Genomic DNA, 142,683 nt, shown 5'->3' on the forward strand with positions numbered 1-142,683 from the left:
ATTTTTGTTCACTTTACTGTTACCTATTTTTAAGATTTGATTGATCCCAAATATCGTTTGTCAATTTGTTCAGAGGATACAATTATGTTGATGTTGACATCATTTCAGATAATGACTCTATCTATAAACACTAGGTTCTTGACCACCAGGATCCAAAACGAGACCACCTTACATAAGATCATTAGGGTAAACAGTATATCTGATCCTCACATGATTACTACATCATCAGTTGCAGAAAAAACAACAACTATTGAACTACCATTTCGCTTCAGCTCTTTTATAACATTTGTATATGTATCCTACAGATTTACCAAAACAGTTTCATAATTCATGCAACTATCCCTCAGTAACGTTCTGCCAGTTTTCGTAGATCATTAACATTTTATGTTTGTTTGTTTGTTTGACGTAACACTCACCAATATGACGGTGGCCTGTAAATAGTCGCGTCTGGGCCAGAACATGCAGTGATTGACATCATTAGCATCGATCTACGCAATTGGAAAACGATCAACCAAGTCAGCGTGATGCCGCAAGTCTTACGACAAGCACTGGCTGCTGAAGACGTATTCTCTTCCCAGATCTTCACGTGTCTATAACGATCTGTGAAGTAAACAGGGTAGACTGCAACACGTCAGCAAGGACGATTTATAGGAGAGAAAATAAGCGCGGAAACATAAATATCTTCCAAGGAGACAATTCTAAAACAAGCTACTCGTGTTACCATAGAAAACTTGGATTGATAAAAAAGTGCGAGAAAGTTTAATATGTGATACGTCATATGCCATCGCGTTAAAGATTATTTATGTCGTATCGACGTGCATGCACTGTGCCCGTGGCTGCTTGAAATTGTCCGGGCGTATGATGGTTATATGGTTCAAGCCGATTATACTGACTCCAAGGCTGTCAGTGCGTTTTTTTCCCTTAATGTTGTTAGGCGGGGTAACAACAAATTCCATGATGCAGCCAGGGTATCAAACCACCGATCAACTATTCTTTGGATCGAGGCACTTATCACGACCAACGGAGGTGGTGCTTATTGAAAAATGAAACTTTGAACGCAAATGTCATTATTTAATTCTGTGCTTCAAAATCGCTTTCCCTCTCTCACAAACATTACCGAAACATTGCGAGTTTTCCTGAATGCGCGCATTAATATTTATTACGTCAGAGGGTAAGTGTTGTGTCAGTCAGACAGTGACAGTAGCCAATATAGTTCCAACCGAAATCTGTTTCTTATACAGTGGCGAAGGAACATATACGCAAAACAACAATTGTTTTTAATTGCCTTTCGCGGCAATCCATCGTCTGTCCGCTTGAGTAGCTGCCTTTTGTCAAAGGGAAGCTACTCTAGCCCTAGTCTATGAGACGTCACGTCCACGGTCAGACGTTGTTGACAGTCGGTCGATTCTGTCATAACGTTAAGAAATGTAGTCAGATGTACACGCAGCAACAAAACGAAACAAGGTAACAATTCAAACATATTTCCGCCAAATCCAACTATTTTAATTTGTGGAGTAGGTTTCAAGCCGCAGAGGTCTACAAGCACATCTATGGCCACTGATCCCGCTTGGTAAGATGATAAAATCAAGGGTATAGGGCACAATCATGACGGTAGGGTTAGATTTCCCGTATCATTTTGGAAAACGTTAAAAAGTCTGTCATGGTGGCATGGGTGTCACAAATATCAATAAGCTGTGTGGTGATCAGAACAGCCTCTCACTCGACGGCACGCGGAATATATCAGAGTTTGAGTGACTTGAGGTGGAATGCGACGCCAATTCTCTTCTTGTGCGTGCAATAAACTATGTCTACATTGCAGTCGAAATGTCGGCTGGTGTGGGAAATGGGGTTTATCAAACAATGGTTAGTGTTATTGTTAACCGACCCCAAAACATTGCCATCACGATCCTTTAAAAATGAAATAATGTGAACTGACATGAACTACTTTTTCAACTCTGTACATTGATACAATGTATGGTTAATGTTATTAATGGAATAACCACGAACACAAACTTTCACAAACCTATTAATAATTTTTGAAAATTATTGTGTCACTATATCTTCTATGTGTAAATACATGAAGCATCTACGGGCATCAGAAATAAAGGACACTGTGCGCGACAAGCATAGTTTTAAATATAAATATGCTTCAGTTTTAACACAGTTGTGGTGAGATAGCGCCTCCGCGTTACCACCCTGAGGTGACCTGCATATCACTGTGAAGAATGTTACCTGTCCAGGTAGGTGCGTTGTGTCTCGTCTCCAGCCTCGCCCCCTTTCCACAGGTAACTCTTCGATATTCAGAGCTGAAACGTCAATGTGTATGTCAATATAATATCAGGTTGTCCAATTTGGTTCAATTATGTTAATGTACTGCAGAGGCATAATATCCGTGCTACGTAACTTCAGATCATTCGTACTTTCGCTTTGCAACTTGGATAAGCTAGCCACTCATACAGTTACACACTTTAGTGTTGTTATTCTACATACACATAACACTCAAGCGCACTGAACTACATGAGAAATGTGATGCTGACCCAGCGTAATTATTGACTTCATATAGACTACGAGCTACTTATTGAAAACAGTAATTGTCTCTCTAAAACAAGTCGGGCTTTGCTCCTATATCAAGTTGACACCTGGAATATACTCACTTCATTCACGACTTGATATAAGCTGTAACATGACACTCAGCAGAACATGTTGATAGGGGTGAGGGGGGTGGCATATTGTAACGATGAAAACAATCAAGAAAGGCGACAAAAAATGAACGTTTGAGATGACTTGATCAATAATAAATTGGTCATGCCGATAAGATTGGTCAACCATTCCTATATACGTCGTGTTATGTTCTGAATCAATTTCCAAATGACACTTTGAGGGAGTCTTCTTGCAACGCCTGGACCAGTTCAACTGTCGTAGCGGGTGGCCTTTGGCTTCGGCGTATACGTCTCCCGATCATGTCCTAGACGTTCGCTAACCGGGAAAAGGTCAAGACTCATTGCTGCTTATTGCATTCTGGTGATGTTTTGCTGCTGGGGTTAGACAGTTACGATAGGTGTACGTTGAGCGTTATCGACTTGAAAGGAAAAACGTGGACCAGCATGGAGCTCAAAAGGGCCCACCCATTGGCTTCCGGTTGTACCGGTATTACTGTCCTGTGAACCTTCAATGCACAATATGCAGAAGAGTTCTGGCAGTCATAGTGATCCGGCCCCATATCATTACAGACCCTACCCAAAACGGTTATTCTGCCTTACTTTGACGGTCATGAAGACGCATACAGACCTGTCCACGCCTATTCAGAAAGTCCAAAGTGAATCTGGACTAATTAAATGAGACCAGCGGAGGTTCCCCCAGTGTCTACGATCTAAATACCTTTGGCGTCTGGCCAGAATGTGGCGTACAAAGCTGGTACAACGTGTGGTTGGCAAGTATGGAAATGATTCGTCTGGTCAGAAGCTTGTACTGGAGCAAGTAAACATTAATTTTATTTTGGCTGTTGGGTTCGATTTCTTCAAACCTGTTGTTTTGTTAATCGATCCGGGCGCATTGTTTGGGGACGATCACTAGCATTGTGTGTTACACAAACATATTGGCTACCTCTCCCTGAGCTTTAATAGATGTGAAGCATGCCAGTGCCCTTTGGCGTTCTGCGCGGTTAAGACGACACATTCTGAATGTTATCACGAATACTGCATTAAATCAAGTGTGTAGATTAAGGTAGATAATAAATATCAACAAAACTGATGGTTCAGAGGGTTTTGACATTCTTGGTTTTCAACATTTAAGCAACATTCCTTTGTTGAATACGTGTGTCCTTCAGATTTCTTGGGTGAGATGTATTTCTTCAAAAACCTGGTAATTCCCAAGCACGAATACATTGTTGCCTCTAATAACTTAGATCTTGAACCCTGCATTTTGGCATACATTGGGTAAAGACAAAGAGTTTGACTGCACGAATATTCCCGCTACCACCTATCGTAGTAAACAAAAAGAAGAAATGCATCCCTGAATGCTGGCATTCAAATAACATTGAATGTTGAATAACGGAGTATTTTGTTGGCCACAAATGCCTCCCTATACCATTTTGCCACCACCTCCAAACGGATGAACTTCCTGGACACATGCTTGGGCTTGCCGTTCATCCTTCCTTTGATCTACCCTGACTCTACCATCGGCATAAAACAATTTTCATCTACTCTCATCACCAAACATAAGCCCAGCCCAGCCATTTCGGTGCCGAAGTTGCACAGTTCTCGCTCGACGTTGTCGATTGATTTCATGCTGCTGTGGTTTGAAGGTCTGAGCGACAGGACTGTTTGTTGCCCTCATCTGTGACATACCAATGGCTCTCCCTCGTTGCGCTGCGATTAATTTCGGCATTATTTTGGTGTTCTTTCACTACAAAAATACTATTAAACTCGATCTATCTGTTTTTTATAGTGCTGCACAAACGACACATGTAAATGGCGAACCATGCTTTTTTCATGACTTTCACCCAAATCGAAGTAGACCGGGCTCAGGTTATTTTTTGCGATACGTTAATGTCATGTTTGCTCAGAATATGTCTTTATTGCTGAAACTCAGCATGGTTTTAATTTGATTTTGGCTGTGAAATAGGTGTAAAGTTTCTTTTGTACTTCAGTTTTTATTCAATATCGATTGATTTTGTATACGGTGAACTCGTTTGTACTTATCATATATTTTACTTCGAAACATCTGCAGACCTTCCAGGTATTTATAGTTATCTGCAACACATTTATATAAAGAACATTATGTTTAACATATTTGTACCTTACATTATCACAATGGATGTTACTTCCCAAATCATCCGTGTGGTGGTGCTTGTAGATGTCAGGTTCTGTTGGTCATTCGTTCAAACCCTGATAAAGATCAGTGGTATATCAATTATTTACCCATCTATTACTAGTGTCAACATAATCTGTTAGCTTTATATATAATTTTAATATTCACTCGCACATGATCAGGCTTATTATGATCTACCCGTGGTCAACCGTGCTCTTTAGTATAAGGCGCCTTACAGGGTCTTTTGGTCAAGTTCGCTGACTTGGTTGATTTATGTCATCACATCCCAGTTGCACAGAACGATGATCATGATGTCAACCATTGGATGTCCTGGTACAGATTCGATTATTTAGATTAATTATTTACCGTCATGTAGTTGTAATATTCCTGAATGTAACGTCAGACAATAAAACAGATATACCATAGCCAAGTATTACATTTTGATAGTTTTAAGAGATAACCAACGCTATAATCCTAGTTTGAGAGTGCTGAATATCTTAAACAAGTTTGCCACATTCAGTGACAGGAAGGTTGATTCAAGATCAGTGACGATATGGGGAGCCCTTGGTTAAACGTCTTATTCTTCTTTTGCTTTTAGATCCACCTTTGGTGACATAAATACACATGTTCATTGTATAGCATTCATGTCACAGTAATGTACCCTATGAACTAGATTGTTTCTTGCGTGTACATTTACGTGCGTGCACGCATAGCTATCGTGTTGTGTTATCAGACGCATGCTTCAACGTGAGGTGACTATATACACTTCCCTTTGATTGGACAAAACTGGTGCATCAGTCCCATGATCTCATGTCTTGTCCACGTGACGACAGTTGTTATCGTTTAACTATTTTGGCGATTATATAGGGGTCTTGTGTACAATGTTTGTCTTGGAACACTGCCAGCAGTAACTACATCTCCGTCGTTCATGGCAAGAATTTGCTTTGTTGTAGAATAGAGACAAGACAAGACAAGACAACTTATTCAGTATAGAGGCCAGTGGCCCAAAATACAGACATATAAAGGTTTCATTTCTGAGCGCTATTTTACATCCATAAACACATACACATACACACACACACATATATACTTGATATATATGTGTGTATGTGTGTTTGTATATATATATACACACACACACATACACACATACCGTATGTAGCATTCTTGGAAAATAGGTATATTAAGTGGTATTGAACATATTTCTTATTTTTTGCACATTGAATAGGTATAAACAGAGATCACTTATTGTTTGTGTATTTTGAGTCTTCATAATATTTATGAATATGTTTACTGCACTGTCATTTCTGATGTATTTACTAATATACTTCATTTTAAAAGAGGTATATGCATCACATACAAGTAAAACATGAGTCTCGTCTTCTAAGTACATTTTGTCATTTAGCCTACAATGAGCGCATAGTCTTAAATGTTATGGTATATTAGAGTATCTTCCTGTTTCTGTCATAAGTCTAAAATTGCCACATCTAAATCTTCTGAAACATATTCTCAAATGAAAAGAAAAAGCAATGCATGATAAGTATGTTTCCACATGTAAAAGTGTCTTATGTAACACATAGTTAGCACATTTATGAGAAGAGTGTAGTGTAGAATACCAGTTTTGTTTAAAATTATCAAGAAGTCTTATTTTGAATAATCTGATAAAAACGTTAATATTTCAAACATCCTGGCTAATCCATACGAAACCAACTCAAATTGAAATATGTTTGATATGTGTAGCCCATGTGAGTCTACCAGCATCATCAAGAGACTTTAGCATTAAATAACATTGATGAGGTAGCCTATTTCTATCTAGAGTGAATAGTCTACACCAGTACTTAACTGCCTGTGACATGTATGTAAGCTGATGTGGAGCTCTACCACATTCACCCAGTACCGTACTATTGCATGTACTTTTACCAGCTTTCAGGAAATATTTGCACATTCTTATCTGAACATTTTCAGTAGTTTTAAAGTATGTTGTTCCCCAGATTTCTGACCCATAGCACAATATTGGTGTAACCATTGCATCAACAATCCTGAAAAGATCAGTACAATTAATATCACCTACACACTACATTTCAAAAGTCACTTCCCCTGTATCGCGAAACTATTTCGCTATACGTTCGCGATAGTGCCGTGAAAGTATCGCGAAAGTGACTCGAAAGTGGCGCGATAATACCGCGAAAGTGGCTAGAAAATGCCGCGAAAGTTGCGCGCTAATGCCGCGAAGTTTCGCGTAAGTGACGCAAAAGTGCCGTGAAAGTGGCGCGATAGTGGCGCGATAGTGCCGTGAAAGTGGCGCGATAGTGGCGCGATAGTGGCGCGCTAGTGGCGCGATAGTGCCGCAAAAGTCGGTAATAGTGCCGAGAAAGTGGCGGCATATTGGTACACTGCATGTACACTTCAGAAATGCTGTCGTGCGTTACTTCCCCATGTATGTCGGATGTATGTTCAATCTAACCTGGAGCTATATAAGCATGCTGCTGGTGTTATATTTAAAGAGTTGTAGGTGGTAGGTCCCTAAACAGTATAAAGCTTTACATGGATAAAAAATTATGTTCTTAAAACTGTATTTTTTCCGCAAGGATGCATGACCTATTCTATATTAATCAATAAGAAATTAATGGACAAATGTTATATTCCCTGATGTGTGTAACTCATTTGTATAAGTTATCAATAGTCTTCGGAATTGGGAGTAGTGTATGAGAACGCAATTCCCAGTGGTGCCTGAATACACTTTTTTTTCTAGATTCACCCCGATTTTGGTCCTCAGTTCATCTGATTCATACACAATAAGGACTTGCGTTCGTCCGTAAATGCCTGAAATGCTGAGTGTTAACAGCGGCCATCACAGTCTCTGTTTAGCATTTAGCATTCAGGATTAAATATATGAAAATACATTTCGCTTTGATGTGCTTATGAAAACGGAATAACTTTCCTCAAAACGAAGTAGAAACCAGGTGATACACGGATGATACATACATGTAAGGAAGAGAATTTATGGATGGTAACTTTATTATGAGGAACACAATGTTTCGAAGTAATATTTACTCTTTCATCAGATGAAGGAGTAAGTATACACTCCAAAACATTGTGTTCCCCAAATTAAAGATGCCTTCCTTATGTGTTGAACTTGTAAATGATTTTCAAAGACATGATCCATAGACGGTTTTAAAATGATAGGTCAAATACTGTGTTGTTTATCTGTTCCACATCGTGGTAAGTTGTAAGATGAGTTTCTGCTCGTTAATCAGACAAACTACTGCTACACTTGGTTTGTGCAAAAGTTGATGCACGTATACACATGTCGAGTGTCTCAGATACGCGGGGTCTACTTTTTTACTTTTTAAAAATTGGACTTTAACGTGCGTATTTCGCGCACGGGCCCGCCAGGCCATTTAGTGTTTGGTCGAAAAGGGTATGTCCGAGAAGGTGGGGCAACCTAGGGGGGCTTTTAGGGTTGTTTACTTAATTCGGATAACAAATTTGGAATTTTGAAATATGCCATGCAAAAGATTGAGGGGGGGACTAAATGTAGTTTTAGTAGATGTAGTTCTAAGTATGTTTTTGTAGATTTAGAATGTTAAGGTTTATTGGCAGCTTGTTTGTTGTACTTTGTTAGATGCGGCCGAGTAGGCCTGTTTTGATTAAATATATGCCTAGTGCTTTAAAGGTTTGTAAGTCATTTAGGGGGTTTAGTACCGTTGCTAGTGTCATTTGATTGTTGCAGTTTAGAGTGGATTGGAGTGTTGTTCTATGTTGCTGGTACTGTGTGCAATATAGTATTATTTGTTTCTTTTAAGTTGTAGTGGGGGCATTTCCCGGATTGGTGTTTTTTTAGTTTGGTGTAGGTGGGAGTTTAACTTAGTGTCGCCTGTTTGTAGTTTAGTTATTTCTGATAGTTATTTTGCCACTTTTGTATTACTTTTAATTTAATATTTTTACATTGGTTGATGATTACTTCTTCGTGCATATTTGGCTGCTTTGTCTGCGTGTTCGTTGCCAAACACTCCAACGTGGGCAGGGATCCGTACTATTTCTATGTCTTCACCTAGTTTAAGTAGATTGTTTGCGCTTTAATTATCTGTTGTATTAGTTTTGGGCGGTTTTTGTGTTTTAGTTTTTTCATAGCCTGGAGCCCACTTAATGAATCTGAAAGGATTAGGGTTTTTGGTGGCGGGGTCTGCAGATATAGTTGTGATTTGATGAATTCTTTATTCTCTAGACATTCGAGAGCGAACCAGACTGCAACATTATTCAAAATGAATATACTCAGAATATCTACTCCAATAAAAAAAGCACCCCACAGTTTATTATGTAACTTATAGCGAGACAACTCGGAGAGTTAATTACATTGTCTACTCACAATGCTAAGCAGGTGCACGAAATAACAGGAAGAGTCATGCGTTATATAACATCATAAACGTGGAGGATGAAATCCACCTTCCAGCAAATTGTAGGAGTAGGGCAGATTCAGCTGTGCAGGCAATTGAATAGCAGCTTTAACCAGTGGCATTTAAGACGTTTTTACATTTAAGAACATATGTAATACTCATGGTCATTAGGACGGAAGCGCAACAGATATGAACGGTATCGATAGGTTTGTGCGAGGAACAAGGATTACCATATATTTGTGACACAAGATCTACATGTATACTGTATTTTTCAGTGAGTATTTGTACGTGGGCATATTGCCTTTATACTGAAAAATAAAGAATTGAATTGAAATAAAGAATAAAATTGAGTTGACACAAGATCATATTTCTTCGTCAGCAACATCTCACATATCCTGTGGTATCGTGTTTGCTTAGAATATAGAACAATGACTTCAAACACATTACACTATACAGTCATTTTGACGTCTTGTTCTAAACATTCCTTCACTGAAATAGGATTGCTACGCAGTATTTAATTAACTTGTTACGTTGATTCGAGACCAGAGAACATGTTATGTATCGATACCGGTTGTTTATTAATGTTCACTAAAGGAGGGAGGGCTACAATTGACAAGGACCTATAGGCTACAGGTCATGAAAATATGTTTCTCATTTCGTTGTGTTTAGTTATACGTGTGCGCCTGCACTAATGAAGTAAGTGAATGTTAAGAAGACGAGATAGCATGTACCTGTATCATCCATCACACAAAACAATGTAGGTATGGTTTGACACGGTTTTAGAACGTTTTGTAAGCGGATAGGACAAAACAAGCCAGTGCTGGCTTCTGCTGCTGCCTCTCCGAAGATCTGAATAAAAAGGTTATCATACTCATTGCCAAATATTACGTTCTAAAATAGGAACATTTACAACGCGGGATTGTTTGCTCATTTATTATGTACCACACCATATATTTAAGGAGTGTAGGACATTTCCCCCACACCGACAGTCCCCTACTCGGACAAAATCCCGTACTGACATTTCCTCACATTGAATAAATTAATAATTTATATTACAGTTTGACAAACTATTATAATATAAACATGAAAAGTCATCATCACATGCCAAGTTCACTACATGTCACCAGCTGGAAGTGACATGGGAAATAGATTTTACTCTTTGTTCAGCTGTCCTTCATTTAAAGACACATTTGACAAAAAAAAAGCACGAACTGGTTGAGTGTCCTCCTTTCATCATGTTGAAAGGATTACCCACAGAGAAAGAAAGGATTAGAAATTGACATGCCATTACGTATTCACTACCAACGTCCTCTAATATTAAACTGATATCCTTGTTATCCCCTAATGAGATCTTGTATACTTTGTCACACCCGGTAATTGTTAAGATCACAAATCCTATCTACAGCCAGGCAATCTATACATGTTTCCAATACACTGTTATAATTGGTGGTGAATGCTAGAAAACACATCATGGAAGATATCCTGAGACGCCTCCAAATGTCCACTTCATAATACTTACAAAAAATGATATTCTACAGTAATAACATTTGAAGGCTATTCCACAAATACCATCGCATTAATTGTTACGGAGTGGTGACCAGCATTCGTAAATGCAAAAATTGCAAAAATCCAACTGGCGAGGATAGAATGCACTTTAAAGTGAGCTGCAATCCTCTTTCTGATATTAGATATTCGTTAAGGAGATATTCATAATAATAAAAATTATTATCGAAATAAATCACATAAATTATCTTTTTTAAAGTCTTAAATATTCTAAAATATGTCCCTAACTTACGTTAAGCATCCGACAATTATAGTTATAATTCACCCAATATGCTGCTGATAAGACAATAATATTTGAATGCGCCCCGGATTTAATCGGAGCATATGCTAACGTTGTATAGAGGTCTGACGTAAATTGACTATCGCCTGTCTGTAAAGTGTGACCCTCATGACGCCCTTATTTATTGCCACTGTCTTACTTAAACCATTCGAGTGACTCCGGTTTTCATTTCGTGTGACGTTGAGGCATTAAAACATTCATACACCCCTCACGTACTTTTACTCGTCTCGATAAACATATCAATACAAAGCTTATGTAATCACTATCAGAACTAACAGACGGGCGCGAAGCTTTAGTGACAATACCCTAATTACTTCATGATATGCATGACGATGACTGAGCGGCGACAGTCGGTTCAAATGTGTGCCTTTGTTGTCTAAGCGTACGCTTATAACACCTGGTCGTGTTTAAAGAACAGTTAACATTTTAGATATAATGGAGGGTTTACTACCGAACGTAACGTAACCACACAATCCTTCCGACTCCCAAGTAACCAATCAATATTCACGGCAGAACTAATGGGCATGGCCTCAGCCCTCCATAATCAAGAATCCACGGTAATGAAAACGCCGATAAAGCAGCTAAACTATCCCTCGAAATCCCAGAAATAAGCTTCAACTTACCCATCTCAAAATCAGAAATTAAAAGTGTAAACAAGCAAAAAATCACACAAAAATTGCATAACCTATATCTAAACTCAAATAGCCAAATCAAAAAAGTGATCAGCAAACCACTAACCAAACCAAAAATGCTCCATCCATCCAAACAAATCGGCAGAGTAATCACTAAACTCCAAACAGGACACACCCACCTAAATAACCAACTAATTTTTTTTAAAAAACACACTACAGGTAACTGTCCACACTGCAAACAACCAGAAACCCCAGAACACGCACTCATCCACTGCACACACTACCTAACACATCGAACCGCATTACAAACCACCCTCAATCCAAACAAGGCTCTCACTCTAGAAGCAATACTAAACCCACAAAATAAACTAGAAAACTTCAAGGCCTTTGGCGTATTCTTAATAAAAACGGAACTAATAAAACGCATCTAAAAACACAATAACCTACCAAATCAAAATCACATAAACAAACAAACATCCACCATACCCAGCTCCCTTAGTTCTCCTCCCTAACCCCATCGCCATCTATTCCAAATCTCAAAATTCCCAAATTCTATATAAGCAACCCCTAAACCCCCCTCTTGGGTTGCACAGACCACTTTCGCCCCTTTCGGAAACGCATTAATTGGCCTGGCCGGGCCCGTGTGCGAAATACGCATCAGTCGGAAAGCGCACGTTAAATCTCCAAAGTAAGTAAGTAAGTAAGTACCGAACGTAACGGTTGTCACAAGTATGATGATCAAGTCAAGGATACATAAGCGATGGTCCTGAAGCGATAATTCAAATACGAATGTACATATGTTGCTCTTTCTAAATAAGCACATTTACATTTATAAGCAAACATAATTTGACACAGTGTCATGATATTGCTGAATGGTTGCTTGGCCACCCATAGCAGGTGTTGGGTGGTCTGCAGGGCGTTATCAGGCGCCCTATTTTTTCTTCTTATGTGTCAGGCGACCCCCGGCATTCAGCTGCATGTTCAGGGTTTCTGTAGCTTTTTGTTCCGTCTATAAATGCGTATCTGGTCGGACCCCGCTTACTTTTATTAGAATGCCAGCCTTCGACCTGGTTGGTTGTTTGGGATCATGTGGAGCTGAAACCTCTGCTCACCATCTTGAGCCTCGCTCACTTGCATGTGAGACGCCCCCTATAATCCTCTATTGTTTTACCAATCAACACGCTTCATTGGCTATCGTTTTACAAAAACGCTTTTCGCAATAGAGTGATTTGGTTTTCTTTTGACACTGTTTCTGGTAAATATTCCCTGGATAGAGAAGATATTGGCGACATGGGTTCCAAGCATCGTTTGATATTTGTAAACAATTCAATTCATTAATTTGAGCTCGAACATATGTTTAAGAAAGTAAGAGAGGTTCTGATTACTCGCGAGTGTGTTATCGGATTTGTCGACAGATGGATTCAAACTTCAAATGGTATATTTCGAAATTCAAGCGTCTATACTGACTGCACTAACACCCGCCAACAATGTTAGTGAAATATTTAATATGCTACAGTTTCATAATAAAAGTGACACAATCCTTTCCATATTCAAAAGAAAATCTCTGCTAAAAGCATTCCGACTGTATCGTGAGCATGTGTTTATAAATCACTATCAAATAGTGATGGTATCGGGCGTTCATGAAACGTTAATTCCATGTAAGTGGAAAATAATACAACACAATCGTCTTGCCTCCTACCATCCCAGATAATATTTCCACCGGGCCCCTTTCAAGGATGTTCTTATAAACACATACATGCGTATCAGTATCATTAAACTGACACTTTTGCTACGTACACGTGTCACAAAATAAACCCGTTAGACCACTTCAGGAAGCTCATCGGATGTCGTTATTTGGAAATACCCCTGGTGGTTATAGTTTATAATAAGAAAAGTATCCCTGCAGTGAAAGCATTTTCGGATTTCGGATTGCGTGGGTAAACTACTCCCTAGTTGTCATCCATGTTTTCTGGTATAACCCTAAACTTGTGTATTTGTCGTCATTCAATTGATGCTCAGTTAATTTATTACAGGTATAATTACTGGAGGCACCACTCAGATTACCTGATAAAGGTTCCAATTAGGCATTTCGTGTGTCTGTGGTATTTATGCAATTCAAATCCAGGTTTAAACCGAATCCCGGTTTGAAGTGAGGTGAAATGTATGTCATATAATATGCACGTTTCAGCCCAGCAAGAGGAGTGATCACCATCATTCCGCGCCATCAAAGGATCAGCAGAAATTACGTTGATTGAATAATCACTGTTATTTGGCACAGTGGATTTGTCAAAAGTAAGCGTTTACATGTGTATGTTTACTAAAGCAGACGAAATACCCCAATATCTGGGCGTGAAGTGCCGATGTGAAAACAACATACTTTGTTCAAAGCCGATATAACGTTGATTGATTGCTCATTGTTATCTAACTCAATGGATTTTGTTAAAGAACCGTGGACATTATGAAAACAGTTGTCACATGGGCTTTCTCAGCTGACCTTTGAGACTTGACACCTATGTGAAACAACTGAAACAAACTAAGTGATCAGTTGAGAAACCAAACACGGGTTATAATATCCCGAAACGATAAATATATTTTGAAATATTTGATTGTTACAGAGACACGTGACATCCAATAAGTTTCTTTGTACAGCTGCAGATGTGTGGAATATTGTTCCTTTATGTGAATATGTACGGTTGCATTCCTCGAAAAAGGCAGCTGACTAAAAATATACATATAACTTTGGTAGGTTGTAATTATGATATTTGCATTTTGTTTTCATTCATTTGCTGTAGCATTGAACAGAATCATTCTTGTTCCTCTACGTTTTGGTTGAGAAGTTCTTCGATGCGCGATAGACGTTGTTTTTCACAAGTCTTTTCCTTTGTATGCGTGTATATGTTACAGTCAATGTGTAAAATATGATTCACTCAGGCAATTTATAGAATGTCTAAATATTTCAGGCGATTGACTGAAAAATCTGTTCATTTATTTAACAGATTGACTAAAAATGACTAAGACTGTCAAAAGGGCTTAAAAACATCACAATAGATTAATTATGCTGGGATTAGAATCCAAACAATATAGAAATGTACTTTTAATATCCTTACATTTTCAGTCACTTGGTGATGATATTAAACATAAAATTGTTTGGATTTCGTCATCATAATAATACAGATGGGCATATTTTTCAGTCAATTTGTGAAATAACTGAATATTTAGGCGTTTAATAAATTTCCTAAGTGAAACGTTTGCACATTTTGACTGTAAAAAAATAAACACCATAAAATAAGCAATGGGCAGGTGAAATATTTTCTTTGTGTTGCAAGTCAAAATAGTGTAAATGAAAATCACACAATAACCAAGCAAGTGACTTATCAAAACACCGTCACCATTAATGATGCTACCCACAAAGATACCTAAATTTCCTTATTATTTCCAAAACTGTATTTCATTTTGTTGATAAATGTGACCATACGCCCTTATACTGTCAATAAAAGTGACAACTGCGCTTACGAATGGCGCAGCACAGGCCGCGAACTAGTCTAGATCTCTGCTATATCATCCGGGTACTCACGGGGAAAAACAATAACAAAGGCAACAACTCTCGGGGAATTGCTTTTGGTAATTGCCCATTTAACAGTATTCAAGTTATATCACGGCGTGTCAGCTTAATGTGGGAGGAAAGCCCAAAGTGATGCAGGTCTCAGACGTTCACCATTTCGGTGAACCCCACGCGCACGGGTATGGTGCTGACAAACCTAGAAACTTAATTGGGGCGAACCGGGTTTCGAACCCACAATCATAGGTTTCTGGCGTGCCCAAATGGACGCAACTATGCACAGCAAATCGCAACGCCTAAGACGACTGGGCCACCCGTGCCCCCCACTGAAATCAAAATCGGGGCACCATGTTATAAATCCTGAAGACGCTCAAATAGCAGTTCATGGAAGATTTACATTCTCTCATCAATTCTAAGAAATGTACTTGAAAAAAAAAATTTGATTAAAATTTCCCAATCAAATCTAGTTATAATCAGCCTGATAAGTCTATGTAAATACATACATGTATATTCTAGTGTCTTCCTCTAAAACACGAAACCAGCTCTTCCCTAAGTTTATTTCAGAAGCTTCGTATAAAGTTGTGTTATTTCAATGTGGTAACTGTACATGTATGTCTTTGACTTGCAAATACCTGACTTGCATTTGCATGTGTTTGTGGTGGATACGCTCTAACCTGATTCATGAGTATGATTCATTGACACATGCTTATGATATAGTCGGAATGGAATGGAAAAGAAGTAAATTATGGAAATGGTTTTGTTTATTTTGTTTCCAATAAAAAGCGTTTTCTTTTACAATGTTAATAGTCGTCCACACATCAAGAACTGTGTAATACAAATACCTAACGACGTAATATTTGTGAATGACTTCGTTTACCATAGGAAATCTTTAATAACCAAACGATTTTGCCCAGACTATTTCACATTATATTCAGAATGAAACTTATCACGAAACATTATGGGATACTAGACATGCACAAAACATTAGTTGGTTATGAGGTTTCCTGACGGTCATTTATTTACCTGGTCCCTGTTGTCATAATATTCATAAGGAGACTGGATGTTAAAAGAGCAATATAACGGAAAGTGGTTAGATTGGTGGTTACCAATGCCAAAGTTTGAGATATATGGAAAAAGTGAGGAGGAGGCAATCATATAATCAACAAGACTTGTTCCATTGTGGGTCACACATGTAAACTGACCTTGCTTATCTTCAAACAGTCTACCATTCATAACATGGATACCAAATGTTCTACATAGTTCTGCAAGCTTTTTGCCATACTCATTATGAACAAGGTTATCTCTGCTTGATCTTGGAAGGTCAAAGTGATCCGAGGAGTATACGTAGTCATCAATATCCTTATCAATAAAATCAATATTGTCATCTGGTATAAAATCTAGAAAATCTTTCATTCTAGCATTTAGATCATCCGCTAGAAATATGTGTTTGTCGGGATGGTCAGTCATGATAATATTTATATAATGTTCAAGAGTAGTAATACCATCGTATTCACTATTTTCATATATTGGCGAACTTTCAGGTGAGACATAAGTAAAAATCTGAACTGAGACTCTGTCAATGTGAAGACAGCTGGTAGCAAACAGCAACACAACTGTATTCTCGAAATAGTCATATAGTCTACTGATATATTTATCATCCAACCACTTTTCCTTGATAATGATGGTTGCACCACCACTGTTGCGTCCTAACTGTTTAGTCTTAATTTTCACACTGTTTATCCAACGGAAACCAGACAGAAGATCGAGCAATCGTTTTCTGCCTTCACAAAAGATTCACAAAAACAAACAAGGTCATAATGAGCACATACGTATTTCTCCTGAGAGTACGGGTTGTCATGTTTGTGTAAACCATCAATATTCCACGACAGAATGTCGAACGTAGGGCCATGGCCTAACCTTCAGACGGAGTTTTGTTTATGTCCTCGTCCAGTATGACCTTCACCCTGCGTGTTTGCGTCATTTCCGGGTCCAAACAAAGCGCTTGCCCACGTGGTGCCACGCCCACCCACCTTGGCAGAAGAATGTTGAGATGTTGATACTCTCATGATGTCCTTCACTTGTCTGTCGTACATGAAGATCCACCTTTCACAAATTGTTTATTTAACGTCATCTCCTGCATCGCGTGCTTTAACAAACCAAGGGGAGAGGGCACGCCTGTCGTCTCGGATGTTTTGTGGGAAATCCTCAGTCACACGGGTGTTCGATTCTCTTGAAAGTCGCGATCTCGCCTCTTTGTATATGTCACTCTTGTCCTTAGATCTAGGAGTTTTGCTATTGTAGGCGAATCTTTCTGTCTTGGATTGAGTCGATGTGCCCGGACAATGACAATATCAGCTGCGTTGCTCATTTCTGAGGACTCCGAACAAAAATCCCGCACCTTTTCTTCCGATCGCTCCCAAGTGTCACCACTTTCACCACTTAATCCATGGAATATCAAGTTGTCCCTTCGGTTTCGACACTCTAGATCTTCAAGTTTATTTTCTATATTTGTCAGTTTCAGTTTGAGTTGTTTATTCTCAGTTTGGAGTAAGTCGTGTTGCACGGGGAAATCCCGCGCCATGTTGTCCACTTTATGGTTGAGCGATTCTAAGTTCTGGTTCATTGTCTTTATGCCACCTTTAATGTCATGTAAAAGATTAAGAATATCAGCTTTTTCCTTTTCACTCGGATTTATTCCTCGCGATCCACTCTCATCGACAGCTAGAGTTTGTTGTCTCGTGTTGGGGCCGGGGTTCGGATCGACATTGCCAAAGGTGACGAGTAGTTCATTCATCAAAATCATCTCAAACATAGAGAAAACGAATATTTTGCTATTTGTACACCGTGGATTTGTCTGTGCCTTGACTTACTTGGTTGGGAGAAGCATCCTATTTTTGCCCCGTATTGATCAAGAGAGATTCCCATATTGACAGAGCACACAGAGACACGTCTTTCTCCTTCAAGATCGAACTGAACCACGTGACCACCGAGTCACTCACTGGTGCAAAAACATCATGGGGTTTGTTCGAAATATTGCTAATAATGACGCACATTGAGTAGAATGGGGATATCAACAAGGGGACTTTATATCCTTCAAAATGCAGAACCTTAATTAAATATTTTAATTTCTTAATAAACGTTCTGTTAAGGGTAATCAATAATAACTCAAGAATAATTAATTCACACTATGTCCAGCTAGTCTCAGCTTTGGCCAACCAGCCATAGCAATTGCAACCAGTATCAGGGAATGTTTTGGTTGTGTGTCGTCTGTGCACGGGGGCTAATGATTTAAATGACCCCAGCGCATCAGCCACCATCACTTGTCGGCGTTCCGAGTACTCTTGCATTACCCACACATATCCCAACACCACTGGTGTCGAGCACCTTTGCAACGAGCATGCTAACAACACATTCCCACATACTGGCACACTACACGCAATACCACAATATCCACAGCCAGAGTTTACTAACGTTGCAGCGCTCTGCTATGACTTTATGCATTGAGATTCATTTATCTTGTCACTCTGGGCACGACGCCAATGCAACTAGCCAAGTTTCAACCCAGGACCAGAATATTCATGGCCGAAAGTGTCGTTACAGGTACCAGCAGCACAGTCCGACAATCACGATACTCAGGGCTTTGATGGTGAACGTTTTTGGCAGTTTTTTTATTTGAATTTTAGGATGTTTCATGTATACAATGTATCTTGAGACATCACACTTACCACGAACATCATCCATGTTTCTCTCTCCTAATCTGTTATCATTTATGATGACCTGACATGATTTTGTCTGTGCGTGTACGTATCGTATGTGTGTGTACAATTTATTACTTGTAGCTGCACTTATAAATATAAGTAATCTTGTTGTTAGTTGTTAAGAAATGGTTTTGCTTCCTCAAATAAGTTTGGAAGAAAATAAATATTTAAAGATTGACTGATGCCAAGAGCTTCGAATATGCTTGCACATACCATGCACGTTGATGCAGCGAGTACAGATAACAGACATGTTATCTGTTGGCGAGTCAAAGGTTGCCCTTATTTACAGCGGTATATTTGTTCACAGATATGCCTAACACTCTAGAGTATGCAGCAACACGGAGCTACTGTTGACGAACAGATTACTTCGCCATTGAAGGTGAGTGGAGAATTAAGAGTTAATGCAACATTATGGTTTGTTTACCAAGGCTGAAAAAATTTCGGTTTTCAAAAGATAAAAGACTCCTGTAATCGTTCAAATGATTTAATTTGCCATACTGACTTCAGAAAATGCGTGATTTCATGACAAACATGACCATGCCAAAATGTCAATTTACAAATCAATAGCGTGTGTGTCCAACCTCTGGTTGCGATGCAAGCAACACATCTTCGTCTCATGGAATGGACCACAAAGCCCTATGGGATATCTGTCCATATCTGCTGGAGCATGTTTCGAAGTTCCTGGAGTGTCTGTGGAACACCTGGTTGACGTCGAAGGCGCCGATCCATCTCATCCCACCTGTGCTCGATTGGTGAGAGATCAGGGGAAAGAGCCGTTCAGAGGGTAACATTCACGTCGTGGCCGGGCGTTGTCATGTTGAAAGGTAATGCCTGGACCATGACGACGCAAAAACGGTAGAACAACAGGGCCGATGAACTCGTCGCGGTAGCGCTGTCCATTGAGATTTCCCTCTAAAACTATCAAACGGGTCCTCTGTCTTGCTGTTATCCCACCCCCGAACCCCCGAACCGATCTTCTTCCATGACACAATGATTGACGTAACGTTCACCACGCCGTCGGTATACTCGATTCCGTCCATCGCTGTGGCTGAGGTGAAAACGAGACTCGTCAGTGAATAGAACTTCACAGCGTCCCCACTGCGTGTCCATCCAACGTAGACGCTGTCTGCACCACTGTAGACTTGCTTGGCGGTGGTTTCCTTGAGGAAAGGGGCCCTGCAGCACGGAGTTTACAAACACGTCACAAACACGTACCCTATGACGTATTTTGTGGAATTCTGTTGCAAGATCCCCTGGCGAAACAACCGTTTTATTAAACTGTTCCGATCAGCGTTAGTTTTGATCTTTTTATATCAGACGATAATGCCCACAAATAAACAACCACTACATTTACTTTCACTTTGCCATCGATAAGCCTTTGTGGAAAGTTCTTGTTATAGAAAGATGCATATAAATGTCATACATTTTGATCAGGATCTAATTCAGGGTTCCAATTTAAATTCGGCAATGTATGCATTCACGTAAATTCAAGCAGCTCAACCAATTTAACCACTGAAGATTTATGAACCTGAGTCGTAACGAATTTCTTTTTCCTGTTACCATGATCCGTACTCTGCTACATTTCAACTTCACAGATGTATTGGTGGTTTTGATTTTAATTTCTAGTGTAAACTGTTAATCATTGTGGTCAAACTATCAATCTAGGAACATTGCGTACACAATGCATTCAAAATTATTTCAAATTTATATCATAAACATACCGCATTTGTGATGCCTTTATATACCGGGTTCAGAAATTATTTCGTAAAATTATTTCGGATGTGTAGATATATATCTGGTGGGCGGTACATGCACGACACCTTGAGGGCATACTGTTGATTAACTTGCGTATGGTATTGCCAACCATTCCACCTGAAGCGCTACCCCAAGCTGGGCAACGTTGGCTGGTGCTGGGTCTCTGGCGTACACTCTCTGCTCGAGGATATCTCACAGATACTCTATTTCAACATAGCACCAATACTTTTATACGGGGCTGGAATTTTGGGGTTCAGTGACATAGAACCGAGTCTGGCAGATTCCCATTCAGTCGCTCGCTGTTTTGAAATGCATTTAATCGTGCACACCACTTTTCACATTTAAAACAGGCTTTTATAGGAAATGTGTAAAGTGTAACATCATTGTCAACTTTTTAAACGAGTTCAATCTCTTTGATTTTGTGTTTTTTCGAAAAGTTGCCTTCATTGCCACACCGATATGGAATCAGTTCACTGACTTAATAGAGCATTGCCCGTTTGGTCAGGTTTTCAGCTTTCTTGTCTAGGAATGCCTATAGTATGCAGATGTGTCTTTGAGATTTACATTTGTGTGATCTATTAGTGGTTGACATTTTTAAAAATATACTCAACAACAAAAGTTCCTGTGACACCAATATTTTAGTGTATTATTCAAACAAGTAAAGTTTGATTTTCAATATTGTACTACTTGTATGGAATCAAGTCACAAAAACGCAACTGCTACAGAAAAGCTTGCATTCCATGCAAAGTTGACTTTTATGCAAGCCCCATGCATTTCACTACCCAAGAATGGGTATAAAAACATGTTCGTTAACGGGATTTAATATGCATTATTTAGCATCATGCTGACAACAACCACTCAGAAAAACAACAAAATTACGCAATTATTAAACATTACAAAATGCCACGCCTGTCCGAAAATGAGCGTCTGCGAGCCATTGGTATGCTTGAAGCAGGATCGAGTCAACGTGATGTTGCAAAAAATTTAACGTCCACAGAAACACCATTTGGTGTTTATGGCAACGTTGGCAACAGACGAATGCAGTCAGAGACCATCCTCGGAGTGGAAGTCCACGCCTAACCAATAATCGACAAGACAACTGGATTCGAACAACACACCCACGAAATCAATTCCACCCAGCAACAGTGACTGCAAGAAGCATCCCTGGCTTTCGGCGCATATCTTCACAAACCGTACGTCATCGCCTAAGATGTGCAGGGATTGTCGCCTGAAGACCCACCAGACGTCCCATTTTGACAGGAAACCACCCTCAAGCACGTCTACAGTGGTGCAGACAGCGTCTACGCTGGACGGCCATGTTGTGGGGACCAGTTCTATTCACTGACGAGTCTCGTTTTCACCTCAGCCACAGCGATGGACGGATCCGAGTGTACCGGCGTCGAGGTGAACGTTACGTCAATTATCGTGTCATGGAAGAAGATCGGTTCGGGGGTGGCAGCGTTATGGTATGGGGTGGGATTACAGCAAAACAGGGGACCCGTTTGATAGCGGTAGAGGGAAATCTCAATGGACAGCGCTACCGCGACGAGATCATCGGCCCTGTTGTTCTACCGTTTTTGCGTCGTCATGGTCCAGGCATTACCTTTCAACATGACAACGCCCGGCCTCATATTGCTCGACTTGTTCAGGAGTCTCTTCAACAAAACAACGTGAATGTCATCTCCTGGTCGGCTCGCTCCCCTGATCTCTCACCAATCGAGCACATGTGGGATGAAATGGATCGGCGCCTTCGACGTCAACCAGGTGTTCCACAGACACTCCAGGAACTTCGAAACATGCTCCAGCAGATATGGACAGATATCCCACAGGACGCCTGGTCAATTCCATGAGACGAAGATGTGTTGCTTGCATCGCAACCAGAGGTTGGACACACACGCTATTGCTTTGTAAATTGACATTTTGGCATGGTCATGTTTGTCATGAAATCACGCATTTCTGAAGTCAGTATGACAAATTAAACCATTTCAGCACTTACATGAGTCTTTTTATCTGCCGCAAACTTAAATTGTTTCAGATTTGGTAAAAAACATAACTTTGCATTAAATCTTATTCAATGTCACGGGAACTTTTGTCGTTCAGTATAGTAAAAAAGTTTAATCTTTTGAAAACAAACTTGGTATTTTGCTCTTGGCGAGTCTGCTAACTTCCATCGCTCGGCCAGCACTTTTGTTTCACGTTGCAAATGATGGTAGTGGTCATTGTAACATATGAGATCAGAAACTTCTAGGGTTTAAATTAGAAAACTATGCATTTCTGATTTGCTTCACCCGCCTTGAATAAACCGTTTTTATTCCTAACTCGATGATGATGTGATCCACCCTTCCAACAGAGATGCTAATAACCCAGTGAACACAGGGGGTCCAGGCAACGTTGCATACGTAGGTTACTATTTGGTCACTTTTCAACGCGGGTTCATTTTCAATGTCACACCGGCTTGCCAGGCTATTTAGGCTAGTGACACTATTTGACAAAGATACATATTTTATTAACATTTGAAGGACAGGGATAATATAATGAACTTGTTTAGCATTTTTAGATGTGACGATTTATGAGATGTACGGAATCGTAATGCTATCATAAGTGAAAAAAACATCACTGTTTTTCATTTGGCACTGCAGTGTCTATTTGATATTTCACTTTTTTGGCCACGCGCAATTGGCAGGCCTAATTTGTTATGTTGATGGATTATAATTTCGGCGATAAATACTCATGTGAGATGTTCAGTTATAACAAATTCAAATTGAATTATACTATTTTATTTACATATTAAAAGGTTGAACCAACTGTTACATATGTGAACACTAACGCCGCACTCAGTAGTATGCTAACTAAGTAAGGATAAGAGTTTATGGAAGAACAACTTCTTTATCACAATTAAGAGCGACGTTTCGATGTAGGTTCTAACACTGTTATAAAGCAAGTGATACACAGAATGACTGACTGACTGATATAGGAGATTTAACGTGCGCTTTCCGACTGTAGCGTATTTCGCACACGGGCCTGGCCGGGCCATTTAGTGTATTCCGAAAAGGGTGAAGGCGGTGAGTGCAACCTAAGAGAGGGCTTTTAGGGGTTGCTTATATTGAATTTTTTGAGTAGTGATGACAATCATCGGTGAAGTCAGTGACATAAACCAAGGATGAAGCCAGTAATATAAACAACGGGATTATGGCTGATTGGGGTCTTTGATTAGTTGATGGTACGCCGGGGGTATGTAATAGCCTTGGTCACTGTTGATTGACGGCTGGAGTCTTTTGATGTTGATGGCTTCTTGTAGTTTCTTATCCGTACTTAGTACTCCAACTTCTAAATGCCAACCAAAGAAGTATTCTAGCTGTATAATAACGGTAATAAGTGTGTATTAGATGTTTCCAGTGAAAGTGTGTTGGTCGAAACTCATCAAACATAGTATACTAATGCTGTTCGAAATATGAAATGCGGTATCGTGAGTTACATGTTTTCACAGAGTGTTTTTTCATTGTTGGTTTTGAAAGTTGTTCTACTTGTAAGATTTATGACTCATATTATTGCGTTTACATTAGAGTTATTACTGGTAGCCTTGATACGGGTTTTGTACCCTTTAAGGAAGCAGTAAACTTATGCCAGGGCGCAGTTAAGATCAGAGGGTATAGTTGATGTTCTGGGAGTAATGTCGGAGAATGAAGCTGCTTAGTCACAGTGTCCAGTCTTAAAGCTCTTCTCGTGCATCCTTGTCGCTATGTTAAGGTTACTTAAGAACCATGATGATACTTGCCATGTTTACATATATGCATACAAAGCGTTCTTTAACACTGGTGAAATCAAACTCTACATGACATGTTGTTGATATCGTAAGTAATAACACCGCTGTTAACAGTGCCCCTCACTGGGTGTCTGTACTGCTTTACTCGTGTACAATGATGTTTTATAAGGTTTTATTCACGCACTTCAAATGACATCAGCTCCTGGAAACACCTGAAAAATATGTTGTTATATTCTAATATAACGTATTAAATATTAAACGTTTTAATACTTTTTAAAGACATGTATCAGTTACAATTTTGCTTAAACTAAATCATACTTTGTTCAGAAACCAGCATATGTAGCGTTTCTATTTCGGGGAACATAGTTGACTGTCGTATGTACCTGAAGTGACTCAGGTTTCAACGACGAGGTTTTAACAGTTGTATTCACAAACCGTAAACGTGAACAATATCGTTTTTCGAGTATTAGCTGTGGTCTGTAGTGCACCTTAGACAACGCTCGGCATTAGTTAACAAATTGGTTTCACACACATTCGCCGTCGGCAGAAAATGCCACCTGGTAAGATAAAGATGACTCTCTTCCAGTTGAAATAAGAACTAGTCATGGTGTATTGTTCACGAGGTAGATGGGTGTGTCAAACTAAGATTTAGTAGATGTCTTATGTCATTGTCTGATGTTTATATTGGTCAAGCTGTGTTAAGTTGTGTTGTGTTAGGAAGCTTACTTGGTGTAAACACGACATATACTGCTCACATTAAATATTAACCTGATCTAATGCATTTCAAATCGTTGATGGGGACGCCAAATTTGCAAAGTAGCCGACGAAAGACGTTGATAACAACACATATAGTTCAACTTACTCTACACACATTGATCCCAGTGGCTTAACATATTGGATTTTGAGGCATGGGATTTCAAGTGTTCTAAATGTTACCTACAGCATTTAATTGAGTGTTTATTTCAAGAAATACAGCTACGTGAATGAAGAATTGCATAATATGTTGGTGTTCCCATACAAGTTTGAAGTAATGTATATTATGGAGCATTTCTCTGGGGCGTCCGTATTTTCACCATTTCCCGAATGCCACAAAGCTTCCTATCCTGAACCATTTTGACATTACTACATCTGGTGACAGTAAGAACTTCTGGTTAATTACCTTTAAGCTCAATCTCAGCTTTGAACTGCACAGAGATATTTCATATACAGTTTCGTCAAATGCCGGTCATATTCAATTTCCTTAAAGCTATTTTGGACATCTTCTTCCCACTGCAAGATATTTATAATTTATTTTAGACATTACATGTTTTCAGTATTTAGAAGGAATCGCTGGTGCATGCAGAGAAGGCGCATCTAGGTTTATCTGTGCGATGATGCTCATGACATGTCATCACTGGATTTGGGAAACGGCAAGAACTATAAAGGTAATTCTCATAATTACAGCTGCACTTTTGCCAAAGGCTCAAACAGCTTGAATAGTTGTAACAACACCAGGTGAAACAAATTCGAAATTAACTTTGAACACATACTGTCTGGTGTGATATTTTAATGTGAGACACGGGCAGATGATAAATACTAATTTCAGACCAAGACTAGTGTGGCTGAATGCGATTACAATATTCCGACCAACCAGACAGTATGCAATACGTTTCCGCCAATTTGGATTACATGTTTCACAGTATTTTCAACAGATTACAGCTTTGACTCGGATTCCCCACAGGGACAGTTTAAAAGGGTAACATGTGTAAGCCAGAGTGATTTTAAAATAGTTTACTTTTACATTTACCTTTGCAGATGGATGCCTAAAATGTAAGGTAGTAGAAACATCATACAGTCGTGAATGCAACGTTCCTAATATCATTCTCCTTCACACATTCCGGTCTATCATTTGCTCTGGAAGGAAATCGGGACAACTTTTAGAACAGAAAAAGGAAACACTTGACAGACTTGTGAAGGTAGTCTCAGCTTGGAGGAACAGCGGAGGGGGCCATCTTCTGATTCACGTAGAGGGTCAAATACCCGAGGACAGGTGTCTGGAACAGTTTGATGAGCTCATCACCAGGAGTCTGTCTGATCTCATTGATGACGGAGAGTTATATGTAGACATATACAAACGACAATGGCTCTCTGATATAGACGACTTTTCAGACAAAACTGACTTCATTTTAGTGAACGTGAAGGAAACGAATGGGGTAGCTACTGTTGATTTTAACACGAAGGTGAGGAACGATATTGAAAACATATCAATAAGTTCTACAAGGCTGGCTAACTGCATGATCGAGAGACGGAAAACAATAGACTCACCCAAGACAAAAGGTTTATGTAAGAATATTCAACAACTCCATGAAAGCAGGAATATTGAGATCAAAGGTCTCCATGTTGACAAACTGAAGAATCAAGTAGCAAAGAAAATTTCAAGAAGTCCGTCAGATTTCGCAGATTACATATGGCATCATCTTAAACTTAAAGACAACGTGACCTCTATGTCCAAGGTTGAGGGAGGCGGATCATACTATGTTGGGATAACTGAGAATACTCTGGACATTGAGAATTACAGAACCAAATTTCCTAACATTGACGGGTTTTGCACGAAATTTAAAGAGTCTGAGATCATCAAAGCCATCAAAGCTAAATTAGAAAGTGACACAATAGCCTTACGAAAAGGCACATTCTGTAGTGCCCCTGATGATTTGATTGACGTGCGGTTACATCCAATTCCTGGAATTGAAAGACGTGTTCTGGAGGTAGCTGTACGGTATTATGATGGCATTGTCTTCAATGACAAGGATGGACCAAGGGCGTATGAAGTAAAGGACAACGCTATACATCGGATGGACAGAGCAACATGGCTAGATCGTTTTAAAGCCACAGAGATTTAATTTCATATCCATTCAATATGGAAGAACAGTTCAATATGGAAGAACAGTTCAATATGGAAGGACAGTTAAACTTGCCCGGCAAAACAAATGACAGTGACGAGAGTGATGACTCCAGTGTGTCCAGCAGATACAGCTCAGAAGGCGATATTCCATTACCAACCTATGATGACTTCTCTGACTCGGATGACTCAGTAACAGGATTAAAGACTTCTGGTGAGGCTTTTTGTATTTAATATGTTCTATACCTTTTACATCACTTTCATCTCTGTATAATCTGACAGTGAATCGTTGGCTTTTACCACTTTCAGGTTGTATGCTCCCGTCAAACATTGTCTCTACGGCTGAACAAAGAAATATAGTAAGGACACTATCCGATGAGTCGAGGCAGTCATGTACGTAACAATAAATGTTTTGTTTCTTAATGGTATGCATCTTGTTTGATACCATTAAAGGAAATGTTCATATGCACAGTTTATTTTGAATCCTAGCATATTACGCATGAAGACTTCATTATTTTGCCCTAAGATTAGAAACACGTCCATTTCTTCACTTATCACCAACCTAAAAGGGAATACCGTTTTATTGTTCATCACTATAAGCATCTGTTAAACTTTATGAGCATTTATTTCAATAGTAAAACACTATATGAAACGTTTGGCTAAAATCTAGAACACGAACGTTTATTCAAATTAGGTATTCAAATGTTCCTTACTTCCTAACTGTTATGGTGGCTGGCGTAGGGAGAGCATTTGTAACTTAGTTGACTATAAAAATTATGTACAATAAATGTTGCAATGGTTGTTTCAGTCTTCGGAATCTTCCCGGCCAGCATTGAGGACATTCTCACGAAACAGTATGCCCACATCGTAAAGAGGTTGAGAGAGCTGCTGGACAGAGAGTGCTCAGTCATCATCGCAGGAGGCAGCTTGCGAAAGATTATAGACCCCTCCTGGGAGGGGCGGGTCCCCGCGTCTCTCCTGTGTGATGTGTGTGTGTTCTCCCCTACACGGCCTGTCTTGGTGCTGACTTTCACATCTAGGGATGAGGTCAACCAGAAGAACATTCCATACAACACCCAGTTGGCGAGGTTGATCATACAACATGTAAAGAAAGATACGAAGCTTGATTTCAATGTTGTGCATGGCACTGTCGACAACATTTCATGTCAGGAGAAACATGGTCTTCTGACAAAGCTGGCCCAACGTCAGAAATTAGCCAAAAGCATATTTTTCCCTAACGAACTGCACATGGATAAAGACAAATGTACATCCGTTATAAAGTCTCTCCTGAAATATCTGTCTGACGACACTGAGATAGAGAGACTACCACCAACCGCGGAAGATGAAGAACATGTGACAACCATATACAAGCAAGATGTATGTACCAATTTCAGGGCAAATGAGAGAAAAAAAATTGGTATATACATTGTATCCTTTATGAATTATACAGTGTTCCTGGAATTTACGCAATATATCTGGTCGTCACAAGCACACATTTGTTTAGTCTGCTTGTCAATTTACATGGTAGCGAAATGCATTCAGATTAACCCTCACAGCGACAAAATTACATGTATCTTAAAACCGGGAAAACCCACAAACCCACAGAGGTCTATGAGCACAGGCATGGAAAATGATATGCCTTCTGTCCTCGGTAAATTGCGTCATTTATGACTCCAATGTTGCCCACGCTTGCAAAATTACTTGACATGCTGATTTTCGGTAGGTCAGATGATCAATAAATAATGATAATAGTTATCCCAGTAATAATTAATAATCACTGTAAATAGTACTTACCTGACCCTATTTATCCGTCAGTGGCCCAACCGTTTTTATCCATTAGCTTTATCCTGCCAAGAAACATACCCACTACATGATAAATATAGTAACATATAGTAAATATTGTATTGTGAAATAAGCACTGAAATATGTGATGCATGAAAGTCTAATCATAGCATACGAGTATTTTCATTGTTTTGTGTTTGATTTTGGGCGATACTTAGTGTGTTTGCTGTGCAGTAGAACCTATCTATTTATTACATATTTGGGATTAAAACACATACATAAGAAGTGAAACAAGCATATGTCACCTTGTGTTCAATGCTACATTCAAACGTGACTTCATTAGCGCTGGAGTAGAATAGATCTTCAGCAACCCATGCTTGCCGTAAAAGGTGACTATGCTTGTCGTAAAAGGCGACCAACGGGATCGGGTGGTCAGGCTCGCTGACTTGGTTGATACATGTCATCTATTCCAATTGCGTGGATCGATGCTCATGATATCAATCACTGGATTGTCTGTCCAGACTCGATTATTTACAGACCGCGGTCATATAGCTGGAATATTGCTGAGTGCGGCGTTAAACAAAAAAACAACCAATCAACCAACCAATCATGCTGTCAATCACTGGATTTTCTGGTCCAGACTCGATTTTTTTATAGACCGCCGTCATATAACTGGAATATTGCTGAGTGCGGCGTTTAACAACAAACCAACCAACCAAAAGGTTGTTTGCTTATAATTACAATCAGATTTAGTTTCCTTATGAAATACAAAATATTTTGTCCCTCATCACCCCACGCTTCCTACATGAATTTTTATTTATTTCAAGGCAATTGATGAACAGTTACATACAGTGGAGGAAGATGATGAACCCAAAATCAGCAAAGTCAATCAAGATGACAAAGTGGACGTATCACAACTGATATATCGTCACCAGTGTTTGAAGGACAGAGAAGAATTATTCCCGCAGCTTCCAGTTGATAGACCAAGCAAAGCATCTGGTAAATATGAGATATTGAGCATATGTAAACTCTCAGTATAAGGTCGTGCATCTGAATATTTTATTCCTACATTTTCTTTTTTCCCCGATTGACTCCTGGTACCTCCAATGGTAAACGTGAAACGTAGATACAGCCAATGCCAAGATTTCATTAAAAAAAAAGTCTACACTAATTAAACACTACGTAAAGCCTTAAACATATAAATCAGATAGCACGTTGCCTTATTCTGGCGTTCATAGCTTTCACAGATGACTATGATCGGTCATTTTGTCAGTTAAGGTTTAGGATGAACTGCCGCGCTTCACGTCTCCGTATCTGCTGAAGAAAAGTGTAGCGTGCGGATATATACATTCATCATAAAAAGATATGCAAGTACCAGGTTTTTCCCTGGTGAGAAAACCCGATGTCTCGAGACGAGAAGTGTGGGTCCAACTATACAGTTTCACGATAGAGGCAATGGACTGTGAAAGTCACAGATCAGTCAAGTGTTGATACTAATCTAGGTTAAGACAGTACTTTATTATTCCGCCGCAACTCTTATTCTCAGCAGAAACATAACTTGATAATTACAGACAGACAGACGGACAATTTATTCAATAAAAGGCCATGGGCCCAAAATACATACATATGCAGGAATACATAAAACCTGCGCAAAATGACATATTTACAAACTGGGAAAATTAACATTATTTAATTTTTAAATTTTTAAAATTTATTTTTTACTTATTCGCAGTGGATTATTTCCTATTTACCCTAAGTTGATAAGTGAGTGAGTGAGTATGGTTTTACGCCGCTTTTAGCAATATTCCAGCAATATCACGGCGGGGGACACCAGAAATGGGCTTCACACATTGTACCCATGTCGGGAATCGAACCCGGGTCTTCAGCCTAAGTTGATGAGCTTTGGTAAGGAAAATAGATATTTTATATAAGCTACCATATATATATGCATCTGAGGAAATAATAGAGATAAAGTTATGCTGAAGGTTAGAGGTAATATATTTATCTAAAAGTGCATTACAAAGGGAACTGTAGGATTCACAAATTATTAATACATGATATTCATTTTCAATAAAGTACTTATTTTTAGATAGGCAGATAGGGCAGAGTCTTTCTTCATATGGTGTGGCATGGTATTTTCCAGTATTTTATGCTATTGGAAAGTTACTGCATCTGAAGCGGGATAAAATCCTTTTTAAGTGAGATGAAAGTGGTGAATTTAAGTAATATTCAATATTTAGTAGCGATTTAAAATGTTTATAGGAATAAGAGTCAGATAAACTGTTCACATTTGCTGCAAGTTGTCAAATAGTCTCTGTTTAAACATGGAAATAAAAACATTTTTATCCCCAACTTCTTGTGCTATCCATGCATATCCAAATCCAAATCTAAATAAAATATTTTTAATGCGTGTGGCCCAGGTGGTGCGACCTGAATTATCCAGAACAGCTAGCATCTTGTAACACTGATATGGTAGTCTCTCCGAGCTCAGTTGTATCAGCCTGCACCAGTACTTCAAAGCTCTTGTCATATATGTAAGCTGAAAGGAGCTCTACCACACTCACCAAGCACCATCACATTACATGTATTTCTTTGCACTTTAAGAACTGATTTGCACAACTTAACTTGAATATCCTCAATGATTTTGCTGTAATTAACACCCCAGATTTCAGAGCCATAGGACCGTATAGGGGTTACAAAACTATCAATAATTTTGAATTCATCTTTGCATGGAATATCACCAAGTTTCTTCTGACATCTATTTATGGCAAACACAGCTTTGGAACTCTGTGCAGCTAAACATGTTTGAGCCTGGGTCCACACAAGTTTGGGGGTGAACATAATTCCTAAATATCTGTAAAGTGGAACAACATCAATGCTTTCACCATTATATGACCACTTTTCATAACTTAGGGAACAACCATTTCTAAATTCCATTACTTTTGTCTTCTTCAGATTGACTTTCATATCAGTTTGTAAACAGAATAAATGTAGAGCATCAATTTTTCATGTGTAGTTGAACTGCTGAATATGATACAGATGAAACATCATCTGCAAACATCAGAAACATTTTTAAAATCTTGTGATATAAAAACACCTTCTCCTCCGCAGTCTTCAAGTTGAATTAAAAGCTTGTTTATGAATATTATAAATAGTTGTGAACTCAAAATACAGCCCTGCCGGGTGCCAATATTACATTTAAAATAATCAGTTAGTCCAGTTGAAGCCCTTACACAAGCACACAGACTTGAATACATTGATAAAATTATATTGAACAGTTTACCCTTAATCCAAACATCATGTTGGCTTTTCAGTAGATTATCATGTCTTATAGTTTCAAATGCCTTTGAAAAGTCAACAAAGAGGCAGTAAAATCTCCCCTTTCTTCTCGCTGCATATTTTTTAGTCATTGCCTGCAGACTAAAACTATTGTCAATAGTTGAATAATTGGACCTAAATCCTGCTTGCAGTTCATCAATTATGTTATTTTTCTCACAACAATTCTTAAGTCTCCAGTTTATGATAGAGGTAAATATTTTACACAAGTTATAAATCAAGGATATTCCCCTGTAGTTGTTTACATCATGCTTGTCTCCGGATTTAAAAAGAGGGCAAATGATACTTCTATTCCAAGCATTTGGAAACACACCATTGTCAAGTATTTCATTAAAGAGAGCAGTCAATGTAGGTAAAATTATATTTTTCGTATTCTTGAAATATGCAGAGACAATACCATCAGGTCCTGGTGAATTATTATTTGCAAGCTTTTGGATATGTTGTTCAGTTTCTTGATTTGTTATAGGTTGATAAAATTCTTCATGTGCCGGGGTATCATGTTACATGATTATCTGTGTCCATTGGTGGAGGTAAGATGGGTTTATTTTCTGAGTGGAGGAGGGAAGAAAAGTGCTTCATCCATTCATCAGTTCTAATTCCAACTAGCATTTGTGATTGTCTCCCTTGCTTTAACAATTTCCAGAATGATTTAGGATTATCTCTTGATTCAATTAGTTTTTGTTGCTGTTGATTTTGATAAGATTGTCTTTTAAGTGCAAAGGTTTTCTTGAATTTAGATCGCAACTCCCTGAACACATTAATATCTAAACAATAGTCTCTATGTCCTCTCATGGCACGGTATTTTTCATTCTTTAAGTTTTCAAGTTCACTGTCCCACCAAGGTGGTTGACTGATCTGTCTAGATTTATTATGGGTTGAAGGAAAACAGTAAAGTCTCTTGTTTATAGATGCTGCTTCTTGGTAGACATTCACAAGTCGACATAGTGCAGTATTAACATCTGTTGAAATTATCTGTTCAATTTCATCTTTGAGGAGGTGATACAAGTCTTTAAACTTGGATTTAAAGACATCTCTATTATCTTCCTTCCATGGGTATTTGTACCAGGGATTAACTTCAAGTTCACTAAGCAGAGAATCATCATTGTTCTTGTTGACTTGTACATTACTGCAATCATTATGAGCAAAATTAAACCTGCAAAACAATGGGAAGTGATTTGACTCATCTCGCTCACCTACTCCAAAGTCAGATATACATGAAATGAGGCTAGGGGAAGCTATCATATAGTCAACAGTACTGGCACCATTGTGTGTAATGCATGTATATTCACCTTGCTTGTCTCTGTGACATCTTCCATTCAATATATGTATACTGAATAATTTGCACAATTCAACAAGTCTCTTACCAAAATTGTTGCAGTTGTCAGAATCTTTATTGTTCCTTCGTACTTCAAAGCTGTCAGTTGGGTAATCATCAATATCCTTTTGGATAAAGTCAATGTTATTTTCAGGTATGTAATCAAGGAAGGTTTTGGTCCTAGCATTCAAATCACCAGCAAGAAAGAGTTCCTTTTCTGGGTGACCATGTACAATCTCTGTCAAATAGACCCTCAATACTGACATACTATCTCTATCTTTATCCTCATAGATAGGAGAGTTCTCAGGTAATAGATATGTCAGAATCAAGATTGTATCCTTGTCAATACCTAATCTTGATGTGTCAAATAAGAAAACTACTGTATTTTCAAAATGTTCATATATCCTTGATAAATATCAATCAATGACCAACGATTCTCCAATAAAAATTGTCACACCACCACTGTATCTACCAAACTTCTTAGTTTTTACCCGAACACTGTTATATGATCGAAACCGGAGAGGAATGTTCTAAAGTCATTTACACTAAGAGCAAAAGGTTCATACATGTCAATAAATTACAAGTTTATATCGATATGATGATGTCAGCAAGTGTGCCATCAACCTGGACGAGTAATAACCATGCGTAGTTTTCACTAACTACTAGCATTTGATTTATCTATACAAATCGGACATTGTTAGTTTAACCTTTCAGAAACTTAACCTCATATATTTCATATACAGTAAAAAGCATAAAAAGATGAATTAAACGAGTTGAAGAAAGTTTATCATTTTTGTGTCTAACAGAGTCGAACATCGTTATTATATCAGAGGGGGCACGATTGACCCAGTCGCCTAAGGCGCCAGAGTTGCGTCCATATGATAGTTGGTTCGAATCCCGATTCGCACCGATTATGTTTGTAGGTTTGTTAGCATCATACCAGTGCTCGTGGGTTTCACCAAAGAGGTAAACGAGACCTGCATCACTTCGGGCTTTCCTCCCACATTAAGTTGACACGCCGTGATATATAATACCGTGGTGTGGTGTTAAAAACTGAAGTCACACCCTCACTATTATATCAGACATTGTACTAATGGAATGAGCACTGAATATTGCAAAGGAAACAATAGTTAGCAGTTTGGACTCTTTTATTACTGTTAGGAGCAAAGTGGTTTAGAAAGTAGTAATATACACTGATTTGTGTCCAATGAAATAGAGAAAGAGATGATCAAATTTAAAAACTCATTGTTCTGTTGTGCTAGCTCTATGTTATCCGACCACTTAACTAGGATTTAAAATGGAATAACCGTATATATCTTGGTTAAACCTATTTCGCTTGAGTAATGTTACTTTACATCTTGTTAGTATAACAACGGACATATATCTTGTGCAACATCACAAGTACAAAGCACTTAATAAGATGGTAGCTTTGGTAAGTCACTTAAGTTGCAATTGAAATAATTGAGTCATGTGACACGTTGTACTGTAATATGAACACATTTCCGAGATGACATGTTTTCGTTTTCAACATCTACACGTATGTATACATGCACCACGCCTATTGCAAAATGACCGTCTTCATGGCATTGGTTTAAACGGGAGAGTGAAGAAATGTTGTGATAAGACATTCAACAAAATCTCTGACCGTCAACCCTCAGATCAACCTGCGTGACGTCACGTCAGGTCAACAGAATATCCGATTGCTGCGTCTTAGGAATTACTCTCAGAGAGCAATTTTGACAGCTCCAACATCACTGATTTGTGACAAGAACTGTCATGAGTTTTTGTCCATGAACATTACATACGACCACGTTGGATGTTGTCACTCCATAGAAATCTTCAATGAGCGTTGTTTACTTCATATCTGATACCAACAAGGCAAGATGCGCTTGCAATGCTGTTAACACGTGAGTCATGATTGCATTGTTACAGCGATGGTTGTGTGAATAACAGGTGGCAGTCGACGGTATCGGAGGTAACACCTCAGATCACAGAAACCAGTTGGTAGTAATCAATAGCAATCAGACAGCATTCGTTCGTTACCGATTATTCTCTATTTCTGTTATCACGTAGTCCTGTTGGAGGTGCATGGGGATCACGTCACATTCAGCAGAATATCAAGAAGGACGTGTTGCACGTGTAGTCTCGTGACTTCATGACACAACACAACATTCTCATACATTCCTGGCCAGACCCCCAGGAGAATGGGTTGAAACGAATCTTGAACGGACTTTAAATTCATCTTGTGCTATTGGCAAATGAAGTTTTCTAAAAAGTTGTTTAATCAGGATTACATCACTCCAGGCTGTAGTTCAGCTTTCAAAACATTTATAGTAGACATTTCGAAATTTGACACAAAATGATGTTCGATACAACTCCCTATTTTAACTTGTATCAAATGTTTTTGTTCAGATGAAGAATTGTCTTATCACTGCATGTCTTTAGATGGGTGACACTGGAGGGGCGTGCTATTGTCGGAGTTGTAAATTACTGACTCTCTTTGAAAAGTCATATTCGATTTTTGGTAATATTTGGCGAAATGACAAATTAAAATGAAATTCAGTTGTTTGGGGTATTTAGGCATAAGATAATCAAATACAGCAATGTCTTCAGCTGGGTAGGAATCTCATTCGAGATCGACGTGACCAAAAAATACAAATATTTTATAATAGTTGAAAACAGGATGGTATTTTATGCATTCCCTGAATGTTTAGGCATAAAAGGCAATGTGAAATTTGATGTGATGACATCTCAAAAGCTTTCCGTAAATGATGTTAGAAGGGGAACCTCGCTCAGACAGCTGGACATTTTCATGTGCACCGAAAGACCAGTGCCCAACTCTTGGCAACCTTTTTGACAAACAGGTAGCATCAATGACAGCCCGCCTCATTCGCACCCAAATAATCGCTTCAGATCCATCTTTGACACTGACTCGGCCTTTGAGGACTGGATGACATATCGACATATCAAGACTTCAGATTTATCATCAGTATTTCTTTAGATAAATACACTTCCTCGAAGGATTTTCATCCGCGATGACTCCTGCTTCTGCGTATCCTATGGATGGAAAATATTGGGTATGCAGAAGATGACACAATAAATTTGCTGACGCTTGTGTTCATGGGAGTGAGCGTTTTGGAGAAGGCAGTGTGATGATTATTGCACATTTTAGGAGCTTCATCATTGTCACTAATGGTAACTTGAATGCCCAATGTCATGTGGTCAATGAAATGTGGCCTGTACTGCAGCCACGGCTGAGAAGATGTCAACAGGAAAATGACGGCCCACCACATACTGCAAGAATCACCAAGCAGACCTTTCCTAGACGATCATTGTTGTGACGGAATGGCCTGCAGTTTCCCCCGATATGAACCCGATATGATATATGTAGGATTGGCTCAGATAACGTACGAGCCGATGTCAACCATCAGCCAATGACGTTCCGTTCTTGACCTTAACCTTTCAAGAGGAATGAAGAAACATTTCAGCTGCTTGCACAAGTGGTCGTGCGGATCAGTACCTCACCGTTTAACGCATCCATTCGTCATACACTGACCTCATCTTTGGGTAGTGCTATAATCCCGAATGCTGCTTTTGGAACTGCTATTCACTAGTAAATTCTGTGCACTCATTTTGGCACACCTTCATCATTCTTTGTCAGGCGAGTAAATATGTTCTACTAAATTCGTTTTCTTGTCATTCCTTTCAAGTTAAAGGTGATCAAGCGTTTTCCTTTTCTGTCCGTATAAAAAAATATAGTGAAAAATGACAGCTGAGGATGGAACTATATCACATGGAAAGAACAGTTTGGTACCATAAACAAGAGTGAGGGAGTAAATTTGGCTTTATGACGCATCAGCAATATTCCACCTATTCGCGGCTAGAAAACATTCTTTAGAAAAAAACCATAATATAAACATGAAGATCACTAACACTTCAGTCCAGAAGGAAAGCCTGACACTTAAAATTTAAATTTTCCATCTTATCACACCATTTAATTTCCATCAATTATGCTCAAACTAAGTGGCTAGAAACGGTATTGAAAAGTTCAGAAATAGTTTGAACAGTATAAAAGCGTTGGCGAATTAGTGCAAAATCCACACATTCCAACAAGAGGTGTTTTATATTCAAAGGACTATGACAAGGAATACATAGAGGAGAATAATGAATACGAATGAGTAAAATGACTGTGTCCAATGAGACACCTTTGGGTCACAACTTTATCCTGACTACTTATTCCACCTTTGCTGCCACTTATTTCCAACATATTGGCGAATAGCGGGTTTGGGGTCAGTATATGGAAAAGGGCCTCTCGATATCGATTTGCCAATACTCGGTAGAAATTCAACAAAATATGATATCATTGTTAGCCATGGACAGGTTTAAATGGCATTTCAAATTTTCAACTGAAAAGGCATGATCTGTTTTACGTTCGTTGAATGCCTGTAAGCAGGATAAGATATCAGAAAAAAATGATATAACTGCTCTCTTTCGAACGTGCAATAATTTGCAAGGCTAATAGAATAGCCTTAACATCTGCTGTAAAAATGGAACTTCCACATCAGTTCATCATAATAATAGAGTACCATCATGGGTAACAGCTAACACCATATCACCATGTTGGATCGATCAGTGTATATGCTTGTATGCGCTGTATATTGATGTTTATTTTCAAGGAAGGCTTGTTGATATGATAAGGAGATAGTTTCTCCCCTTTTTCAATTTCGTGAATTCCACATTGACCTCAGGCTGTTTTGACTGCCACGCTGGCAGTTTTAAATCATCAATTGAAGAAATATTTAGATTAGCATCAGTAATATGTTGTTGGAAACGCATAGCAAGTGGAAGAATTTAGCTAGTTTTCTAAGAATACAAAGACTGTTAAGGAGGATTGAGCTGGTGTTAAATGCCGGATTGGATGGATTGGAATGGAATTTATTAACATACCGCAGTGCCAGTTTTATCCTTCTGATAACAAGACAGGGTTCAATTCAACATATAAACTTTCAACAGGGGAAGTTCGAAATGCACCCAGACACAATCTAAGACCTTGATATTTAATAGTGTTAAGCTCTTGAATGTACAATTTATGAGCCGAACCACATATGAAACAGATATGATCAAGTTTAGATCGAATCAATGTTCTGTAGAGATGAAGCTGAGTTTGTTAGTCTCCACCCCATTCAGCATTTGAAACTACCTTTAGTATATCCAGAGCTTTTAAGCATTTAACTTCCAATTTTTGTAATATGTGGAATAAAAGGCAATTTATTGCCAAATGCTATTCCTATAGAAAAGATGGTATCCTTGACCACTTTGATTGGAGTTTTGTGTTAGAATAATAACACAGGGTCATGATTCATTTTGCGTTTATCACAAAACTGAACACATGTTTTGACTTTTTGGGGGCCTTGGCTGTGGAAAGACATCTTTAGCGACCACTTGGGAATCTTGTTGAGGCAAAGTTGTCATTGTTTGTTTCAATATTGTTCATCTTTGTACCACGACATGAAATAAAGTTATCAACAAACTTTTGAAATTTATGATCATAGTTGGAAGATGAGAGGACGAAATAGAACACTGTATTGTTCCGTGTTTAACACAAAAATGCTGAGCCACCAGATGCCTTACCATTATTTGCTTAAGCATAAACATATTGACGTCAATCAGTTTATCACATTCTTTCTAATATGATTCTTTAAAAGTAAAAGCTATTGGATTATAAGTACTTGCAAAAGCTTAATCTCATCAAATTTGCCCTTAGACCTCGACAATTCCACTGAATTGATCAGTTTGTTTTACTTTTCAAGGGGGAGTAAGGATGATAGCACTCTTCCAATCTTTTTGGGTGAGTGACCACCGGAATGGCCGCTTGTGTGCACGTGGGCAGATACATCTGTATCCATATCCTCAAGTAAACCAGATCTATGATAGAGTGCTTTTTGGCACTCGGACAGATTGAATGTGTTTTATCTTGGGGTTAGCATTGATAGATTTGGTCTGTTCGATGTTTGGTTCTGTTTGTGTTGACGCTGTTTCTCCTTGCTTCAATGACGTCTGAATTGAATCTGGAGTTGTGTTTGAAGTGAATGCAGCAGATGGTTTTAGATGTCAGGTCGTGTTTTTATCAGAGAATTGATGCAGTCACCTTTATATGAAGCATATGATGGGCATGTGACATTCATAGGTAGGTTGAAGTGACTGAGCTTCATTTCCAGCATCAGAGTTACTGATTCTTTACTCACATTTAATTTGTTTGCACAGTGGCCTCATATTTTCTCTACAGAGCAGTCAGCTGAAGATGCTATATGGTCGCCTTTACAATGTTAGCACTTTATGGTTCAGGTATATATCTTGCCATCATGGTCACATTTCCACATCTGAAGCAAGTCAGCTTATTGGTGCAGAAATTTTGCCCATGTTTACCAATGGTTGTATTTATTGTGGTTCTGCAAACCTGCTCCCTGCCTGCTATGGAGCGCCACCAAGGGCGATGTCTCAAAGTAAACAGAATTCCAGCAACCTAACACCAAAGAGATACAGAAATGTTAATACTCTAGCATACATCCAGAGCTCGATGATCAGCCAGATTGTCCCATGAGCCACCGCCTTCTGGGTATATGCTCTGGGCAGGTATGTGAAACAAATCGATGAACAGAAGACCATTCATAAAGTAAACGTACGGTTCTATGACAAAAACGTCACACAAATGGCTTCACATGAGCAGCTGATTGATAGAACTTGGCCAATTTTACCACTCGTCCAGATGAAGTTACCTTCAAAGTGGTGTGTTGGGCAAACGGAACACTGTTCCTGGCTCCAGTGCCTTCAACCCCAAGAATCCCTTCCTCAACCGATACAGGGGTGCAACCCACAGCAAACGAGTTGCACATATTCTTGAGAAAGAATGTTCAAACACTTTCGCGTGGAAGTATATCTATATTGAAATATGTTTTCGATTTTCAGACGTTGTTAAGAAAAGTTAATAATACCCTGATTTGTGTAATGTACAATTACATAAACAGACACATAGTCGGTTCCCTCACTCCATGACACTAAACCTGTAAATGTTAGACTGATACATGCGAGTGCGTAGGTTCCATGCATACCCATGTTGGACACACAGGTGGATATAAACAATGCTGGGGAAAGAAGGTACTTTTTGATGGATTAACGAGCACAAGAGGCTTCACCTGCTAATGATCTCTGACAAAACAGTCGATTTTTATCTCATGCGTTTCGGTTCACCAGCAGTTTCTGAGGAGTTGCGTTTGTTGTAACACATGTATGTAGCATAACATAGTCATACTTGAACATAATTGTAGTTTCATTAAGAATAATGTATTTGTTAATATTGATTTTGCCATATATTTTTTTTCCACAAGGTTCGAACGGTTGGACCGGAGCATCGAGCAAGTAAGACACATTTTACACCTTACTATTTGTTATTTAGATTATTTTTTTATGATTTGAATTAAGGAGCAAAGAGACGAAAATGTTCATGAAATTGACATAAGTATGGAATACTGTAAGGGACATTCTCGCGATCTCGACTTTGGAAACAGCTAAATATGCCAAAACCACGAAAAGAAACTCGCATTCTCGTGATTTGGGCAAATAGCACTGGGCATGCGTATTATCATGAGGTCAAGGCGCATGCGCACGTTTGTAGACCTTTGGTCATGCTTCTTTCAGGCTCTTCATTTTCCAAGTAGCATTTAGCAAAATTATGACTTGAGCCTGAAATGCTATCTAATTTACGTACTCAAAGTCCTATGTAGTGTATACAAGTCCTCTCCCTTTGTTACAGTTTCAACCCTCAACATGCTCAATATAATTTAACAAAAGAAAATGTGTGCATGTATGTTCAATGATAGTGAAAATATTTACGTGTCCGGCAGCTGGAAGAAAAATCACCGTCAGTGAGTGAGTTATTATTGCTCAATGAGTGAGTGAGTGAGTTTGGTTTTACGCCGCTTTTAGCAATATTCCAGCAATATCACGGCGGGGGACACCAGAAATAGGCTTCACACATTGTACCCATGTCGGGAATCGAACCCGGGTCTTCGGCGTGACGAGCGAACGCTTTAACCACTAGGCTACCCGACCGCCCCTAATATTGCTCAAAGCCGCATCAGCAGTATTGCAGCTTATCGCGGCTACACGGTCAGTTGTAGACATAACCACAGGCCTATCGGTTTCTCCATGAGGTAAGACCCGTTAAGATCCGTATAAGGCGACTATGCTTGTCGTAAGAGGCGATCGACTGACGGGATCTGGTGGTCAATTACGTAGATCGATGCTCATGATATCAATCACTGGATTGTCTGGTCAAGACTCGATTATTTACAGACCGCCGTCATATAGCTCGAGTATTTCTGAGTACGGCCTCAAACAACAAACAAACAAACCAATCATGAGGTAATATTATACACGGCTAGCATATTCACTAACACAAAAGTTTCACAGACCAATTTGTAGTATTCGTCTAAAACGAGCTTGTCTGATGTTTTACTCGACACCATGTTCGCTACTTCAGACCATACATGAGTAGTTATTAGATTTTCCTCCGCTCCCGCCTGACTACGGAACATCCCGCCTTATACATTATTCTATTACCTCCAAGTTCCTAGAAATAGAAGTATCGCTTATATGTGTGTTCCTACTTTCTTTACCTGATGTAATACTCCACACACGTAACCCAACTGAACACGCATGACATCAATTGTACATATGCATATATGCTTTATACAGTTCTGTTGTACAAAAGTATAATGTAAACAATATAGTATTTCCCGCCTCCCATGCATTTTTTTAAAAATCAATCAAACTCTGAATAAGTGAGTGAATTAGGCTTAACAACGCTTTAAACAGTATTTATATTTCAGTTGTATCACGGCTTGTCAGCTTGAATTGGAACAGAACCCACCATCAGTTTGTCTGGACATTAGTCATAAGTCGCGATCTCGCGTTCTCGCGATCTCGCGTTCTCGTGGTCTCGCGTTTTTTTAAAAAGTATTTGCTTATAGTTGTAAAGGTAGTTTGCACAAAAGCATGAAAACATCGAGAATGCGACATTGGTCAAGTGTCGCGATCTCGCTTTCACGCGTTTTTTTCAATAGTTACACATGGCGGTTTGAGTCGAAACTGCGCTAGCGAATCAGAATACGCGAAAGAATTGTAGTTTTTAAAAAAAATATTTTCCCCAACACTGCATTTAATTACAAAAAGTGATATCGTGTAAAATATAGCCAAAAATATGTACTTGCACATCGGATATCAATAACACAAGAATAATAATCATGATCATGATACGATGATGATGATGATGATGATGATACACACGTTCGCGCACACAAAATAGAACACACAAACTCACGCAGAAACACACACACTGTACGCTCGCATGTAACTACAAGCAAACCTTCAATGTGTTCTACGATGAAACTTACAAGATATGATTTTTAAAGCAATACATTTAAGGAATATGGCCGCAACACAAAATGGTATCAGAAAATGTCAAGCGTTGTTTGGCGTACTTTTAAAAAGACCTGTTGAAAAAAACGAATTATTGACATGAATATAGTTAATCTATCATGGCCCATACTCTGTATCTCGTGGGATCGTATTTCCGTAAACCTTCACTCTCCCCCGGATCCTTTCGCGAGGTCTTCGAAATTTTAAATTATCCGCCCTTGATGGTTTTTTTACCATTTTACCGACCAATCAAACGTCGAGATAAGGAAAATAAGTACGGGAGGTAACTCGTATTGCCTAGAAGCTAAAGCCTACGCCAGTGTCAATGGACATAAAGACCTACTTTCCATCAAAAAGGACCTTGGAGGGCTTTCTTTTGCGTGTCAGTCAGTTTTTCAGTGTTGAACTTCTCGCAAACGCCATCGTCATGAACGAGGGGCTGTGGGGTAGCCTAGTGGTTAAAGCGTTCGCTCGTCACGCCAAAAACCCGGGTTCGATTCCCCACATGGGTACAATGTGTGAAGCCCATTTCTGGTGTCCTCCGCTGTGAGTTTGCTGGAATATTGCTAAAAGCGGCGTAAAACCATACTCACTCACTCGTAATGAATGAGACTGGTCGCCATGTTGTTCATATAGCCAACCCAACGTTGAAGCTGGTTTGTAACTCGCATTCTGATTGGTAAGTTAGACTTAGTAGCGTAGCCATTTATATTGTCTCACGGAAATCTAGCGCGGAAAATTTGAGATTGCGAGAACCATGGGATGGATCCAGTGGTTAATGTAGGTTTACCGAAATGCGAGCCCTCGAGACATAAAGGATAACCACGGGTGTTCTTTAAATTCTTTTGAGTAGTATGCTAAGTATGGAGATAGTGCTTTGAAAGTTTTGAATCATTTCAGCTTGCAGGTTCAGAGGGGTAGGGTTTTGAAGACATGTACCAAAATCAAAGTAAAATGCACTCTGAAAATATTGAATCCAATATGGCTGCAAAACCACGTAACTGAAGTCAAATGACATAAAATGTCAAGCACATGAAACAGCACACAGGACAAGCGGTTGCGGAACAAGAGGTTAAAATGTGTGAAATGTCTTTTAAAGTGAATGGTTACTTAATGATCTGCCCTTCGACCTCGGGCCTGTGACCATGGGATGTTTGTAGTAGCTGGTACTCGACTGTCAAAGTATGCGTGGCAATATATTCGAACATAAAACAAGTAAGAGAGTATGTTTTTACTTTTAGGGACAAGAGAGCGCTTGAGATTTTACTATGTTAAGCCCCGACTCTTCATATCACAATATCGCAAGTTGAAAGCGCGTATGCAGAGTCTGGAACCAGTTTGGATATTTTTTTTTCTGTAAGCTGATTCGCTGCTCTTTATGGGCGTCGTCAACTTACGCCAAGATAGGAGTCGGTACAGGCCTCCAATACCAAAGCTCATGTGAAGTCACACCCGTCTAAGTTTAGCTGGACACGGAAATGTTTTGATTGTTTGTTTGTTGTTTAACGCCGCACTCAGCAATATTCCAGCTATATGACGGCGGTCTGTAAATAATCGAGCCTGGACGAGACAATCAAGTGATTGACATCATGAGCATCGATCTAAGCAATTGAATATGATGACATGCATCAACAAAGTCAGCGGGCCTGACCACCCGGTCCCGTTGGTCGCCTCTACCGAGAAGCATGGGTTGCTGAAGGCCACTCTTAACCCGGAATATTCACCGAACGATACGGGATGTAGTTTAGGTGTACTGTAAACGCAAGTTGCACACTTGTTAGCTCATTTTCTGAAAAGATATAAAAAATATCGAATATGTCATTAATGTATATACGTTCTCATGCTTTTTTCAATAGTTACACATAGCGGTTTGAGTCAAAACTGCGCTAGCGAATCAGAATACGCGAAAGAATTGTAGTTTTTTAATAAATATTTTCCCCAACACTGCATTTAATTACTAAAATGTGATATCGTGTAAAATATAGCCAAAAATATGTACTTGCACATCGGATATCAATAACACAAGAATAATAATCATGATCATGATACGATGATGATGACGATGATGATGATGATGATGATACACACGTTCGCGCACACAAAATAGAACACACAAACTCACGCAGAAACACACACACTGTACGCATTCACAAACGCTCGCATGTAACTACATGCAAACCTTCAATGTGTTCTACGATGAAACTTACAAGATATGATTTTTAAAGCAATATATTTAAGGAAAACATCGATCTTAAGTCTAATATGGCCGCAATACAAAATGGTATCAGAAAATGTCAAGCGTTGTTTGGCGTACTATTAAAAAGACCTGTTGAAAAAAACGAATTATTGACATGAATATAGTTAATCTATCATGGCCCATACTTTGTATCTCGTGGGATCGTATTTCCATAAACCTTCACTATCCCCCGGATCCTTTCGCGAGGTCTTCTTAATTTTAAATTATCCGCCCTTGATGGTTTTTTTACCATTTTACCGACCAATCAAACGTCGAGATAAGGAAAATAAGTAAGGGAGGTAACTCCTATTGCCTAGAAGCTAAAGCATACGCCAGTGTCAATGGACATAAAGACCCACTTTCTATCAAAAAGGACCTTGGAGGGCTTTCTTTTGCGTGTCCGTCAATTTTCCTTGTTGAACTTCTCGCAAACGCCATCGTCATGAACGAGGGGCTGTGGGGTAGCCTAGTGGTTAAAGCGTTCGCTCGTCTCGTAAAAAAACCGGGTTCGATTCCCCACATGGGTACAATGTGTGAAGCCCATTTCTGGTGTCCTCCGCTGTGATATTGCTGGAATAGTGCTAAAAGCGGCGTAAAACCATACTCACTCACTCGTAATGAATGAGACTGGCCGCCATGTTGTTCATATAGCCAACCCAACGTTGAAGCTGGTTTGTAACTCGCATTCTGATTGGTAAGTTAGACTTAGTAGCGTAACCATTTATATCGTCTCACGGAAATCTAGAGCGGATAATTTGAGATTGAGAGAACCATGGGATGGATCCAGTGCTTAATGTAAGTTTACCGAAATGCGAGCCCTCGAGACATAAAGGATAACCACGGGTGTTCTTTAAATTCTTTTTTTAGTAGTATGCTAAGTATGGAGACAGTTCTTTGAAAGTTTTGAATCATTTCAGCTTGCAGGTTCAGAGGGGTAGGGTTTTGAAGACATGTACCAAAATCAAAGTAAAATGCACTCTGAAAATATTGAATCCAATATGGCTGCAAAACCACGTAACTGAAGTCAAATGACATAAAATGTCAAGCACATGAAACAGCACACAGGACAAGCGGTTGCGGAACAAGAGGTTAAAATGTGTGAAATGTCTTTTAAAGTGAATGGTTACTTAATGATCTGCCCTTCGACCTCGGGCCTGTGACCATGGGATGTTTGTAGTAGCTGGTACTCGACTGTCAAAGTATGCGTGGCAATATATTCGAACATAAAACAAGTAAGAGAGTATGTTTTTACTTTTAGGGACAAGAGAGCGCTTGAGATTTTACTATGTTAAGCCCCGACTCTTCATATCACAATATCGCAAGTTGAAAGCGCGTATGCAGAGTCTGGAACCAGTTTGGATATTTTTTTTTCTGTAAGCTGATTCGCTGCTCTTTCTGCGCGTCGTCAAGTTACGCCAAGATTGGAGTCGGTACAGGCCTCCATTTCCAAAGCTCATGTGACGTCACACCCGGCTAAGTTTAGCTGGACACGGGAATGTTTTGATTGTTTGTGTGTTGTTTAACGCCGCACTCAGCAATATTCCAGCTATATGACGGCGGTCTGTAAATAATCGAGCCTGGACGAGACAATCCAGTGATTGACATCATTAGCATCGATCTAAGCAACTGAATATGTTGACATGCATCAACGAAGTTAGCGGGCCTGACCACCCGGTCCAGTTGGTCGCCTCTACCGAGAAGCATTGGTTGCTAAAGGCCGGAATATTCACGGAACGATACGGGGTGTAGTTTAGGTGTAACGTTAACGCAAGTTGCACACTTTTGTGCCAATTGCCTAGACAGTTGTATGTTACTATTTTCAAAAACATGAGAACGCGAGATAGCGACACTTGACCAATGTCGTAATCTCGCATTCGTGTGCCTTTGTGCCAATTGCTTCTACAGCTATATGTAACTATTTTCAAAAACACGAGAATGCGAGATCGTGACACTTAACCAATGTCTATACAGTCATATGTAACTGTTTTCAAAAACAAGAGAACGTGAAATCGCGAGAACACGACATCGCGATATTTGACCAATGTCGTAATCTCCCGTTCTCGTTCTTTGGTGCCAATTGCCTATAAAGTTACATGTAACTATTTTCAAAAACACGAGAGCGAGAGATAGCGTGACTTTACCAATATTACGATCTCACGTTCTCACGCGATAACGCAATATAGCGATACTTGACCAATATTGTACTCTCGCATTCTCGTGTTTTTGTGCCTACTTTCCTATCAGTAATTATTTTCAAAAACGCAAGAACACGAGATCGCGTTCTCATGCTTGTCTGCCTACTGCCTATAGTACCCTCTCTGACAATTAGGCAAATGAAGCTCCGTAAAACAGGGTCAGTAACTCTGTCAACATTAGTCGAAATGAAACGGGACTGCGATATGCGTATCATCAACATGTCGACATCTTGTGTGTAGAGTGTCAGGGATATTCTCTGGAAACTGTAGGAGGAGTTGATTTCACAAGCTTAATACCCTCTGTGGGACGGACAGACGGACGGACGGACTGCGCCACGACATAATCCCCCTTCGGCCATTCTCCCTCAGGCGGTATATTCGAGTACATTTCCAGTAAAAGTATGCCTAGCATGTAGATGTTCTGGCCGCAATAAATTTATAGTTAGAGTTTGATTTTTCAAAAAACATGATAAACGGGAGGAATTTTATTTTTAACATGTTTTTTTCTTATCGAACTATTTAAGGCAAATATGTACAATTACTGTCTGAGGGTGCGATTCACATGCATCATGTGTGTTCAGTAGGGCTACGTGTGTGGAGTATTTCATCAAGTAAAGAAAGTAGGAATATACATATGCAATATCTATATATATTTCCAGGAACTTGGTCTTCCATTAACCGAGGACCGAGGGCTTCTGCAAATGATAATGCCCTAAAAAATAACGTTACCGTGATTATAACTAAAATGGATAACTTTTGTTATTTAATAAAATTAACAACAATATGGGTTTTGAAACATTTACTGCAATCAACACACAACGAATATCACTGACCCATCTTTACAAATATGGAAACGTCATAGAACATACCAGATGAGGTGAATATTGAACGTCATATGACGTCAACTAACAACTGGCATTGTAATGGCCCGTCGTCAAGCAATATGAGGGCATTATCAAGTTATATAAGATGGTTACGCGATAAATCGCAAAAAACAATGAAGCGTGGTTTATTTCAAGGTAAAACAGGGTTCTATCATGGCGTCTTTTCTGAAGATTCGAACATGCGCTCACAACTTGATGACGGCGTATGTTTGACGACGTTATTTGTGAGAGGGAAGTGTCCAGTGGGTTGATCCCCATAGATGTAGCAGGGCAGCACAGATCAACGCTATGGCCGACGATCGCATCCCAAACAAGGAGAAATATGAAAATAGGTATTGGGAGAAAAGGTACGGGTAATCGACCTGAGGATTATGAGAATATGCGGAAAAATACCCACCTGTGCATGAAATGGACTTGTCCGACGTTACCGAGGTCGGATTCTATTGAGGGAGTCATCATTATTTAAATAGGGGTTATATTAGCTTGTACATTAGTGGTCCTTATAATGTTGATATCTTATATAAGACATAAACGACGAGTGGGAGTTGTTTATCGTACAATAAAACACTCCGCCCCTCATGGTTTATTCTCCCTGCAGTGATATAACGCATTCGCATGGACAGCATTTAAAACGCGAGAACCCGAGATCGCGAGAAAATGAAATCTCGCATTCTCACGTTCTCCCGATTTCGTGTTTAGTGGCCTAATTTTACAAGTCGAGGTTGCGAGACTGCGAGATCATGTCCAAATGTCGCATTCTCGCGTTGTCGACTCTTGACAAAAACTGCTACGTACCAAAATACACGAGAATGCGAGATCGCTAAATCTCGCGTTCTCGCCATCTCGCATTCTTGTGTTTTTAGAATAATTTAGCTCCTATTTCCAAAGGCCGAGATCGCGAGAATGCCCCTTACAGTATTCCATAAGAAAACCATAGGCCTGGGATTATTTCTATAACTGACGGTGTAGCTGCAATACTTCTGATGCGGCTTTAAAGCAATATAAAGTCACTCACTGACGTTGATATTTTTCCAGCTTCCGGACACTTTAATGTTTTCACTACCATGGGACATTCATGTGCAGAATTTCTTTTGTTAAGTTATACTGAGGATGTTGAGAGTTTTAATTTAAAGTACATAGGGCACTGTAACAACTGGAGAGGACTCTGCTGTCCATAGGACTTTGTGTTTGTACAATACATAGTATTGTCAAGCTCAAGTCATAAGTTTGCTAAATGCTACTTGAATTGGAGAACGAAGAACACGAAAGAAGCATAACCATACGTCTACTAATGTGGGCTTGCGCCTGGAGAACAAGTAGAGATTGCGAGGTTTTACATCTTGTCCAATTGTTGCATTCTCGAGTTGTCGACCTTTGACAAAAAAGTGCTATGTACCCAAAGCACAAGTATGCAGATCGCGAGAACGCGAAATTTTGGCTAAATCTCGCGTTCTCGCATTCTCGTGTCTTTTACATATTTACTTCGTTTCCAAAAGCCGAGATCGCGAGAATATCCCTTACAGTATTCAATACATAAGTAGGCAGTTCCACCAAATTAGATTATAAGCAATGAAAGTATTACAATAACCTTTAAATAAATGAGTTTTGATCAGTGGCAATGCCGTTTGTGTTAAATTGTTTGCAGTGAGTTGCAGAATAGGACATAGGTTACATATCTCAGTAAAAAACAGGCACGTCATTGACATCGATATACATTTTTGGAAGAAGGGTTTCCATGTATGACATGACATACTTTGTCTGATTTCTGAAGACAACATTTAATCATGTGGTATAACATTCGCAGTATGTTGTGGACCTTGAACCTTTCTTTTCATTTCCCTCAGTTGATTTGTGGGCACAGGGAGCAGTACGAATAAGGTATTATCAAATAGGTATTGTTTGATCTAAGTACCTGGACAGGTGGATATCGAGGAGTTAATCATTTTGATGTTAGAGATATATGTGCAGTCATGGTTGGGTAGAGATAAGTTAGTATCGATGCAAAGGCATAGCGAACTATTCTTGTGTGCGTGTGAGTGTCGAGGGGGGTAAGAGGTGTGTGTGTGTGTGTTAGGGGGGGGGGGGGGGGGGGGGGGGGGGGGGCTACATTGTCCACGTGAAATAAAAATATTTTTTCTCCCACAACATTGTTCCAAGGTGTTTGTCTTAATTAAAACAACTTTTGGGTTTTGCAGCTGTGGCTGAAAACATACCTTATATACCCATGCCAAATCGTTGAAGAGTTGTCTATCCAGTGAAAGATTTGGACAATAAGTTATTCTGTACATGTTTATATGTAGGAATTTGGATTTTATTTAGCTCATCCTCAGGAACAGTATCAAGACACAATTGAAAAGGGCACCACAAAGGATGAATGGAACCTGAGTCTTTTGTGTGATGAGCTGCAATGGTACAGCTTGATACATGTCAGTACATTGATTGAAACAGTCTTTGTGTTAAATCTTCTGTCTTTCAGAATGGACACCTTCCCGAAGTGTTCTGTCGATCAGAAGCAATTTACCCTACAAGGTCCAGTCCCCTACTTACTGCCCTGTCTACACGCTGTGTGTGAGACGTGTGTGACATCTGCAGCTCGTGGTGTGATATCATGCTCTACATGTCAGAGGGGCGTCAACCTCACAGACACAAGCCTCCAGAAGGATGCAGTGAGACAGAAGGAAATATACCACCTGACAGTCAAACATCGATCCTCAGACCTCCTCTGTACACATGAAGATGACGGGAACCAGGCTGTGTGTTGGTGTCAGGAGTGTGAGGAGTTCCTCTGTGAATACTGCCAGAACATGCACAGCAGCTTCAAACTTACCAAGAACCATGTACTTCAAAACTTCACTGACGTGGAACCGACAATCTCGAACATTCCAACATTTTGCGGTATCCATAAACACGACTCTCTTTATCTTTTTGATAAACGCTGCAAGAAGTTAATCTGTGCGAGATGTAGGATTGAAGACCATGCTGACCACGAAGTTGTGAAGCTGGATGTTGTTGCTGATACTATAACAAAACAGTTGGACCATCATAAGAATGAGCTCTCAAAGTTACAGGCTCGCCAGCAATCATACATGCAGAGCATCAGGCAAGGAATCGAAGCAACCGACAGAACACACTACACTTTGAAAGAAAGTATTGGCCGCACATTCCAGACTCTGAGATCACAACTTGATCAAAGAGAGAAGTCAACTCTGATCGCCCTTGAAAGTCAAACAAAGGAGACCAAGGCAACTCTACATGCTCGTCTAAACACATGTGAAGAAGATTGGAAGACATGCACTGGGGTTTTAGACTACATCGCCAAAGCCCTCCTCTATGCCTCAAAGTCAGCCCTCTTGGATCTGGAGAGTTGTGTAGGGAAGATGACTCAGATATGCCTGGACACTGTTATGCCACAAACACATGATGTACCTACAGCTGTCTACAACACCAGCAGCCTGTCAAATCTTCAATCAAGAATATCAGAATTTGGTGCAATTTTGACATGTGAAATGGATGGAGAATCTGTTAAAGGTATTCATATGTGAAAATATCTCTTGGTCATTCGATCATGGTATGTGATGTTTTATACTGCATTCTTTTACAACCTCTTTCAAATGGTTCTAAAATTTGAGACCCGGTTTGTCAATTTTCCAGTTGTTAGACCAGTCGTGTAAACCTTTGATCATGTCATATCCGTTTTTCTTTCAGACAAGGATACGCAGACATACGACTTTATTGCAGACTTGGAAATGAAATACAAAATGGTGAGTATAGTCACTGGCAATACATAATGAATTCGTGTCTGCAAATTGACCAACAGACTGGAAATGTATATGATCAGTCGTGATTTGGTTTTATCAATTAGAGAGAGAGCATCAGTTCATTAACTGTTTTGTGTTTATTATATTATCATGGTATGAGGTGATTAACCAAGAAATCAGTTCATACAAAACTAATTTGTGAAATCAGTAAATTACTACACAAGATAAATGAGTAATTAATACATTGTAGCTCTAGTTTAACAAGCACAAAATGCAGGTAATAGAATGGGTCAATACAGTGGCAGTAATAATGAGTAACAGGCCCTATTACATATTTCGATGGACTCATGGGCTCCGTACTTCAATCACTAGTGGTGTTGGAAGCTGCAGAGCTTTGACGTTTTCAGATAGGTATCCCATCCGCACTATGCAAGTAGATAAGACACAAGTCAGGTCGTTCAAGACTACGTATCACCATAGTATTGCTCGTATTACGGTACAGTCAGCCTTTTAGAGCAAGTCACAGAACTTCTTGACCACCAACCTCTCCTCATGTCAACAACAAACAAGGGAGGTAACTCTAACTCAAACTTCGGGTGCAGATTGGCCACTTCAGTGCTCGATATTTTCCGAACGACATAATCATTTACTGCTTCAGACATTCACTAGAAGTAAACTCTACCGTCAGGTTACATCATGTTGCAGATTTTTGTTGCAGGACATTACAGAACTGAAGACGAAAATTGATGCAGATGAGAAACATATTGAAAGCCTTAAACTGCTTACAGACCAGCTGAATGCTGAAATCAAAAGCTTGAAATCGGTTTGTGTGTTAACCTACCCTTCTATTCAGAATTGTGTTATAACGATGAAATCACAAAATGTAATCACATTACTTCAAAATTTTACAGGAGATGCTTAGCGAATGCAATGACCTCCTTTCCTTCGTTTTGAGTGAGTGAGTTAGGAGTGAGTTAGTGAGTGGTCTCTATATAAATGGCTTATTCTTGAAATAGATAGTAAACGTTCATTAGTGAGTTATTGAACGCACACATTATTGAAGGCAGACCATGACAAGCAAATATTTGTTATATTTTCAGCGCATTGACGAGAATGAAAAAATCGAAAAGAGAGCCACGAAAACCATGGATTTCTTGCTTGGTAAATTAGCATTTCCCTTCTTCCTTGACCTCTAATAATCATGAATCTAAAATTAATCTGACGTGTTAGCATTACAATTGTATTAATATGGTAAACATGTACAACCGATATCCTTACAAAACTGACTTATCAAGAAAGAAACTGTACATTGATGTTGCAGATTCTGCCAGTGAATACGGTGTTCATCTGCTGAATCCAGGAGCTGTAGACACATCCATGCTGCTGAAATGTGAGTACATTTATCATTTACCCTTTTACGATATAAGGAATGATGTACACATTTGATTAAGTAAAAACAGAATATTAGTGTAGTCCATACTTGCCTTGAGCAATGAAGACCGGGTGTTGGCCATGGGTGAGTGTGTGTCATTGTGTCAAAATGACCCATATTACATGATTAACCACACTGTCTGAGACTGGGTATAAATGTTGACCTACTTTCATTTAGACCTGTCCCCTTTTGCCACCAAGAGAATACACATAAATAATCTAACCTTTCTGCAATAACAACAAGCACGATTCCTTACTTGTAAGATAAAATCTGCTAAACATACCGGAAGTAGTATGAAAGGTTTATGCATTTGACACTGGACACCATTTTAACTTGCCAGCAGGAAAACACAGAAAAGATGACATAGAAATGTTCTGAAAATGTCAAACGTATCGTTTAAAGATTCAAAGTGATTTCAACTGCGTCAGCAATACGTTTTTAGTTTTGGAAGGTGAGGGGATTGGGTGAAATCCCCAAATTCAACACTCGATCGGTTGTTCCCTTAAAACGTCAGAATCCGTCGGACGCGAACTCGCGACCTTCGGATTGTTAGCCCCGACAGCTAACCGACTGAGCTACGTCCACACTGTGCAACAAAATGCAAATTTACATGGTCATGCCTACGACGTTACGGAACTGAAACGAAAAGGGTCGAATGGGTGACGGACTTTTCGAAGGTTACGGGTAGGCATGGTGTGTCGTTACTTCAGTCTATCGACACTTACGAATGATCCCGATACAATTTGGCACACTCGTTCCTTTCCGTAATCTACAAGATACCGAGTGGCGAGGAATGATCCGATATGGCGCGAAATGAAAACGGCTTAAGGCGTCAGACGTCAGACGTCGAACTCGCGAGTACGCAGTGTTATTTAATAATTCGTCGGGTGGATTTTGTGACAGAAAAGTGTGGTTGGGATCACTGTAAGGATGATGTGGATAATAGTAAGGAACGAGGGAGGCATGTGCATGCATGGCTAGTGACGACACAACGGTGAGTTCGCTTTTGAATCAGTACTGAAAAAAATGTAGCCGGTGAAAGTGGCTTGCGCGAATGTTCCAGGACAGTTTCCAGTAGCCATAGTATACGACACAAAACCATTTCATTCTTTTTACTCGATGTTTTTGTGTGACGAATATTAGGAGCCGCTATATAGAATCTATAATAGAAACTAAATGGGCAGATTTACCGAACCCTAATGATCGTGAAGGGGTGATTGATCATAAAGGGGATCCAAGGGCTAAGGACAGAATTCGGGTAATCTAATAGCCACTAAACGGGCACCTAACCCTAATGATCGAAAAGGAGTGATTGATCGTAAAGGGGATCCAAGGGCTAAGGATAGAGTTCGGGGTAACCTACCCTAACACGAGCGATATTTGGATGTGTTCAGCACCAATATAATATCCCTAATAAACTACATTCTTCTGCATAATAATGAAAATTAATGCACCGAAAAAATAATATATGTATATTAGTTCCCATTTATAACCCTTTTAGCCACTTGAATTACGAGAAAAACGAAATAAAAAATATATAAAAAATAAAAGTGCTTTCGTAAACTAGCGCCTGCTATAAAATGCGCCGCCGCAGGCTATATTCAGTAAACAAATATTCAAAACTCTCCACAGCGCTTTGCGTATTCAATGACATTTCGTGTAGAGATGATAGATCACTGGGAGGAGCTTATGCACACGCGATGACCCCTGACGTCACAGGGCATTGTTTCACCGGTGTGACTGGCAACAAAATACTACAATTACGTCATAAGGTATTGTCACGTGTTTGAAAAGTTTGTGGTACTGTATTCTAAAGGTAAGCCGAATTTTCCAAAAATAAAACTTATGTAACATTGATGTTAAAAGACCCTCTGAAAACTTTACATGCCTGTATATAAATAAGCCTGTGTCTGGGGACATGTAAAGAATTACAGGAATTGGAAAGGTGGGGCTCAGTAGATCAAAAATAAACAAACTGCGACATGGAAGTTATATTGATCAAATGTATTGTTTGACAACGTATCATTATAGATTGTGTATGAGCTCACAGACACATAAATACAGGAAAATGTTTGCGCAATGTGAGTTCTAAGACTAATTGCATATTTACCTTGTTTCACTTGGACAACATAAAACGAATCAACAAACGAATTACATCCTTTACTTGCACAAGGCCTGTTTCTGACTCAGTCTCGTTAACTTTGCATGGTTGCTCGTGCGTTTATCAGGATCGTATGCTGTGGCGTTTACCGATTAGCTTAGCGGGTTTTGTTTACTGTCAAAACTGTGGCAAATATACAGTCAAGACTCGTTTATCCGACACCTGTTAATCCGACTATTGGCTTTATCCGACACTAATGATGGGAACTGATTAAATCGGTGTCTAGCCGGGAGAGCCACATTTCAGAAATGGCTATTGCCGGTAGAGCCACATTTTCAGCTGAGTGCATTTCACCTGTTCTAGCGGGTAATTACTTAATCCGATTACCGATACCTTTATATGAGTGTCCCACATTTAAGTTACTAAGCGTGGTGTTCTTTAGAGATACCTTTAAATGAGTGTCCGACATTTAAATTATTAAGCGTGGTGTTCTTTAGGGATACCTTTAAATGAGTGTCCCACATTTAAATTATTAAGCGTGGTGTTCTTTAGAGATACCTTTAAATGAGTGTCCCACATTAGTTGGACTTTGAACGTGCAGCTCACAATGCCGTGACTGATGTATTTCCTGGGACATTAGTTAGAGGGTGTTTCTTTCACTTCACCCAATGTATCTGGAGGAGGGTGCAGAAAGAAGGTCTGGTGATGGACTATAAGGAAGATGAGGAGGTGAAGAAGCTGGTGAGAAGAGCCGCTGCCCTCCCTCTACTACCTCGTGACAAAGTGGATGATGTGTGGCTTGATGCCATTGCTGACTCTCCTGCTGGCCCTAAAGTGACTGCCTTCATGGACTACGTGACAACCAGTTGGGTTCAAGGAGGGGCCTTCATGCCAGAGATTTGGAACCATTTCGAAAACCAAGGCCACCGTACCAACAATCACCTTGAAGTGTGGCACAACAAGATAAAGAAACTTGCCAAGAAGTGCCACCCGAACATCTAGGAGGTAGTGAAGCTATTTCAGCGAGAGCAGTCACTCAAAGAGGTTGCAGTCCTGAGACTCTCTCACCAGTGGTCAGAACCTTCACGAAGAAAGAAGTACAAGGCAATCGATGCACGTATTGCGTCCCTCAAGATCCAGCTCCTGAACCAACACCTGAGTGAGATGGAATATGCTGACCACGTGGGCGACCTCCTTCATCTGCAGTAATGACATTAAATCCATTATGATATTCATATGCTATTCATATTCATCAATGTAAAGTTTTGATGAATATGTTATCCTTGTTGAATAAAAAATGAGAAAACAAGACTTGTTTTGTTATATACGGTAACCTGTTAGAATCACAAAGCGAGTTTTGACAGCATAGCCGCGAGAGCCACATTATACAATCACGCAACCATAACCATTGCCGCGAGAGCCACATCAATTTGGGCTATCTATTTTCGAAATGTGGCTTTGCCGGCCTGTAACCATTAAATCAGTGCTTTTTAGACTTGTTAATCCGAAAGTCTCGCACTCCGACTCCGACACACCTAATTTGCAACGAATTGCTGAAATCACTTATTAATCAGTCTCGTTAATCCGACACAGTGGTCAGCGTACCCCGTGGTCATCTGCGCGCGAGCACACAGCCCTGTGTTTTGATGCGAGACGAGTCGGCGAGTAGCTGCATATTTCAACGGCTGCAGAGATATACTTGCTTACCAATTAACAATTACTGCTTTAAATAAACAAAACAGGATTGATCACATGCTTCGACTACCCCAATCTCATTAAAATCGGATACAAGTTCCCGCTACCGCTGAGGACATCCCATCACACGTCACAACGTTTATGAGTTCCTATTTACTACGAGTAACATAGGGAATTACATTTGTATATGGGGTTGAAACACAACGTTCCCTTATCCAACTACCTAGCTCTTATAATCTATTGTTGTTGGTTGACAGATGTCTGTCATTTTATGTCAGTCAGGCGGAGAAGTTGAGAGGTGTCGCCTGTGTGAGTGAGTGAATGTTGATTTATGTTTCATGCAGCAATATTTTACCCGATTCACGGTGGTAATCGAGTCTGGGCAGGATACATCGGTATTTGATGGTCTCAGCAACGATCAACGTTGTCGGGGTACGATGACACACGATCAGCCAGGTCAATCATTGAACCCAACACTTTCTAGTCGCGCGTCAAAGTCCCAGCTTCGATTCCCCACATGGGTACAATACGTGAAGCGCATTCTTGTGTTCCCCGCCGACATAATGCTGGAATATTGCTAAAGGCGGCATAAAACTCACTCAATCAATCTATATTGTCGCCTGTTACAAGAAACATGTTTGTGAAAGGGATATATTCTGCCTCCGAAGTCCCCCAGGTGATGTGCACCGCGCAGAATACACGTAAAATCCAGTGCTGCATAGTTTACCCTTGGAGTATGAGCACCATGGGTTAACGTGATATGTGATATTTACATGGCATGTGTTGGTGTCATTATACATGGACGTTTGTGTTACATCTCATCTAAACGTAATCTGTTTATCTAATAGTTGCATTCAACTGAAAACAATCGTAGAAGCCATATACCATGCTGTGTCTTGCTCACTCTCAATTATTTTCAGGCTTCCGTGATTAAGCTAATCTTAACTATGAGCTACAACAAATCATCAGTATGCAGTTACTCAATCATCCCCACCCCGCATAAAACATACTATTATCATTCAACCTGGATGTATCCTAGTTCTTGTGGCCAGCATATCTTGAATATATCCCCATGCATCTGTACCTCGTCTCTCAGAGGTTTTCGAAGTTATTAAGTTGTCATTATATTTTTATTTATTATGAATCAAAAAGGTAAATTAGGTATACCTAATGACGTGCGCGTGATCACGTGACAGATACGATGAAAACGATTGCGATAACGGGTACTGTACAGTTTGTTATATTTCCATTGTTTTCGTTCCCACTTGTCGCTGTGTAACAGATCCTCTCAAATCTTTCTCCTTGAACCAAAATAAAAGCGCCTTTCCTCTTAGTTTCACAAAATTCAATGTCGGCAGTACATTTAACATTGAAGTCAGAATAATCCTGAACTACAATGTTGACGATGGCGCCAAGTGATCGGCTGCTGTTTTAAAAAACGAGAACATTCAAATCGTACGCGCCTCAGCAAGAGCGGTGTCACCATGGTTTTACAGTCGTAATCTATTTCGCACGTGCAGCAATAAGTCTCTTGTCACAACAAGACGGGTAATCAATTTTATCAACAATCTCCAAGCTGGTATGTATACTACCAAATAAGTCAGGTGCTGTATGCCCATATCAGTATATTATCATATAAAAAGCAGAAGGACATTATCACAATAATGACAATTCCGGAAAATGTTTGAATGATCTTCAAAGCATGCGCCTAGAACACTTCACACAGCTGCCGGATGAGGCCACCTGGCCACGTGACATACTGCTATTTGTTTGCCAAGCAATGTACATGTTGCTCGCTATACCGTGTTTCTGTTATAAAACGACGCGAGGGAGCAGTAACTCCCTGTCATCGCCTTCAGTTTTATTATCACGCTCCGTTTAAACGTGAGTAAATCCAAATAGCATCCGCAAATATATCTGATGGTGTAGTATCATTTTCTAATGTTGATATGTTGATATGTTATATATCAAAAGGCCTTCTTCACTTCTGTGATGTGATTGTTTTTATGTTACATTATTTGTAGTTGAGTAGATTGTAGTTATTTATAAATCCCGAAATCATCTAAATATCATGATACACCGTAATCATCACTGTTTGTTTATGTACATGTAAACTACATTCATATGTTGTAGGTATACATCTGAAGTATGACAAAGACAGAGTCAATCTCGACAAAGTCCACATCAACACAGAAGGAGACCTGGTCAACAGGAAGTCGGACACCAGACCTGCAGGGGAGGGGAGACTGAAGACGTACACTGGCACATGTAGCACTGCCCCCCTCCCCCGGGCTGGCTGTCCCCAGTACTGGGAGGTGGTGAACAGGGTCAGTCTGGACAAACCACTCACAGCAAACAACCTCATCCTGGAGGTGGGTATGTGCAGGGAGGAGCAGAGGGACGTGCATCATTGTATAGATGCACAATCCAGCTCCTACAGCCTGGATGTCTCCCACTGCCTTACACACGGCGGGATATGCAGGGAGACATGGAAGGAGGGGAAGTTTGTGCTGTGTCGGCCTGACTCTCTCCCCAACACAGCAGGGGCATCACACACGCTACATTACGGTGTTGTCTATGATGACGCCAGGAAGAAGATTGCCTTCATTGATGTGATGGAGAATAAAGTGATATCAACGTTAGACAATGTAGACTCTAGTCAGCCACTGTGGCCGATGTTCGGGGTGTATAACCCATATCTCCTCACTGTCAGCATGACACTTGTAGTGGGCAGCGACATCAACATGACAGAGGAGAAGAAAGCAATGATAGCCAAGGCGCTGTCGTGATGGTGACAATGATTCTCCAGGCGCTGTCGTGATTGTGGCAATGATTGCCAAGGCACTGTCGTGATGGTGGCAATGATAGTCAAGGCGCTGTCGTGATGGTGACAATGATTCTCAAGGCGCTGTCGTGATGGTGACAGTGATTGTCAAGGCGCTGTCGTGATGGCGACAGTGATTGTCAAGGCGTTGTCGTGATGGTGACAGTGATTGTCAAGGCGTTGTCGTGATGGTGAGAGTGATTGTCAAGGCACTGTCGTGATGTGGTGCTGAGCAAGACTTTCTAAAAGTCCCCTGAGATTGATACACAGCGTGTTTATGTAATTCACGTATTATCAATATGCTCTGAATTGAACATATCTATCAATACTTTGGTAATGTATCATCTCATGAAAGGTATGATCTACTCCATACTAATGTGGACATATTGTTTCGAAATCGTCGTAAAAGCCCGGCTAGTGGATAGGGTTTGGATAGGTTTATCCCGTGTTGTTTCACGCATCAACATTAAAGAGTGGCCGACTCTAATCTGTTTCTATTGTCCAGTAAATATATCAACTTGTTAAACACACAACCTGATGAAGGAGTAAGCATATACTCCGAAACGTTGTGTTCCTCATAATAAAGAAGTTGAGATCCATATATTCTCTTCCTTATGTGCATCACTTCTTTATGCCTTACAAAGACTTCTTAAACACAATTTATTCTGTTTATTTCTCCTTGCGCACCTGTCTGTTGCCCCCACCACTCAGCTGAATAAAAGTTCAGTTTTCTGATGGGATGGGAGCCGGCAATCTGAACGCTTAGTTTCCCATGCCATCCGTTGATATGAATAGTAATACACGGACCAATGTTGCCGTAGTGGTTCCTCAAACTGCGACCATGGCCACGTTCCTTTCCAAAACGTTTCTGTTTCTGTTAGCTGTACTGTTGTACCATATATTTCACATAGGGCTAAGAGGTTATATGAAATACTTTGTTTTAAACCCGTCTCCATTCTCAATGTCAAGGTTCAATGTCAACTACATGTATGTCCACTGTTATTGTATATATGTTGTACTTTTGTCCTATTATCCTCATAAGGGGGCACGGGAGGTTCGGTCGTCTGAGGCACCGCGATTCGCTGAGCTGAGTTACGTCCTTGGCCACGCCAGAAACCTGTGATTGTGGGTTCGATTACTGGTTCTCCCCGATTATGTTTCTAGGTTTGTCAGCACCTTACCCGTGCTCGTGGGTTTCAGTGAAGTGGTAAACGTCTGACTCCTGCATCACTTCGGGCTTTCCTCCCACATTGAGCTGGCACGCAGAGATATGACTGGAATACTGTTAATAGCGGCGTCAAACCCACCTCACTCACTCACTATTATCCTCATATACTAATAAGATGTCTCTCTCTCTCTCTCTCTCTCTCTCTCTCTCTCTCTCTCTCTCTCTCTCTCTCTCTATATATATATATATATATATATATATATATATATAATACACGACAAAAAATACTGTGATCCTATCACTTACTGAACAGTGAATATCTTTATATGATATAGCTGCTAAGTCTCCTAACTTTGCACACAAAAAGCCGCGTCCGGGCCGTAGAGGATAGAGAGGGTGGTCAGTGTTTCGATCCCCTGACCACGTCATACCAAAAGACATTACATGATAGTATTTCCTGCTACCCTGCCTGGTGCTCGACATTAAGTGGGCTAGTACTACAAAAACAGCGCTTCCGCACACATACAAGCAGCCAGACACACACGTGCATGCAACAATCATCATCTCATCCCCACCTGAATATGTTTTGTTTCAATAACTCAATTAACCTATCGTAACATGAGTCAAAACTTTTAGCGCTAGGATGTACCGGCCCGAATGCAAAAAAAAAACAAGGACTGGTCGGCTCGGGGTCTATACTGTGTCTTAGTGGGTGTCCATGTTAAACTGCGGCATGGTTACTCAGTAGGCTAAAGCCCCTATCTCACATTCACGAATCTGAACACGATTGAACCCGATTTAACGTTTTTCCTTAAATTGTGTTAGAACGTATGAAGGTCGCGCACTCATTCGTGTTCATTCGTGTTAAGTCGTGGTCGGTCGCGCGCGGTCGTGTGGACGTCGCAGCTCGGCTTAAAACGTGTTCAGTGGTATGAAGGTCGTATGAGGGTCGTTTTTGGTCGTATGAGGGTCGTGTTTGGTTAAGAAATTTGCATAAACCAAAAGGTCGAGCACGAATCAACACGATTGTTCAACTTTTCTTAAATCGTGTTCGCAATTCTTAAATCGTGTATGTAAGATAGGGGCTTAACACTATAAAACTGACATGATATAAGTATGGACTGGCACAAACAGCCACACATGTGTAATCCTTATTTGGTAATAAATAGACAAGTCACCTTTACTTCTGTGAAAAACACAAAATGGATGGGCAGAATTTTGATTTGAAATCAAACACATCTAAAATCCGAGTGAACCCTATTGCCCGAATGAATTCTTGATTCGATTGTGTGAGTTCAATGCTTCTTGCCATCAGAATGTGATGGATGAGGATATGATCACAGTAATCTTTTGTTCGGTGAAGTACACACGCGTTTTCACGTTATGTATAATTATTTTGCATTTTGTTTCATGCAGAATGTTATGTTAGAAGTGACTGGCTTGACGAATGTCTATGTGTAGTAATATGGTAGTTACACACTTCTACAAATATGACATACGGGAAAAAATCAGCTGAAAATACTTCTTGCACACTGACCATCGTTTGCAGTTATATGTTGTGGGAGATATAGGACTTGATATTGAGGGAGTATCACAATCACATGAACCGTTATCTCACATACACTTGTATTATTGGTGTCATATAGTCTAAATATATATTCTATCATATGATTAAAATGATTTCCCAAAATGTTGTTTGACATATTTATTCATTTTACCTCTGCTCGTGGATTTCAACAAAGTGGTACACATCCGAGACCCGCATCACTTGACTGCAGTCAACATGCTGCGTTGCATGTTCAGTATCAACCACTGGTTTCGCTCTCCCATGCTGGGTGGTATGTTCAGTATCAATCACTAGATTACTTCCCACATGTTGGGTTGTATGTTCAGTATCAACCACTGGTTTACCTCCTACATGGTGGGTTGTATGTTTAGTATCAACCACTGGTTTATCTCCCACATGTTGAGTTGTATGTTCAGTATCAACCACTGGTTTACCTCCCACATGTTGAGTTGTATGTTCAGTATCAACCACTGGTTTACCTCCCACTTGTTGAGTTGTATGTTCAGTATCAACCACTGGTTTACCTCCCACATGTTGAGTTGTATGTTCAGCATCAACCACTGGTTTACCTCCCACATGTTGAGTTGTATGTTCAGTATCAACCACTGGTTTACTTCCCACATGTTGAGTTGTATGTCCAGTATCAACCACTGGTTTACCTCCCACATGTTGAGTTGTACGTTCAGTATCAACCACTGGTTTACCCCTCATATGCTGGATTGTATGTTCAGTATCAACCACTGGTTTACCTCTCCCATGCTGGGTTGTATGTTCAGTATCAACCACTGGTTTACCTCTCAAATGATTGGTTGTATGATCAGTATCAACTATTGGCTTGCCTCTCCCATGCTGGGTTGTATGTTCAGTATCAACAACTGGTTTACTTACAAAATGGTGGGTTCTATGTTCAGTATCAACCACTGGTTTACCTCCCACATGTTGAGTTGTATGTTCAGTATCAACCACTGGTTACCTCCCACATGTTGAGTTATATGTTCAGTATCAAACCACTGGTTTACCTCCCACATGTTCAGTTGTATGTTCAGTATCAACCACTGGTTTACTTACCAAATTCTGGGTTGTATGTTCAGTATCAACCACTGGTTTACCTCCCACATGGTGGGTTGTATGTTCAGTATCAACCATTAGTTTACCTCTCACATGTTGAGTTGTATGTTCAGCATCAACCACTGGTTTACCTCCCACATGTTGAGTTGTATGTTCAGTATCAACCACTGGTTTACTTCCCACATGTTGAGCTGTATGTCCAGTATCAACCACTGGTTTACCTCCCACATGTTGAGTTGTATGTTCAGTATCAACAACTGGTTTACCCCTCATATGCTGGGTTGTATGCTCAGTATCAACCACTGGTTTACCCCTCATATGCTGGGTTGTATGTTCAGTATCAACCACTGGTTTACTTACCACATCCTGGGTTGTATGTTCAGTATCAACCACTGGTTTAACTCCCACATGTTGAGTTGTATGTTCAGTATCAACCACTGGTTCCCCTCTCCCATGCAGGGTTGTATGTTCAGGATCAACCACTGATCTACCTCTCAAATGATTGGTGGTATGATCAGTATCAACTATTGGCTTGCCTCTCCCATGCTGGGTTGTATGTTCAGTATCAACAACTGGTTTACTTACAAAATGGTGGGTTGTATGTTCAATGTCAACCGCCTCCCACATGTTGAGTTGTATGTTCAGTATCAACCACTGGTTTCCTCCCACATGTTGAGTTATATGTTCAGTATCAACTATTGGCTTGCCTCTCCCATGCTGGGTTGTATGTTCAGTATCAACCACTGTTTACTTACCACATTCTTGGTTGTATGTTCAGTATCAACTATTGGCTTGCCTCTCCCATGCTGGGTTGTATGTTCAGTATCAACCACTGGTTTACCTCCCACATGCTGGGTTGTATGCTCAGTATCAACCACAGGTTTCCCTCTCCCATGCTGGGCTGTATGTTCAGTATCAACCACTGGTTTACCTCCCACATGTTGGGTTGTATGTTCAGTATCAACCACTGGTTTACCTCCCACATGGTGGGTTGTATGTTCAGTATCAACCACTGGTTTACCCCTCATATGCTGGGTTGTATGCTAAGTATCAACCACTGGTTTCCCTCTCCATTGCTGGGTTGTTTTCCTACATGGTGGGTTGCATGTTTAGTATCAACCACTGGTTTATCTCCCACATGTTGAGTTGTATGTTCAGTATCAACCACTGGTTTACCTCCAACATGTTCAGTTGTATGTTCAGTATCAACCACTGGTTTACCTCCCACATGTTGAGTTGTATTTTCAGTATCAACCACTGGTTTACCTCCCACATGTTGAGTTGTATGTTCAGTATCAACCACTGGTTTACCTCCCACTTGTTGAGTTGTATGTTCAGTATCAACCACTGGTTTACCTCCCACATGTTGAGTTGTATGTTAAGTATCAACCACTGGTTTACTTCCCACATGTTGAGTTGTCTGTTCAGTATCAACCACTGGTTTACCTCCCACATGTTGAGTTGTATGCTCAGTATCAACCACTGGTTTACCTCCCACATGGTGGGTTGTATGTTCAGTATCAACCATTAGTTTACCTCCCACAAGTTGAGTTGTATGTACAGCATCAACCACTGGTTAACACCTCATATGCTGGGTTGTATGCTCAGTATCAACCACAGGTTTACTTACCACATTCTTGGTTGTATGTTCAGTATCAACTATTGGCCTGCCTCTCCCATGCTGGGTTGTATGTTCAGTATCAACCACTGTTTACTTACCACATTCTTGGTTGTATGTTCAGTATCAACTATTGGCTTGCCTCTCCCATGCTGGGTTGTATGTTCAGTATCAACAACAGGTTTACCTCCCACATGCTGGGTTGTATGCTCAGTATCAACCACTGGTTTACCTCCCACATGTTGGGTTGTATGTTCAGTATCAACCACTGGTTTACCTCCCACAAGGTGGGTTGTATGTTCAGTATCAACCACTGGTTTACCCCTTATATGCTGGGTTGTATGCTAAGCATCAACCACTGGTTTCCCTCTCTAATGCTGGGTTGTATGTTCAGTATCAACCACTGGTTGACTTACCACATGGTGGGTTGTATGTTCAGTATCAACCACTGGTTTACCTCCCACATGGTGGGTTGTATGTTTAGTATCAACCACTGGTTTATCTCCCACATGTTGAGTTGTATGTTCAGTATCAACCACTGGTTTACCTCCAACATGTTCAGTTGTATGTTCAGTATCAACCACTGGTTTACCTCCCACATGTTGAGTTGTATTTTCAGTATCAACCACTGGTTTACCTCCCACATGTTGAGTTGTATGTTCGGTATCAACCACTGGTTTACCTCCCACATGTTGAGTTGTATGTTCAGTATCAACCACTGGTTTACCTCCCACATGTTGAGTTGTATGTTAAGTATCAACCCCTGGTTTACCTCCCACATGTTGAGTTGTATGTTCAGTATCAACCACTGGTTTACTTCCCACATGTTGAGTTGTCTGTTCAGTATCAACCACTGGTTTACCTCCCACATGTTGAGTTGTATGTTCAGTATCAACCACTGGTTTACCCCTCATATGCTGGGTTGTATGCTCAGTATCAACCACTGGTTTACCCCTCATATGCTGGGTTGTATGTTCAGTATCAACCACTGGTTTACTTACCACATGCTGGCACAGCAAAATAAATGCAGTTTCCGGTATCCGGATACCTTCCGGATACCACCGGACACTTACCCAAAACGCGTCCGGGTATCCGTTGGCAGATACCTTGCCGGATACCAGATCTGTGGTATCCGGCATGGACACCTCACCGGAAAGTATGTCACCTGGAATCCGGGTATCCGGCACCGGATACCTCACCGGATACCTCAATCTGGGTGTCCAGGGATCCGGCACCGGATACCTCATTCTGAGTTTCCAAAAACATGTCACAATTTGGGAGGTGCATTTTGTTCAATTTAGTGTGAAACACCTAAAAATATATTGGAAACTAACCATGAAAATGGAACATTGCTGAAGGTATCCGGCAGGTATCCGGATGCAATTTTTCGAGATGTCTTTCTCCTAGTAAATAATGTTAGGCTGGGCATAGCGGATAGCTTTAGTAATATTCTGTGCTATTTTAGTTGTAAATATCCCCTTGAAGTTGAGATCTATGGGCATGTACTTTTGGTGAAAACATTTTTCAAATTCATGTATATTTCAATTTAGATGTTCAGCGTATTAAATGAAAAGCATTCAGTCCTGGTATGATGGTATCCTTACATTTCATCTTCATATTCCCAGTTTATTCTAGCCTAGTGGTTGAAGCATTCGATTCACCACATCGGTACATTGCTTGGTGTCACGCATCATGATATTGTTTGAATTTTGCTCATAAAGTGGCATAACACCATACTCACTCTGACAAAAAAATGAAAGTCATTGGCTATGTGCTCACTTGGGCCTTTGTTCCTGGTGAGATTAAAAGATTATTTTGGAACTGTATCAATACTTGTTACATCTTGACAGACGAGTTTCATTGAAGTTCGAAACAGAATATCATTAACCCAAATGGGTGCATAAGACTAATGGCATCCACAGAAAATACCTAATAAAGTACTGGTACATAAAAATATCAATGTAACTTTTCTACTGACATGGAACTAAAAACTTCGTTCAGTGAGCTGTATTAATTGTAGGAAAACATTCAGGGCATTAGTATATTTGATATATGTTAGCACCTGTTATGAATGATCAATATCATATTTCTTTAATGAAGCAAAACAAAAAAATTGTTAAGATAAAAAATCATATTTATTGATTTTATGACATTTCATTGGTTCAGTAACCAGAGGTGTTTGCAAGAACATTCAAAAACAGAAACAGATGCTTCAATGCCATTTTCTAAATAAACAAATTAGTCAAATCTCAGAAGAATTTCAAGGTAGAAGAATATCTAAAGTCAATTATGTTTGTGCAGTAAACCACAAAAGTCATTCAGATTTGTATAGTCAGCGTCAGTGTACACCACACAAACATAGTCTCACTGCTGTGGTATTAATTCCTTTAGACTTGATTAATGTCGTAATAACACAACCTACAGAATCACACTGATGTGGCATTATTCATTCAGAATCATCACTTTCTGAGGTGAACCTGTTAGTTGTTCTGGGGAGGATTATTCATCATCCGGAGAGTCCTTTGTATGACTTGTCTCAGCTGGTGTCATTGTGAAATCCAGGTGCCTGAAACAATTGATAACATCTTTAAAAGCTTGTTATTAAAAATATAAGAAACACACATATATTGACAAAGGGTAAAAAGTTGGTTTCTCAATGAGTAAGGTAATGACAATTTATCAAGCAACTGTTAACCAAACCATGTTAACCAATGTAAAAAAGCCATAGCAAACAGTAAATTTTACAGAAAATACAAAATTGTAATTGATCTTCTGAAAACAATTCCTGTAGTGCCATAAGGCAGGCTCACCTGAATTTTTCTCAAATGTTTGATTTACATCAAAACATAAGGAAAGGTAAACAAGGCAATGCAAATTGCATAAAATAGGTTCTTATACATAAAAACAGAACTAACGTATTTGACGTAATAAGCGTCTCGCTCTAATAAGCGCCCACGGGAATATTTGCTAATATATTGGCCAGTGAACAATCCCGATTAGCACCCTTTCCAAGTAATCAGTGTATACAAGACTTATTTATTTGCGTATAATACACACTTGTGTGTGATATGCATTATCATATTTTTATCATTTATCCTATCTTTAATTAACATTAACAATAACGGGAAAAACTGCGAAATATATTGGTCAAGTGTAATCATAATTTAAGTAGTTCTATTTGGTTTTGGAACTTTTCAAGGGTAATTGTAAATATATGTGTATTCGTATTTGAATACTCATTTGATTGTTATAAAGTTACACAGTATTGCATCTATCGTCTGTTTCTAAATACAGTGGAACCTATCTTTGACTTGTGTGACATAATTGAATCATACCCCAAGTTCATTATGCATTGTTATGCATCTGCACAGAGTGGTCAAGGTCCTTGTCACACGCACAGTTTGCAAGAAGGCAGAATCCAATAAGTACAGTTGAGACATCAGGTTGTAACCAGACAAACTGTCTGATAATCTCAAGTATGGTCTTGGTCACATCAAGGGATGTAGCTAATCCTAAATAAACATTAAACAAGTGACATAATCTCTTCTACAGAACACTTGATCAAAGCCTGCCCCACCTTTGATGTTTATCATCTCGTTACGCTCACAACAGCTCATTAGCAAGATGAACTCAATGTCAACTCATGGTGGATTAGGGATTAACAGGGCAATTAGTGTCAGGTGGGTATTATCACTTGCAATTGTCTGTTAATTACTTAATTGAGTAGTGACGGCTTAGTTAGTTTCCAACCACACTGACTGTTATGCTACTTATCAAGTCAGATTACTGGTAACATGTTTCTGTGGACCAAGGAAATGTATCATGCCAGATACTTAAAAAGTTCTACTCATAAGTAATAAAATAATGACAGTTTTGATATGCATTTCTCCCTACAAAGACATTTAACATTTGATATACATAAACTGTCTGTTGAAACTATGATGATGCTAATATACAAGTCGCACAAAACAACCTATTCATATACTGGTACCTAGCCAAACAAACATAGTTTTTTTACGCGTATGCACATGCTTGTACACATATACCTCTACTGGCATATCACACATACAAACAATCATTAGATGGATGTAATCGTTCAAAACTATTTTACATGCAAAAACAAGTGAACAGATTATGTAATAGCATGGTTAATATTGGGAGATGTTTAAGCATTTTTCCATTTTCACAGAATCGAAGGCATATCCTTTCATGACTCAGATCAGCTTGTAGTGATTTAAATTCACATAAAACTGATTCATGTCAAATGACCTATCCCGCATGTGTGGGACCTGTTATAAAAATACCATTCATTACTTATTTGTGTGTCCAAATTATGCTATTATTAGAAATAATAGGTATTATTATACAGCATGGATATGATATAAGAAAGCTTTATATGGAATTGTTGAAAATTATGTACAGGAAAACATTGAAATAAATCAATCAATACGTGCATTTATCTCAGAATCTGGTAGATTTAATCAATATGGACTTCTCCTTCATTATCTACTTATAATCAGATGATTACATTATTGCTCAACTGATAGTTTGCAATAGTACAGAATTAGTATTTTATTAATACTTATTTTGTATTTCAGCATCATTTAGATAAGCCATCGGCTTGTTTGCAAATCCAGTTCACTATAAAAAAAAATATATGTTTAAAACACATGTAGTAGAACATATTGCAATAGTTAAGACCCGAAAAGAAGTTATGTGTAGGATCTTCAAAATGGTATTCCCAAGAGCAGGTTGTAGAATCATGTTGGTGTTTGTTGTTTAACTCTGCACTCAGCCATATTCCAGCTATATGACGGCGGTCTGTAAATAATCAAGTCTGGACCAGTCTATCCAGTGATTGACATCATGAGCATCGATCCACACAATTGGGATACAATGACATGGATCAACCAAGTCAGCGAGCCTGATCACCCGATCCATTAAGTTATCTCTCACAACTAGCATAGGTTGATCATGTTGATGGGGACTAACTTCAACCTGGAATCCCCACGTGAGTAAGTATGCGGCTGTTAGCTTTGTTTGATGTTTAACGCCACGCTCAGCAATATCACAGCTATGTGGCAGGAATCAAACCTGGGTCTTCAGCACGAAGAGTGAACGCTTCAACCGCTAGGCTACCCCACCACCAAAAATTCCCCCAGGATAAAGTTGTCATCATGGTTATTGTTCAACTAGTTCAAGTGAAAATGTTCATACCCTTAAAATGTCTTATCTTCCACTTCACGATGATCTCTGATGCAAAACTTCCCTGTTATTAAAGCTGTTCTTGATTCTTCACATCTGGAAAAATATGTTGAGGCTATTAATCATTCTCACAGAGTACAGGGAGTATATCAAATAAGACAGTGAGTCACATTAGCATACAAATTATCCAGTTAAAGTAAACATATTCCTACATTATATACATAAGCAAATACTATCATATGATGGACGGGCTACTTGTCATATAAAAGTATAATTATACATTTACTTACATGTTGGCTATAAAAGTTAATGTGTCACATGTGACAGGCTTACATGTGGTAAATTACTTTAATACGTGATCATTGTAAAATTCACATATTCCTTACCTTAATGTGTCACTTCAGCTGCCAGCATGACCTCAGCTGCAATCTCAATATTTGGCCAGTTTTGACGAAATGACCGATCGTGTTCAGTGTATAAGCTGGGCCTCGTCTCTAATATAACTTGGCGCAAGTTGACGACGCGCATAGAGAGCCGGGAACCATCTTACCTGGTTCCCGGCTCCCTATGCGCGTCGTCAACTTGCGCAAAACAATAATGTGATATTAGAGACGGGGCCCAGCTTAGTGTTAACACGGAAAAAGCCATTTTACCCATATTCCCCTACGGTCCAGCGCGCCATTTTAGAACATGGATGTAAACAAACCTCGTGTGTCGATATACACTGTGATGCTTGATTACGATAAGCTTACCTCGTGTATCGATCAATGTTCTCATTCACCTCCACCACGGAAATGCCGGCCGAAGTTCCTCTCAGCCATCCACAACGCGGAAGTCAACAGTATTTGGAAAGGCGATTGACATTGCCAGGTACGTAGCAGGGCTTCGAGACCTTATGATTTCTGTAGATATTTTCCTGCTCTACATACTTTACCGTAAACGCCAAGGGTCCTTTTTTTAGTATTATGGTCAACTGTTTGTTAGCATAAGGGGCGTAATTGATTTGTGGTCAAAACAAGATGATCCAAATTAGATCCGCTTTTTTATAGATAATGAAGAAAAGTACCAAGATCTAGGAACGATTATTAACTCTAAACTTTCGTGGGATGCTAATACAGATTATAATTTACAATAATGGCCACCAAAGACTTTATTTTTTTTACGCTTAGGATATTGTTATAATTACACTGTTATGTCCTTGTTTTGTATAAGCTTCATAACTTAATAATTCAATATTTCATGGAATGACTCTGACCTTGGCGAGGATCTTTTTTGCAACAAGTGATTCCCTATGTAAAGTGTATGTTGAATGACCCTGGCTTTGTTGTCAAATAATTGTTTGACAGTTGTTAAATATGGGGTTATGTTTTATCTCTGAATGTTTGGGATTAAATATTTTATAAGGACAGTTCTAAGTTGGAAACTCAACTGGGGCCTTTTCAATTGAATTCAATGTACAGCATGTACAGTTTGGACATTTCTGTAATGTGAATGCTCCTTATGTTTGCAGAATGTCTGGATGAATGAATGAGTCAGTCATCTGCACAGCATCAATGGAAAAAGGGAAGCAATGAGGAACAAGAGAAGAGTAGCAGTGAGTGGTAAATATTTGAAATTATTCTGTTTGGTTCATCATCATGATCATGTTCATCTAGCTATTCTGCAAATATTTCTTCAGTTTGCTTGTTCTTTATCACCTGTTGGCATGGATGGCCTAATTATCAAAGGCACCACAACTTGCTGTGCATAGTTGCATCTCTTGGGCTTGACAGAAACCGATGGTCGTGGGTTTGAATCGAGGGTAGCATCATACACTTGCTTGTGGGTTTCATCAAAGTGGTAAACATGTAAGACCTGCATCACTTCGGGCTTTCTTCCCACGTCAAGCTTACATGCCGTGATATAACTGGAATACTGTTCAAAGAGGCGTTAAACCCAATTCACTCATTTAACACCACATCCAGCAATAGTTCGGCTAAATGACAAGGATTATAAATTAATCAAATCTCAAATCTCAACTAGAGAAACCAGAGATTAATGTTATGAGCTCGATCCAGACGCACCGATGATGACTGTTATGGACAACATCCCACGTTATTGGGTACGATTACAAGCTTTCAATGAGCCCACTTGCTACCTCATCTATTACTTTGGCTTGTATGGCAAGCATAGGTTGCTAGGAACATTTTTAAGAGATGTCAGTTAATGATTGTTTCAACTCATCAGCATGGAACAATATATATCTCAAATGTTTGGTATATAACAAAACTCAAAGATGATAAATTAAGTGAATTAGCTGCCTTTTATCTGTAAGTACATGTTGCAACAATTCTTTTCTTTTGCTACAATCTTTATACATAATTTTGCAGAAACTGAAGTCCAGCTTGAGATACCCGGATGACAGGTTGACAGTCTGGAAGGACCCTTCCAGATATCCGAAGTGATTGGCAGACAGCAATGAGGAGAGTCCTGTTATTTCAATGGGAGCCTACCGAGAAGTTATATGCCAATTGACAATGGGACACACTCACAAAAGGTGGTCAGGCTAATGTGAGAAGACCAACCAATGCCAAGTCGGAGTGGGACCCTTCAAGGACGTTGAAGAAATTATTGTCTTTGGCCATGTGGTAATCACTTGAAAGGAATGATGTTTGGGTCCTATAAATGTGGACCCAAACACCAAATAGAATGTTCACAATTCGACTAACACAATGCAACAGGCATACAGCCCATCTGGCCTCCCCTCATCCTGGTTCCTGTTTTTCCATGGCAATATAGAAGGAAAAGGATGTTTGAGGGCAAGTAACTCTGAACTGGTGAGCATGGTCTGCTGATGCTTTCAAGCGAACAGTTATCACGCTCTGTTATGAGTATTGAAGAGTAGGAGGAAAGTGCATACTGCATCAGGAACCATTATGTGAACACTGTTCAATGTGTGATATATGCATATAAATAAAAGAAATTGATAATTTGTTTGTTTCTTTAGCCAGCTGTGTAAATGGGGATTTTCCAATATTTTGCCTCAGTTTGATAGCCACGGTTATCGTATGAAACCATGCATTGCTTGGACATCTTTGGAATAACACATTGATCTGCTATGTCAAAGATCAATGTCACAGCCAGACAAAAAAATTGTTAATGGCCAAACTCTTCCTCAGGGCAGGGATAGAAGTTGGCAACAGGTCATACACTTACTTTTTATCCCCCCCCCCCCCCCCCCCCCCCGGCATATAGTACGGGGGATATAGCGATCAGCCTGTCTGTCCGTCTGTCCGTCCCTAATCATTTTCTTTTCCGGGGCAGGATTCCCAAACAATTCAGTGTATTTGACCGAAACTTGGCAACTCTTATTAGGCACATACTGAAGTGGTGCCTTTTGATATTTTGGGATTTTTCTAATTTTTATTTTTTTAAATTTTTATGGAATGAAGGTGGACATAGACTCAATTGGGGATGTGGTTCGTTTCCGGGGCAGAATTCGAAAACTATTCAGTGTATTTGATCGAAACTTGCCAAAGGTATCAGGCACATACTGAAGTGGTGCCTTTTGATATTTTGGGATTTTTCTCATTTTTATTTTTTAATTGTTTTATCGAATGAAGTTGGACATAGACTCAATTGGGGATGGGGTTCGTTTCCGGGGCAGAATTCGAAAACCATTCAGTGTATTTGATCGAAACTTGGCAAAGCTATCATGCACATACTGAAGTGGTGCCTTTCAAATTTTGGGATTTTTCTAATTTTTATTTTTTATTTTTTTTATGGAATGAAGTTGGACATAGACTCAATTGGGGATGAGGTTCATTTCTGGGGCAGAATTCGAAAAAACATTCAATGTATTTGATCGAAACGTGGCATTCATATGGATGTGACCATGGTGGATCTTTTGTGGGTAAACAATGTATGCTTCTTGAAGAACATTCAACTGTTGACTCATTACATACAGAATTGCACTAGTGGTTACTTTACAGACAGCTGCCGGGGGGATATGTCATCTTTCTGATGACTCTTGTTCTCTAATGTGCCTTTTCCTGCAGAAGTCTAAATAACTCTTATACATATAGTTGTATATCATTGTCATATGTTTGTCAATATTACACTGAATGAAGCACTTTACAATTGTTTTTGAAATAGTCGCAACTGATATTGAAGGTCAAATTAGCTTTCAATGTCTTTCAGTAAAAATGTTCACAGTAACTGAGGAACAGCTCTCTGTAGTGTGATGAAATCTGGTACATGTCACCCTCAGAGTGAGGCATATTGTGTTTCAAACTTAAATGAAGCTGGTATGCTCATAACAAGTACTTGTACCTTTACAAATAATCATATTGTCATCTCACTAGGACCAAAGACCCAAGTGAGCACACGGTCGATGAGTTTATACTTTCACTCAGAATAATCTGGAAGTCTGAACATGAAATTTAAGGATATCATCATACATGTATTAGAAGTGATGTTTGTTCATTAAACAGCTTAACAACTAAAAATAATTATAGATGAAATTGAAAAAAATTGTCTTCTCCAAAAGTACATGCCCATAGATCTCAACTTTAAGTGCATATTTACAACTAAAATGACACAGAATATTACTAGAGCTATCTGATATGCCCAGGCTAACATTATTTACCAGAAATAAGACATCTCGAAAAAGTTCATCCGGATACCTTCAGCAATGTTCAATTTTCATGGTTAGTTTCCAATATATATTTAGGTGTTTCACACTTAATTGAACAAAATGCACCCCCAAATTGTGACATGTTTTTTGAAACTCAGAATGAGGTATCCGGTGCCGGATCCTTGGTATCCGGTGCCGGATCCTTGGACACCCAGATTGAGGTATCCGGTGAGGTATCCGTGCCGGACACCCAGATTCCAGGTGGCATACTTTCAGGTGAGGTGTCCATGCCGGATACCACGGATCTGGTATCCGGCAAGGTATCTGCCACCGGATACGCGGGCGCGTTTTGGGTAAGTGTCCGGTGCTATCTGGCAGGTATCCGGATACCGGAAACTGCATTTTTTTTGCTGTGTGGGTTGTATGTTCAGAATCAACCACTGGTTTACCTCCCACATGTTGAGTTGTATGTTCAGTATCAACCACTGGTTCCCCTCTCCAATGCTGGGCTGTATGTTCAGTATCAGCCACTGGTTTACTTACCACATGATTGGGTGTATGTTCAGTATCAACTATTGGCTTGCCTCTCCCATGCTGGGTTGTATGTTCAGTATCAACAACTGGTTTACCTCCCACATGTTGAGTTGTATGTTCAGTATCAACCACTGGTTTACCTCCCACATGTTGAGTTGTATGTTCAGTATCAACCACTGGTTACCTCCCACATGTTGAGTTGTATGTTCAGTATCAACCACTGGTTTACCCCTCATATGCTGGTTTGTATGCTCAGTATCAACCACTGGTTTACCGCTCATATGCTGGGTTGTATGTTCGGTATCAACCACTGGTTTACTTACCACATTCTGGGTTGTATGTTCAGTATCAACCACTGGTTTACCTCCCACATGGTGGGTTGTATGTTCAGTATCAACCATTAGTTTACCTCCCACATGTTGAGTTGTATGTACAGTATCAACCACTGGTTAACACCTCATATGCTGGGTTGTATGCTCGGTATCAACTTTCTTATGAATAAATTTCACTTGTCGTTGCCACACAGTGTTTCTGACACATGGATTTAAGTTGTTTTAAAGTAATTTCATTCATTGTTTGCTAGGCACTACTTAGAAGTTGACGGAGGACAAAGTAGACACAATTTATGGATAAACAACCTCTTTAATACTGTTAAGGCGACGTTTCGATATAGATCCATATACCTTATCCTGTTTAATTGACTACATGTCCCATTGGCCCCCACCTTTTTGTTCTCTGTCCATCATTTTGCGATAGTCTTATCCTGTTGTTGTCATTACTTACCCATATTACCCCTAGCATGTATGAAATTGTTTGTACATTCTGTACAATGTTCCTAAAATTCAGTCTTGCTTGACAACGGTATCAGGAACTATACCGCAACGTCGCCTTGCAGTATTAAATAAGTTATTATCCATTAATTGTGTCTACTTTGTAATTTCATTCGTGTGGATAAGTGTAAAAAAACATCCTTGTTTCAGGACTTATGATGCAACGGGAGCAACAGAAAGAGCCTTTTGATGAACTCAAGGCTGTAAGTACATACTGTCTATGTCTATACTGTAGTCGAATCTCGTTAAGTGGAAATGGGAGAGACCCGCGAAGATCCGCGGTAGAATAGGTCATGCTTACCGTAAAAGGCAACCATGCTTGTAAAAGGCGACTAACGGGATCGGGTGGTCGGGCTCGCTGACTTGGTTGATGAATGTTATCAATCCTTATTGCGTGGATCGATGCTCATGATGACAATCACTGGATTGTTTGATTATTTAAAGACCGTCGTCATGTAGCTGGAATATTGCTGAGTGCAACAAACAAACAAACAAACAACAGGTGAACCAGAAAACAAATCTGCTGATACTTTCTTTCTTTTTATCGTCACTTAAAACGAGATAGCATGAAACGAACAAGTAGGCAATGCATCTGAGTGCGATGTCGGTTCACAGCAATTGATAGGCACATGTAAACATTTGTTAGGCAACGAATGTACATCGTGACACTGATTGGTAATTGCAGCACTTAAATTTGTCATTGTTTACAGAGAGAGCTGCTCATTATAAACATAGGGTTGTATACATGAAATATAATGTCAAAGATGGTGTTCGAAACATTATTAATGGAAGGTTGTTTTTTTTATTGTTTTTTTTTGTTACTTATTGTGAATAAATAACTTTAAAATACATACAACTCAAATATAAAATAATGTCCAAGCTTTAATTGTAGTAAATTGCAATACATACTACGGTAAATTGTAAAACAATATTAGTCATTAAGAATTGAAAGTCAGTTTGGATGCGTTCATTGAAGTGTGAACGATATAACAGCGCTGGTTAAACTGTGAACCTCCGAGCTTGCGAGGATTTTAAGCACTGGTTAAACTTTCGTGTGAACCTCCGAGCAAGCTCCAAATCAGATCTCGTAACCACCCCTTCAATCAATCAGCATGAAAGAAACAGTGTTAACTTCAAAGTATGAAATTGCTATATAGTATATTTGCTTATATACAAAGAAACAATGAAGTTGAAAATGTGGGACTAAGCTGTTTCGAAATCAAAATCCAGACTTTGAAAATATTGAATTGATAAAGACTCCTGTACTTTAAATTTTCAATAATTGTATCTACTCCAAACAACTTCGATTTCAAGTGTTTGTTCCACTGCATTCACCATGGTCAATTCCGAACACCATCATGTTAAAAGACGAAGCCGTTTCGGAGGTGAATTGTCCGGATGTAGCGGTCTTGAATGGGCGTGGTCACCCGTAGTCTTCAGTTTCTCCGACGTAACCGATGCATCAGCCTGGTAGCATTTATACGGGCTCATCCAAACGTTCTCGTAATGACGGCGTGCGGCGCCCCCTGTTGATTTCAACGGCTCTCTCCCTCTCTATAGCCGTTAAGGGGGCACGGGTGGCCTAGTCGTCTAAGGCGCCGCGATTCGCTGTGCAGAGTTGCGTCCCTTGGGCACGCCAGAAACCTATGATTGTGGTTTCGAATCCCGGTTCGCCCCGATTATATTTCTAGGTTTGTCAGCACCATACCCGTGCTCGTGGGTTTCACCCAAGTGGTAAACGTCTGAGACCTGCATCACTTCGGGCTTTCCTCCCACATTAAGCTGACACGCCGCGATATAACTGGAATACTGTTAAAAGCGGCGTTAAAAACCCAACTCACTCACTCACTCACTATAGCCGTTAAACGTCCCATTTCTTTGGTGTCCCGTTTTTCCCACGGATTACATTTGGCTTGGTACGTGTGATATTTTTGAGTATGTTTTCATATAAACAAATAAAGGTATTGACAATGTTTCTTAGTGCTGGAAATGTACCACATTAAATGCTTTACACATACTATCTCCATTAAATAGTGCTGATGCATTGCATGTGGTTCTCATTCCAGGTGTCTAAATTTATCTACTTAGTAGTATAGGTGCCTACAATTTCTTATAGAAGCACTCTGTTAGTGCTATGAATACATTAGATAAATACATATATGTTATATCTATTAACAGACATCGCACGTGAAAATCCTGAAATGCAGTTCTTCCTTCCTGGTCAAAACCCTGGAGCTAAAGCCAATTCTTGACAAATTGTACAAGTTCAAAATATTCTCTGAGGAAAACAAGCAGGACTGTATTTCAAAGGAGGGGACAACTTCTCAGATTAAAGAGTTTATCTCAATCCTCGAACGGAAAGGAAGAACGGACTTTGATATATTTTTCTCTATTACTTATAATGATAATTCTTATTCGTAAACCATAAGGGTAACATTGCATGTATTAAGCAAAGCATATAATTCATAAAATAGTTAATGTTTAAGGCATCACCATGGAGTAACAAATCACGGACCTTGAATTCCATCTCACAGTTATCTTCAGTGGGTTTCTCACCTACAAGTGTGTATGAAAAGTAGGTCCTGCTTGGTGACGGATCTGATACCAAGTGAATAGGAATGATGTGTTGCTTCTATAAAACCATTAGTTTTAATGATGCGAGTTATGCCATTTGTAAGAGATGAACGCATCTAAGCGAGTAAGTGAGCTCGAGTTCGGTTGTTTCAATGTTATTCCAGGCATAATAAAGCAGGGGAAGAACTGGCTTCACATATTGTTTCCGTTTGAAAGATATTCGAGGGCATCAATTGTAATTTTACTTACTGTATCATGGTGAGAGGTCTTTCTATTTACTTCAGGAAAATGACAACCGGAAGAAGGATATTGCAAGTTTGCAAGGAAAGGTAGAACAACTCCAGGAGTCTCTTGCGCAACTAAGGAAAAAGAAGGCTGACAGTGACATAGAAAAAAAGCTGCTGGAGCAGAGGAATAAATATCCTGAAGGGGTAAGTCTAACTGAGGAATTGCTATGGAATTTGAGCCAACCATAGAGTGATTTGTTTTTGTTAAATTATTTACAGACAACCGTCATATAGCTGGAATATTGCTGAGTGTGGCGTTAAACTTGTTTCATGACCATGTGCTTGCCAGAGCTTACACGTGAACCAATCGCAAATGTTGACAAATCATACTAGGGGTGCATTTCACAGTAGGTAAAGTCAGGATGTGACGTCAGTGGTAGAATGCACAATCTGAAAAAAAGAAACAGCAATGGAATAAACCTATCCCAGCCAGCTGTCATCAAAAGTCTGGCTGCCATACGTGAAAAGCTTGTGTAAGTTCCCATTTACAAGGCCTCCTATGCCACAGCCATTATATGTTTACATAATTACGTTAAATGTTTGATGAGTTTGATCAGTACTATCAACTTTTGGATTCTATAACCAGATGGTATGTCCATTCGCTTGTATACTGGATTCCAATCATCCACAAATTCCAAAGAGATATATACTGGAAGGCCCAGCAAGTGTTCCTCCAAATCTGTGTGTCACAGATTAACCATAATTCACAAAACATTCAGGGACTTTATTCACAGAAAGTATTTGAGACAAGTGGAATCTATGTGGATTCTCAAAACAGTTACAATCTAAAAAAGAACCAATCTTTCAACTACGTCACCATGGATAGATATTTGAAAAACCTTATTTGTCCAAACACTGTATACATACTTTGAGACATATTAAAAAGATGAAACTTGGAAAGACTGATCATCAAGGTTGACATTATAGTGTCAGATATTCTTAAAGTGAAACACAACACTAGTCTCTCAGAATGGCATCACAAGTCAGTATCTCGTGTGTCCGCCATGTGCATTGATGAATGGAATGGATGAGGAGGTTGATTAAGGCCATAGACACTTGATCCCACACTCTGAGGAACGCCTGACGCAGTTCAGCTGCAGTTGTCGGCCTTGGTCGGACGTCATTCAGCCGTCTTTGAATTTCGTCCCACGGGTGCTCAATGGGATTTAAATCGGGACTGAGGGCAGGCCACTGCATGGTTCTGATGCCATTCTGGTGGAGGAACTCTCTTGTTGCTTTTGTAGTGTGGGCTCGGGCGTTATCATGCTGAAACTCGTGGTTGCGGCGACGTGCCAAATGAGTTATGGCGTGTAGTCTCAAGACTTGATCAATGTACCGAGCTGCTGTGACACCATTGCCTCTCCCTGGATGATGCTCGACCACCCCAATAGTCTCTCTCAACAACACAAGCGTCCGAATAACGTTTCACACGGCGTCGCCAGACTCTCTCTCTCTCTCTCTGCCATCTGCTGTTGAGATACAGTAATAGCTCTCATCTGAAAATAAGACTCTTCTCCAATGCTGGTGGCGCCAATGCTGGTGCTGTGTTGTCCCGGCGATGACGTGGTGTCAGAATCGGTCCTCGGTGTGGCCTGTGACAGTAGAGGTGTCTGCTCGTCAATCGTCGACGCACGATGTGCGCACTAATGTGTCCATGGTGTGTCCCTATGGTCTGTCGAGCAGTCTCCGCAGCAGTAACAAAGTGATCTTGAAGATGCTGTCGCACAATGTGATGATCCTGACGTCGGGTGGTGACCCTTGGTCTTCCACTACGTGGTCGGTCATCTGTAGTGTTGTTGGAGCCTGTCTATGATCCAGCAATTCAACAGCAAATGAATGTTTTCCGATCTGGGCTGATTTTTATAGGGCAAGAAATGGGGGAATATATAGGCATTTCAATTTGCATGGAACTGAAGTGCATCGGGTTACCATGGCCGTTGCCACGATGCGTTTTATTGTCATCTGCTTTGTTTTTTTATCATCAAATTTCATTTTTCTTGACAAGGTAATATTAAATTTTAGAAACTTTGACAAAAATTACCCAGATATTTAAATGACAATGCTTCATACAATGTTACTTTGGGTGACGTTTCTTTTGCGTTTTTTGTAAAAAGCACACACGACGAATTGTAAAAAATGAAAGCAAATTCCATCTGAAGTTAACTGAGAGCACATTATGTAAAATGCAGAAAACATTTCCAGGACATTGAATCAATAAACAGACATGCCCATAGGGACCGATTATGCTCCAAGCGTTTGGCAAATTAGTTTAACTTTCGTATATGCTTCACTTATATCGACGATCTGACATCGTTTAATAATGGCCAATTAGCCAATTTCCCACTGATCTACAAATCTGAAAAGGTGATAAGCCAGGGTGACAAAACTATCCACAAGATTGTATGACAAGTGGGAGAAATTTCACTTTCCGATAGTCCCTTTTGTAGAGCAAATTTCGAGTAGCTCCAGCTTTGTGATGTCCACATTTAATGTTTGAAGCACAATCGAGAGTGCTCTTTTACAAAGATTTCAAAGAGCTCTGTAGGACGGTTTGCAAAAACATATTTTGATAAGGGTTACAACATTCTAGACCTAGGTAAAACTTTCATTTTTATGCTTAGACGTGTGAAGGCCTATTACTAAATTTGATTAATCAGTTACCAAAATGTCCAATGCAATTTCCAATTTTGACTCCTACCATATGTTATTCTGTTTATGTGAACACGGAACTTGACTTTGAATGTGTTTGTGAAGAATGCTATCACTAATTGACAGTGAATCATAAACATATTCTTATGATACTGTCTAATTTGTACAACGGACTCAGCTTTTGGCAGAGATTTCTTGGGGTTAATGGAAATGTTTTTTGTCTCTTTTAGTTATTTTTATTTTTATGAAAAGTTTTTTTTAGCTTTTAAATTATACTGAACATAAAAAACGTGACTTTTACATCAACTGAACAAATTCAAACTCTTTGATATCCGGTTAACTATATTATGAGCCGTGGTAGGAGTACAATGAATTATGATATGATATGATGTGTTATGTTTGTCATTTGTATTTTTGTTCAGGTGCAAAACTTGTCTGGAGATGAAACCCCTGACAGAGAACGTATCAAAAGCTTACTTGAATCCCTTTCAAATATGGGTAATAATATTTGTATGTCACTTATAATATATCGAATTTAGGGCACATCATACACATTATAATGTTTTGATTCAAGAAAAAAGTAAACATGTATTGAAATTGTAAAGGCTGTATTATTTATTTAACTTACGATAACAAATTATTTTTTCTAGCACTTCTCACTTGTTAGGTATTTCCCACAATGTCACACCTCATCTGCTGAAGTCGACTGCAGTGGACAACACCTTTGTTCTACAATGTGAGTATTCTGGTGTGTTCTAACAGGTTGGTATAATACACTTGTTTGCAAAGACTATGGTGGTAATACTTTAAACATATGTCATATGACCAGACTACGTTGTGCACGTCAGAAATGACAGATTTATTCAATCGTTCCTTCTGAGAAACGAACCAGAAGTTTTGGAAATCGAAACCGCGTTGAAAACAAAATATTTTGTTACGAAACACGTCAGAGAAGTTGAAAAGTTGAAAATACAACGCATTTATAACAGAATGGATATGTGAAAAGGACAGAAGAAAAAAATATGTGCCAAAAGCGATTAGATAGATTGTTATCATTTCTGATTGCTTCATCGTATTATAAAACATGTAGCCTATGATCGATTGTTTTTCATACTACTTACATTGAATTTGGTTGTTTAGGACCCGTGATCCTGATTAGTTACTATATTAAAAGTTTTAAATAACTATCATTTGTTGTGCAAACACAGATACACATTTAACTTTCCAGTCAACCACTGTCATAGGCAAAACGTTAATCTGATATTTATTATGAGGTACATATAGGACTGGGAATCTATCGCTATCGAGTACTCCCGGCTGTTATTTACTATCCAGATTATCCGCTGACTGGCTCGGTGTTTGAACTAGTTTGAATATATATTTTCTGACGTATTAATGTGTGGGAAAGGACAAAACTGACAGTGCAAACTGCATGTCACAGGGCGTGACCACCTGATCCATGTTTTAGTTTCCTCTTGCGACAGGTTTCACATTATTGGGACCATTGGGAGAAAATACTCAAGACATTATACTCATGCTACCGTTTGGGATAGAATGATGACAAATTGTACTTCGTGGGGTTACCATGTTTCCGCAATTGTTGATGACATATTTATATATCTTCAACACACTGGTATGTAAAAGTGTTTTATACATTGTAATTGTTCTAGATGCTTCCAAGCGTCTGAAACACACGTTGGTGATTTTTTTTTAGATTCACATCGTTAGAATATGCAGGTTATGTCCAAAGGTCCTTCAGGAAATCAAGTTATCTCCTTACCGTGGATGATCAAGTTTTAGTCATGCCATTATAACTCTATAGGTTTTTAGCCTAATCTCAGGCTTGTCATGATACGGTATCGGACATGAATAGCTGGTAATGAATAGTACAGTTGTTGACACTGACCGTGGAAAACAGGGAACCAGTCATTTGTGGCAATCAATATGTCGTTTTCTGCTGGAATAGCTGTAAATACTCAATTTCGTCTCACAACTAGTGTATTACAAATGTGGCAACTGTAACAGTCTCATAACAAACACGTTGCTTTCGAGAAGCTTCGTTATTGCATAACATTCCATTTATTGAAGGGTTTATAACATTTAGTGATATGTCCCTGCCGATGTTTATTCATTTCTTGGACTAAGGTGTACCCTCACTTCATGAGGGAGTGAGTGAGTGAGTGAGTGAGTTAGGAGATAAACCTACTGTGTTTTGAATTTTTTTAATATTTCCACTGTAGAGTAGATATCTCTTATTTAAATTTGGAACTGAGCGCTTTAGCAACAGTGGGACTACATCGAATTTCAAAACATGGAAGGTTTATCGCTTTTCTACCATGAAGGCAACAACGCTTTGAAAACGTTATTCTCTTGCAACACGTAACAGAACCGGGCACAAAGGTCTGCAATATTAGAACATTCCGACAAGTGACAACAGGTAGTAAAATGTGTAACAGATATGAATAAAGCTCATCATTTAAATACCCATAGTCTTGGGAAATTCAAAATACATGTAGGTTTTCATAACACATAGTTTTTCAAAAACCCACCAAACTTAGTCCAAAGATAAATGTTTATTTTCATGGCAACCTGCTCTGCGCTGGTTCGACTCAGCGAGTCATTTCTTGGAAATCAACGAGAGAAGTCATTTTTTGGAAATCGAGTCTGCCATTTCCATTGTAGGGGTGACAGGTTGTTAAATAGTTATAAAAATGCTGAACGAATATAGTTCTCAAAAAAACTTTTTGAATTATCATTCTACTATTAATTTTACATGAGTAAGTTTTATTAGGTTTGCAATTACCCCAGTAGATAATTGAAAAGAACAAAATAAATGCCTCTCCACCTCGAACTTGGATGTGGCCGAACTTGACCTAAATCACGCTTACTCACTTCTCACAACTGGCAATGCCTGACAGTGTTGTGATAACATTTTGTGCCTCAGACAAGTTACTAGAGCCAGATGACAACCCCGATCTTTGATGTGGTTCAGCATTAACCTGTAGATTTAGTGGAAATGAGCCTGCTGGTGCAATGCGATTGCCAATGGAACTGAGTATGACTGATGAAGCCGCTTTTTAGGCTAAAGACAAGCCGGCTATTTTGACACAGGAATCTGCATGATTTGACCTGTCACTTTCAAGATTTCAGGGATTCAAAGCCTATGTGTGAAAGCAATGATACCTTTGTGACTCAGACATAGTGGTTCGTGTATGAGTTTCATTATTGTGCTTGTCCTGAAATGAATTTCATCAAGTTAGAAAAGCTGTGACTTCAGTGATGTCGGGACTGACGTCACAGCGTTTCAAACTTGATGAAATTCATTTGTCATTGTTTTCGTGGCATTTCGAAGGGACCAGTGTTTTCTGATGGACTTTCAAATCAGTCATTGTCGGTTATTGCATCGAACATGTCCCTAAAAGTTTCATAAACAGTTAATTTGCATGCAAAAAAAATGCCTTAGTAAAGTATTGTAATCTCATCATCGAAGCAGTCAGGGTTACGGTCTAGAACATCCAATATCAAACTACCGTACTTCCTCTATTAGACGCTGGGCCGTCTATTTATTTCGCGGGAACCCTTGACACGGCGTGTAATGGAGACCTGCCTTGTATTTGACACCCGGCGTGTAATAGGGGAAAGATATATACGTTTTACAGTTTACATAGGGCCGATCGATCGGCAGCCATTTTTGTATGAATCGATATGTAGGCTATGGATGTATTCATACGCACGGTTTTGTGTGTGAAAAGGCTTGATATATTTTAAAGGGGTTTCCCTTGCAAAAAGGCTCTTTTTAACTAATCAGAATCAAGCATTCATCAATGTCATGGACGAATATGGTTTTATGCCACCTTTAGCAATATTCCAGGAATATCACGGCGGGGGACACCAGAAATCAGCTTCACACAAGGTACGCATTTTGGGGAATCGAGCCCGGGTCATCGACGCGACGAGCGAACGCTTTTATTACTAGGCTACCCCACCGACCCCTCACTTCATGAATAAGAATAATGCTGCTAAGGTGTATTGTCGTTAAATGAAACAGAGACAGATAGATTTAAAAGAAACACAGTTCACTTCATAATCCTCGAAGACAAGGCTCAGAAGTACTCTCTCTCTTGCAGCAGTGGGGGCAATAGACATTTTATTTGAGGCATAAACTTTAAAAGAAGCAAGTCTAGATTTTCCTCAGGTGCTGAGTCTCCCATCTCATTTGGTGCTCCTTTTAAATGGATTTATTTTATTCTATCAAACTTACATATTTTAAGAGACTAAGCGTCAGTCTAGCCCACACCTACACATGCGTGTCGTGGGAGGCGACGACAGACAAAGACGTTTATTCACATAAATAGGGCACCGTTAACCCATTAAAATATCATCGCAGGTTCTGGCAATGTGACAGTATTAAATCTGGGCTTCTTGCGTTGAGCCGCAACACCACATGAGTTAAATTACACAATCTCGACAAAATTACATGGTAGATTGAGCCATCCGTTCGCTAGTAGTTCATTTGTATGTAGTATTATGTCATCATTTCTTAGGATTTGTGATGATACCTATTGTAAGAAAAAGGAAAAAAACGTGCCGACAGGTCTGTATGGTGATACCTTATATATTCGGAGCATCACTAACAATTACACAGCCGAATTGCACATGTTTTTGATAAGGTGGGTTGTGTCTATTGACAAATTGTCAACGCATTTGTATTTACTGTCTATAAAATAATTAAATAATACTACATAATTATAAGTTTTGATATTACTGAAGAGCTGCGCGCGATCACGATGATGTTCAGACGATGGGGAAATCTCCCTCTGGTCCATATAACTGAAATCGACTAATTAAACATTTGCACCTCGATTTGTTACAGCACAAAGTTAGCTGTACAGTCTACACAATCGCGTCATTACAGTTTACATCGGGATTTCAATTATTTCAGAAAAATTAAGAACAAAATGATGCTTACTTGTGGTCTGCAAGTAATACCAGTCGATACTTGAACACTAAGCCTCTGGTCACACTTTAAAGCTATTTGTTGTTTTTCATAAATAATTATGTCATTGTTGGTCCCTTTGAGTATTCGACGCTAAATATGACAAAACACCCAATATGAATTTTCTCCTTTCAAACACTTTGTATCATTTCTTTTGGACATTAGTGTATGTAGCTATCGTGAACCATACTATTATCATTCAACCTGGATGTATCCTAGTTCTTGTTGCCAGGGACATCCAGAATATATCCCCATGCATATAAGACAGCTTTGGCCTAGATCAAGTTACTCTCAGGCCTCGATATATGGAATTAGCTTTTGGGAGGTGGCCTTGAAACAAGAGAGGAGAGAGCTGAGAGGTCCATGGTTTATACAAGCAAGTGTCATATAATTCAATCATATATAATATGACATTCAATGATAATAATAATGATAACACTATCCCAATACAGTTTCAATCTTGGCCTGGGTACAAATGCAATGTATGTTATATTGGAGTGTGTACGGTAGTAAATACGCACAAAGTCATTAATACAAATGATACAACATTTACTAGAGTAATAACGGTAATGACAAATAACATAAGTTTCTAAGTAATGATATAAACAGCTAATAATAATGCCTTTTGGTAATATTATCGTAATACAGTTTCCAGTCTAGTAAGCAATGCAATGTATGTTATATTGGAGTGTGTACGGTGTACGATAGCGTTATTATACAAGGGATACACGTTTACTGAAGTAATGAGGCATTGACAAATAACATGAGTTTACAGATAAATTGAGTAATCCTAACATTTTGATAGAGCATGTAAGGTACAACCTGCATGACAATTATTTACGTCGTTGGATGTCGTGCCAAATTGGACAAACTACGGGAAGAATGTTTGATTAAGGTTTACACCAAATTGATAGAAAGAGAAATATGTACGTTGGGCATATACGGTAATCTGAGTGGTCAGGCGAGGCACAAGACATTTACTTTGGTAAAGACGGTAAACATTCATATGTGTATTTTTAGTAATACTTTTTATAACATCATAGTCTCGGCAAATACGGTAGGTAAAATAGCCGGGTAATTGTTCAGAGTAAAGATGCTAAGGTTTACGATAGAAGATATAGCTCAGTTTTAGAGAGAATATTAAGTTTCATTAGTGATCCTATTTGGTGACTACAGTAATCTATCATGAGGGAGCGTAATTATTTCGGCAAAAACGGTAAATAAAATAGCAGGGTGATTAGTCCGCATAAAGATACGAAGGTACGCGGTAGGAGAAGGAGAAAGGCTGTTTTGTACTGTATATAACTGAGTAAGGAAAGAAACTTATTACAGTATTTAAATACTTATACATGGTGTTAAAACATAATAAAATCAGAATGCGTTGTTGTTGTAGCTTATACTGAAAGCACGTACGGGAGGTAAGTCTACTCATATAACATTTGATGAGCGAACTGGTGTAAATATCAATTGATTGACCTACCTATAACAGAAATATTAGTTGCTGAATCTTTTTGTGACAAAGCTACATGTACGCTACGCCACAGTTCGAAAATCCTGAATGGTTATACATTGTTGAACATAGACATAGAATGGGGATATTATAGCCGATGTGGAAAAGTGGTAATGGAATATTGGTTTTGTACATAAAGACATATAACTGGAGGAGCCCACGTCGCAATATGCCTAAAACATTATTGGATAGTACCTAAGTATTAAACGATAAATACTATATTATCAACAGGCGTTTAGAACAAACATGTATTTGCGCATATTAGATAGAACGTTACACTGTGACAGTACTGATTCACTTATTTAAACTTAACTCTAACATTTTCTAGACAATAATAACAACCAAATAAGCATCGTAGACATAAAATAACAAGTCGTCTTACCTTGAAACAAGAGAGGAAAGAGGTGTGAGGTCCAAGGCTTATTCAAGCTAGTGTTCTTGTGACAGCTCTAATGTATAACATTAATATTTTCTCTGATGTTGTGGGTTTGACACGATGGTATCTGGCCAATGCCGATAACGTTTACAGCGCGCAGTTTGTGGTAAGCAGCTGGTGTCAGCCTGGCCTACTGAGAGATGATATTAAGAACTGTTTAGAACGTGGTTAAACACATGTCTGCTGCCAAGCGAATAGGTATTCACGACAGAAGAAGGGAATGGAAAGATGGTAATCTCAGTATTGCCGAACAAAAGTTCATTTTAATTATAGTTTGGAAGATCGTTAATCATGCGTTATCTACCATAAGTTAATTTATGGTTCTTGTAAATGAGTTTGCTGAGGGAACGCCGCTGCGTTCGACTCGTGTCATGATAAACGAGCTGTACCGTGCCGACTGACTTGCCAATATGAGGATTTCCGTTGTTAAGGATAATTTGTGAAAAATTTAAAAAAAGCACGGGTATGGTGCTGACAAACCTAGAAACATAATCTGGGCGAACCGAGATCCGAACCCACAATCATAGGTTTCTGGCGTGATCAAGGGACGCAACTCTGCAAAGCTAATCCCTTCTCCTCAGACGACAGGGCCACCTGTGTCCCCGTTGTTCCCTCAAAACGTCAAAGTTATTGTTATCAGGTGAGGCTGAAATTTCCAAGAATGAAACTTCTGAAACATTGCTGTTAAAAGACCCTCTGAACACTTTACATGCCTGTATATAAATAGACCTGTGTCAGAGGACATGTAAAGAATTACAGGAAATGGAAAGGTGACGGTCAGTAGATCAAAAACAAAGAACCTGCGACATGGAAATTATATTGATAAAGTGTATTGGTTGACAACGTATTATTATAGATTGTTAATGAGCTCACAAACACATAAATACAAGAAAATGTTTACGGGATGTCAGTTCTAGGACTAATTACATATTAATTCAGTTTCACTTGGACAACATAAAACGAAGCAACATGGAAATTACATCCTCTAACTACACAAGTTCTATTTTATGACTCAGTCTTATCAAATTTGCATAGTTACATGTGCGTTTATCAGGTTCGTATGCAGTGTCATTGACTGATTAACTTAGCGGATTTTGTTTACTATCGAAACTGTAGCAAATACACAGTCAAAGATTCGTTAATCCGACACCCGTTAATCCGACAATCGGCTTTATTAGACACTTATGATGGGAACCGATTAAATCAGTGTTTTTAAGACCCGTTAATCCGAAAGTCTCGCACTCCGACTCCGACTCCGACACACCTAATTTGCAACGAATTGCTGAAATCACTTATTGGTCAGTCTCGTTGATCCGGCATGGTGTACTCACGAGTACACAGCCGGGTTTTGTTATTCGGCGAGTAGCTGCATATTACAACGGCTGCAAATATATACTTGCTTACCAATAAACGATTACTGCTTTAAATAAACAAAACCGTGGGTATAGACCAAACTCTATCGGACCAATGTCCCCGAGAAAATGGCACTCCACAGGGCAGTATCCTCAGCCCCACCCTCTTCAATATAATGATAAACGATCTATACGAGGGCCTATCCCCTAAAGTAAACACATCAAAATTCGCGGATGATGGAGCCATCTGGATCCGCACTAAAAGCATGAAAATTTACTCCAAAAATCTCTTAATAAAATACAACAATGGGCTGACAAATGGGGCTTCTCCCTTAACTCAGAAAAAACAACAGGAATAGTATTCAAACATAAAAACATGAAACCCGCCTCCCCAATCCTCCAACTAAACAATCAAACAATCAAATTTCAAAAACAAACCAAATTCTTAGGACTTATTTTCGATGAACATCTCACCTTGGATGCTCACATCCAAAACCTAACAACTAAATGCAGTAAAGACCTAAACACCCTAAGATGCCTAACTGGCTCTAACTGGGGAGCCTCCAAAGATACTCTCCTCTCTCTCTACATATCACTAATTAGATCAAAACTAGACTACGGCTGCGCCATATACAACACCCTAAACAACTCCCTATCTAAAAAACTTGACTCAATACAATATCAGGCTCTCAAACTAATTACACGCACCCAACATGGCACCTCCTACACCTCACTTCAGGCCTTAACAGGAGAAATGCCGCAGTCTACGCAGGGAACAGCTAAGCTTAAATTTCTGGGCCGCGTCCAAATCAAACCCTCTCATCCAAAACTTAATAAACCAAAACATCAGCCCTAAAAACCAAGCTCTAGCTCGTAAACACTTACTTACCCCAATATCCCAAAGAATAACAAACTACCTAAATGAACACCAAATTAAAAATCTTAAACAAAACTGCAAACAATCAAATATCTTCACCCCTAAACTTAAAATACCCAAAATAGACACAACACTAGCTAGCCAAATAAATAAACAAACCGACCTAAACATAGCTAAAACTACCACACTAGCATACATACACGAAAATTTGCCAAATTGGTGTCACATTTACACGGACGGATCCTCAGATCCGACCTCCAAACACACGGGTTTCGGAGTCCATACCACACAACCAACTAAAACCACACAATCCTTCCGACTCCCAAATAACCAATCAATATTCACGGCAGAACTAATGGGCATGGCCTCAGCCCTCCATAATCAAGAATCCAAAAACAAAACAAAAAATCCTAATACTTACCGACTCCCTAAGTGGACTGCAAGCCCTCCAAAACAAAAATACCCAAAACCGACCTAAATTAATAAATCAAATACTTAAAAGTTCCAACGACCTAACTAAGGCAGGCAAACAAATAACCTTCTTGTGGATACCCGCCCACGTAGGAATATACGGTAATGAAAACGCCGATAAAGCAGCTAAACTATCCCTCAAAATCCCAGAAATAAGCTTAAACTTACCCATCTCAAAATCAGAAATTAAAAGTGTAAACAAGCAAAAAATCACCAAAAAAATGGCATAACCTATATCTAAACTTAAATTGCCAAATCAAAAAAGTGCTCAGCAAACCACTAACCAAACCAAACATTCTCCATCCATCAAAAAAAAACGACAGAGTAATCACTAAACTCCAAACAGGACACACCAACCTAAATAACCACCTAAAAAAATAAAAATCACACTACAGGTAACTGCCCACACTGCAAACAACTAGAAAACCCAGAACACGCACTCATCCACTGCACACACTACCTCACACATCGAACCGCATTACAAACCACCCTCAATCTAAACAAGGCTCTCACTCTAGAAGCAATACTAAACCCACAAAATAAACTAGAAAACTTCAAGGCCTTAGGCGTATTCTTAATCAAAACGGAACTAATAGAACGCATCTAAAAACGTAATAACCTACCAAATCAAAATCACATAAACAAACAAACATCCACCATACCCAGCTCCCTTAGTTCTCCTCCCCAACCCCATCGGCATCTATTCCAAATCTCAAAATTCCCAAATTATATATAAGCAACCCCTAAACCCCCCTCTTGGGTTGGACAGACCACCTTCGCCCCTTTCGGAAACACATTAAATGGCCTGGACGGGCCCATGTGCGAAATACGCATCAGTCGGAAAGCGCACGTTAAATCTCCAAAGTAAGTAAGTAAGTAAGTAAGGTAATCGAGTCTGGGCAGGATACATCGGTATTTAATGGTCTCAGCAACGATCAACGTTGTCGGTGTACGATGACACACAATCAGCCAGGTCAATCATTGGACCCAACACTTTCTAGTCGCGCGCCAAAGTCCCAGCTTCGATTCCCCGCATGGGTACAATACGTGAAGCGCATTCTGGTGTTCCCCGCCGACATAATGCTGGAATATTGCTTAAGGCGGCATAAAACTCACTCACTCAATCTATTTTGTCGTTTGTTACAAAACAAACATGTTTGTGAAGGGTATGTATTCTCCCCCCAAAGCCCCCAAGGTGATGTGCATCGCGCAGAATACACGTAAAATCCAGTGCTGCATAGTTTACCCTTGGAATATGAGCACCATGGGTTAAAGTGATATGTGATATTAACATGGCATGTGTTGGTGTCATTATACACGGACGTTTGTGTTACATCTCATCTAAACGTATTCTGTTTATTTAATAGTTGCATTCAATTGAAAACAATCGTACAAGCCACATGTCATGCTGTGCCTTGCTCACTCTCAATTATTTTCAGGCTTCTGTGATTAAGCTAATCTTAACTATGAGTTACAGCAAATCATCAGTATGCAGTTACTCAATCATCCCCATCCCGCGTGAAACACTATTATCATTCAACCTGGATGTATCCTAGTTCTTGTGGCCAGCACATCCAGAAGATGTCCCCATGCATGTGTACCTCGTCTCTCAGAGGTTTTCTTAGTTATAAATTTGTCATTATATTTTTATTCATTATGAATCAGAAAGATAAATCAATGTTTTGGAATACCTAATGACGTGCGCGTGATCACGTGACAGATACGGTGAAGACGATTGCGATAACGGGTACTGTACAGTTTGTTATATTTCCATTGTTTTCATTCCCACTTGTCGCTGTGTAACAGATCCTCTCAAACCTTTCTCCTTGAACCAAGATAAGCGCCTTTCCTCTTAGTTCCACAAAAATCAATGTCGGCAGTATTTGTTTGCCAAGCAATGTACATGTTGCTCGTTATACCGTGTTTCTGTTATAAGATGACGCGTGGGAGCAGTAACTCCCTGTCATCGCCTTCAGCGTGATTATCACGCAACATTTAAGCCTAAGTAAATCCAAATAGCATCCGCAAATATATCTGATGGTGTAGTATCATTTTCTAATGTTGATATGTTGATATGTTATATATCAAAAGGCCTTCTTCACTTCTGTGATGTGATTGTTTTTATGTTACATTATTTGTAGTTGAGTAGATTGTATTTATTTATAAATCACGAAATCATCTAAATATCACGATACACCTTAATCATCACTGTTTGTTAATGTACATGTAAACTACATTCATATGTTGTAGGTATACATCTGAAGTATGACAAAGACAGAGTCAATCTCGACTGGGTCCATATCAACACAGAAGGAGACCTGGTCAACTGGACGTCGTACACAAGACCTGCAGGGGAGGGGAGACTGAAGATGTATGATGGCACATGTAGCACTGCCCCCCTCCCCCGGGCTGGCTGTCCCCAGTACTGGGAGGTGGTGAACAGGGTCAGTCTGGACGAACCACTCATAGGGAACCTCCTCATCCTGGAGGTGGGTGTGTGTGGGGAGGAGCAGAGGGACGTGTCTCATCATATAGGTGGACAACCAAGCACCTGCTGCATGCAGGTCGCCCACTGTCCTACACACGACGGGATATGCAGGGAGACACGGAAGGAGGGGACGCATGTGCTCTGTCTGCCTGACACTCTCCCCAACACAGCAGGGGCATCACACACACTACATTACGGGGTTGTCTATGATGACGCCAGGAAGAAGATTGTCTTCATTGATGTGAAGGAGAATAAAGTGATGTCGACGTTAGACAATGTAGACTCTAGTCAGCCACTGTGGCCGATGTTCGGGGTGTATAACCCAGAGTATGTCACTGTCAGCATGACACTTGTAGTGGGCAGCGACATCAACATGACAGAGGAGAAGAAAGCAATGATTGTCAAGGCGCTGTCGTGACGGTGACAGTGATTGTCAAGGCACTGTCATGATGGTGACAATGATTGCAAGGCGCTGTCGTGATGGTGACAGTGATTGTCAAGGCGCTGTCGTGATGGTGACAGTGATTGTCAAGGCGCTGTCGTGATGTCGTGGCGTCAGAGAGGTGGCCGTGATGGGGATAATGAACAAATATAGACTTGTAGATATTTACTACTCAGAAACAACTACGTGACAAACAAATAACTTATATGTGACGGAAGGCTTTCAGTATGAGCTGACGGTATAAGATATCCTCGTGTATCCATGTAGAGGTCATGTATTCTACTCACAGTTAAAAACAACTGTCATTGAGAATTATGAATAGTTAAGATGAAACAGATAGTATTTTCCAGTTACCGACAGTCAATCTGAAGGCGACACACATCCAATGTTACCACACAAGAATGAAATAACTGAAGCGTTCGTAAAATGCACGAGATCAACAATTTTGAGAGGCAGATAGTGACAACAAAGTTGAATACAATATGTTTTGATTTACTATGAATAAAATACGATTGGGGGATCAAAATTGGGTGTCCTATGTACGCATTTATTATTATTATTTAACATGGTCGCGCTTTGAACAATAATTTTGACACGTTTGCTTGTTTAGTACGAGCGACACTGTCTCTTATAGGATTCCATAGGAGACAAAAACATGTTTTTGCAACATTCATCAATACTGATTCAATAAAATACGAGTCAAAATGTTTACATTATTATTCAATGATTCAATTTAATTTTGCATCCGGGATATATATTGTGTGAATTAAATCAATACAGCTACATCGAATGTTGATCTCTTAAATCTGAGTGAAGCCTATTGCCCGAATGAACACTTGACTCGATTGTGTAAGTTGAATGCTTCTTGCCATCCAAATGTGATGGATGAGGATATGATCACAGTAATTTTTTGTTGGGTGAAGTACACATGAGTTTTCACGTTATGTATAATTATTTTGCATTTTGTTTCATGCAGAATGTTATGTTAAAAGTGACTGGCTTGACGAATGTCTATGTGTAGTAATATTGTAGTTACACACTTCTACAAATATGACATACATGAAATATCAGCTGAAAAGACTTCTTGCACACTGAACATCGTTTGCAGTTATATGTTGTGGGAGATATAGGACTTGATGTTGAGGGAGTATCACAATCACATGTACCGTTATCTCACATACACTTGTATTATTGGTGTCATATAGTCTAAATATTTCAAACAATTACATGTTTGAATGCTTGAATATATATATTGTAAAATGGGCCTGTGGCCTGATTTACTGAAATAAACCACTACCACTACTATAGTCTAAATATATATTCTATCACATGATTAAAATGATTTCCCAAAATGTTGTTTGAAATATTTATTCATTCTACCTCTGCTCGTGGGTTTCAACAAAGTGGTACACATCTGAGACCCGCATCACTTGACTGCAGTCAACATGCTGGGTTGTATGTTCAGTATCAATCACTGGTTTATCCCTCATATGCTGGGGTGTATCCTAAGTATCAACCACTGGTTTGCTTCCCATATGTTGGGTTGTATGTTCAGTATCAACCACTAGTTTACCTCTCCCATGCTTGGTTGTATGTACAGTATCAACCACTGGTTTCCCTCTCACATGCTGGGATGTATGTTCAGTATCACCCACTGGTTTACCTCTCCCATGCTGGGTTGTATGTACAGTATCAACCACTAGTTTACCTCTCACATGTAGGATTATATGTTCAGTATCAACCACTAGTTTACCTCTCACATGTAGGATTATATGTTCAGTATCAACCACTAGTTTACCTCCCACATGTTGGGTTGTATGTTCAGTATCAACCACTGGTTTACCTCCCATATGTTGGGTTGTATGTTCAGTATCAACCACTGGTTTACCTCCCACATGTTAGGTTGTATGTTCAGTATCAAACACTGGTTTACCTCTCACATGTTGGGTTGTATGTTCAGTTTCAACCACTGGTTTACCTCTCACATGTTGGGTTGTATGTTCAGTATCAAACACTGGTTAACCTCTCACATGTTGGTTTGTATGTTCAGTATCAAACACTGGTTAACCTCTCCCATGTTGGTTTGTATGTTCAGTATCAAACACTGGTTAACCTCTCCCATGCTGGGTTTTATGTTCAGTATCAACCACTAGTTAACCTCTCACATGCTTGGGTGTATGTTAGGTAGAGGTGACGGTGACCCGGTCGTCACGGTGACGACATATCACTCGTAGAATTGAATTTCCGGGATAAGAATCGAATCCCAGGTTAGCGTGTGATCATTCGTTTGATCCATGCATTCTCTTGTGATAAACGTGATGTCCTCCCTTTTCAACCCGGAGAAAAGCCTGAGGCTGACATGTATAAACATGGAAAATGTCAGTAGCTTACTATTGCTTGGATTTCAGTGACTTCAGTGACTTGATTAATTCTTCCTGCTTTTGTTTCTGATAAGTTTTTGTATGTTTCCGGTGACATTTATCAACTTGACATAATTCTTCTCTTAAATGTCTCCTAAAAGCACTGGAGCCTTTACATTATGTATGTAAGCCTAAATTACAAAATAAATGCTTCGGTCATTTGAAGCCAGTTGGTCACAAGAGCTGAAACAACACACGGATTTTTTTAATAAGGCGAATGGAGCAGAGTAGGTTTAGGGATTATCGGCTGTTGTGTGAAAACAATGCTTCCGAAAGATCGACGTCCTGTCCCTATGAACAAACCTACAGATTACGGACTGAACGTCACAAGTCTCTGTCAGGTTTCTTAATGTGTTATTACTTTTGGTGGAGAATATGTTTCTTGTACACCCCACTTTTTGTTTGTTTATGGTAAAAGTTAATAAGAGGAGATTTGGTGAGGGACTAGAGGTATCTTTTCAGAGGGTGTTATTCTGGCATTACCCACTATTTACTGGAGGATGTTGGAAATGAATATAGCCTGTCATGTTGTTTGACTACAGATAGGATTTGTTATCTTAACAATCACTGGGGGTTTCACATTAGAGGTGATTTTTACAATTGCCCAAATGATCCTGCTGAGTATTGGTGCTTAGTGATGTCAAATCGAACATTTTATTATTAGAGGAAATTGGTAGAGAATTCTGAATACCATCTGTACAGGATATCTTCAGGATTTTTAGCCCTTTCTTTCTCTGTGTGTAATTCTGATGGAAAGAAGTCATTCAACCAGTTCACGAATTCCATGGTAAACAAAGATCAGACTTGGTTAGAATCCTTGTTTATCCGCGACAACTTCTCGCTGGTGAAATTGTAGTGAACTTGAGAAGTGGTGATGCTTTTTTATATTCATATAATTATAATATGTCAAACTGTACATACATGTGTGTGTGTGTGTGTTAAATCATAAAATTCAAAGGGGCTGTTCCCTACACCAAACAATACCATATGAATCATATGTATGGATTATATAAAGCTCTCACATGCATGAAAGATGTTACCAATAACTAGTGGAGGAAATTGGAAATGGCTGAACCTGTAGATAGCGTCAAATCCGCGATGGATTTGACAGATCTCAAAGAGTAACATTCAACAGGCTCATTACCTTGTGATCATGTTAACATTTGTTCTTAACAGTTTAGAAAAAGAAAAGTTATTTGAAGTGAACTACATTGGAAAATGAGAGAAGAAAATAATAGGCAACGTTTTATCATAAAAACTCTCTGTTCAGTAAACACCAGTTGTTATTTTAGTACTTTCAAGAGGAATTCCAAACCTTTTTTACTCTGTTATGATATATAATGTCAAAGTGAAAGCACAAAAACATTATCATGCAAAAAGCATTTTCCATGGACTTGTTTATTTTCTATTTTGATATACATGTGTTCAGATTGATTGACAAATATACAATATCAATTATAAATTTCTTCCGTGTATGAATGCGTGTAATTCTTGCATATTGGCTCGCCAGTTCGCATAATGCTTCATATGAAAGCAAAATTGTGTGTTTAATAAACATCATCTCTAATGTCAGTGAATGATTTCAAACCGCATGTCTTGGTGTTACACAGCCAGTGTCCCAACTCTCGTGTATCTACATTAATGTTTCGCCCTCGCCATCTCATAATGCCAGACAGGTAAATGCCGTGTGTTGTTTTAACTAATTGTAGGGGAACTGGGTTGTAGGGGAAATGGGATGTAGGGGTTTTGGGAGATAACCGTTCCGAGAGTACATAAGCACGCGTTTTGGTATTACATAATGTGTAATAAAGTTGTATGTTTATTGAACGGGTGATCTCTTCACGGTCAAGTAATAAAATTATATATCTACTTTGTGTAATGGCTGTAATTTCTAATCATGCATCTGTGCTATGATCTCTCAAGAAGCATACTTTGAGGACAATGGATGTGTATATAATTACATAGATTCCTGGTGACAGTAGGTTGTCTGATAATGAGTCAAAGGTTACTTATTTAAAGGTGTGTAACCTTTTGGGTGTGATATATGTGTCTGTCAGGACCAGAGTGTGCATCTTTACACATTAACAGAAAACGGAGACTCATTTATAAATGTCAATTTTGTCCGTAATATATGTCATATTCTTACACTAGAATCTAGCTATTCTTAAGGCCAAAATCACATTTCGTGGTATTCGAGTTTCAGCGTGTAATTATCACCACATGTCTTCTGGATGTTACTTCACGAAATACGATCATCAGTGTGGTGGTTGTAGCTGTTAGGTTCTGATGGTCATTCATTCAAGACAGATCATTGGTCTATCAATACCCTCCCCGTCTGCGATGAGTGTCCAATTATGCTGTTACTTTGTTACATAACATTAGGAGCAATACTGTTGTTTAGAGTAAGGCAACAGAACGCAAATTACTTGAGTGAGGGGTGCTACTGTAGGGCAGAACATTTCGCGAACACCTGGTGTCATCACATGTTATTTTCACCTTAATACATTTTCTATAGTTGTTTAGATATAATCTTTTTTTTTCTGACACATCTGGAACACATCTCATATATTCAGTGACAGAAAGTGATGATAAAACAGAGAGTGGTTAGTTTACCTCCTACTCCTAAGCCAACATGTAACTTTGATATGTTAACAAGTATGCATAATATATAGAACAAATAACATCATAGCTTTGTTATGTGTTTTTTCATGTTCATAAAAAAATGTATGTAAGAATACAATCGCTTTTAAAATATAGACTTCGGAAATAACCACCGTGCCATGTTGCGAACCTAAGTGATAGTAAGTGGGGTGTATTTTGGTGTTTTTAAATATTCAAGTAACATCGTCAGTAAGTGAGAGAGTTAGTATGTTTTGCGCCTCTTTAGCAATATTCCAGCAATATCATAGCTGGAGCCACCAGAAATGGGCTTCGCACATGTGGGGATGCGAACACGCGCCTTCAACGTGACGAGCTAACGCTTTAACCACGAGGCTACCCCGCCGTGTTTTGGCCGAAGGAAAGCCATATAACTGACTTCATATGAATCGAATCCGGGTTTCATTATGTCTAATAAACCAATTAACCCTGTAATCATAAGGCTACACAATCACCCTCACGAATGTAGTTGAACAAGATAAGAATACATCATCACAGTTGTAGTATACCTTAGTTTGTTTGTATCATCAACAGGGAAATGATATTTAAGCTCTCAAAGTCACATTTGAGTTAATTCTATATATTTTCTTAAGTTCGTAGAACTTATAGAACAAACAAATGTAAAACACGCATCCATTTTTGTCTTCGGATGCTGCAAGCAAATTTAAAAAATGCATTTTTGGAACAGGACATTTTGAATGCATCAAACATATTATATAACATTCAAGCAGCAATAATCTTCGTTATAAACGCGGTCGTGTTTTGGTCGTAAGTTTACGTTCCTACTCCAATTATGGATATATTTCTAGTGTAGTGTTATCAGGGGTGAAAGATGGTCACCTCCTAAGGTTGCGACTCAACTGGTACATCAGTCGCAGTATCTCTTGTCCATGTGACTATAGCTGTTATCAATGAGCTATATTGGTGATAACACCTCACGTCCTTCGCCTTCATCTCGTAACTGGATTCGTACACATGTTTGTCTGTTACATTTTCATTGTTTGATAAACTACGTACGGGTATTGTGTAGTGTATCAGTAACCCACAAGCAGTATATGATATGAATGTTATTACTTTGAGTATTGATCATAACTTAAATTTAACATTGGAGACAAAAACGAATATCAAAACTTACAGCATGTGTTTAAATTAAGGAATTCAAAATTGATGCAATCGCTTTTTAACAGAGGGCAAGTTCTATAAGTTTTGCGGCTCTATAATGCTTAAGCTTTCAATTCACTTGACAAGCTATAGCTGATGGAAAAGTATTAAAAGAATGATACTCTTTGTTTCAGGTGATGCTTAATTACTTGGCTAAATCATAATGGGGTTGTATGTACTTATATGTACCGTTTCATACCAAGGCGCAACGATAGTTCAGAGGAATAACCAGACATTCCATTGTAAGCATTATTTGCAAGAAGCATGTTACATGCTGCACTGATAAATAATTTGTAGTATTGATTAACTAATTGTTATAAGGCTCCGTTGATTCAATGGTATTGGTAAGATTTCGATGTTTCAATATTGATAACTACTGCTGTGGCTTCGAATTGGCGTATACTTGGCCTGCACATTGATGTAGTGAGTGTTGATAACCTTACACGCTATCCATATGCGAGTCAACGGTTTCTTTAACTTAAAGCCGTGTTTCTGTTCACGGTTCTGACATCAACAGTCAAGAGTGTGCAGCAACGCGTAGCTATTGGTGAGGACGTGATAACTACGCCACTGGTGGAGAAGGACCTTTACGTTTCATGAATGTATATTTAACTTATAATGAGTACATCATGCTTCACGCTGATTCATTTAAAAATCAATAATAATATTTACAGTTATAACCACATGTTCGTTTTATTCGAGCGTCGGTGGTGACAAATTAAAGTTATTGTCTTCTAGGTGTTTAATCATCGCCAGTTCGCAATGAGCAATTGTTCCAGTCCCCGAATACAGCTTTCTGGTTCGAAATCAGCGAGTTGATGTTAATTCATACGAGATACATGCTGGCGCAACGCGACGACAATTGTTCACGTTATACAGACAACTTGCTTGACGTAATGCCTCACTCTGTGTGCATGCACCAACATATACATCGATGTTCTACACTAGACCCTGTGTGTACATGCATCATAATATACATCAATGTTCTACACTGCACCATGTGTGTATATACATAAATGTTCTGTATGTACATTCATCAATGGTCTATACTTACAACCCATGAGAGTATGTGTAGGGATACATAGATCTCTTCTATATACTGACACCCTGTGTGATGTACCAATGTAAACATCAATGTTCTGTAGGTGCCAATACACACATCCCTATTCTATACTTCCTGCCTGAGTGTACTCGTCCTAATTATTGCATCATTTTTTTATATTGACACGCCATGTACATCTACATCCCCATGTACCAATACACCACTATTATATACTTCCACCCTCTATGTACTTGTCCTAATACATATATCAATTTTATATACAGTGCTTACACTCCGTGTAGTTCTACATCAGTGTTCTATACTGACACAACGTGTCCATACCAGTATATACATCAGTGTCATATACTGACAGCCTGCGTGTGCACAGGTACCAACATATTCCTTTATGGTCTATACTGACACATGTGAACTGTTTTAGATTGTCTGTATGCCCATATTTACTTCTATGAGGATTAACATAGAGACACCCTGGATCTGAGGATTCGTAAACAGGTTAGATGACTTGTCTGTTCATGTTTCCTTCTTTGTGGTTGGACATAAGACCATTCTGGACCTAGGCGCTTGTCATTAGTTCAGATGCTCTGTACGTCCCTGTCTGCTTCTAAATTGGTGGACATATGATCATTCTCAACATTGATGTTGATCTTGAGTGCAATCTGGAGGTCTTATGTGGTAGGTAAAGTTTCGTAACCCGATAATCGTGTGTGGAGTCTCATGGTTGCAGATTTAAGAAAGGGTGTGAAGGGGTTGATAGTGTTTGCAGTCGAAATGTCGGCTGGGGTAGGAAATGGTGTTTATCAAACAATGGTCAGTGTAATCTTTAACCGAACCCAAAACATTGGCATATCAGTCCTTTAAATATGTATGGTTTATGTTATTAATGGAATAACCACGAACACCAACGTTCACAAACTTAATAATGATTTATGAACATAATCATGTCACTTTATTGTCTACGTGTAAATGCATAATGCATCTACGGGCATCAGAAAAAAAGGTAACTGATGGCGTCAACATAGTTATAAATATAAATATACTTCAGTTTTAACACAGTTGTAGTGAGATAGCGCCTCCGCGTTATCGCCCCGAGGTGACCTTCATATCACTGTGAAGAACGTTACCTGTCCAGGTAGGTGCGTTGAGTCTCGTCTCCAGCCTCGCCCCCTTTGCACAGGTAACTCTTCGATATTCAGAGCTGAAACGTCAATGTGTATGTCAATATACTATCAGGTTGTCAAACGGGGTACAATTCTTAATGTTAATGTACTGGAGAGGCATAATATCCGTGCTACGTAGCTTCAGAGCATTCCTACTTTCGCTTTGCAACTTAGATAGGAAAGCCACTCATACAGTTACACACTTTAATGTTCTTATCCTAGATACAGATAACACTCACTCGCCCTGAGTTACATTAGAACTGCGATGCTGACCCAGCGTTATTAATGGCTTCATATCGACGGTAGGTACCTATTGAAAACTGTTATTTTCTCTCTAAAACAGTTCAGGCTTTTTGGCTCCTATATCAAGTTGACACGAATTGATATACCCGAAATATACTTACTTCATACACGACTTGATATACCTGAAACATACTCTTTGTTTATTGTAAAAAAAACAGGGTACATTCGTCAATAAAAAATGATTTAGGAAATACAAAGAGGCACCGATGGATGACAATGGGTATCGGAAGAACATGTTGATAGGGGTGACGGGGGTGCATATTGTAACGGTGAAAACAATCAACAAAGACGACAACAAATGTACGTTTGAGTGAGTGAGTGATTGAGTGAGTATGGTTTTACGCCGCTTTTAGCAATATTCCAGCAATATCACGGCGGGGGACAACAACAATGGGCGTCACACATAGTACCCATGTCGGGAATCGAACCCGGTTCTTCGGCGTGACGAGCGAACGCTTTTACTTAGGCTACCCGACCGCCCAATGTACGTTTGAGATGACTAGATCAATAATTGATCAAGCCGACAAGATTGGTCAACCATTCCTACAGACGCCGTGTTATGGTCTGAGACAATTTCCTAATGACACTTTAAGGGCGTCTTCCTGCTCCACTCTCCTTGCATTGCCTTGAACAGTACAACTATCGTAGTTGGTGGTCTTTGACGTCTCCCGATCATGTCCTAGAGGTTCGCTAACCGGGAAAAGGTCAAGACTCATTGCAGCTTATTGCATTCTGGTGACGTTTTGCTGCTGGGGTTAGGCAGTTAAGGTAAGTGTACGGTGAGTGTTATCGACTTGAAGAGAAAAACGTGGACCAGCATGGAGCTCAAAAGAGCACACCCATTGGCTTCCGGTTGTCCCGGTATTACTGTCCTGTGAACCTTCAATACACAATATGCAGCACAGTTCTGGCATTTTGACGCCCCAAGACACGTCCACGCCTATCCAGAAAGTCGAAAGTGAATCTTGACTCATTTAAAATAATGTCACGGGACCATCGGAGGTTCCCCAGTTTCAACGATCTAAATACCATTGGGTCTAGCCAGAATGTGGCGTATAAAGCTGGTACAACGCGTGGTAGCCAAGTGTGGAAATGATTCGTCTGGTCAGAAGCTTTTAATCTGGTGGCCTGGCGCAAGTAAACATTAATTTGATTTTGGCTGTTGAGTTCGATTTCTTAAAACTTGTTTTAGTAATTAGTCGAACCGGGTGCCCTGTTCTGGGCCGATCACTAGCATCGTGTGTCTACAAATTACAAACATATTGGCTACCTCTCGCTGAGCTCGAATAGTTTTGAAGCATGTCAGTAGCCTTTTGGCGTGCTTCACGGTTAAGACGACGCATTCCCAATTCCCGAAGTAGACCGGGCTCAGGTGATTTTTTGCAAAACGTTAATGTCATGTTTGCTCAGAATATTTCCTTATTGCTGAAACTCAGCATGGTTTTAGTGTGATCTTTGCTGCGAAATATGTGTAACGTTTCTTTTGTTCTTCAGTTTAGATTCAATATCGATTGATTTTGTGCACGTTGAACTCTTTTGTACGTATCATATATTTTACTTCGATACATCTGCAGACCTTCCAGGTGATCTAATAGTGAGTCAATGTTTTCTCGTATTTAAATATGTTTCTCTGCTAATCAGCGTGTGCAGTTGTATACTTTATAGATATCTGCAACACATTTATATCAAGAAAATCATGTTTAATATACTTGTATCACACATTATCACAAATGATGTTCAGGCTCTGCTACTCATTCGTTCGAAATCTTTCGTATATCAATACGTTACCCATATTTTACTAGTGTCAAAGTAATCTGTTCTTTACATAACTTTCATGCTTTTGCAAGTCGCACGCACATGATCAGCCTTATTGTGATCTCCCCTGTGATCATCCGTGCTCTTCAGCATAAGGCGCCTTACGGGATCTTTTGGTTTACTTGGTTGATTAATATCATCACATCCCAATTGCATAGATCGATGCTCATGATGTCAACATTGAATGTCCTGGTACAGATTTGATTATTTACATTAATTTTTTACCATCATGTAGGTGTAATATTCTCGAATGTAACGTTAAACAATAAAACAGATATGCCATGGCCTGGTACGTTTTGAGGGATAATCAATCCTATAATCCTAGTTTGAGAGTGCTGAACACTTTTGTCACAATCAGTGAAGGAAGGTTGATTCAAGATGAATAATAATATGGGGAGCCCTTGGTTTAACGTCTAATTCCTCTTTTCCATTTAGATCCACCTTATAATTAGATGACATGAATACACATTTTCAATGTGTAGCATACATTCAACAAAAATGTACCCTATGAACTAGATTATTTTTAAATTAACGTGCATACAGACAAAGTTATCCTGTTGTATTATCAGACGCATGCCTTAACGTGAGGTGATCATATACACCTCACTATGATTGGACAAAACTGGTGCATCAGTCGCGTGACCCCTTGTCAACGTGAAGACAGCTGTTGTCACTGAACTGAATTGGCGATTACGCCTCAAGTCCTTGATATATAGGGGTCGTGTGTATTTTTGTCTTGGAACACTGCTGGCAGTAACTACATCTCCGTCTTTCCATGCGTGGCTTTGAACTTCATAGTATGAACTTGTTGTTATATTTATAGAATAGATCGAACTGAACCACGTGACCACCGAGTCCCTCCGAGTTTTTTATCTGTGGTAAAAATACATCATGGGGTTCGTCCAAGAGATTGCTTATAATGGCGCACATTAGGTAGAATGGGGATATCTCCCTGGGGACTTTATATCCTTCAAAATGCACAACCCTTAGTAAATATGTAAAAGTTAATTAATATTAACTCAAGAATAATTAATTCACACTCTGTCCAGCCAGCCTCAGCTTTGGCCAACCAGCCATAGCATTTACAACCAGTATCAGAGAAAGTTTTGGTTGTTTGTCGTCGGTGCACGGGGGCTTATGGTTTAAATGACCCCAGCGCATCAGTCACCATCACTTGTCGGCGTTCCGAGTACTCTTGCATTACCCACACATATCCCAACACCACTGGTGTCGAGCACCCTTGCAACGAGCATTTTGACCACATATTCCCACATACTTGCACGCTACTCGCAATGCCACAATATTAACAGCGTGAGTTTATCAACTTTGCAGCGCTCTGCTATGACTTTATGCATTGAGATGCATTTATATTGTCACTCTGGGCACGACGCCAATGTAACTAGCCCAGTTCCAACCCAAGACCAGAATATTCATGGGCGAAAGTGTCGCCACAGGTACCAGCAGCACAGGCCGACAATCACGATACTCGGGGCTTTTATGGTGAACGTTTTTGGCAGTTTTTTTATTTGAAGTTAAGGACGTTTCATGTTTTCAATGTATCTTGAGACACCAGACATTCCACCAACATCATCCATGTTTCTCGCTCCTAATCTGTTATAATTTATGATGACCTGACATGATTTTGTGTGTGCGTGTGAGTGTGCGTATACGTATCGTATGTGTGTGTACAATATATTATTCTAGCTGCACTTAGAAATATATGTAATCCTGTTTTTATTTGTTAAGAAATGGTTTTGCTTCCTCAAATAAGTTTGGGAAAAAATAAATATTTCAAGATTGACTGATGCCGAGTGCTTCGAATATGCTTGCACGTTGATGCAACGAGTACTAATAACAGACATATTATCTGTTTGCAATTCAAAGGTTGCCCTTATTTACAGCGGTGTAATTGTTCACAGATATGCCCAACACCCAAGTGTGTGCAGCAACACGGAGCTATTGGTCACGATCAGATTACTTCGCCAATGAAGGTGAGTGGAGAATACCACTGATATGTTTCTTGAATGTATATACATTACAAAGTTTGCTATTAAACGTTGTTTGAGTTTCCGGACACATTCTGAACGGGCACCATTTAATCAATTGTAATGAAATTTATTGCTTGTTCCAACCATTGCCCATATACGGAAAAACGACGTTTTCGTGTTTGCATTGTAGACTGTGCAAGAGCACTGGGCCTCCTGTACCAGATATACACTATTCATCACATCAAGATGCCCCGTTACGAAAAGTGTGGGTTCAGCAGTACACTTTCAAGATAGAGGCAATTAACTGTGAGATCTCACATATCAGTCAAGTGTTGATACATACATAAGATAGGTTAAGACAGTACTTTATTATTCCGCTGCAAATTTGCAAATTCTCATTCTCAGCAGGAAAATAACTTACGAACCTCTAACGAAACGCTATATTTTATATAGCTATTATGATGACAGCAAGTGTACCATCAATCTATATGAGTTCAAGCAGTGAAACCTGGACGAGCCATTCGTAATTTTCATTAAACTGGTATTCGATTATACTATACAAATGAGCCATTGCTAGTTTAATCTTTAAGAAAATTAACCTCGTACACTTTATATACAGTAAAAAGACATAACAAGATGAATAAAACCAAAACTGCTTTATGATAGCTTTATGGAACGAGAGGAGAATATATGGGGTTGTCCACATCAGCAAGTAGAATCGCACATCGTTATTATATCAGACGTTGTTACAGCCTGAGCACTGAATATTGCAAAGGAAGCGACAGTTTGCAGTTTGGACTCTTATTTCTATTAGGAACAAAGTGTTTTGGAAAGTGGTAATACACAATGATTTGAGCTTAAAAAGAGAAAGATATGATAAAAGTAAGAAACTTTATTGTCATGGTGTGTTGTCTATGGTATCCTACCACTAAACTAGGATTTAAAATGGAATAGCCATATTGTCTTGGTTAAACCTACTTCTCTAGAATAATGTTTGAATCCATCTTACATGTTGTAAGTATAATTACACATTGCTCGTGCAACATTACATGTACAAAACGATTTATGAGATGGTACATTGATTTGCGATCTCCACTTCAACTAGGGCGTTTGGGTAATGAAGTCACTTCAGCATTTGAAGTAAAGGAATCAGATGACACGTTGTACTGTAATATGAACACATTTCCCAGATGACATCTTAACGTGTATATGAATGTTTCACGCCTGATACAAAATGACCTTCTTCATGACATTAGTGTAAAAGGGAGTGTGAAGAAATGTTGTGATTAGACATTCAAGAAAATTGCAGGATCTCAGACCGTCCACCTTTCACATCAACGTCAGGTCAAAAGGATATTCATATCCGGTTGATGCATGTTAGAAATTGGTCACAGCGAGCACGTTTGACAGCTCAAACATCCCTCATTTATGACAAGGACTGTGATGAGGTTTTTTTTCCTTAAACATTACATCCGACCACTTCTGATGTGATCATTTCATAGAGATGTACTCGATATCTGATTCCCACTGGGCAAGATTGGCATGCAATGTTCTTAACATGTGATTCATGGTTCCATTGTTACCGTGATGGTTGTGTGCGTGACGATAACATTTGTGTTTTGCAACGTTGAGATGTGCAACGGTATCGGACGTTACACCACAGACCACAGGAGCCAGTTGGTGGTAATCCATACCAATCAGACAGGAATTACTTCGTTCACACAATATTCTCTATTTCTGTTATCACATAATCCTGTTGGAGGTGAATGGTCACCACGTCACATTCAACAGGAGGTCATGCAGCCTCCTGTCGTACGTTTAGTCACGTGACTTCATGACACAACAGAATATTCTCATACATTTCTGGCCAGACCTCCAGTAGAGTGAGAGGAAACGAATCTTGAACCGACTTAAATCTCATCTTGTGCCATTGGCAAATAAAGTCTTCTGAAACTTTTAATCGGGATTACAATATTCTAGGCTATAGATCAGCTTTCAAAACGTATATGGCAGATACAGATAGATGGCATTTCAAAATTTGACACATCTGTGACCAAAATGATGTTCGTTACAACTCACTATTTTAACTTGTATCACGGGTTTGTTCAGTTTTAAATCTTTGGGGTTGGTTACATTGGAAAGGCAAGATACAGTGACATTTTCGCGTCCCCTTTGTTGATCAGCACATTGATGGAGATCATAACTGCATCCTCATGTTATAGGCGGAGAGGTACAGGTCTGACTCACTTTGAAAAGGCATATTCGATTTTTTTACATATTTGTCTTAATAACAAATCAAAATGAAATTAAGTTGTTTGGGTTATTTAGGCATGAGATAATAAAATACAGCGATGTCGTCAGTCATTCAAGATGGACTTGACCAAAAAAACTAACGTTTAATGATGTTTAAAACACTATGGTATTTCATGTATTCCCTGAATGTTTAAGCATAAAAGGCCATGTCAAATGTAATGACACCTTGTAGGCATCCCGCACATGAGGAGAGGAAGGGAAGAGGAACCAAGTTTTTGGAACGTTACTGGCTGTTTTGAGCCAGACAGCTGTCGCAAGCCGTTTTCGTGTGCACAAAACGACTATTGCCCAACTCTTGACAACCTTTTTGACAAACAGACCGCCTCGTTCGTACCCAATGATCGTTTCGGGCCAGCAGCATTGGAGAAGACTTTAGTAATTTCTTAAGATGAAACCACTTCATACAAAATAAACCCATAAGTAGTGAGTCCTGTTTCTGCGTATATTGTGGATGGAAGAGAAGACGACACAACAAATTTGCTGACGCTTGTGTTCATGAGCGTGTTCATGAGCTTTTTGGAGAAGGCAGTTTGTTGAGTAATGTACATTTTAGGAGTGTCATCATCGTCATTAATGGTAACTTGAATGCTCAACGTCATGTGGTCAATGATATGTTGCCTCTACTGCCGCCACACCTGGGAGGATTTCAGCATAATAACGCCTGCCCACACACAGCATAAAGCATACAGGTAAAGTTAACAGACCATCATTATTGTTTTGGAATGGCTTGCAGTTTCCCCTGATATGAACCAGGCAGGAAACATGTCGGATTGCCTCGGACAACCTATCAGCCAGTGAGTGAGTGAGTGAGTTGGGTTTAACGCCGCTTTTAACATTATTCAAGTTATATCACGGCATGTCTGCTTAATGTGGGAGGAAAGCCCGAAGTGATGCAGGTCTCAGACGTTTACCACTTCGGTGAAACCCACGAGCACGGGTATGGTGCTGACAAACCTAGAAACATAATCGGGGTGAACCAGGATTCGAACCCACAATCATAGGTTTCTGGCGTGTCAAGGGGACGCAACTCTGCACAGCGAATCGCGGCGCCTCAGACGACTGGGCCACCCGTGCCCCCGTATCATCCACAGACGTTCCTTCCTTGAACTCCGTGAAGATCGGGGGAAGAATAGGTCTTCAGCAACCCATGCTTGCCGTAAAAGGCGACTATGCTTGTCGTAAGATGCTCATCATATCAATCACATGATTGTCTGGTCCAGATTCGATAATTAACAGACCGCCGTCATTGCGCTGGAATACTGCTGAGTGCGGCGTAAAACAACAAACCAACCAACCAACCCTCCTTGACCTTAGAAAGAGGAATGAAGAAACATTACAGATGCTTGCATGAGTGGTCTTGAGATTCAGTGTCTCGCCAATTTACGCATGTCTTCGTGCAAATGGTGGTCACATCATACACTGACCTCTTCATTTTTGGGTAGTGCTGTAATCCCCGAAGTTGCTGCTGGAACTGCCACTATCATTTCTACACTCATTTTCACTAACTCACTCGTCCATCATTCTTTATCATGCGAGAAAATTTTCAATTCGTTTTCATGTCATTCATTTCGAGTTAAAAGTGATCAAGCATTTTTCCTTTCATATCAGTATTAAAAAAACATGTAAACAAATACGAAATTTATTGTCACATACAAAAACTTAAAGAGAATGGGTGAAACATGACAGCCATGGATGGAACTATATTACGTGAAAATAATATATCTGTGGTACCCGAAACGTTGATAATACCAGGAATCATGTTCCGTTTTAATCTAAGATGCCCCTGAAGAGCAATTTCATGTTTTTTTCGGTAACTTTTGAGAATTATCTCCCTTTGGTTTTACCTGCGGGCCAACACAGTTGGAAACATGAAGAAACTCGGTAGAAGGTTAAACACATGTAAGACGTGCTATATGAGACGCATTAAGCAACACAAACACAATTTCATGTATCCCCGTGATTTTGTAGCAGGAATAAACTTTTGACACGAATGACTTTATGTCCTCACACGAACTGTAAACGAGAAACAATCCTTAAAACGATCGCTCCTGTCATACTTGTGGAAAACATGCCAGGAACACAGGATACATATTCTGTACAATTGCTCTAATACGTCACCAAATTGCATTACAATCATATGGAATCGATATACATGCACAACACAGAATGTAAGAATCCAAGGATACTAAGGAAGCTCGAGCGTCCCAAGAAATCGGCAGTAACAGCGTGTGAAAAGCAGAGAAAGACAACTCCGTAATTCAATCACGCATCGGCCACTCGAAACTATGGCCAAACTATCAATTGAGTCATGTCATACTTGGGTGTTCTCAGGCAAGTTCACACTGTCAGTTGTTTAGTGTGCCAACATTGCAGGCCACTACACTGAAGTCACTAAGTGTTGAAGAAAGCTCCAGGGAATCGCATTCCGCACCTAAGGCTGATTGGTCGAATTCCTTCAATATTGGTGCATGATTTGGAAGGCTTCCCAAGAACACCTCAGACATGTTCAATTGGTGACACGCACGTTGACATGTGTCTCTGGGGTGTTTATTTTTTATGACTTCAATGCACTGAATATAACCAAACGAACGGCTCGCCCTCTGTCATTTGCATTTAGGCGTGGCATGGTGAAATTTCTTCAGATCGCTCAAAAGAGGTATTTTTTTCTGAACTCTGTTATTCCGAAGATTGCTTACAGTGACCATGGTACGGAAATCCATTTCTTGCCTTTTATTGTCGAATTGCTGAAATACTTCTCCTGGTTGAAAAATAAGATTTGTAAAGTGAAATAAATATCCACATCACAAAAACTTTTGCTTTTGAGTATATTTCAAAAATATGTTTCCTAAAAAAAACAAATAGAAAAATATGGCGATATCTCATATTTCATAAGATTGTTATATATTGGCATAAAATTATATCTGTATTTAAATATATTTTCGATTTTCATATGTTGTTAACAGAAGTTAATACTACCCTGATTTGTGTATTGTACAATTACATAAACATATACATAGTCGGTTCCCCCACCACATGACACAGAACCTGTAAATGTTAGCCTGAATAATGCGAGTGAGTAGGTTCCATGCATACCAAAATTGGCCACACAGGTGGATATAAACAATGCGGATGATAGAAGGTACTTTTTGATAGATTAACGAGCACAAGAGGCTTCAGCACAATGACTACTGACAAATCTCCCAAAACAATTGATTTCTCCTCATGCGTTTCGGTTCACAAGCAGTGTCTGCGGATTTGCCTTTGGTGTGACACATACATGGAGCATAAAATAGCCATACTTTATCATAATATTATTTTCATTCAGAATAAGTTATTTGCTAATATTGATGTTGCCAGAACAGCAAGGTTGGAACGGATAGACCGAAACATCAAGCCAGTAAGACATATTTTACACGTTTACACATTTACAGAATAGCCGCTCCAACAAATATACATAGATTCCGTTAGGGACGTTGGTACCTAACATGAACATTGTTGACATCGATATACACTTTGGTTCACATGGGTGATCACATAACTAACAAATTAGTTAAATAGCCACGACCACCTATGTGCCGGTGTAATATAGTAGTTTGACAGATATCACCGAGTTGACTAACGTTATAAACACGCACATGTCATTGGATGTAATGATGATTGTCGCCTGGATAGTGGTCTCATGCGACTGAAGCGCAGTCCTACTTTCTTTTTGGTAAATGGTTTCCATGTTTTATATGACTTTGTCTGATTACTGTTTGAAGACAACATGTCGTCATGTGGTACATCATTCCCAGTATGCTGTGAACCTTGACGGCCATCTTTATTCATTTCACTCAGTTGGTATGTGTACACAGGGAGTAGTACGGTGAGGGTATTATTGAAAAGGTATTGTTTGATCTCACTACCTGCATAGCTGAATGTCGAGGATTCAATCATTTTAATGTATGCAGTCATGTTTGGGTTGAGATAAGTAGGTATAGCTCTATGTGTGTGTTGGAGGGGGGCACAAGAAAAGCACAATTGAACAATATCAAGACACAATTAATTAAAAGGGGCTTCAAAAATAATAATGCATGTGGTATCAGTAGGCTGTTCTACGTCCCATAATTTGGTTAATATAATGGTTTTGAGATAAATTTAAGTTTACAAGTTGTCACATTTATGTAAACAACCAAGGATAACTTTGTAATATTCTAATATACATGATGGTTAGATGTCAAGATGGTGTACATATCACTACATTGATTGAAAACAGTCTATGTTTTAAGGCTTCTGTCTTTCAGAATGGACATCTTCCCGAAGTGTTCTGTGTGTAAGCAGCAGTTTACCCTGAAAGGACCAGTTCCTTACTTACTGCCCTGTCTACACGCTGTGTGTGAGACGTGTTTGACATCTGCAGCTGGTGGTGTGATATCATGCTCTACATGTCAGAGGGAGGTCAACTTCACAGACACGCGTCTCCAGAAGGATGCAGTCAGACAGAAACAAATATTCCATCTGACAGTCAAGCATCGCCCCAGTGAGCTCCTCTGTACAAATAACGATGACGGCAACCAGGCTGTGTGTTGGTGTCAGGAGTGCGAAGACTTCCTCTGTGAATACTGCCAGAACATGCACAGCAGCGTCAAACTTACCAGGAAACATGTACTTCAAAACTTCAGTGACATGGAACCGACTGTCTCCAACATTCCGACCTTGTGCAGTATTCATAAATGCCATCCAATTTATCTGTTTGATAAAAGCTGCAAGAAGTTACTGTGTGGGAGGTGTAGGATTGAAGACCATGCTGACCACCACGTTGAGACGATTGATTCTATTGCTGATACTATAACAAAATATTTGGATGATCATAAGAATGCTCTTTCAAAGTTACAGGCTCGCCAGCAATCACACATGGAGAGCATCAAGCAAGGAAGCGAATCCACCGACAGAACACACTACACTTTGAAAGAAAGTATCGGCCACACATTCCAAGCACTGAGATCACAACTTGACCAAAGAGAGAAGGAACTTCTGGTCGATCTTGAAAGTCATACGACGGGGACCAAAGAAGCTCTACATGAACGTCTAACTACCTGTGCAGAAGATTGGAAGACAAGCACTGGGGTTTTAGACTATATCGCCAAAGTCCTCCTCTATGCCTCAAAGTCAGACATCCTGGATCTCGAGAGTTGTGTAGGGAAGATGACGCAGATATGCCTGGACACTGGTATACCACAAACACATGACGTACCTACAGCTATCTACAACACCAGCAGCCTGTCAAAACTTAAATCATGTATATCAGGATTTGGTACCATTTTGACGTGTGAAATGGATGGAGAATCTGTTAAAGGTATCTATATGTGAAAGTATCTGTTGGTCATTCGATCATGGCGCATTCTCTTACAACCTCTTTCGCATGGTTATACAATTTGAGATCAGGTTTGTTTGGTGATTAGTAATGCATTGTTGTAAAATTGTCAATTTTCCAGTTGTTAGACCAGCCATGTTAACCTTTGGATCATGTCATATCCGTTTGTCTTTGTTTCAGACAAGGATACGCAGACATACGACTTTATTGCCGACTTGGAAATGAAACACAAAATGGTGAGTGTAGTCAGTGGTGATACGTAATGAATTCGTGTCTGCAAATTGCAGAGAGCAACAGTTCATTAACTTTTTTTCTTGGTATGAGGTGATTAGCCAAGAAATCAGTTCGTATAAAACTAATTTGTGAAATCAGTAAATTACTACACAAGATAAATGAGTTATTAATAAATTGTAGCTCTAGTTTAACAAGCACAAAATGCAGGTAATAGAATGGGTCAATACAGTGGCAGTAATAATGAGTAACAGGCCCTATTACATATTTCGATGGACCCATGGGCTCCGTACTTCAATCACTAGTGGTGTTGGAAGCTGCAGAGCTTTGACGTTTTCAGATAGGTATCCCATCCGCACTATGCAAGTAGATAAGACACAATCAGGTCGTTCAAGACTACGTATCACCATAGTATTGCTCGTATTACGGTACAGCCAGCCTTTTAGAGCAAGTCACAGAACTTCTGAACCACCAACCTCTCCTCATGTCAACAACAAACAAGGGAGGTAACTCTAACTCAAACTTCGGGTGCAGATTGGCCACTGCAGTGCTCGATATTTTTCGAACCACATAATCATTTACTGCTTCAGACATTCACTAGAAGTAAACTGTCAGGTTACATCATGTTGCAGATTTTTGTTGCAGGACATTACAGAACTGAAGACGAAAATTGATGCAGATGAGAAACATATTGAAAGCCTTAAACTGCTTACAGACCAGCTGAATGCTGAAATCAAAAGCTTGAAATCGGTTTGTTTATTAACCTACGCGTGTTGATACCTTCTACCCTTATATTCAGAATTGTGTTATAAAGATGAAATCACAAGATGTCATCACATTACTTAAAACCTTTTACAGGGAGATGCTTAGTTAATGCAATGACCTCCTTTCCTTCGTTTTGAGTGAGTGAGTGAGTGAAGAGTGAGTTAGTGAGTGGTCTCTATATAAATGGCTTATTCTCAACATAGATAGTATACGTTCATCAGCGAATTATTGAACACACACATTAATGAAGGCAGACCATGACAAGCAAATATTTGTTATATATTCAGCGCATTGACGAGAAGGAAAACGTCGAGAAGAGAGCCGCCAAAACCATGGATTTCTTGCTTGGTAAATTAGCATTTCCCTTCGTCCTTGACCTCCAATAATCACGCATCTAATATTAATCTGACGGGTTAACATTACAAGTGTATTAATATGGTAAACATATACGAATGATATCCTTACATAACTGACACATCAAGCAAGAAACTGTACATTGATGTTGCAGATTTAGCCAATGAATACGGTGTTCATCTGCTGAATCCAGGAGCTGTAGACACATCCATGCTCCTGAAATGTGAGTAAATTCATCATTTACCCTTTTACGATATAACGAATGATGTACACATTTGACTAAGTAAATAGAGGTTATCACGCGAGTGTGTTTGGGGATTGTAAATATCCTGCATTAGGAATAAACATTGTATTTAGCGAGCCTTGGCGAGCTAAATAGATGGTGTTTATTCCTAATACAGGATATTACCATCCCCAAACACACAAGCGTGATAACAACTTTATGATATAATGTCACTCTTTAATTCTGTGCTTCAAAATCGCTTTCCCTCTCTCACAAACAGTACCGAAACATTACGAGTTTTCCTGGAATGCGCGCATTAATATTTATTACGTCACAGGGTAAGTGATGTGTCAGTCGGACAGTGACAGTAGCCAATATAGTTCCAACTGAAATCTGTTTCTTATACAGTGGCGAAGCATCATATACACAAAACAACAATTGTTTTTAACTGCCTTTCGCGGCAATCCATCGGCTTGTCCGCTAGAGTAACTGCCCTTTGTCAAAGGGAAGCTACTCTAACCCTAGTCTATGAGACGTCACGGCCACGGTCAGACGTTGTTGACAGTCGGACTGTCCTATCATAATGATAAGAAGTGTAGTCAGATGTACACACAGCAAAACAACGAAACAAGGTAACAATTCAAACATATTTCCGCCAAATCCAACTATTTTAATTTGTGGAGGAGATTTCAAGCCGCAGAGGTCTACAAGCACAGATATGGCTACTGATCCCGCTTGGCTAGGCCTCGTGCCCTCGCCAAATTGTTTCGAAATTTATATCTCCAGAAGTTGCCAAAACTTATAAAATGCCTTAGCTACGTCACAGTTAGACACAGATTTTCAGTATATTAGACTGTTCTTTTGATAATGATAGCAATTATCCCTGTCGTTTATCCAGATTCCCGATGGTTAATTCTGACTCGATCGCCGAATGACAAGGGCGACGCCATGTTTGTTTATAAACAGTGAAAGTAGTCCCTACTTGACCTTTGATATTTGCATCTCTATCCGCATAGGACCCCAACGGATATCGTTTTTATCCGTTGGCTTTATCCTGCCGAGAAACCTACCCATTATATGATAAAAACAGAATATTAGTGTAGTCCATACTTGTCTTGAGCAATGAAGGCCGGGTAGTGGCCATGGGTGAGTGTGTATGGTTGTGTCAAAATGACCCATATTCATTACTTACAGCAAGATGTGATATAGACACAATATTGGTGGCAGTTTAGCACGAGATATTAACATACAAGTTGCACCAGATTGGAAATCGGGAACCAGCATGAGGCTCGTTGCAGTCTAATTTAGATAACGACAGATTTGAAACTTGAGCAATCTAATGAACATTTGTATATTTGTATACAATTGTATATTGTATATTTAATCATACTGTGTGAGACTGGGTATAAATGTTGACTCAATACTTTACCTACTTTCATTTAGACCTGTCCCCTTTTGCCACCAAGACAATGCACATAAATAATCTAACCTTTCTGCAATAACAACAAGCACGATTCCTTACGTGTAAGATAAAATCTGCCAAACCTTCCAAAGTAGAATGAAAGGTTTGACACTGGAAACCATTTTAACTTGCCTGCAGGAAAACACAGAAAAGATGGCATATAAATCTTCTGAAAATGTCTAACGTATCGTTTAAAGAATACAAAGTGATTTCAACTGCGTCAGCAATAGGTTTTAGTTTTGGAAGGTGAGGGGATTGGCAGAAACCCCTAAATTCAACACTGGATCGCTTTTTCCCTTAAAACGTCAATAGTATTGTTATCACCTGAGAATATAACAAGGTGATTTTAACAACGTCAGCAACAGGTCTTTACTGTTGGGGGTGATACTGAAATTTCCAATAACGAAACGTCTGAAACATTGCTGTTAAAAGACCCTCTGAAAACTTAACATGCCTGTATATAAATAGACCTGTGTCTGGGGACATGTAAAGAATTACAGGAATTGGAAAGGTAAGGGTCAGTAGATCAAAAACAAAGAACCTGCGACATTGAAATTATATCGATAAAGTGTATTGGTTGACAACGTATCATGTTAGATTGTTTATGAGCTCACAGACACATAAATACAAGAAAATGTTTACACAATGTGAGTTCTAAGACTAATTGCATATTTACTTTGTTTCACTTGGACAACATAAAACGAATCAACAAAGGAATAACGTTAACATCCTCGACTTGCACAAGGCCTGTTTGTGACTCAGTCTTTTTTACTGCGCATAGTTGCTCGTGCGTTTATCAGGATCGTATGCAGTGCCATTGACCGATTAGCTTAGCTGATTTTGTTTACTGTCAAAACTGTGGCAAATATAGCGTCAAGACTCGTTAATCCGACAATCGGTTTTATCCGACACTAATGATGGGAACCGATTTAATCAGTGCTTTTTGGACCTGTTAATCCGAAAGTCAACAACATGCAGTTACTCAATCACCCCAATCCCGCATGAAACATACTATTATCAATCAACCTGGATGTATCCTAGTTCTTGTGGCCAGCACATCCAGAGATATCCCCATGCATCTGTACCTCGTCTCTCAGAGGTTTTTTTAATTATTAATTTGTCATTATATTTTTATATTATGGATCAAAAAGATAAATCAATGTTTTGGTATAACTAATGACGTGAGCGTGATCACGTGACAGATACGGTGAAGACGATTGCGATAACGGGTACTGTACAGTTTGTTATATGTCCATTGTTTTCGTTCCCACTTGTCATTGTATAACAGATCCTCTCAAACCTCTTAGTTCGAAAGCGCCTCAGCAAGAGCGGTGCCACCATGGTTTTCCAGTCGTAATCTATTTCGCACGTGCTGCACGAAGTTTCTTGTCACAACAAGACGCGTAATCAATTTTATCAACAATCTCCAAGCTGGTATGTACACTACCAAATAAGTCAGGTGCTGTATGCCCATATCAGTATATTATCATGTAAAAAGCAGAAGAACATTATCACAATAATGACACTTCCGGAAAATGTTTGAATGGTCTTCAAAGCGCCCAGAACACTTCTCACAGCTGCCGGATGAGGCCACATGGTCACGTGACATAGTGCTATTTGTTTGCCAAGCAATGTACATGTTGCTCGTTATACCGTGTTTCTGTTATAAGACGACGTGTGGTAGCCGTAACTCCCTGTCATCGTCTTCAGTGTGATTATCACGCAACGTTTAAGTAAATCAAAATAGCATCTGCAATTATATATGATGATGTAGTATCATTTTATAATGTTGATATATTGATATGTTATATATCAAAATGCCTTCTTCACTTCTGTGATGTGACTGTTTTTATGTTACATTAATTGTAGTTGAGTAGATTGTAGTTATTTATAAAACACGAAACCATCTTAATATCACGATACCGTAATCATCACTGTTTGTTTATGTACATGTAAACTGCATTCATATGTTGTAGGTATACATCTGAAGTATGACAAAGACAGCGTCAATCTCGACAAAGTCCACATCAACACAGAAGGAGACCTGGTCAACAGGAAGTCGGACACCAGACCTGCAGGGGAGGGGAGACTGAAGAAGTACTGGGGCACATGTAGCACTGCCCCACACCCCCGGGCTGGCTGTCCCCAGTACTGGGAGATGAAGTCGAGGGTCAATCTGGACAAACCACTCACAGGGAACGTCCTCATCCTGGAGCTGGGTGTATGCAGGGGGGTGCAGAGGGACGTGTCTCATTGTATCAATGGAGAACCCAGCACCTGGTGCATGCAGGTCGCCCAGTGTACTACACACGGCGGGATATGCAGGAAGACATGGAAGGAGGGGAAGCATGTGCTCTGTCTGCCTGACACTCTCCCCAACACAGCAGGGGCATCACACACACTACATTACGGTGTTGTCTATGATGACGCCAGGAAGAAGATTGTCTTCATTGATGTGAAGGAGAATAAAGTGATGTCGACGTTAGACAATGTAGACTCTAGTCAGCCAGTGTGGCCGATGTTCGGGGTGTATATGCCCTTATCGGGTACTGTCAGCATGACACTTGTAGTGGGCAGCGACATCAACATGACAGAGGAGAAGAAAGCAATGATTGTCAAGGCGTTGTCGTCATGGTGGCAGTGATTGTCAAGGCACTGTCGTCATGGTGGCAATTATTGTCAAGGCACTGTCGTCATGGTGGCAATGATTGTCAAGGCGCTGTCGTGATGGTGACAGTGATTGTCAACGCGCTGTCGTGATTGTGACAATGATTGTCAAGGCGCTGTCGTGATGGTGACAATGATTGTCAAGGCACTGTCGTGAATGTGGCAATGATTGCCAAGGCGCTGTTGTGATGGTGACAATGATTGTCAAGGCACTGTCGTGAATGTGGCAATGATTGCCAAGGCGCTGTTGTGATGGTGACAATGATTGTCAAGGCACTGTCGTGAATGTGGCAATGATTGTCAAGGCACTGTCGTGATGGTGACAATGATTGCCAACGCGCTGTTGTGATGGTGACAATGATTGTCAAGGCACTGTCGTGATGTCGTGGCGTGAGAGAGGTGGCCATGATGGTGACAATGATTGTCAAGGCACTGTCGTGATGGTAACAATGATTGTCAAGGCACTGTCGTGATGGTGACAGTGATTGTCAAGGCGCTGTCGTGATGGTGACAGTGATTGTCAAGGCACTGTCGTGATGTCGTGGCGTGAGAGAGGTGGTCCTGATAGGGATAATGAACAAACAAAGACATAGATATTTACTACTCAGAAACAACTATATGGCAAATAAATAACTTATATATGACGGAAGGCTTTCAGTATGAGCTGACGGTATAAGATATCCTCGTGTATCCATGTAGTGGCCATGTATTCTACTCACAGTTAAAAACAACTGTCATTGAGAATTATGAATAGCTAAGATGAAACAGATAGTATTTTCCAGTTACCGACAGTCAATCTGAAGGCGACACACATCCAATGTTACCACAGAAGAATGAAATAACTGAAGCGTTCGTAAAATGCACGTGATCAACAATTTTGAGAGGCAGATAGTGACAACAAAGATGAATACAATATATTTTGACTTACTATAAATAAAAGTGAGTGAGTGAGTGAGTTGGGTTTAACGACGCTTTTAACAATATCCCAGTTATATCGCGGCGTGTCAGCTTAATGTAGGAGGAAAGCCTGAAGTGATGCAGGACTTCGGTTAAACTCACGAGCACGGGTATGGTGCTGATCATGACAAACCTAGAAACATAATCGGGGCGAACCGGGATTCGAACCCACAATCATAGGTTTCGGGCGTGCCCAAGGGACGCAACTCTGCACAGCGAATCGCGGCGCCTTAGACGAATGGGCCACCCGTGCCCCTATAAATAAAAGACGATCGGGGGATCCAAATTGGGTATCCCATGTACGCATTTATTATTAATATTTGGCATGGTCGCGCTTTGAATAATAATGTTGACACTTTTTGCTTGTTTAGTACAAGCGACAATGTCCCTTACAGGATTTCAAAGGTGACAAAGACATGTTTTTGGAACATTCAAACAGAAATGTTAAGACATTTATCAACAAGACTGATTCAATAAAATACGAGTCAAAATGTTAACATTATTATTCATTGATTCAATGTATTTTTGTACCCGGGATATATATTGTATGAATTAAATCAATACAGCTACATCGAATGTTGATCTCTTAAAGATGTAATGTACGTGATCTCTACACTTGAGCAGCAAGCATTTCTAAAAGTCCCCTGAGATTGATACACAGCCTGTTAATGTAATTCAAGTATTATCAAAATGCTCTGAATTGAACATATATATCAATACTTTGGTAATGAATCATCTCATGAAAGGTATGATCTACTCCATACTGATGTGGACATATTGTTTCGGGGTCGTCCCAATAGCCGGACTAGTGGATAGGTTTGGATAGGTTTATCCCGTGTTGTTTCACGCATCAACATAAAAGAGTGGCCGACTCTAATCTGTTTCTACTGTCAAGTAAATACATCAACTTGTGAAACAGATAACCTGATGAAGTTATATGCTCCGAAACGTTGTGTTCCTCATAATAAAGAAGTTGATATCCATATATTCTCTTCCTTATGCGCATCACTTCTTTATGCCTTTCAAAGACTTCTTAAACACAATTTTCAGTATTAGGACCCAGTCAGGTGTAATATAATGCAACAACACAACCGATAGCACATTTCTGTCCATTATCAATTTGTCTCTTGTATATATATGGCCAGGGCATTGTCCAATTCTGTATATTTCTCATTGAGCACCTGTCTGTTGCCACCACCGCTTAGTTGCATCACAGCTCAGTTTTCAGATGGGGTGGGAGCCGGCAGTATGAAGACTTAGTTTCCCATGCCATCCCTTGACATGACTAGTAATGCACGGACCAATGGTGCCGTAGTGGTTCCACGAACTGCGACCATGGCTACCTTCCTTTCCAAAACGTTTCTGTTTCTGTTAGCTCTACTGTTGTACCATATATTTCACATAGGGCTAAGAGGCTATATGAAATACTTTGTTGTAAACCCGTCTCCATTCTCAATGTCAAGGTTCAATGTCAGCTACATGTATGTCCACTGTTATTGTATATATGTTGTACTTTTGTCCTATTATCCTCATAAGGGGGTACGGGAGGTCCGGTCGTCTGAGGCGCCGCGATTCGCTGTGCAGAGTTGCGTCCCTTGGCCACGCCAGAAACCTGTGATTGTGGGTTCGATTACTGGTTCTCCTCGATTATGTTTCTAGGTTTGTCAGCACCATACACGTGCTCGTGTGTTTCACTGAAGTGGTCAACGTCTGACACCTGCATCGTTTCGGGCTTTCCTCCCAAATTAAGCTGGCGCGCCGCGATATAACTTGAATACTGTTAATAGCGGCGTCAAACCCACCTCACTCACTCACTTTTATCCTCATATACTAATTAGATGTATATATATATACATCTGCATATATAATACACAATAAATAATACTGTGATCCTATCAGTTACTGATCAGTGAATATCTTTATATGATATAACTGCTAAGTCTCCTAACTATGCACACAAAATGCCGCTTCCAGGGTGTAGTGGATAGAGAGGGGGGGGGGGGGGGGGGGGGGGGGGTCAGTGTTTCAATCCCCTGACCACGTCATGCCAAAAGACATTACATGATGGTATTTCTTGTTACCCTGCCTGGAGCTCGACATTAAGTGTGCTAGCACTACAAAAAACAGCGCGTCCGCACACATACAAGCAGCCAGACAAACACGTGCATGCAACAATCATGATCTCATCCTCACCTTACCATGTTTTGTTTCAATAACTCAATTAACCTATCGTTACACGAGTCAAAACTTTTAGCGCTAGGATGTACAGGCCAGGACGGACAAAACAAGGACTGGTCGGCTCGGGGTCTATACTGTGTCTCAGTGGGGTGTCCATGTTAAACTGCGGCATGGTATCTCAATAGGCTAACACTTTAAAACTGACATGATATAAGTATGGACTGATACAAACAACCACACATGTGTAATCCTTATTTGGTAATAAATAGACAAGTCACCTTTACTTCTGTGAAAAACACAGAATAGAGAGGCAGAATTTTGATTTGAAATCAAACACATCTAAAATCCGAGTGAACCCTCTTGCCCGAATGGACACTTGACTCGATTGTGTGAGTTGAATGCTTCTTGCCATCAAAATGTGATGGGTGAGGATATGATCACAGTGATCTTTTGTTGGGTGAAGTACACATGAGTTTTCACGTCATGTATTATTATTTTGCATTTTGTTTCATGCAGTATGTTATGTTAGAAGTGACTGGCTGGACGAATGTCTACATGTAGTAATATGGTAGTTACACAAATTTGACATACAGTAAAATAAGCTGAAAAGACTTCTTGCACACTGACCATCGTTTGCAGTTTTATGTTGTGGGAGATATAAGACTTGATGTTGAGGGAGTATCACAATCACATGTACCGTTATCTCACATACACTTGTATTATTGGTGTCGTATAGTCTAAATATATATTCTATCATGTGATTAAAATGATTTCCCAAAATGTTGATGGTCCTGAATGTTGTTTGAAATATTTAGTCATTCTAACTCTGCTCGTGGGTTTCAACAAAGAGGTGAACATCCAAGACCCGCATCACTTGATTGCAGTCAACATGAAGCTGACACACCGTGATATAACTGAAATACTGAAGTGACCCTTAACCACACTCATTTAGTAATGATCTTTCAACATGATGGGTTAACGTGTACACTATCTTCAAACATCCACCTACATTTTAATATCTGTGACAGGCCCATGATGAGAGACATGGTTACTCTTGTCCTAACATATACTTACAGATAGTCCATATGGTTAACTAAAACATCAACAGTCGGGCATCCGAATCACTAAAGTATGACACAACAAACGTCGGATGTACAAACAGACCTAAGAACACATATTCAGACACACAAACAGTCGGATATGACAAACAGTTCAGGTAGCCGTGTTTGGACACACCAGACAGTGGAACAATACAACATAACATGCAGACAGACAGTTTCGCTGATTTGCCTGACCCAGGTCGCATGACACGTTCATTGTCTATATCCAACGAATAACTCATGCTTGGCTGTATGTTCAGTATCAACCACTGATTTACCTCTCCCATGCTGGGTTGTATGTTCAGTATCTACCACTTGTTTCCACCTATCCCATGCTGGGTTGTATGTTCAGTATCAACCACTAGTTTACCTCCGATATGCTTGGTTGTATGTTCAGTATCAACCACTAGCTAGTTTCCCTCTCCCGTGTTGGGTTGAATGTTTAGTATCAACCACTAGTTTCCCTCTCACATGCTGGGTTGTATGTTCAGTATCAACCACTGGATTGCCTTCCACATGTTTGGTTGTATGTTCAGTATCAACCACTAGTTTCCCTCTCCCATGCTGGGTTGCATGTTCTGTATCAACCACTAGTTTCCCTCTCCCGTACTTAGTTGCATATTCAGTATCAACCACTAGTTTCCCTCACCCATGCTGGGTTGTATGTTCAGTATCAACCACTAGTTTCCCTCTCCCATGCTGGGTTGTTTGTCAGTATTAACCACTAGTTTCCCTCTCCCATGCTAGGTTGCATGTTCTGTATCAACCACTAGTTTCCCTCTCCCATGCTGGGTTGCATGTTCAGTATCAACCACTAGTTTCCCTCTCCCGTGCTGGGTTGCATGTTGAGTATCAACCACTAGTTTCCCTCTCCCATGCTGGGTTGCATGTTGAGTATCAACCACTAGTTTATCTCTCCCATGCTCGGATGCATGTTCAGTATCAACCACTAGTTTCCCTCTCCCGTACTTAGTTGCATATTCAGTATCAACCACTAGTTTCCCTCTCCCGTGCTGGGTTGTATGTTCCGTATCAACCACTGGTTTACGTCTCACATGTTGGGTTGTATGTACGGTGTCAGCCACTAGTTTACCTCTACTATGCTGGGTTGTATGTTTAGTATCAATCACTGGTTTACCTCTTACATGCTAGGTTGTATGTTCAGTATCAACTACTGGTTTACCCCTCACATGCTTGGTTGTATGTTCAGTATCAACTACTGGTTAACTTTCCACATGTTGGGTTGTATGTTCAGTATCAACCACTGGTTTATCCCTCATATGCTGGGTTGTATGTTCAGTATCAACCACTAGTTTACCTGTTACATGCTGGGTTGTATGTTCAGTATCAACAACTGGTTTACCTCGTACATGCCTGGTTGTATGTTCAATATGAACAACTGGTTTACATCCACATGCTGGGTTGTATGTTCAGTATCAACAATTGGTTTACTTCCCACATGATGGGTTGTATGTTCAGTATCAACCACTAGTTTACTTCCCACATGTTGGGTTGTATGTTCAGTATCAACCACTACTTTACCTCTTACATGCTGGGTTGTATGTTCAGTATCAACAATTGGTTTACTTTCCACATGATTGGTTGTATGTTCAGTATCAACTGTTGGCTTACCTCTCACATGCTGGGTTGTATGTTCTGTATCAACCACTGGTTCACTCACTCAATGCTTGGTTGTATGTTCAGTATCAACCACTGATTTACCACTCCCATGCTGGGTTGTATTTCCAGTATCAACCTCTGGTGTACTTCCCACATGTTGGGTTGTATGTTCAGTATCAACCACTAGTTTACCTCTTACATACTGGGTTGTATGTTCAGTATCAACTATTGGCTTACCTCCCACATGCTGGGTTGTATGTTCTGTATCAACCACTGGTTAACCTCTCACACGCTTGGGTGTATGTTAGGTGGAGCTGACGGTAACCCGGTCGTCACGGTGACGACATATCACTAGTAGAATTGAATTTCCGGGATAAGATTATACATTCAAATCAAATATAAAAATACCATTCATTACTTATTTGTTTGTCCAAATTATGCTATTATTAGAAATAATAGGTATTATTATACAGCATGGATATGATATAAGAAAGCTTTATACGGAATTGTTGAAAATAATGTACAAGAAAACATTGAAATAAATCAATCAATACGTGCATTTATCTCAGAATCTGATAGATTTAATCAATATGGACTTCTCCTTCATTATCTACTTATAATCAGATGATTACATTATTGCTCAACTGATAGTTTGCAATAGTATAGAATTAGTATTTTATTAATACTTATTTTGTATTTGAGCATCATTTAGATAAGCCATCGGCTTGTTTGCAAATCCAGTTCACTATGAAAAAAATATGTTTAAAACACATGTAATAGAACATATTGCAATAGTTAAGACCTGAAAAGAAGTTATGTGTAGGATCCTCAAAATGGTATCCACAAGAGCAGGTTGTAGAATCATGTTGATGTTTGTTGTTTAACTCTGCACTCAGCCATATTCCAGCTATATGACAGCGGGCTGTAAATAATCAAGTCTGGACCAGACTATCCAGTGATTGACATCATGAGCATCGATCCACACAATTGGGATACAATGACATGGCTCAAACAAGTCAGCGAGCCTGATCACCCGATCCATTAAGTTATCTTTTACAACTAGCATAGGTTGATCATGTTGACGGGGACCAACTTCAACCTGGAATCCCCACGTGACTAAGTTTGCGGCTTTTAGCTTTGTTTGATGTTTTACGCCACACTCAGCAATATCGCAGCTATGTGGCAGGAATCAAACCTGGGTCTTCAGAATGAGAGTGAACGCTTCAACCACTAGGCTACCCAACCACCAAATATTCCCCCATGATAAAGTTGTCATCATGGTTATTGTTCAACTAGTTCAAGTGAAAATGTTCATACCCTTAAAATTCACTCACTCAATGCTTGGTTGTATGTTCAGTATCAACCACTGGTTTACCACTCCCATGCTGGGTTGTATGTTCAGTATCAACCACTGGTTTACTTCCCACATGTTGGGTTGTATGTTCAGTATCAACCACTAGTTTACCTCTTACATACTGGGTTGTATGTTCAGTATCAACTATTGGCTTACCTCCCACATGCTGGGTTGTATGGTCTGTATCAACCACTGGTTCACTCACCCAATGCTTGGTTGTATGTTCAGTATCAACCACTGGTTTACAACTTCCATGCTAGGTTGTATGTTCAGTATCAATCATTGGTTTACCTCTTACATGTTGGGTTGTATGTTCAGTATCAACTATTGGTTTACTTCCCACATGATTGGTTGTATGTTCAGTATCAACCACTACTTTACCTCTTACATGCTGGGTTGTATGTTCAGTATCAACAATTGGTTGACTTTCCACATGATTGGTTGTATGTTCAGTATCAACTATTGGCTTACCTTTCACATGTTGGGCTGTATGTTCAGTATCAACCACTGGTTCACTCACCCAATGCTTGGTTGTATGTTCAGTATCAACCACTGGTTTACCTCTCCCATGCTGGGTTGTACGTTCAGTTTCAACCACTTATTTACGTCTCCCACACTTGGTTTTATGTTCAGTATCAACCACTGGTTAACCTCTCACATGCTTGGGTGTATGTTAGGTGGAGCTGATGACGTCAAGGTGACGACATATCACTAGTAGAATTGAATTTCCGGGATAAGATTATACATTCAAATCCCAGGTTAGTGTGTGATCATTCGTTTGTTTAATCCATGCATACTCTTGTGATAAACGTGATAAGACTTGAGGCTGTCCTTTTCGACTCATAGGCTTAGCCTGAGAAAGCCTGAGGCTAACATGTATAATCATCGAAAATGTCAGTGGCTTACTATTGCTTGGATTTCATCATTAGTCTAGATGATCAGTATGTTAATGTTTCCGTCTGTATGTGGGAACGTAAGACCCTTCTGTACCTTGGAGTATGTCATTAGTTTTGATGATCTGTATGTCCATGTTTCCTTCCATATGGGACCACCTCTGTGTTTTAGTGGTAGAGTGTCTGCCCGGTGAGTGGAAGGTCGAGTGTTCAATCCAAAGGCGCATCACAACCAAATAGTTTGAAAGGTGGTACTTCTTATTGCCTGACGCTCGACATTAAGGGGCTAAAGGAAATACTTTTTGGCTCGGAGTCAGTATACTGTACATGGTATCTCAGTGGAATACACCATAAAATCGTCATAAATCCGGAGCAGGACATGCAGCCACACACTGACACACACGTGCATACAGGGTGCTTTACAAGTGCAAAAGTGCAATAATCTTGAACATGATGTTAAACCCAATTTCACCTCACCTGTATGGATGGACATAGGAGCACTCTGGGCCTTGGAGTTTGTCATTAGTTCAGATGATCTATATGACTTGTTTCCTTCTATATGGATTGACATAGGAGAACTCTGGGCCTTTGTGTTTGTCATTAGTTTAGATGATCTATATGTCTTGTTTCCTTCTATATGGATTGACATTGGGGCCCTTTGGACCTTTGTGTTTGTCATTAGTTCAGATGATCTATATGTCTTGTTTCCTTCTATATGGATTGACATAGGAGCACTCTGGACCTTTGTGTTTGTCATTAGTTCAGATGATCTATATGTCTTGTTTCCTTCTATATGGATTGACATAGGAGCACTCTCGGCCTTAGTGTTTGTCATTAGTTTACATGATCTATATGTCTTGTTTCCTTCTATATGGATTGACATAGGAGAACTCTGGGCCTTTGTGTTTGTCATTAGTTTAGATAATCTATATGTCTTGTTTCCTTCTATATGGATTGTCATAGGAGCACTCTTGACCTTGTAGTTTGTCATTAGTTTAGATGATCTATATGTCTTGTTTCCTTCTATATGGATTGACATAGGAACACTCTCGGCCTTTGTGTTTGTCATTAGTTTAGATGATCTATATGTCTTGTTTCCTTCTATATGGATTGCCATAGGAGCAACCTGGACCTTTGTGTTTGTCATTAGTTTAGATGATCTATATGTCTTGTTTCCTTCTATATGGATTGACATAGGAGCACTCTGGGCCTTAGTGTTTGTCATTAGTTTACATGATCTATATGTCTTGTTTCCTTCTATAAGGATTGACATAGGAGAACTCTGGGCCTTTGTGTTTGTCATTAGTTTAGATAATCTATATGTCTTGTTTCCTTCTATATGGATTGTCATAGGAGCACTCTTGACCTTGTAGTTTGTCATTAGTTTAGATGATCTATATGTCTTGTTTCCTTCTATATTGATTGACATAGGAACACTCTCGGCCTTTGTGTTTGTCATTAGTTTAGATGATCTATATGTCTTGTTTCCTTCTATATGGATTGCCATAGGAGCAACCTGGACCTTTGTGTTTGTCATTAGTTCAGATGATCTATATGTCTTGTTTCCTTCTATATGGATTGACATAGGAGCACTCTGGGCCTTAGTGTTTGTCATTAGTTTAGATGATATATATGCCTTGTTTCCTTCTATATGGATTGACATAGGAGCACTCTGGACCTTTGTGTTTGTCATTAGTTCAGATGATCTATATGTCTTGTTTCCTTCTATATGGATTGACATAGGAGCACTCTGGACCTTGTAGTTTGTCATTAGTTTAGATGATCTATATGTCTTGTTTCCTTCTATATGGATTGCCATAGGAGCACTCTGGGCCTTTGTGTTTGTTATTAGTTTAGATGATCTATATGTCTTGTTTCCTTCTATATGGATTGCCATAGGATCACTCTGGACCTTTGTGTTTGTCATCAGTTCAGATGATCTATATGTCTTGTTTCCTTCTATATGGATTGGCATAGGAGCACTCTGGGCCTTTGTGTTTGTCATTAGTTTAGATGATCTATATGTCTTGTTTCCTTCTATATGGATTGACATAGGAGCACTCTGGACCTTTGTGTTTGTCATTAGTTCAGATGATCTATATGTCTTGTTTCCTTCTATATGGATTGACATAGGAGCACTCTGGGCCTTTGTGTTTGGCATTAGTTTAGATGATCTATATGTCTTGTTTCCTTCTATATGGATTGACATAGGAGCATTCTGGGCCTTTGTGTTTGTCATTTGTTTAGATAATCTATATATCTTGTTTCCTTCTATATGGATTGTCATAGGAGGACTCTTGACCTTGTAGTTTGTCATTAGTTTAGATGATCTATATGTCTTGTTTCCTTCTATATGGATTGACATAGGAACACTCTCGGCCTTTGTGTTTGTCATTAGTTTAGATGATCTATATGTCTTCTTTCCTTCTATATGGATTGACATAGGAGCACTCTTGACCTTTGTGTTTGTCATTAGTTCAGATGATCTATATATCTTGTTTCCTTCTATATGGATTGACATAGGAGCACTCTTGACCTTGTAGTTTGTCATTAGTTTAGATGATATATATGCCTTGTTTCCTTCTATATGGATTGACATAGGAGCACTCTTGACCTTGTAGTTTGTCATTAGTTTAGATGATCTATATGTCTTGTTTCCTTCTATATGGATTGACATAGGAGCACTCTGGGCCTTTGTGTTTGTCATTAGTTTAGATAATCTTTATGTCTTGTTTCCTTCTATATGGATTGTCATAGGAGCACTCTGGACCTTGTAGTTTGTCATTAGTTTAGATGATCTATATTTCTTGAATCCTTCTATATGGATTGCCATAGGATCACTCTGGATCTTTGTGTTTGTCATCAGTTCAGATGATCGATATGTCTTGTTTCCTTCTATATGGATTGGCATAGGAGCATTCTGGGCCTTTGTGTTTGTCATTAGTTTAGATGATCTATATGTCTTGTTTCCTTCTATATTGATTGACATAGGAACACTCTTGACCAAGTAGTTTGTCATTAGTTTAGATGATCTATATGTCTTGTTTCCTTCTATATGGATTGACATAGGAACACTCTCGGCCTTTGTGTTTGTCATTAGTTTAGATGATCTATATGTCTTGTTTCCTTCTATATGGATTGCCATAGGGGCCCTCTGGACCTTTGTGTTTGTCATTAGTTCAGATGATCTATATGTCTTGTTTCCTTCTATATGGATTGACATAGGAGCACTCTGGACCTTTGTGTTTGTCATTAGTTCAGATGATCTATATGTCTTGTTTCTTTCTATATGGATTGACATAGGAGCACTCTGGGCCTTTGTGTTTGTCATTAGTTTAGATGATCTACATGTCTTGTTTCCTTCTATATGGATTGACATAGGAGCATTCTGGGCCTTTGTGTTTGTCATTAGTTTAGATAATCTATATGTCTTGTTTCCTTCTATATGGATTGTCATAGGAGCACTCTTGACCTTGTAGTTTGTCATTAGTTTAGATGATCTATATGTCTTGTTTCCTTCTATATGGATTGACATAGGAACACTCTCGGCCTTTGTGTTTGTCATTAGTTTAGATGATCTATATGTCTTGTTTCCTTCTATATGGATTGCCATAGGAGCAACCTGGACCTTTGTGTTTGTCATTAGTTCAGATGATCTATATGTCTTGTTTCCTTTTATATGGATTGACATAGGAGCACTCTGGGCCTTAGTGTTTGTCATTAGTTTAGATGATATATATGCCTTGTTTCCTTCTATATGGATTGACATAGGAGCACTCTTGACCTTGTAGTTTGTCATTAGTTTAAATGATTTATATATCTTTTTTCCTTCTATATGGATTGGCATAGGAGCACTCTGGGCCTATGTGTTTGTCATTAGTTTAGATAATCTTTATGTCTTGTTTCCTTCTATATGGATTGTCATAGGAGCACTCTTGACCTTGTAGTTTTTCATTAGTTTAGATGATCTATATGTCTTGTTTCCTTCTATATGGATTGGCATAGGAGCACTCTTGACCTTGTAGTTTGTCATTAGTTTAGATGATCTATATGTCTTGTTTCCTTCTATATGGATTGACATTGGGGCCCTTTGGACCTTTGTGTTTGTCATTAGTTCAGATGATCTATATGTCTTGTTTCCTTCTATATGGATTGACATAGGAGCACTCTGGACCTTTGTGTTTGTCATTAGTTCAGATGATCTATATGTCTTGTTTCCTTCTATATGGATTGACATAGGAGCACTCTCGGCCTTAGTGTTTGTCATTAGTTTACATGATCTATATGTCTTGTTTCCTTCTATATGGATTGACATAGGAGAACTCTGGGCCTTTGTGTTTGTCATTAGTTTAGATAATCTATATGTCTTGTTTCCTTCTATATGGATTGTCATAGGAGCACTCTTGACCTTGTAGTTTGTCATTAGTTTAGATGATCTATATGTCTTGTTTCCTTCTATATGGATTGACATAGGAACACTCTCGGCCTTTGTGTTTGTCATTAGTTTAGATGATCTATATGTCTTGTTTCCTTCTATATGGATTGCCATAGGAGCAACCTGGACCTTTGTGTTTGTCATTAGTTCAGATGATCTATATGTCTTGTTTCCTTCTATATGGATTGACATAGGAGCACTCTGGGCCTTAGTGTTTGTCATTAGTTTAGATGATATATATGCCTTGTTTCCTTCTATATGGATTGACATAGGAGCACTCTTGACCTTGTAGTTTGTCATTAGTTTAGATGATCTATATGTCTTGTTTCCTTCTATATGGATTGACATAGGAGCACTCTGGGCCTTTGTGTTTGTCATTAGTTTAGATAATCTTTATGTCTTGTTTCCTTCTATATGGATTTTCATAGGAGCACTCTTGACCTTGTAGTTTGTCATTAGTTTAGATGATCTATATGTCTTGTTTCCTTCTATATGGATTGGCATAGGAGGACTCTTGACCTTGTAGTTTGTCATTAGTTTAGATGATCTATATGTCTTGTTTCCTTCTATATGGATTGACATAGGAGCACTCCGGGCCTTTGTGTTTGTTATTAGTTTAGATGATCTATATGTCTTGTTTCCTTCTATATGGATTGCCATAGGATCACTCTGGACCTTTGTGTTTGTCATCAGTTCAGATGATCTATATGTCTTGTTTCCTTCTATATGGATTGGCATAGGAGCACTCTGGGCCTTTGTGTTTGTCATTAGTTTAGATGATCTATATGTCTTGTTTCCTTCTATATGGATTGACATAGGAGCACTCTGGACCTTGTAGTTTGTCATTAGTTTAGATGATCTATATGTCTTGTTTCCTTCTATATGGATTGCCATAGGAGCACTCTGTGCCTTTGTGTTTGTTATTAGTTTAGATGATCTATATGTCTTGTTTCCTTCTATATGGATTGCCATAGGATCACTCTGGACCTTTGTGTTTGTCATCAGTTCAGATGATCTATATGTCTTGTTTCCTTCTATATGGATTGGCATAGGAGCACTCTGGGCCTTTGTGTTTGTCATTAGTTTAGATGATCTATATGTCTTGTTTCCTTCTATATGGATTGACATAGGAGCACTCTGGACCTTTGTGTTTGTCATTAGTTCAGATGATCTATATGTCTTGTTTCCTTCTATATGGATTGACATAGGAGCACTCTGGGCCTTTGTGTTTGGCATTAGTTTAGATGATCTATATGTCTTGTTTCCTTCTATATGGATTGACATAGGAGCATTCTGGGCCTTTGTGTTTGTCATTTGTTTAGATAATCTATATATCTTGTTTCCTTCTATATGGATTGTCATAGGAGGACTCTTGACCTTGTAGTTTGTCATTAGTTTAGATGATCTATATGTCTTGTTTCCTTCTATATGGATTGACATAGGAACACTCTCGGCCTTTGTGTTTGTCATTAGTTTAGATGATCTATATGTCTTGTTTCCTTCTATATGGATTGACATAGGAGCACTCTGGACCTTTGTGTTTGTCATTAGTTCAGATGATCTATATATCTTGTTTCCTTCTATATGGATTGACATAGGAGCACTCTTGACCTTGTAGTTTGTCATTAGTTTAGATGATATATATGCCTTGTTTCCTTCTATATGGATTGACATAGGAGCACTCTTGACCTTGTAGTTTGTCATTAGTTTAGATGATCTATATGTCTTGTTTCCTTCTATATGGATTGACATAGGAGCACTCTGGGCCTTTGTGTTTGTCATTAGTTTAGATAATCTTTATGTCTTGTTTCCTTCTATATGGATTGTCATAGGAGCACTCTGGACCTTGTAGTTTGTCATTAGTTTAGATGATCTATATTTCTTGAATCCTTCTATATGGATTGCCATAGGATCACTCTGGATCTTTGTGTTTGTCATCAGTTCAGATGATCGATATGTCTTGTTTCCTTCTATATGGATTGGCATAGGAGCATTCTGGGCCTTTGTGTTTGTCATTAGTTTAGATGATCTATATGTCTTGTTTCCTTCTATATTGATTGACATAGGAACACTCTTGACCAAGTAGTTTGTCATTAGTTTAGATGATCTATATGTCTTGTTTCCTTCTATATGGATTGACATAGGAACACTCTCGGCCTTTGTGTTTGTCATTAGTTTAGATGATCTATATGTCTTGTTTCCTTCTATATGGATTGCCATAGGGGCCCTCTGGACCTTTGTGTTTGTCATTAGTTCAGATGATCTATATGTCTTGTTTCCTTCTATATGGATTGACATAGGAGCACTCTGGACCTTTGTGTTTGTCATTAGTTCAGATGATCTATATGTCTTGTTTCTTTCTATATGGATTGACATAGGAGCACTCTGGGCCTTTGTGTTTGTCATTAGTTTAGATGATCTACATGTCTTGTTTCCTTCTATATGGATGGACATAGGAGCATTCTGGGCCTTTGTGTTTGTCATTAGTTTAGATAATCTATATGTCTTGTTTCCTTCTATATGGATTGTCATAGGAGCACTCTTGACCTTGTAGTTTGTCATTAGTTTAGATGATCTATATGTCTTGTTTCCTTCTATATGGATTGACATAGGAACACTCTCGGCCTTTGTGTTTGTCACTAGTTTAGATGATCTATATGTCTTGTTTCCTTCTATATGGATTGCCATAGGAGCAACCTGGACCTTTGTGTTTGTCATTAGTTCAGATGATCTATATGTCTTGTTTCCTTTTATATGGATTGACATAGGAGCACTCTGGGCTTTAGTGTTTGTCATTAGTTTAGATGATATATATGCCTTGTTTCCTTCTATATGGATTGACATAGGAGCACTCTTGACCTTGTAGTTTGTCATTAGTTTAAATGATTTATATATCTTTTTTCCTTCTATATGGATTGGCATAGGAGCACTCTGGGCCTATGTGTTTGTCATTAGTTTAGATAATCTTTATGTCTTGTTTCCTTCTATATGGATTGTCATAGGAGCACTCTTGACCTTGTAGTTTTTCATTAGTTTAGATGATCTATATGTCTTGTTTCCTTCTATATGGATTGGCATAGGAGCACTCTTGACCTTGTAGTTTGTCATTAGTTTAGATGATCTATATGTCTTGTTTCCTTCTATATGGATTGACATTGGGGCCCTTTGGACCTTTGTGTTTGTCATTAGTTCAGATGATCTATATGTCTTGTTTCCTTCTATATGGATTGACATAGGAGCACTCTGGACCTTTGTGTTTGTCATTAGTTCAGATGATCTATATGTCTTGTTTCCTTCTATATGGATTGACATAGGAGCACTCTCGGCCTTAGTGTTTGTCATTAGTTTACATGATCTATATGTCTTGTTTCCTTCTATATGGATTGACATAGGAGAACTCTGGGCCTTTGTGTTTGTCATTAGTTTAGATAATCTATATGTCTTGTTTCCTTCTATATGGATTGTCATAGGAGCACTCTTGACCTTGTAGTTTGTCATTAGTTTAGATGATCTATATGTCTTGTTTCCTTCTATATGGATTGACATAGGAACACTCTCGGCCTTTGTGTTTGTCATTAGTTTAGATGATCTATATGTCTTGTTTCCTTCTATATGGATTGCCATAGGAGCAACCTGGACCTTTGTGTTTGTCATTAGTTCAGATGATCTATATGTCTTGTTTCCTTCTATATGGATTGACATAGGAGCACTCTGGGCCTTAGTGTTTGTCATTAGTTTAGATGATATATATGCCTTGTTTCCTTCTATATGGATTGACATAGGAGCACTCTTGACCTTGTAGTTTGTCATTAGTTTAGATGATCTATATGTCTTGTTTCCTTCTATATGGATTGACATAGGAGCACTCTGGGCCTTTGTGTTTGTCATTAGTTTAGATAATCTTTATGTCTTGTTTCCTTCTATATGGATTTTCATAGGAGCACTCTTGACCTTGTAGTTTGTCATTAGTTTAGATGATCTATATGTCTTGTTTCCTTCTATATGGATTGGCATAGGAGGACTCTTGACCTTGTAGTTTGTCATTAGTTTAGATGATCTATATGTCTTGTTTCCTTCTATATGGATTGACATAGGAGCACTCCGGGCCTTTGTGTTTGTTATTAGTTTAGATGATCTATATGTCTTGTTTCCTTCTATATGGATTGCCATAGGATCACTCTGGACCTTTGTGTTTGTCATCAGTTCAGATGATCTATATGTCTTGTTTCCTTCTATATGGATTGGCATAGGAGCACTCTGGGCCTTTGTGTTTGTCATTAGTTTAGATGATCTATATGTCTTGTTTCCTTCTATATGGATTGACATAGGAGCACTCTGGACCTTTGTGTTTGTCATTAGTTCAGATGATCTATATGTCTTGTTTCCTTCTATATGGATTGACATAGGAGCACTCTCGGCCTTTGTGTTTGGCATTAGTTTAGATGATCTATATGTCTTGTTTCCTTCTATATGGATTGACATAGGAGCATTCTGGGCCTTTGTGTTTGTCATTAGTTTAGATAATCTATATATCTTGTTTCCTTCTATATGGATTGTCATAGGAGGTCTCTTGACCTTGTAGTTTGTCATTAGTTTAGATGATCTATATGTCTTGTTTCCTTCTATATGGATTGACATAGGAACACTCTCGGCCTTTGTGTTTGTCATTAGTTTAGATGATCTATATGTCTTGTTTCCTTCTATATGGATTGACATAGGAGCACTCTGGACCTTTGTGTTTGTCATTAGTTTAGATGATCTATATGTCTTGTTTCCTTCTATATGGATTGACATAGGAGCACTCTTGACCTTGTAGTTTGTCATTAGTTTAGATGATATATATGCCTTGTTTCCTTCTATATGGACTGACATAGGAGCACTCTTGACCTTGTAGTTTGTCATTAGTTTAGATGATCTATATGTCTTGTTTCCTTCTATATGGATTGACATAGGAGCACTCTGGGCCTTTGTGTTTGTCATTAGTTTAGATAATCTATATATCTTGTTTCCTTCTATATGGATTGTCATAGGAGGTCTCTTGACCTTGTAGTTTGTCATTAGTTTAGATGATCTATATGTCTTGTTTCCTTCTATATGGATTGACATAGGAACACTCTCGGCCTTTGTGTTTGTCATTAGTTTAGATGATCTATATGTCTTGTTTCCTTCTATATGGATTGACATAGGAGCACTCTGGACCTTTGTGTTTGTCATTAGTTCAGATGATCTATATGTCTTGTTTCCTTCTATATGGATTGACATAGGAGCACTCTTGACCTTGTAGTTTGTCATTAGTTTAGATGATATATATGCCTTGTTTCCTTCTATATGGACTGACATAGGAGCACTCTTGACCTTGTAGTTTGTCATTAGTTTAGATGATCTATATGTCTTGTTTCCTTCTATATGTATTGACATAGGAGCACTCTGGGCCTTTGTGTTTGTCATTAGTTTAGATAATCTTTATGTCTTGTTTCCTTCTATATGGATTGGCATAGGAGCACTCTTGACCTTGTAGTTTGTCATTAGTTTAGATGATCTATATTTCTTGAATCCTTCTATATGGATTGCCATAGGATCACTCTGGACCTTTGTGTTTGTCATCAGTTCAGATGATCTATATGTCTTGTTTCCTTCTATATGGATTGGCATAGGAGCATTCTGGGCCTTTGTGTTTGTCATTAGTTTAGATGATCTATATGTCTTGTTTCCTTCTATATTGATTGACATAGGAACACTCTTGACCAAGCAGTTTGTCATTAGTTTAGATGATATATATGTCTTGTTTCCTTCTATATGGATTGACATAGGAACACTCTCGGCCTTTGTGTTTGTCATTAGTTCAGATGATCTATATGTCTTGTTTCCTTCTATATGGATTGCCATAGGGGCCCTCTGTACCTTTGTGTTTGTCATTAGTTCAGATGATCTATATGTATTGTTTCCTTCTATATGGATTGACATAGGAGCACTCTGGACCTTTGTGTTTGTCATTAGTTCAGATGATCTATATGTCTTGTTTCCTTCTATATGGATTGACATAGGAGCACTCTGGGCCTTTGTGTTTGTCATTAGTTTAGATGATCTATATGTCTTGTTTCCTTCTATATGGATTGACATAGGAGCATTCTGGGCCTTTGTGTTTGTCATTAGTTTAGATAATCTATATGTCTTGTTTCCTTCTATATGGATTGTCATAGGAGCACTCTTGACCTTGTAGTTTGTCATTAGTTTAGATGATCTATATGTCTTGTTTCCTTCTATATGGATTGACATAGGAACACTCTCGGCCTTTGTGTTTGTCACTAGTTTAGATGATCTATATGTCTTGTTTCCTTCTATATGGATTGCCATAGGAGCAACCTGGACCTTTGTGTTTGTCATTAGTTCAGATGATCTATATGTCTTGTTTCCTTTTATATGGATTGACATTGGAGCACTCTGGGCCTTAGTGTTTGTCATTAGTTTAGATGATATATATGCCTTGTTTCCTTCTATATGGATTGACATAGGAGCACTCTTGACCTTGTAGTTTGTCATTAGTTTTGATGATCTATATGTCTTGTTTCCTTCTATATGGATTGACATAGGAGCACTCTGGGCCTATGTGTTTGTCATTAGTTTAGATAATCTTTATGTCTTGTTTCCTTCTATATGGATTGTCATAGGAGCACTCTTGACCTTGTAGTTTGTCATTAGTTTAGATGATCTATATGTCTTGTTTCCTTCTATATGGATTGCCATAGGAGCACTCTGGGCCTTTGTGTTTGTTATTAGTTCAGATGATCTATATGTCTTGTTTCCTTCGATATGGATTGACATAGGAGCATTCTGGGCCTTTGTGTTTGTCATTAGATTAGATAATCTATATATCTTGTTTCCTTCTATATGGATTGTCATAGGAGGACTCTTGACCTTGTAGTTTGTCATTAGTTTAGATGATCTATATGTCTTGTTTCCTTCTATATGGATTGACATAGGAACACTCTCGGCCTTTGTGTTTGTCATTAGTTTAGATGATCTATATGTCTTGTTTCCTTCTATATGGATTGACATAGGAGCACTCTGGACCTTTGTGTTTGTCATTAGTTCAGATGATCTATATGTCTTGTTTCCTTCTATATGGATTGACATAGGAGCACTCTGGGCCTTAGTGTTTGTCATTAGTTTAGATGATATATATGCCTTGTTTCCTTCTATATGGATTGACATAGGAGCACTCTTGACCTTGTAGTTTGTCATTAGTTTAGATGATCTATATGTCTTGTTTCCTTCTATATGGATTGACATAGGAGCACTCTGGGCCTTTGTGTTTGTCATTAGTTTAGATAATCTTTATGTCTTGTTTCCTTCTATATGGATTGTCATAGGAGCACTCTGGACCTTGTAGTTTGTCATTAGTTTAGATGATCTATATTTCTTGAATCCTTCTATATGGATTGCCATAGGATCACTCTGGACCTTTGTGTTTGTCATCAGTTCAGATGATCTATATGTCTTGTTTCCTTCTATATGGATTGGCATAGGAGCATTCTGGGCCTTTGTGTTTGTCATTAGTTTAGATGATCTATATGTCTTGTTTCCTTCTATATTGATTGACATAGGAACACTCTTGACCAAGTAGTTTGTCATTAGTTTAGATGATCTATATGTCTTGTTTCCTTCTATATGGATTGACATAGGAACACTCTCGGCCTTTGTGTTTGTCATTAGTTTAGATGATCTATATGTCTTGTTTCCTTCTATATGGATTGCCATAGGGGCCCTCTGGACCTTTGTGTTTGTCATTAGTTTAGATGATCTATATTTCTTGTTTCCTTCTATATGGATTGCCATAGGAGCACTCTGGACCTTTGTGTTTGTCATTAGTTCAGATGATCTATATGTCTTGTTTCCTTCTATATGGATTGTCATAGGAGCACTCTTGACCTTGTAGTTTGTCATTAGTTTAGATGATCTATAAGTCTTGTTTCCTTCTATATGGATTGACATAGGAACACTCTCGGCCTTTGTGTTTGTTATTAGTTTAGATGATCTATATGTATTGTTTCCTTCTATATGGATTGCCATAGGAGCACTCTGGGCCTTAGTGTTTTGTCATTAGTTTAGATGATCTATATATCTTGTTTCCTTCTATATGGATTGTCATAGGAGCACTCTTGACCTTGTAGTTTGTCATTAGTTTAGATGATCTATATTTCTTGAATCCTTCTATATGGATTGCCATAGGATCACTCTGGACCTTTGTGTTTGTCATTAGTTCAGATGATCTATATGTCTTGTTTCCTTCTATATGGATTGACATAGGATCACTCTGGATCTTTGTGTTTGTCATCAGTTCAGATGATCTATATGTCTTGTTTCCTTCTATATGGATTGACATAGGAGCACTCTGGACCTTTGTGTTTGTCATTAGTTCAGATGATCTATATGTCTTGTTTCCTTCTATATGGATTGACATAGGAGCACTCTCGGCCTTTGTGTTTGGCATTAGTTTAGATGATCTATATGTCTTGTTTCCTTCTATATGGATTGACATAGGAGCACTCTGGGCCTTAGTATTTTGTCATTAGTTTAGATGATCTATATATCTTGTTTCCTTCTATATGGATTGTCATAGGAGCACTCTTGACCTTGTAGTTTGTCATTAGTTTAGATGATCTATATTTCTTGAATCCTTCTATATGGATTGCCATAGGATCACTCTGGACCTTTGTGTTTGTCATTAGTTCAGATGATCTATATGTCTTGTTTCCTTCTATATGGATTGACATAGGAGCACTCTGGGCCTTTGTGTTTGTCATTAGTTTAGATGATCTATATGTCTTGTTTCCTTCTGAATGGGTGGACATTGGAACACACTGGGTTGTCATTATAAGTATGTCCATGAAAGACATTCATAAAGCAGAACAATGAAACAAACGTACACATAAATCTGAATCAGTGCAGTCATTTACCATCATTTTTTTTATATTTCATACCTAAATACATATAATTAACAATAGATCTAGAGTAACCACAACAATCATCCTACAATAAAACAAACTGCAATGCATGAAGTACCAGCATATGCGTAAACAATTTTTGCTGAAATAAT

General features: G+C 39.3%; 2 protein-coding genes across 4 annotated transcripts; both read left to right on the forward strand.

The window, feature by feature from the left end:
* Window positions 1-19,305: 19,305 nt before the first annotated feature.
* LOC124125004 lies at window positions 19,306-95,579 on the forward strand. Of its 2 annotated transcripts, none has more exons than XM_048390892.1 (13): window positions 19,306-19,377; window positions 25,830-25,940; window positions 26,311-27,608; window positions 27,704-27,787; window positions 28,203-28,771; window positions 30,004-30,175; window positions 41,213-41,243; window positions 51,096-52,147; window positions 52,325-52,380; window positions 53,096-53,200; window positions 53,478-53,538; window positions 53,699-53,767; window positions 94,437-95,579. In XM_048390892.1, the coding sequence occupies exons 3-13, from the start codon at window positions 27,413-27,415 to the stop codon at window positions 95,090-95,092; spliced, it is 3,051 nt and encodes a 1,016-aa protein (XP_048246849.1). In that variant the 5' UTR covers window positions 19,306-19,377; window positions 25,830-25,940; window positions 26,311-27,412; the 3' UTR covers window positions 95,093-95,579. The 2 variants fall into 2 exon arrangements, with proteins under 2 accessions (XP_048246849.1, XP_048246848.1); XM_048390891.1 differs by lacking the exon at window positions 94,437-95,579 and adding an exon at window positions 59,739-60,536.
* A 7,958-nt stretch (window positions 95,580-103,537) lies between these two features.
* LOC124118088 lies at window positions 103,538-121,227 on the forward strand. Of its 2 annotated transcripts, XM_048390898.1 has the most exons (8): window positions 103,538-103,592; window positions 107,613-107,684; window positions 114,278-115,329; window positions 115,528-115,583; window positions 116,224-116,328; window positions 116,631-116,691; window positions 116,852-116,920; window positions 120,359-121,227. In XM_048390898.1, the coding sequence occupies exons 3-8, from the start codon at window positions 114,279-114,281 to the stop codon at window positions 121,024-121,026; spliced, it is 2,010 nt and encodes a 669-aa protein (XP_048246855.1). In that variant the 5' UTR covers window positions 103,538-103,592; window positions 107,613-107,684; window position 114,278; the 3' UTR covers window positions 121,027-121,227. The 2 variants fall into 2 exon arrangements, with proteins under 2 accessions (XP_048246855.1, XP_048246856.1); XM_048390899.1 differs by lacking the exons at window positions 103,538-103,592; window positions 107,613-107,684 and adding an exon at window positions 113,374-113,391.
* The last annotated feature ends 21,456 nt before the right edge of the window (window positions 121,228-142,683 follow it).

Source organism: Haliotis rufescens, unplaced genomic scaffold (genome assembly GCF_023055435.1).
Source record: "Haliotis rufescens isolate VD_foot unplaced genomic scaffold, xgHalRufe1.0.p SCAF_9, whole genome shotgun sequence".
Taxonomy (NCBI): Eukaryota; Metazoa; Mollusca; class Gastropoda; order Lepetellida; family Haliotidae; genus Haliotis; species Haliotis rufescens.

What these genes read in the sequence shown, in the direction of transcription:
- LOC124125004 (XM_048390892.1), top strand. Translation starts at nt 27,413, where the DNA reads ATGGAAGAACAGTTCAATATGGAAGAACAGTTCAATATGGAAGGACAG. An exon ending in AAATCAAAAGCTTGAAATCG is followed by an intron (nt 53,201 to 53,477) that starts GTTTGTGTGTTA and finishes TTATATTTTCAG; the next exon opens with CGCATTGACGAGAATGAAAA. An exon ending in AACCATGGATTTCTTGCTTG is followed by an intron (nt 53,539 to 53,698) that starts GTAAATTAGCAT and finishes TTGATGTTGCAG; the next exon opens with ATTCTGCCAGTGAATACGGT.
- LOC124118088 (XM_048390898.1), top strand. Translation starts at nt 114,279, where the DNA reads ATGGACATCTTCCCGAAGTGTTCTGTGTGTAAGCAGCAGTTTACCCTG. An exon ending in TGGAAATGAAACACAAAATG is followed by an intron (nt 115,584 to 116,223) that starts GTGAGTGTAGTC and finishes TTTTTGTTGCAG; the next exon opens with GACATTACAGAACTGAAGAC. An exon ending in AAATCAAAAGCTTGAAATCG is followed by an intron (nt 116,329 to 116,630) that starts GTTTGTTTATTA and finishes TTATATATTCAG; the next exon opens with CGCATTGACGAGAAGGAAAA.